This window comes from Hetaerina americana, unplaced genomic scaffold (genome assembly GCF_022747635.1).
Source record: "Hetaerina americana unplaced genomic scaffold, ioHetAmer1.1.p SCAF_4, whole genome shotgun sequence".
NCBI classification, from domain to species: domain Eukaryota; kingdom Metazoa; phylum Arthropoda; class Insecta; order Odonata; family Calopterygidae; genus Hetaerina; species Hetaerina americana.
Genome location: NW_027286985.1, coordinates 57,885,591 through 57,998,628, shown reverse-complemented (window position 1 = coordinate 57,998,628; position 113,038 = coordinate 57,885,591). Strand labels below are relative to the sequence as shown.

At 36.7% G+C, this 113,038-nt stretch overlaps 3 protein-coding genes across 5 annotated transcripts; 2 read left to right on the top strand and 1 right to left on the bottom strand.

Annotated features, from left to right (window-relative positions):
* The first annotated feature begins 8,642 nt into the window (after positions 1 to 8,642).
* Positions 8,643 to 22,852, top strand: LOC139692323 (lipopolysaccharide-induced tumor necrosis factor-alpha factor homolog). Of its 2 annotated transcripts, none has more exons than XM_071590442.1 (4): positions 8,643 to 8,774; positions 18,543 to 18,689; positions 21,167 to 21,296; positions 22,401 to 22,852. In XM_071590442.1, the coding sequence occupies exons 1-4, from the start codon at positions 8,762 to 8,764 to the stop codon at positions 22,501 to 22,503; spliced, it is 393 nt and encodes a 130-aa protein (XP_071446543.1). In that variant the 5' UTR covers positions 8,643 to 8,761; the 3' UTR covers positions 22,504 to 22,852. The 2 variants fall into 2 exon arrangements, with proteins under 2 accessions (XP_071446543.1, XP_071446542.1); XM_071590441.1 differs by having other exon boundaries at positions 22,360 to 22,852.
* A 13,123-nt stretch (positions 22,853 to 35,975) lies between these two features.
* l(3)80Fg (dnaJ homolog subfamily C member 16 l(3)80Fg) lies at positions 35,976 to 72,662 on the bottom strand. Of its 2 annotated transcripts, none has more exons than XM_071590663.1 (14): positions 72,402 to 72,662; positions 72,174 to 72,240; positions 67,189 to 67,391; positions 65,055 to 65,335; positions 64,161 to 64,341; positions 61,528 to 61,729; positions 59,028 to 59,238; positions 55,566 to 55,765; positions 49,356 to 49,528; positions 46,571 to 46,864; positions 41,962 to 42,172; positions 40,206 to 40,343; positions 39,397 to 39,533; positions 35,976 to 38,048 (listed from the first exon to the last, which is right to left on the bottom strand). In XM_071590663.1, the coding sequence occupies exons 1-14, from the start codon at positions 72,545 to 72,547 to the stop codon at positions 37,985 to 37,987; spliced, it is 2,508 nt and encodes an 835-aa protein (XP_071446764.1). In that variant the 5' UTR covers positions 72,548 to 72,662; the 3' UTR covers positions 35,976 to 37,984. The 2 variants fall into 2 exon arrangements, with proteins under 2 accessions (XP_071446764.1, XP_071446765.1); XM_071590664.1 differs by having other exon boundaries at positions 49,368 to 49,528.
* Positions 72,663 to 72,771: 109 nt separating this feature from the next.
* Positions 72,772 to 111,989, top strand: CenB1A (Centaurin beta 1A). The gene is made up of 17 exons (XM_071590287.1): positions 72,772 to 72,896; positions 73,093 to 73,150; positions 74,158 to 74,216; positions 74,311 to 74,484; positions 76,773 to 77,001; positions 78,516 to 78,611; positions 79,233 to 79,464; positions 83,374 to 83,479; positions 85,791 to 86,093; positions 88,344 to 88,450; positions 90,095 to 90,275; positions 91,110 to 91,434; positions 95,805 to 96,111; positions 97,453 to 97,616; positions 99,612 to 99,711; positions 101,431 to 101,551; positions 107,361 to 111,989. The coding sequence occupies exons 1-17, from the start codon at positions 72,844 to 72,846 to the stop codon at positions 107,554 to 107,556; spliced, it is 2,811 nt and encodes a 936-aa protein (XP_071446388.1). The 5' UTR covers positions 72,772 to 72,843; the 3' UTR covers positions 107,557 to 111,989.
* Positions 111,990 to 113,038: the final 1,049 nt, after the last annotated feature.

The window sequence follows — 113,038 nt, the reverse complement described above, 5'->3', positions numbered from 1 at the left end:
TACCCTTCCTCCCCTTTTTATTTTCACTTTTCTTCGAAGACATAATTATGGATAATAGTTTGCTTTACCGAGATACGTTTCTATTTACAAACCGTTACTAAGAGAAACAATTGCGTCTACATCGCCCATTTGAACCTTGCCGTTATATGCCTTTGTTCTTTTCACATTGCAGTTTTTTTCTCTTGAAAAATGTTGCCCGGTCATATTTTTCCTCGCGCAATAGACTCCGGGGTGTTATCACTTTGTCTTAATCAGGAAGACTATGCTTCACGTACCCAGTGCCGATGAAGCGAGTTAGGGTTGCCCTTTATTTTTACAGGCTCTTTTCTGTGATGAAGGTCTATGGTACCTTTATGAATGGTTCATCTGTGAAAAAAGCATTACAAGTTAGTTCTACACTCGAATAAGAGTATATAAAATTTATGCTCGAAGGTATACGAGCATACATTTTATATACGATACGATATATTATTTAGATTCGTTGATTTGTTTAGTAATGCTGTGCCAAATCTGTTTACGAGTAATACATAGCCTGCTCTTTTCGGAGACGATGGCCGCTAAAAGACATTTCATTTATTATAGAGTATTTTTGGCGAACAATGCTATTAAATGAAGATAAACCATAAAAAAAAGGTTATGAGACTTTCGACAAGTAGGAAAGCCAATTTAAACATGAAAGGAAGAGAAAATAACATACCCGAAGAATAAAGATAGTGATTTTTATAATTTTTAGTGTTTTTCTTGATTAAAGACTTCTTGTAAGAGATTCGCGAGTAAAATTGATTCATCTACGAGGTATATTTCGCAAAGGTGATGCAGGGACGAAAGATATCAGATGGTGCCTTTCAAAAACGCAATTGTGAAAATGGAATTAGTTATAATAGTATCCTAAAAATTGAAAATGCGTGAACAGCAGTGGACGAGGAGTAGTCTCCGAAGTTTCACGAATAAATGCGTTGGACAAAATTTCAAATTGCTTCATAAATCAGATAAAAATATTAATTGTGAATAACATCCGGAGAAAGGAGAAAATAAACGCCATATCAGTTAAATGTGCGATCATTTATTTACGCTCAATCCGTTGATGTGTTTTACGATAAGAACGGAACGTCTCTAATTCATAGAAGGAAGATTTTTTTGTGAGTTATCTCTTCTAGATATGCATTATCTGGCCGTGCTGAGTGAAAAAGGAAAGAAAAATAATCAAGATTCTTGGAATTGAAGGGATTTACGTCAAACCCTGACATGTCATAATTTTGTTTTATTTGGTCACATATTCCTCTATTTGACGTCAATAATATTTCTAAAGATACGGACCTTAATGGACACTCGGATGAACTGCAACGACAGAAGATTGGTACGTACTATACGGGGAGCAGCCGGCAGTATTAGAGTGAGGAAGGGAAGGTAGCAGGGAATGAAGATAGTAGGAAATAAGCTAAAATAAAGAGAAGAGTGAGCTGGGCAGGGTTGCTCTTTGTTGACGCCGTTGACATTTAATGCGTACACTTAGAAGGCAATCAACGAAATCAAGGAAAAGATAAGAGTTGGTACACGAATTCAAGGAAAAGATAAGAGGCAGTGCACGCATTCAAGGAGAAAATATAGGTACTCTCACATTTGCGGACGACATACGAGCTATACTCGTAGCTATGCTTGCAGAGAAGAAAGAAGAAACATTCAATTGTTCCCGCCTGGTCAAACCCTGACAACTTACAATGTTTCTGGACATTTTGGAGAAGGGGATGAAAAATTACTATCTTAAGATAAAGAAGATTTAAACTAAGCTCTGCTGTCAAAGTATGGAAAATGATCACCAAGGAAACCATGGCACATACGCTTCAACAAGTAAAATCGATTGGCTCGTGCCATTCGATTTTTACCAATGATTTGGGCATGACGCGGGTCGTACCAAAATTGCTCAATTTCGACCAAAAACACCAACGCATTAACATTGCTAATGTGGCGTTGGACTCGGTCCGCGACGGCCCAAATTTGCTCCAGAGGGTCACAACTGGTGACGATTCATTGGTTTATGGTTATGAAGTGGAAACTAAAGCTCAATCATCGCAATGGAAGTTACAGCACGAGCCAAGACCGAAAAAAGCGCGCCAAGTTCGGTCGATGGTGAAAGTTTTGCTTACAGTTTTCTTCGATTTCAGGGGTGTTGTGCATCATGACTTCTTGCCAGAGGGTAGAGCGGTAAATAAGAAATATCACCTGCAAGTAATGTGCAATTTGCGCGAAACAATCCGCCACAAACGACCGGATTTGTGGAAGAACAAAAATTGGCACCATGACACCTTCCCTGCTCACACATCGTTACTTGTGCGCGAATGTTTGGCCAAAAACATCACACTAATGATGCCGCATCCACCGCATTCCCCAGATCTGGCCCCCAGTGACTTTCTGTTTCCCTAAACTGAAGGACCACGCCACGCTACGATTGACGAGATAAAGACTGCATCGAAGGAGGAGCTGAACAAGATCACAAAAAATGATTTTTTGAAGTGCTTCGAGGATTGGAAAAAACGTTTGCAAAAGTGTATAATATCTAATGGGGATTAATTTGAAGGGGATAAAAAAGAGATTCATGAATAACTAAATAATTTTTGAAAAATACACCAAAGTCGCGATACTTCTTGAACAGACTTCGTATATGTGAGTGTGTATATATATATATATATATATATATATATATACACACCTGGATACTGGACTACCTATATATATATATATATATATATATATATATATATATATATATATATATATATATAGGTAGTCCAGAGGGTAGAGCGTTGGACTACTGACCGGAGGGTCCCGGGTTCGATTCCCGGGCGAGGCACTCTGGGCACCTGCAGCTGCACCCAAGCTAAAGTGATTTTTCGGGTACCAGGTCTTTCTGGGAAACCATAACCGGCACAGGGGAAGGAACTGGCCCCCCTACCCTGATGTGTGAATTTTCACACGCCATATAGGGCTTGGTACTGGGTGATCTCTACCATCACCTACTAAACCGACCTTCGGGTTGATTACTGTGTTTATGATATATATATATATATATATATATATATATATACCATAAACATATGTATATATATACATATATATGGCGCCGATATTTCCTTCCGCTTTTACACCGTTCACGCATTTCTCTCCTTCCCTCATTTCTCTCCTTCCCTCTCTGCGAAACAACACCTAATCTCTCCTCACCTCCTCAAGATGCGATTTAACTCTAAAATCACTACTTCCAAAGAAAATTCTGGGTACTTATGCTTCGAGATGAACAAAGTGAATGTTCAATGGCCTCGCTAGATCGTATACAGATATCCAATTGCCAATGTCTCTGCTGCCTGGGTAAATCCCCATGGCTTTGTGGAGATGATTGACACACTTGAGAACGAAAAAAACAATTTTACGGTTCGGCAAGCATCTGTAAAGGCTTACTGATAGATTAATAAACTCATGATTTGCAGCCCTATTATAAAGGCTAGTTTCGTAATGTTCTTAGCATGAAACCCTAAATGGCTTACATTTTATTAATTTACAAAAATGTCGCGAATGGACTGCATGGAATCCGCGGATTCATAAAAATTCAACACCATTAAGTAAATTTAGCCTTATTTCCAAACGTTGGGATACCATTTCAAATACCTTATTCACATTTCAGAACATATTTTTAGGCCACCGATATCAGACAAAGAGGTGAAGATAAATAATTTCGCAGAGATACGATAGGCTCTGGACGTTCATCCATAAAGAATGCCCAGATGAATTTATGAGAGAAAAACCTTTGTTGTGTCCGGCCCCGGGTGTTCGACTTTTGGACTGCTAAGTCAATAAATACATGCCTACTTAACCTATAAAATTTATTCCCTTAGTAACATTCCGTTTGTTCCCTTTTCTACGTTTCGTTCGCTTATAATGAAAATTAGTTCTAGATATTACGCGTGCAGAATCCGAAATATTTGGGAAAATTCAGAGCCAAGTTAGAGCAAATTTAATGTCTAAAAATGCAATCCACGATAAATGTTATTTTTAAAAACATCAATCGCAAAAGAAAATTTTCTTCGCGTATTTATTCTAGTGAGACATTGCCTGCGTATTCATATAGAATAGTACGAGATTTGCTCAATAAACACATTTTTTCGCCGATGTCTGAGTGGAAAAAATTTCAAATGCGACAGAGGTCGAATAGAATAGGCATTCTGTATAGGCATGCCATGAGGTAAACGTTTTGTGCTAAACAACAGAGAAAAAGGCCGAACACGCGACACTCGAAGAAAACTGTATAAGATGACTAGGAATAAATTATTTTAAAATATGCCGTTACTCTAATGTAATCACTGTTGTCAAGGCAAGGATATTTCTTTCACTAGGTTAATTTTTCCATCATTAATATCTGCATGGCGTTGACGCCAATCACTAACTGATTACTGGGACGCGCTGCGTCGTCTGTTATTAAATAATATGCTTTCACACCGTGCTTACTTACGATGGGTAGTTACACAATTGTTTACGGAATAAATGTGAGTAACCAGGAATTGGATACTAAAAATATGGTGGGCTAAGAAGGGGGTTTCATTTTCCTTGTATTATAATACCAATGCGATATGTCTCAACTTTGTGTCATTCCGTGAATGACACGGGGAGCTTGGCCCGTGGGATACGGCCTTAAGAAGTGCATGGACCGTGTTGGCTTCGCGGAACTTCTTCGTTGGCTTCGTCTGTCTACACTCTCATAAAGTTTTTCTCAAGTCCGTTTTGAGGCGCAAAAATGCCACGTTCTTTGCTTAAAGCCTCCTAATTGTGAATCCGTTCATTGGCAGTTAGCTTTTTTTAGGTTCCAGAGAGGGAAAACTCTTGCCACTGAAGTTCATTGTCACTTGTCCGAAATGTCCGTTAAAAAAATACGATACCGAGCCAGACGAACGAAAAAATGGGGCGTTGTTTAGGAATGGGTGGACGGATATGTAAAAATATCACCGACAGGGAGGGCCTCAATGAACTCGGGTATTGCATATCGGACAACAGTTCTTTGCAGGAGGAAGAAAAAAGTAATACTTCGCCACGACGAAAGCTTAGATAATCTTATTCTTATCTTAATCTAAGATTGTGCCGAAGTGGAAGGTCTTTCATTTTATCTTCCGTAAATACAATCAAAAAATAGCCGCAAATGTTCGATAAATTATGCATCAATTTGTTACATGAGTCACTAAGTTCAGACAAACCACGAGTGCGACAAGACGTAGAACTGTAGTCCCTCGGCCAATCAGATCACCTAAGAACATTGAGGCAATGAGAGCTGCCATATTGCAATCCCCACGGTGTTCTGCTTGCAAACATACGTCAGCCCCTGGACTTTCTGATCGTTTAGTGAGGCGAATTCTTCCCGATGACCTTCATAATCATCCTTACAAGTTGACGATTGTGCAGGAACTCTCCGAACGTGATTTCAATTCTCGGAGGAATGCATGCGAGGCTCTTCTTGAAAACGTTCCTGAAGACACAATTGTGTTTTTCAGTGATGAAGCCCATTTTCATGTTGGTGGATATGTCAACAAACAGAACATGCGCTACTGTGCTGATACCAATCCCAGAGAATTTCATCAAATGCCTTTGCATTTACCTAAAGTCACAGTGTTGTGTGCAATTTCATCAGTCGGTATTGTTGGTCCCTGGTTTTTTGAAGAAAATGAGGTCACAGTGACATTGAATTCAGACCTGCATGTAAACATGTTGGAAACACTATTTATTCCACGACTTGGACTGGAATTAGGGGACATTACGTTCCAACAGGACGAAGAAACGGCTCACACTTCAAGGGCATCGATGGCTGAATTGAGGGAGCACTTCCCGGGGTGCGTCATCTCATTTAGGGGCGATTTGGAGTTGCCAGCCCACTACCCCGATTTGGGCCATTGCGATTTTTTGTGGGTTTTTTTGAAATCCCGCATTTATGTAGACCGTCCAAGGACACTACAAGACCTAAAGGACAACATCAGGGCAGAAATTGCCAACATACCTGCTGCTATGCTAGTAAGGATCACGACAAACGCCAGAAATCGGCTTATTCAGTGTATGGACAATGAGGGGCGTCACCTACCTGATTTGATTTTCAAAACTGTGTAAAACAAAACTTTGACTATGTAACTAGATTAAAAAAATAATAAAAATATTCTGTTTCATGAAATGGGTTTTAATGCGTTTTGAAAAAAGGAAGTTATGTTGCCGCACCCTGTAAATGAAACTTTTGAGGCGACGTGGGTGCCTATTCTCCCCATAGAAATAATCTCAATGAAACGTCTTTAATGGTGGCGGCCCATTCTTCCACCAAAAATCGCATCGAAATGAAGGAATGAAACATAAGTCAAGTAGTGGTGAGTGTACTTAAGTTTCTCCCGACAATTTCTCTACTTCAGCCCCGCGAAGATGATTGGATTACTGTTGCTACTAAATCGGGGGTGGCAAACTGATGGCACGCGCGCCCTAAGTGGCACGCAGAGCAATTATTTTGCCACGCAAAGCTGAGAGGGCGCTACAGGCAATTCCACGGTAATCACTCGGTGGGTCGGTACGCGAGTAAGAGTTATACTCTTATTAACTACGTAAATGTTGGCCCTCAATCGTAAAAAAGGTTCGCCATCGCTGTCCTAAATAAATTGATTTGATAGCAGTTCCTCCAAATTTCACCTGCGGTAGAAATGCTAACGTTTACAGCTTTTCAGGTAAAAACACGGTCACATTTGGGTGTTTACATTAATAATTTGAGCAATATCTGTCAAAAACGAATAAAGAAGTCTTAAAAGCGTATCATGAGAGGCCTAATGCCCGTAACCAGGCGAAATAACCTCCAAAGGTGGATCCTAGCACTCAGACGCTATGAGGAGAGGTAAAGGGATTTGAAGTCTGGCGTCTCTTCATATTCTACATCAACGTTTGCATAACGTTCAAAGATTATCCTGTGAAAATAAATTTTCCAGTCATGTAATCATGTATATCACTTCAGGTTGAATCTAGGATCTTTGTGGAGGGGGGCGGTCTCACACTCTTATCTATTCGGTCCACCTTCCCTTCAAGAGATATTTTTAAGATTCCATTAACAATTAAAATGCGTTTTAAAAGTGAAATTTTGCCTTATTTATGAATAAAATATCTCATCAATTATATATATATGAGTCCTATAAAATGCACGAAGCGGTCGAATACTCTCATCCGCGCGTGATGTCACTTTATGCAATTTACACTTATAACAGCAACACGCCATTATTACTCGTACTTAACAAACATATAATTTCATGTATCATATTGTGAGTACGTTACAACATGTTTTATGTTGAATTCAATGATATTTATCGAAATAATTCGTTCCAACTACGATAATCCGATTTTGCCACTCCTTCCTTGTAAATACACTTGCATGCCAATCTAGCAGTTGCAGCCAGGAACCAGGATCACTAGTGAAGGAAGAAGCACAGGGGATTATAAAAGGTGGGGAGACCTTTCTACCATAAGGAAAAAATAATTACTAACAACTGCTGATAAGTAGCATGAACATGGGCATGTAAGGGAGTCATTAAAAATTATATACATTCTTGCATATATTGACTATCCGATTCTACGAATGTGGCACATGGGTGACAAGAGCAGAAGTGAAACGAAGATTGGAGGTGATAGAAATGTGGTTCTGCTAATGTACAAAAATAAAATGGATAGACAAGAGTATAAAATGAATTTCTTCAAAGAGTGGGTAAAGAAAAATGCTTATGGAGGAGATTTTTAAGAGGAAAAGAGATTTGGATCAGATGCCTATGAAAAACACTATTGAAGGAAACATGGAAGGAAAAAACTACAGGTGAAGGCCTAGCATAAACTTTGAGAAGCGAGTAATAGAATATAAAACCATAAATACAGTAATCAACCCGAAGGTCGGTTTAGTAGGTGATGGTAGAGTAAACCATCCCCAGTACTAAGCCCTATACGGCGAGTGAAAATTCACGCATCAGGGTAGGGGGGCCAGTTCCTTTCCCTGTGCCGGTTATGGTTTCCCAGGAAGACCTGGCACCCGAAAAATCAGTTTAGCTTGGGTGGAGCTGCAGGTGCCCAAAGTGCCTTGCCCGGGGAATCGAACCCGGGACCCTCCGGTCAGCAGTCCAACGCTCTATCCACTGGAGCGAGGCAGTGCAAGGAACTGTGAAGGAATGAAGAGATTGGCTGGGAATAGATTAGTTTGGAGAGCTGCTACTAAGATAGGATAGAAGGAACGATAACTCTTGATAGTGACATTTCCTATTCATTAACGATGTTCCGCTTACAACGCGAGTGGCAACCTCCTCGCAAAGTGTAACATACTATCGCATACTTTTGTGCGGGTGCAACTTTATTTTTGACTTCACCTAGATTTATGTTCGTATTTCCCTGGGTTCGCCTTGCCGCATTTCAAGCCAAACGTTGTAAGCATTTTAGCGGTGCACTGTGAGCACACCGTTGGCACGCTGTTGATATTACCCAACTCCCTTCGTGTTGATGAGTCACGAGGAAGTTAAGGAGATATACGTCACAAATGCGTCACTCTTTTCGGCTGACTTATCTCTTATCGAGGGAGTCCCGTCCAACTTCTATAACCTCAGAGACTCGTCGGCATCACTGGGAATCGGAGTGTAATTTTCAGACTGGGAGACTTGAATTGGGCTTCAAGATTTGAGAGCACTTCAGAGTCGGACACAGCAGGGCCATTCACGTACGCCCCTCCGTCGTCATGAACGACAAAGGTGGGTATGGCAGGAGTTGATGTGCTGTTATTTTTAATACGCCATAACGATGCAGTTTTCCTGATTAAGCAACAACCAACTCTCTTGATTTGCTTCAAACTGGCGAATTTCCCAAAAATTGGTCATTGATATCTCCGGCAATATGGATCTATACCCTGATCGAATCGCTCAAGTCAAATTAATTGTAATTTTAATTGTGTTGTGTGTGTTACTTACAAGTATACGAGTGTACAATGCGTGAAAGGATAAAAACAGAAACTAAAAAAATCCTGGGAGTAAGGAGTAGTGTTTGGTTAATTTTATTGGTAAAAATCTCCTTTGTCATGTTTTCTAATTTCGGGTGAGTTCAATTTTCACCATGTTTATTATCCGTGTGTTTCCCAGTTACTAACGCACGACTGCGTGCGGTGGGTTGCTGCATTTGCGTTCGCCGATATTGTCGTTCGATTGGTGCTTGAGTCTCTACGGCTGGCCTTGCCTCACGCCAATCTATTCACATGTGCATTTTTCCTGTTCACGCATGCATGGGATCCGTGTACTTCCGAACGAGAGAGAAAAACCAGGAGCGTTCTGTGTGCCGCTCGTTCGATTTTACCGTTCAAAACTGGATAGTGAATAGATCCATGTAATCATATCAAGTTTCTCTTTATGCGTGCATACGTTTGCCTGTCTGCAACCACTTATTCGGCGTCCCATTCGAATCGGACAACACCAACTAGTAGCGCTGTTATTCCGAGGTGGCTGGCCCAGTCATGGGTTGCTGCGTGGTCGTAGGTTGATAAAGTTCTCTTCTCCTTGATTTCCAGTTCTGCAAAACCGGTCTTAGTATAGTGGCGGTCAATCGTATAAGTGGTCGGTGTTCATATTTATTCCCTCCTATACATATGAGAACTTCTGTAGTGGGTAAAATTAAAACTTAAGTTTTCTGCTAAAGTGTGTGTGTATATATATATATATATATATACATATAAATATAAATAAATATATATATATATATATAAATATAAATAAATATATATATATATATATTTATATTTATACATTCAAACACGAAATCCCGCCAAACGGCGAACAAATACTCATTTATATAGAAACAGATATAAGGAAAAGGGATAGGAACACACATAAAGGACGAACACAGGAGAGGTGGGGAAGGCGGATTCCAGCAGATCACGAATGCAAAAATATTTCCTATATATATATATATATATATATACGTCCGTTCTAGGAATTATAAGCGATATTATTTTCGCTTTCTCTCACCCCTTAAAATTTCTAGCTCCCCCCCTCTCCCTTTTCTCCCTTGCTACACACTTTTTGGGTGAGTCGCGGCAAACTTAAAGAGATGTACATGTAAATTTCGCCATGGTTACTTTCTGAATATTGTAGAGGGATAAACAATAAGAACATGCATATTTTTCTCGGAAAAACCTAAATAATCTAATGCATTGAGTTTTGGAGATAACTGCTATCGTAGGTTTGTAGCGCTATCCATACGGATTACAGTATACATGTATGTACTACGTCAGATTAGTGACCTCTCCTATGGCAGCCTGTTATATTCCAGAACCAAGGACAGCATTTTTTTACATGCCTTCTCCTTTTACTTATATAAATCAATATCGATGGATGAAGCTTAGTATCTCGTTGCTGATAGCGTTACCATGGCGATTGCCTAGCATGCCAGAGATAATCAGATCCCTAGAGCTATCTGCGTTTTGGTTTCAGTGATATAGGTGCCGTCCAATAGTGACCGGAAAATTAGCAGTTATTCCCTAGCAACGTCCTATTGCGAAATACTAATATATCATAAATATCAGCGGGATATCAGAACGAACGCGCACATATGGGGCCAAATAATATTTTATATTTTATTCTGCGCAAGCAATACAATAGTATTGCAACCGAAGTTCAACAAGATTTGCTAATTTCAAACAACACTTCGCAATCTATCTGACAGTTGGCTTTGATTGGTAAAAGGACACACCTATGACTAAGAGGTCATTAAACAACGATAGACACCGCAGTGCTATCTGTGCGGTGTCTATCGCACAACTTGGTAAGACCTGCGGTGTCTATCGTTGCCCGTTTAAGGGCAAGGGGGGAGTTTACTATGTCAACCGCGGTTTCCCATAAAGTTCCAGTAATCCAAAAATGCATCGCATACAATGAACTCAAATGGGGTTGTCCAAAGGCATCATCCGGGATTTGAACTCGAAACCCTTTAGCCAGTGTCCATTGCTAAAGCCACTCAGATATCACGCCTCATGCTCAAAACCATTATCATCTTTGGTTATCAAATCTGAGATAGGCTTATGGCAGCTCTTCAAGGTATCATGTTAGGTATTTCCCTTCCAAGCTTTTGGTTACTACATAGCTCCTTGCGCTGACGCCTTCCATCACCTTTTAATTCATCATTGTCCCTCATTTTTTCAATGTTTCCCTCCCTGCTTCCATCAGTTCTTCGATCTTCGGTAAATCGTCATGTCTCAAGGTGTTTTCAATTATTTTCATGTTGCTAGAGGGTTCAAAATGGTTCAGCTTACGTTAAATTTAATTTAAATACCCATTTGACCAATTGTTTCCTGGACCCACTTTTAATTTTAATTCACAGTAAGTTGGGGATTCCTTTGAATCTTAGTCCCCTTTTATCAAGAACATAGTTAACTAATAAAGAATTTTACATGCGCAGTAAGTACAGTATGCTTCATATTTTAAGATACAAACATCATGGTTAGTTAATTGAAGAATACAATGTATATTTCCACTGTCCTTTATTCACGTACTACTAGTTTCAACGCTCAAGCGTTATCATCAGGTACAAATTAATCAAGCCGCAGTCCCTGATGATGACGCTTGAGCGTTGAAACTAGTTGTAAGTGAATAAAGGACAGTGGAAAGATACATTGTATTCTTCATTTAATTAACACGAATTTCCACAGAGTTGAGCCGCGAACCATTGAATATCATGGTTAGTCTTTAAAAATGTTCCAGATACATGTCTCTTTGCCAATTTGTGTACTAAAATATCACAAAAACACTAATATAATGGGTTATCGCAAACACAAAGCATTCAGTCAACCAGTGTGTTGACTGAATTCGAAGTTGACTGAAGTTGTCAACCAGTTGAAATGTAATGAAATAATTGACTTTGTAATTCCACACACTTTATTTTTAAAAAAGTGAGTAGAATTACAAAGTCAATTATTTCATTACATTTCAATATGTTATGCAAATTCCATAAAGTAACGCCTGAGACAACAAATTTTGTCAACCAGTGTTCCGAATACATGTCTCTTTGCCCATTTGTGTACTAAAATATCACAAAAACACTAATATATTGGGTTATCGCAAAACACTTGAAAAAATCAGTCAACCAGTGTGTTAGTAAAACACCATTAAGTCCCTGACATTATGTCCATCACAATCACTAGAGTTTAATACATGGAAATTCAGTTATCCAAGCAACACAAATAATAAACAGATATATGGAAACAACATAAGCTATTCTAAAATGCTAACATCCACAGGTACTTATATATGTTAGGAGTTAAACTAATGATAAACAATTTAAGAAAAAAAATCACTTAATAGATAAATAGGGGAATACATTGCTACATTTTACACAAAATATTTTTCAGTTAGCTCACTTGTTGTGGTTTACTATTTGCTGGTTTTCTTATTGCAAATTTTCCGAGCAGGTTATTGTGGTTCTTTAGGCAGAATGTAATCATTTCCCTAAAGCTCGTTAGCTTCTCTTCCATACTGTTCCATAAGAGTTGTCGCTCGGCCTCATAGAATACACAATGCTCCACTCTATGTCCTGCTGTGCCTTCTTTTCCACATTCACACAGAGGGGTTAAACATTTCCCTATAAAGTGTAAGTAGGAGTTGAAGTTCCCATGTCCAGTTAACACTTGTGTGCTTGCTGAGGATTGTTTAATATTTAATTTTATCCTGCCACCTATGTTCGGAAGTATTCGGTGCGTTTTTCATTCCCTTTGCTGCTCTGTTCCATTCTCTATGTGTTTCCTGTCTCAATAATCTTTTTAATCTTGATATTTGTACTTAATTTTCTGCATCTAACGTGAGGTTGAAATACTCCATATTTATTTTTTTCCTCCATTTGTTTAGAGCAATTCTTTCCCAAATTCGGTATTTTAGAGGTGGAGTTGCAGCCACTATACAGAGTGTGTCGCAGCTAACGGTGTTGCACATCGCTATCAAGCAGGCACGCTGTGTCTCCTTTAGCTTTCTCTCGTATCTTGTGAGATTGACTCTGTGGGGCCAAATTTCGCACCCATAAGTGACAATAGGTATTACTACTCCATCGGTTTTCCATCGGCAAAGCCTTCTTATGGCACCAAAGATAGTCTTAACCTTCAAGTAAGTGTAGTTCACGTGTGGTTGGAAGGTAAGTTTATCGTCTATGTGCATGCCTAGGTATTTAAAGGTCTTCGTCCTCTTTAGCTGTTTTCCATTGATTTTACATGCCGGGTTTCTTAATATATTTGCTCTTATCAGGTAGATGGCTTCACTGACTTCCTCGTCCGAGAAGAGCCTTGCGGCGCTTTTCTCAAGCGGTTCATTGTACATTCTCCTGGTAGACTCGTGGTAACAATTATCTGATCGATCTTCGTCTGGTAGAAGGGTGTCCAACATTTTGTCCATCCATTCTTCTATCATCATTACCTCTCCCTTGTCATTTTTTCTAGTCCCTGGCATTATTGGGAGTTTCAGTTTATCTGATAACAACTTGTAGATAAACCCCCAGGAGTTGTCTCCAAAGTTTTGTCTAGCAAACTTTCTCCAAGCATTTTCTTTGGATTTTTTAACATGTTCCTTATATATCCTTAGCTTTGCTAGGTATCTCAAACGATGGATTCCTTTGTCCTCGTCTCGACTTCTTTGGAAGACGGTTCTCAGTTTGTGGACTTGGTTTTTCAGGTAGTTTAGGTCGTCATTCCACCAAGGATGAGTTTTGCCTCTGTAATACCTTCTTGGAATACTTGTTTTCATGGAGTTTTTTTATAGATTTAGTTAGTCTTGCTACATTGAGATCTATTTGCTCCGTTGATTGTGTTCATGGAGTATTCCGTTCCGAGGCTACTAGTACGTTAAGGAAGGTCTCCTCGCATTTTTCCCAATCGGCGTTGTTCAGTATATATCTCATTTCGGTTGTTTCCCTGTAACTAGCTTCTTTAATGTCGAAGGTGATCAATTGGTGGTCACTGGTAATTTTCCCTGGCTGGACTTTCCAGTTGGTGATATTTCGGATGATTTTGGCGTTAACGATGGTCAGGTCTATGTTAGATTTACCATTCGGACTGGAGAAGGTAGACGGTTCTCCGATACAGTTAGCAATGTAGAGGTTTTCGGCTAGGACTAGTTCTTCAATTAACCTTCCTCTGGAGTCCGTAAACCTATGAAACCAGGTTTCACTTTTGGCATTACTATCTCTACATAGTAAGATTTTATGACTTCGATTTCCCTGAACGATTTTTCAATGTGTTCTATACACGCTTTGATACACCTGCTTGGAGGCCAATAGGCATTTATTATTATTATTATTATTGAGCTTTTCCCTGACGTTATGTCAGCGACTGCATGGTATTCGTCGCAGTAAGGTGTTAACTCAACGACGTCCAGTCTGTTGTTAAATAAGACAATGCTGGCGAAAACTTTATTTGCTGGATTACTTGGGATGCTTCTTGCCCGCATCCTCATCCCTGGTATTTTCCAGGTCTTTTGCTCTCCCGGTCTAATGACGTAGAGCTCTTGGACAAAGAAAATGTCTATGCCGAGTTTTTCGCTGACTTCCCTCAGTTCTAATGTGGGCGTTTTGACTCCATGGGTGTTTATTTGCCCTATTTTGAGAATATGTTGATTATTCTCCATAGTCTATCGTACTGGCCAGCCACTCCAACTTACTCTGAATGATAGGGCATTAGCTGTCATGGGAATTGTGGTCGAATTTCCCATTTTCGGCTTCTATACAATTTATACATTTTGGACTACTTCCTTTTTCGTTGCATTGCCTCGAGTCATGTTCCCCAGAACAATGAATGCAGGTGCTCTTATCGCTCTTACATTCCTTTGCTAAGTGTCCAAATGTCTGGCAATTATAGCATTGCAGAATTGTAAGGTGGTCGCGGACTTGGTGTGAGTCATAGCCTATATACACTCTTTTATTTGTCAGTAATTGTTTCCTGGTCGTGGCGTCAACTTCTAACACCCAGTTTACTCTTGTGGCTTCTCTTCTACCAAATTTATACCTTAAAGTTACCTCGCTTTCTTCGGGTAGATCATTCTGCAGTTTGATACACTGAAGTACTTCTTCTTCCTTAAGTGTCTCTTTAAATCCCGTTATAAGGAGACGCGGCTTATTCTTTTCTTCTTTTTTCACTATCAGTTCTCTCTTTCGGAAACAGTCGTAGCTTTTTATGTTTTTCCTCCCTATACCTCTATTCCTTATTCTTACTATTCTTAGAATTTTTATTCCCTTCTCTTTGGGATCTACTAGGTTTATCAGTGCCTTCTTTGTGTCTTCGCTGGTCTCGATCTTTTTACAATCGTCGGGTGGGAGGATTAGAACGCTCTTTGACGTTTTTGTAATTATTCGCTTTCCACTGGGAAGTTCTACCTTAGTACCCTTCGATTCCAGCTTTTGAGCTGATACTATTTCGGAGAATGATGCTTCTTTCCTAGATTGTGTCGACATTTTTGCGATTTCTTCGCGTATTACGCTTCTGATGATATCAGTGTTTTTCTCAAGGATTTCGTCAGTTGTCGCTTTAGCCATCAGAATGTTATTCACTAATGTGGCCACATTGTCAAAACAGCCGGAGAGAGCCCCAACACAGCTCATCAATTCCCCTTTTTTATCCTTGGCGATTCTTTCGTTAGTCGATCACAATCAAAGAGACAAACATGCTAAAATATACGTTTTTATTTTCATTTTTCAAGGCTTACACAGTTATTTGTTTGACTGCCTCCGCATAGGAAAATTAAATTGGAGCGCACTCTTTAACGAGTAGAAACTCGCTTTCATTTACGGAATATCGGTCAGGAACATTTTCCGGTTTCGCTTAAGCGTCATCATTGTTCAAGGAAAGCCGAAAACAATGCTTTAGATAGGCATATTTGGGGCGTTAATCTGAAATCCGAGAGTGTGGCGTGGGGCTCGAGGAGAATGTCCCAAATTTGCGTATCTTAAGCACAGTCTTCAGAGGAGAATATGAGACTTTGAAACTTAATGCTTGAGGCGAATAGTTAAGATTATATGGACTGGTAAAGTAGTAAATGAAAAATTATAGAGAAGGATGGAAGAGGAAAATACTCTATGGGGTACTTAAAGACAAGGAGAACTAGAACGATAGGAGAGACAACGAAATCGTAAACAGTAATAGTAATGGAATGGAAAATAGATGTTGAGGTTCCGTGAAGAAGGTCGAGGGTTAAGTCAATAGGCAAATAAAGGAGGAGGTAAGGTTAAAGATTTATCAGGGCATAAGAGATTAGTATGGGATAGTTCAAAATGGAGGGATTGATCTACCAATATTCGGATTGAGAGGCTAATGATGAATTAAGGTGGCCGATTCTCCTAATCCCCTTGAAAGACGCTCAAGCGTAAATTGGGGCGGGCAACTGGGATCCAAGCAAAGGTGGAGGGTTATTGCCCCCTTCGGTCTCACCTCCCCCTTCCAAAAATCCACCTACACGCTCGTCGTCATTGTGTGTGTGTGTGTGTAATCCACCCGAAATTGCATTAGTGATGGAACTCGAGAGAAAATTTAACGGTGCATTCGTGAAATTACTGCAACATGGCTTTCATAAGCAGGAAGAGAATATATTGGTATAAATTGAACTAAAAAAATGATGCTTTAACGCCATTCAGTTAGGAAATCGGGGAAGGTCATGAATAGCTGAAAGTCATAGAAAAATTTGGAAAAATATATATATATTTTTTTAGGAGGAGAATCGTACTTGCGAGTGAAGAATTTTCGATGAGGACGATGCTTCTCGATGCCGTGAGACCATTTTGTGCTTAGGATGTCATCACACGTGCAGGCTCTGAAGAAAAACTAAGGCAGGATCAACTTAAGTGATACTGGTGGCACGCGCCACGTTGAGGGATGTACTTCACGAGAATTATTTAGGGAGTTTGGATCGTAACTGCAGGACTCATTTTAACACCCTAATCCATGTCTTTACTGCAATAGATGAAAGGTATTACAAAACCATGGTTCGCAAACAAACATTATGTGAATTAAGTTTTTAAGCGTCATGAGGTTCTTATTAATTTTTAAAACGTGCTCTTAAACTTATTTTGCACTAGTTCTGAGGCACCAAGTTTGAAAAATATGCCCTTATTGACTATTTTTTACCCGCATTTCATAGTATCATTGCTGTTATGTTATGTTATTACAACTTTTATATAATCGCATAATTGATATCAGATTTTCGCGAGAATGACACAGATTTCTGTGCCATTAATTTATAGTATTATGGTGGTTGTGACGTAGATGAAGATAGGCCCAGGCATACTCGACGATGAGATAGAGTTATCTACCCCCATAGCCTTACTTGATTTCATTTCCCATTAAGAGAGATGTAATCAAACAAGGTGGTGGGGTTAGGTAATATTCCTGTAGAATTACTAAAAGGTTTAGGAAAATGTGAGAGGAAGAGTATATATGGACTAATTCGTAGCATCTATGAGAAAGGAATCTGGCCGGAAGACTTTATGAAATGAGTGTTAGTTCCCATTCCAAAAAAGTTAAAGGCTACATCATGTGGGGACTCTAGAAAAATGAGTTTGATTTCACACGTAGCTAAAGTGGTTCTCAGGATCATCAACAAACGGATGGAGAGCAGGGCAAATGATTACTTTGAGTATGATTAATTTGGATTCAAGGAGGGGAGAGACACGCCTGACGACTTAGCAGTAATGAGGTCCTTAAAAGAGAGGGAAATAGAATATAATCAGGATGCATTTGTTTATTTTGTAGATTTCGGAAAGGCGTTTGATAGAGTAAATTAGGCAGAATTGATAAATGTATTTCAGCAAATAAGAGTGGATTGGCGGGATAGGAGACATCCGCAACCTGTACATGCCTCAGACTGCTCAGGTGCGAGTGGCGGGTGGAGAGCTCAGATGAGCAGTTTTAGGAAGAGGAGTAAGGCAGAGGTGCCCATTTTCACCCTTTATGATCAACGTATATGTGGAGAAAATGTTTAAGAGAGGCATGGGAATAACTGGAGATGAGAGTGGAAGTCGGTGGATAGTTCCTAAAATAAGTTAGGTTTTCCACTGTCACAGTGACGATTTCATCTGACACGCGGATTTACACTCTCATCATCGGTACAAACGTGTGAATCTCCTTACCTTTGAAGATATGCCCCTACTCTTGCTTGTTTTCAGGGCACCGGTTTATTACCTACTAAATTGCTGCAGTAGCGATTTTTCTGTTCAAATACTAATAAAAAAAGCAATTATGTTTTGCCTAGGTATATTTAGTTATGTTTGTATTTTTTCACAATGCCTCTAGTTTTTTGGGACCTTTTCCTTTTAATTTTTTTTGGATCTTATAAGTAAATCTTTGATTAAGAATTTAATGATCTGATGTACTAATAATTTCTAATCAATGACTATGTTGGAATAAACCATGTTATTTTAATATTTTTTTGAATTAACTTGCTAACCTGGAGTAACCTTATAGAATAATTAACTATTCAATTTTGTTCTTTTCCTTTCACCTTCTACAGGAAGAATGCCATACCCTCCCCAGACGCAGCCGCCACCATACGCTCCCCCGGCACCGCAAGCATACCCCGAGCCGGCTCCTCAACCCTATGGCTTCACGGCTAACCCGCCCCCGACAACATCAACCGTCACCGTCATACAGGTGCCAAGTGAGTAACAATTATTTCCTGTCTCCTTTATGGTCACTAATTCCCTTTAAAGTTTCTATAGTTAAAACATTTTTGGGTATGATCGTTGCTAACAAATCTAGGAGACCTATTTTCGCCTCTCGTTGTTTGGAGTGACAAGTTGATGCAAGGAATTCAACGTAAAGTAATATAACACAGGGATCTTTGCCTTTTCCCCCCGTTTTAAAATCATACGTGCTCCAATCAACCAGATGGGACAATGAAATCTCCACCGATTGTTACGTCGCGATCGTTATTTTGGGATGAGAAACTTTTAATTTGCTGTTCTAGTTCGAGCAAAGAATTATGTTTGTCGTCCGTTGGCTTGTAAAATGCGCACACCAAGATTCTTTTAGATTATGTAATAAAGTTATAACACTATATTAATATCTATTCTTAATATTCGTCCTTCGATATTTCGCACTAAATACTGTGAATTCCGTCACCTCCAATGCTTTATGAAAAGTGAGCTGACAATCACGTTTCCCGTCCCATGGACTACAACCTTGACGTGCGACATATTCTAAAACATTTAGAATATGCTGCAGGTACATAGGATTCTCTCGAAGTTGGATTGATTGCCTAATTGAATCACGTGTAGCGTAGAGGAGCCAGGTCTGCAAAAAGTTGAAATGATACAGTTAGTAGCGTATCCAAAATATTCCAGGAGTTAGGCTGGGAATCACTCACGGACCGAAGGTTAAATTACAGTTAAAATCTCTTTTGGAAGGATGTATCTTTAGCAGTGATGCTCAAAATGTATTCTTACCCCCATCGTAGTACGAAAGAAGAGATAATGCCAATAAAATTAAAGAGATTAATTGTGGAACAGATAGATTTAAGATGGCATTTTTTTCCACGAACGATGAAGGATCAGAATAATATTGCCCGACCGCGGTAGGGTCATTTTCGGTAAAAATTCGTCTGGGGTGTATTCACCCTCTGCCACACACCGTAATGGCTTGTGGTGTACATAAATAAATGCAATAATTACATTTCAGCATTAAAAGAATTAAACACCCGCTAATAATCCCGTTGCAGCATCCATATTCCCTGCCACACACCCTACCGGTGGTTTGCAGAATATATAAATAAGTAAAAAAAGTCTACCTTGTATTTGATCAGTCTCTTCCATCAGTCCATGCTGATGAATACAAATCCATGATGACTATTTCGAAAGAGATGACTATCGTGGGTGAGATGGTCGGGCCTTTATTTTTCGGAGGATAATGAACACCTGTGGTCAATGCCTATTTCATTGCGCTTGTAGGGGACTGCATGTTCTGCTTTCAAATGTGATATTTTCGGGTTCAAGAAAGCGCATCTATGAGGGTAGGCTGAAAAGTACTGCACACGTGCTTGCAGAGCGCGAACAAAAGCAAATTTCCAGATCGGGCAAAAAGCACATTAAAGTACGACTCTTAAGTTTCAAAATCAAGTATGTATTTTTCAACATAGTCAGCGCTAAGACTAACACATTTCTCCTAACGTGTAACAAGTTTTTTCATTCCGTCACTGAAAAACCCCTCCGACTTTTCTCGAATCCAGGACTTGGCAGCTGCCTTCACCTCATCGTCCGAGGTGTAATGATTACCCCTGAGGTGTCTCTTGAGTTGAGGAAAAAAATATAAATCGCAAGGCGCAAGATCGGGGGAATAAGGAGGGTGTGGAGTCGTTTCAAATTTCAGGTTTCGCAGAGCCTCCCCACTTGCGCGCGAGGTGTGTGGACAAGCTTTGTCATGTTGCAAGATTATTGGCGCCAGGCTACCTTTAACATGACAAACTCGACGTCGGAGGTGATTTAGAGTCTGTATATTCTGAGAAGAATTTACCTTTGCCCCTCGTTCCCGAAAATCGGTCACATAAACTCGGTGAGCTTCCCCGAACACATTCGCTGATGTTTGATCAACAATTATGCCTTTTTCAGGCTCGCAACCACGAAATTTTACTACCCATCGATTTCCAGTAGACCTTTCTACAGCATCGTTACCGCAAAGAGCCTTTAAACAACGATGCATCTCAGTTGGAGTCACTTTTCCAGCAGTTAAAAATTCGATAACAGCACGCTGTTTAACTCGCTTTGACATAGAACTAAAACACGTCTCCATACTTCCGCTTCTCGAATTACATTGGATGAATGAAACGAACTCAAAACTGCGCATGCATGTTTAGGGGGAATGTTACTTCCACATGCCACCAGGAGTGCTTCTGGAGGTCACTTTGTTTGTGGTCTACAAGCATGTGTCCATTAGTTTTCACCCTACCCTCGTATTGACCTACAGGTACAATGATTTTGTTTGACCCTTTATCTTTTCCGTTTATGAATGTGCTTTTGAGGAAATGCGTAACAGTTACGGTAATAGCCTAAAGAAGAATTGTGCGATTGAATTTAATTTATGCATATCTTCTTTTCCCGTCTCTTCCTCGCATGCATTCTTTTACGGACGATCCTCCCGCAGCCGGGACCATACTGGGCCCCATGTCTACGTGCGTGACGTGCCCAAGCTGTCACGCCGTGGTTCACACACGCGTCGACCACGAGCCCTCTAGTCGGACCCACATGTTCGCCGTCCTCCTTTGCATCTTCGGGTAAGTGTATTCGACTTTATATTGTTATGATCTCCATTCTTCAAAAAATGGAGCAACTATTCTTAGCCCCACCATCGAGAGATTACCCCTGGGAAATGTCGATTTTACTGCAGTAATTTTTAATTTCTCCCAGTAACTTCAAATTTCATCGGGTGAATTTTGTCATCCGGCACTAAACAATACTCTCCGACAATCACCACGCCAATATAATATTTTCTCAGAGTGAAAACTGACTTCCTATAGAAGGTTCAATTGATTCCAATTATAATATTTAAAGATTTCATAGAGCATTCCCTCCACAGCAAATTCCGACCAAATTATTTGAATTTTTTATCAAAATAAATTATATTTTGCCGTGAGGATGGGGTACTAAAAATACAAAATCTATTTAAGTGACCTATTTTAATGGACTTGTACATAAGTATGGTGCTTAGTCCTCCAATTGAATATAATCACGCATTTTTAGTGCCTATAACGTTTCACACCCTCACTAATGGACATGAGCGATAAATAAAATTTCCAAAATGTGTGAGAGGTAGATAAACTCCTAGATTTAGAGGGTACTTCAAATCCACGGCCATTTTGCAACACATCCAGTCTATTTATCACTCTATATAATGACATTACAACATCCTCATATTTCTAATGTTATTGGTTAATCTCATAAAATATGGGTCATTTGTTCGTTAACGCTCAACATTTCGTTCACAGTCGCCGATTCTTGTCATAATCCGCCAGTAGATGGCTAACAACGAATCTTTAACAAGGGATGGCATCATGTGGTGCCTCTTTTTCGTAACATTACTCAACAGAGAAAGATGTAGTATTAATGTGTAAATAATCCCACCGTTTATGGAGTAATTTAAAATAATATTCAAAGGAAAAGTTTTAACATTGCCTTTTTTTTGGTAAAGTTGTGACAAAAGGGCACAGATGCACACTACAGATGTGATCCTGTGTGTGGCATTTCATGTTATCAGTTGGCACTTTCGATTGCCAATTTAAATGTTAGAAGTCCATGTGCGACAACGCGGAAATCTCATCAATTTCTATTACTAATCAGTCACTTTTTGACTCCATCTTCGCTACTGCAACCGATGACAGCTTGTGGCCGTGCTGCCTATTCCCGTACTGCATGGACTCCTGCCAGAACAGCATGCACTACTGCCCCGCCTGCGGTTCCTACCTCGGCTCGTACAAAAACTAGTCGCCCAATCTCATTTGACCGGCAAGGAGGAAGTGAGAAGAGATTTGGAAGAAAAGTAACCAGAAAGTGATGCGTATTCTGTTTGGACTAAATGCTTAACGACCCAGCTGACCTTAGACCGGAGGGCACGTTCCTCCATCACGGTTCCCGTGGTCTCTCAGATGTGCCTCGTATCACCTTATTGTTAATTCTTGAAATTAAATGGAATGAAAAAAATTTGTTGTATATATGGTATGTTAGCTCTTTTGTTTATAGCACATTTTCAAAGACTGAAATTATACCCCTCTGCACTTTTTGCCACCAAGCACGGGCACTGCATTCATGCGGTAATAAATGGATCCATCTCCGACTTCTGTTTCATTTCCTTTTCTTCTTTGCGGTAAGGTTCACCAACAGACGTTCCGCCGACAAAGTAACCCTTAGTGCGTCTCGCTGAATATCTTTCTTACGTACCCGAGTAGAATGTTTCCTAACGTGTACGTGGCAACATTTACGTTGAATGCAATGAGAAACATTGTATTTTTCAACTTGAAGAATTATTGCGATAAATATGTTTTTATCAATATTGGCAGTCAATTGCGGAAGTTCAAAAAAACGATGTCGTAGAATATCATCACCTTTTTCAGAGCACGGGCGCTATAAGACTAAAAGCTGGTTATCCTCTAATATCGCCGACGGTGAAATTTTCTCAAAATACTTCCCCGTTTACAGAAATAACAGAGCAAATAGAATCAGGGGTGGTTTATTTGTTGCAGTTACAAATTTTTGCGTCAGTAAGGCTGAATTAATTCCAGGATATGGTTTGGAAAGTGTTAGGTCCTAAATTAAAAGTCCTCAATCCAAAAGAATTAATGTATGCGCATTTTGCAGGCCACCAGACGACAAAGATGATTCAATAATAGAATTAGATCAACAAATCAAAGGTTTTTAATACCAACACAATGATGGTGATGCTATAATCGGTGGAGATCTCCTCAGTAGTGATGTTGAAAATGTATAAATACCCCCATCGTACTGCGGAAGGAAAGACCATGTTAGTAAGATGAGTGAGATTAAGTGTAGAGCAGATAGATTTAAGATGGAATTTTTTCCACGAACGATAAAGGATCAGAAATCAAATACCCGCTCATATATTTAAGGATGTAGCGTCGGATATTGCACCGTATATAGAAATCATATTTAAGAAGTCGCTAGTAGATCACAAGGAGTCATTAAAAACGGCTAACATAACACCAATATTTATTTAGTGTAAGGATATGAAACATATACTTGCTAGTTCGATCGTAAGACACCTAGATACTCAGGAGTTATCAATGAAAAATCAGCACGGTTTCCGAAAGGGTAGATTCTGCGAGACACAGCTTACACTTTGTGTTCAAGATATTCTTCTTTCGAGAGAGAGCAATGTTTCAGCGGACGCGGTTTTTCTAGATTTTAAGAAAGCCTTCGACATGAACCTCATTGCCTACTACTCACAAAGCTACGTAGAAGTATGTGACATAGATAAAAAAATCCCGGGTTGGATTAAAGATTGTTTGAATGGTCAGGTACAAAGAGTAGTGATAGATGGAGTTAGCTCAAATGCAGAAGTTACTTAAGGAGTTCCCCAGGGAAATGTTATCGGACCTATTTTATTCCTACTGAACGTTAACAACATTGACTCCGTAGTCACTAGTAAGATTGGTTTATATGCCTATGATGCCGTAGTTTACCGTGATATCCGTGATCCTGAGGATACAACAGCTTTTTCAGATTACCTAAATGCTCTACAACGCTGGTGGGACACTTGGCAATTGTAATTTTATTTATATTTAAAAAAGTGCGTAGTGATAAATTTCTGGAAAAAGAGCGATTCCCTCCCGAATGCCTACTGTATTGGTAACACCGAAATGGATTGTGTAGACTCAATTAAATACCTAGGCGTTACCCTCACCCACGACCTCTCCTGGGTGAATCGCATACGGGGAACATGGGGACAAGCGTACAAAAAATTAGAAATTATGAAAATAGTGCTGGGTAAATGTGATGAAAAGGTCAGAGAGAAATGTTGTCTGTCGCTGGTTAGGCCTCATTTAGAATATGCTGCAAGTATATGGGATGCTAACGAAGTTGGATTGATTGCCGTACTGAATCGCGTGCAGCGTAGAGGAGCCAGATCTGTAAAAAGTTGAAATGATGAAGTTAGTAGCGTATCCAAAATATTCGAGGAGTTAGGCTGGGAATCACTCGTGGAGCGAAGTTAAATTACAAATTAAATCTATTGCATACATTGGAAGGACGTGTCTTTCGCAGTGATGTTGAAAATGTATTATTACCCCCATCGTAGTACGGAGGAAGAGATCATGTTAATAAAATTAAAGATATTAAGTCTAGAACAGATAGATTTACGATGGCATTTTCCTACGAACGATAAGGGATCAGAAAAACATTGCCCGACCACGGTATGGTCAATTTCAGTAAAAATTAGTTTGGGGTGTATTCACCCCCTGCCACACACCCTAGCGGAGGCTTGCAGGGTACTAAAGAAAGAAAAAATAAAATTGATATCGCTAATTTGACCCGAATATAACCCTACCGCGGTCGGACAATGTTATCCTGATCCCTTCTCGTTTGTTGAAAAAATGACATCTGAAATCTATCTAGACAAGTATGTGAGGTCATAAAGGGAGTACTTGGAAGGGGACTAAGGATAGGTTCTCGGGAGGCTATTTTTCTCAAAATATAACATAGCTGGAGAGTTTCCGGGCAATCGTCATAGGTGAAGCCTACAGAGCAATTTTTTTTTATTTATTTGTTTTCTTTGATTTCGCGCGCAGCTAAAGTGGTTCTCAGGATCATGAATAAGATGGTGGAGGGTAGAGAAAATGATTTCTTCGGAGATAATCAATTTGGGTTCTGGAAGGGTATAGCACGCTTGATTCCAGAGAAGTAATGAGGTGAAGAACGCCTAAAAGTGAGGAGCATAAATTTTAATCAGGATGTATTCGTCTATTTCGTAGATTTCGAAGTCATCTGATAGAGTAAAATGGATAGAATAAATAAATGTACTGCAGAAAATAGGAGTAGATTGGCCGTATAGGAGACATCCGTAACTTGTACATGTTTTTCACAACTAAGGTGTGAGTGGCTTGAATAAATAAATGGGTTGAAGAGTCTAGATGGGCAGTGCAAGGGACAGGAGTAATAAAGGTGTATCCATAAATTCCAAAGAAACTGCGAGAGATGCCGCAACAGTAAGTTTTAACGGAGTTATCCGCTAATATGCATTTCAAAACTTCAGAGCTTAAGAGGACGCCTCGATCGCTTAACTGGAAGGCAAAAACTAGAGCAGGTTGAACCGATTACGTATCTCGGAAGTGTTTTGGACCAAATGGTCCAAAGTGAGAAAGGATGTTTAGAAAAGACTCGTTAAAAATTGATATGGAGCGATATAATCTACGGCGCGGAAATATGGGCCAGTGAAACAGGATGATAAACGTAGATGGAAAGCTTTTGAAATTTGGGTGCAGAGATAACAGCGAATGACCGATCGAAGTTGCCCACTTATGAAACTTTAAATTGGTGATTAGGCCTCCAATTCTTCATAATTATTCCATTGCTAAAATACCAATCACGTGTCAATTCCTCGCCAATGGATTTCGTTAAAAATTAAAAAACCTGCTGGTGAGTACTACGGTATCGACGGTGATTTCGCACCACTTTCAGTTTTGCAAGTACGAGGGTCATCCGGAAAGTAGTACCCGTTCGTGAAATAAAGACACAAAAGTAAATATTAACAAACATAAAAATTTTTATTTGAAAGAGGATACTTTAAACTACTTCTCAACATAATCTCCAAGCAAATTAAGGCATTTGTCATAACGTGTGACAAGTTTCTGTATTCCTGCTGCATAGTCCTTCGCTGCCAGCTCATTGAGATACGCGAGGGACCCATCTTGCACAAATTTTTGCATAATGCAGATGGTGTTTAACAATTTCATGAACAATTGTTCGAGAACCATTGGGAAAATGCTCACAGATGTCATCAATTGTGACGCGCCGATCGTTCCTCACGAATTCGTCAACTGAGCTCACCAGTTGGTCTGTAATGACAGACGGTCTCTCCGAACGCTCATCGTCGTGTGTGTTCCCCCTCCCCATGTTGAAGTTGCGACACCACCGCCGAACAGACGACTCGTCCATTACATTGTCTCCATACACCTCCTTTAATTGGCGATGAATATCACATGGGCGAACGTTTCTTGCATTGAGGAATTTAATCACTGCCCTCACTTCACAACTGGCGGCGTTCTCAATTTTTTTAAACATTGTAAACAATCACAGAAACAACACAGGCAATGCTAGCGTCACGCAACTTGGCTCAGAGAAGGCAGACAAGCCACTGAAGCTATCTGACCTCGTCCAGCGGCTACTCGCGTCGTCAGCACTTCATGCGGCACGAACGGGTACTACTTTCCGGATGACCCTCGTATTTATTACTCGTTATATTCTTGTAAGCAAAGAAATCGAGAAGTCTTTGTAAAAATATGATTCCTAAACGATTATATTTAATTATTATAACGGGATAAGTATGTTGTTTTCTTTTGAAATTTCATGCATCGTAAATGACACTGACGTTTTCTCCTAAAATGTGGGTGTTTTCTTCCATAAGGTTCAACATTTCGTGAACAGCCCGATACTTCTCACACTTCCGCAGGAGATATCTCTCGCTAAATGGTGAGTCGCCGCAACGGGGCTGTATTTTGTGGTTTGAAAAGAGATAAGTGGGCTGAAACGCACAATATCGGAAGAGCACACGAGTGATTGTGACGTCTCCCTGGGGGATAACCCTGACTGATGCGAGTCATGCTGATGTCACCAACTTTATTAAGCGACTTTTATTATTTTGTAATAACCTCCATTATTCCCTCCACTACTCTAGGGCTACGCTTCTCATTTTGCCTGTAGATACCTTGTGGAATAAATGTCATGAGCACATTAGACGTCTCTCACCCCTGCGTCTGTCTTTACGTTTTCAGCTATTCCAAAGTTTCTGAAACCCTATCGGAATTTCTACTACCTTCTTGCAAAGGGGCAAGATGGCAGAGTGAAAAGTGATGAAAGTAAAAAATAATATTAAATGTGAAAAAACAGAAAATATTAACATTCGCATAAAAAACCAATCTTTGGCTTTATTGGATGCGGATGTTAATTTAAAAAGTAATGCGGATTCCTCTTTAATGAAACACTCGAGCAGAAATCAAAGGGAAATTCCTTGTACTCAATTAATCGCATAAGGGGTTCCATCAGCTGAACGTACGTGATGAAAAATGAGAACATATAAAAATCGAAAGCCGCAAACAAAACTATAAGAATTGTACTTAGGAAAGAGGCAAAGAAATCATGGGCTACGGATGAGATGATTAGAAAGATTGATAAGAGAAGGAAATTGAAGAATGTTAATACAGAGTTAGTTGGAAGGATGTGCATACAAGTAATTGAACTATGAACTGAGGTGGGAAGGTAAGAGAGCATAAGAAGCGTGGTGGAAGACGCAGAGCGAGGAAATGGAAAGTTTTCAGAGAGAGTGATATTATTACGCTATACAAGAAGGTTAAAGCACTGTCACGAAGTAAGAATGGCAAATCTGGGTTAACAGTACGATAACATTAGTTGAAATAGAGAAGATTGAAGAGATATGGAGGGAATAAATAGAGGAACTGTATGGTAAAGACATTAGGCCAGCTAGATTACACACAGAAAAAGATTAAGACGGAAATTAAGATAGCTTATGTCCAACCTTACTGGATGGCAAGATGAAAAAGCACATGAAGGAAATTGAAATCAAACAAGGCGGTGGGGATAGATGACATTCCCGTTGAAATACTAGGTTTGAGACAACATAGGAGGAAGAGTTTTCATGGACTAATTCATAGAATTTTTGAAGGATGAAATTGGCTGGGAGGTTTCATCAGATGATTTGATTCCTGTCTCCAAAAAGGGAAGGGCAGCCATTTACGAGGAATAGAGAACAATGTTTGATTTCAAATGCATTTTAAGTGGTTCTCAGACTCATCAATGTGAGGATGGAGAACAGGGCAAATAATTATTTAAGGGATGATCAATTTGGGTTCAGGGAAGGGAGAGACACGAGTGATAAATAGCATTATTGAGATTACGAACAGAGAGGAACATAGGATACCAGGATGCATTTGCCTGTTTTGTAGATTCTAAAATGGCATTTGATAGAGTGAATTGGGTAAAATTAATGACGATATTGAAACAAATAAGAGCAGATTGGAGGGAAGGGAGACATCCATAACCTGTACACGTCTCAGACTTCCTAGGCTAGTGGCAGATGAGGAGTCTAGATGGGTAATGTTAGGAAGAGGTCCCATAGTGTATTGCAGGAAATAGGAGTAGATTGGTAGGATAGGAGATTTATCTGCAATCTGTACCCATCACAGACTCCTAAGGTGCAAGTAGGGGATGGAGAGTCCGGATGGGCAGTGTTAGGAAGAGGTGTCAGGTAGGGTGGTCTATCATCGCCTTTGATGTTCAACACCTCTGGAGGCAGTTGGCTCCCAGCCTTTGCAGTGTGGATCGTTTGTTTGTGAAACCTTTATATCATGACCTCATTATTGTTCTGTCAGGAGCAGGTTATTGGAACAGCACAACACCATCTAATTACGTGTGAAAATGTATAAAACCTGGGAAGAGACGCATGACATGGTCAAGGCAGCTTATGGTGATAATGCTTTGGATAGATTGGATGTTTTTGAGTGGCATGTTGTTTTGGAAGGGTAGAGAAGATGTTGGAGATGCCAAATGTTCAGGATTCCTTTAGACCTCAAAAAGTGATGAAAATATTGCAAGAGTGAAGGTTCTGTTGGACATTTTTTTGGGATTGCAGATTTAGTGTTCGCATGGTTTCCGATGAGCTTGGTATCCTTAAAAATGATGTGCATCGACTTGTGACTGAAAACATGGGCATGAGAAAGGTGCATTTGAAGTTGGTGCTGCAAGCACTCTCAGATGAGCAAAAGGAAAATCACAAATGGATCTGCCAAGAGCTTCTCCACCATTTCAGTGAGGATTTAAAGCTTTTAGACATTGCTCCACCAGACTTCTTCCTCTAACCCCATTTCAAATCTGTGCTCGTCGTCCACGAAAGGCATCACCATGGCTGAGTAGAAGCATTACAACAGGGCGTCTTCCATTGGGCGCACAAGGCATGAAAACTCACTGGCAGCAGCGTATGGACACACACGGGTGCTACTTAGAATACTTACGCATGAATGCATCAATTCTGCCAATAATTTGTTTTAATCGACTCAATCTTGCTACTTTTGAGACATACCTTTTATGATGTCCCTAGCAAAGAACAATCATCTTATTGAAAACAGTTTCTTAAATAATTTATCACTATTAGGTGCAGAATCACCATGGTCAGCAAAGATCAAAATGGAATTTAGCTACATAATTTGCAAAACGTGTTATTAATATTGAGAAAATTATTGACCAATTGAATATGATGTTGCCATTAATGCTGCAAATAATTGGCATAATGTCGCATACATCATCGGAGGAGTTTGGTAATCAGTGAACACAATTCAAGGTATGAATCATATGACTGATGGTGAAGTGACTGGTAGATGAATGACCAGATTCAATTAGTGGACTACAAATACCCTCAAGATAACTAAAAAGCTCTTTTAATGGGATTTTCACAGTACAACAATCTACATAATCACAAAAAATCCATATCAATTACATATGTATTTCACACAAGTTGTTGGTTAGGCATGGGGTTCAAAGGATCAATTTTTTTAAAAACTTTTCCTAAACTTATAATTTCACAAGAGAGAAGAAAACAGCCTTATTGCCTGGCAGTGAGACTTACAATTTAAACTTCTACTGATGCTGGCATGAAATGTATCCCAAATATTGCAATGAATGCCTTCCAACATGCTAGCTCATAGTTTTGACTAAGTGTATAAAGCACAATATTTCAGTTGTCTATATAAAAAACTAGTAACTCATGGAGTTAAAGTAAAATATGTGAGTGCATATCTCAAAATATATATGGAGTATGCCGGCATTATTGTTATTTTGTCAATGTGACTGAAGCATAACTCTGCAAAATCCAAGATAATGCTTTGATAATGATTTTTTAAGAAAAGATCAAGCAATTATGCTCGGCTATAACACTACAGATGTGCAACAAAAGCCTCCTTATACAGTAACACACTGTAAAAAAGACATGGCTTAGTCATTACACGCTTGATGGTAGAACTAAGATAATGCAGGCCTCTTCATAATGGAGTAAGATTCATATAAAAATCTTAAAACTGCTTGACTAGAAACTACACAGTTTAACCAGGAATCAAATCCTGGTAAAACCTAAAATCGTATGCACTTCACAACCTGGCAGCTCTCTCACATTATGTATACATGCTTATACACACATTTTGTACATGCTTGAAGTAAAACAGCAACAGTGCCTCATAAAAATCTCAATTAGTACATAAACCAAGCCAGCATTTACAGTTTTGTGTGTGGCACTCAAGCAAAATAGTTTAGCGTTTGCAAATATTGATGAAAATGGGATAAATATCATTAGGACTCCATAATAAAAATTTTGAGATAATCAAATAGATACATAATGGCTGCTATAACCCACAATTCATGCCCCTTTTTCTTCATCACACAGCTGCCCAATCACACAGAGAAAAGGAAATGATGAAATCCAATCACAGGCTACATTTTCACAGATAGGTAAAGAAGACACTAAAAAATCATACTCAGGGCATTGGCAACATTCACGAAACAAGCTTCCCTTACAAACAAATGTTGCACTTCATACACATAACAGCAATTACAATCAAACACTGTCCAACTGGGCATTTAAATGACTTTTTCATAAACAATATACAAACAGTAAGCAGCACATAAACTGACACACAGTAACTAAAATTATTTTTACATTTTAGTCATTTTATATAACCCAACAAATGTAGTTGAAAAATAACAACGTGCATGCATATGACCAAGCACACACTCTCCAGTTATTCCCTATTAATAATTCACACATATATGCATGGTGAGTCTCATGGATTGCACCAAAAAGAGCACCATGAGCCATACCAAATAACATACACACACAAGACTCCCAACATACAACACCAAGGCATTATCATGCCTCTTACACAATTGTGGATCACACTAGCCCAACAAGAATTCTAAAACCTACATAATAAAAGAGTTTGCCCACTGCAGTGTATTCTTTTGATGCAGAGGTTACAATATTCTTTCCTGAAGGAGCATATAATAATTTTCCTCCCACTATGTAAATAGTAAAAGGCCATTAATAAACCTTGGAAAGAGAAGAAATGCAGGTACATACCTAATGGCTCTCATTTTGTAAAAATCTTCACGTGTATTTACACAGAGTTTGTTAGAGATCAAAAATCAAGAAGAGTGCCAAGAGGTTTCCAAAAAACTTCGAAATTCACTTTTCTACTTTGTGGGGAATTATTCTGTTTTTCTGCAATTGGCACAGTTTTAAAACTCTTGGTATTCATGCAATCCGTGCACATGTATGTATTATGATTGTCCAATGAGTTCCTCGAATGCAACGGGACTAGGCTGCTCGGTTATATAATAGCCCATGATTGTTAATGAGTAAAGGACTAAATTTCCAAGAATGAATTTCCAGTATAAATTCAAGTATCATATCAAATCCAATCCATTCATGGAGTGTGATAAATTAAGTCAAATTGACCGCATGGTCCACAAAATGTGACTAAAGCACCTTGCAAAAATTTAAAAGCTCTTCTTCAAGTGCCTGAATCCAAACATCTCACTCACATACTGAGATAACATATCCCAATCTTGCAGTTATCACTCTATGAATTTAATCATCTTAAAATAGTTTGTAAAGGCAGCCTCCAACAACCCAAAAGGAAGTGTGATGTGACTTTTCTGAGTCCATTTATAACTTGGTAACATTAAAACCAAAATCAAAAGTAACAACAGACAATTTGTCAGTGGCACCAAAATATAGAGAAATAAAAAAGCAAATCAAATACAAAATTTTATCAAACCACCAAATTATTCATGAGTTGTGGAAGAAATACACAACTCAAACCTTAAAAGAAATCAATATCAATTTCTATGCAAAGATAGCAAAATGCTTTCACTTTTAAGCCTCGAGAAGGAAGTTAGCACCGCCGAACATATGATTTAAGTTAAATTATTTGGAATACCCGAGAATGGGAAAAGGTATTGAAAACAATCAAAACTGAATATAATTAACTCGCATAAAGCAAATAAAGGAGAATTCTGATAAAATAGCTGAACTGAACTGCACCACACCTTGTACACACCTAGCATTTTTGACCACAGAGTGAAGGATTCATTTATAAAATGGAAACAACCTACAGAGAAGGCCAACCATAAATGGTCATGTATGAACAGGAAGTAGATAGAAGGAAGTTGTTAGAAGACACGGGATAAGAATGTCCTGACACACAGTAATTGCGTGCAAGAATCCATTACAAAATCGCCAATTATTCAATTTGCCATTGTGGGGATTCAATTCGCCCACAATATTATACTGGAAGACTACTTTCACTGATTAAAGGGCAATATGAGAGACACTAATGAATAAAAAAACCTATACACAAGGAATTAAAACTAACCTTCTAGCTGATTACTGTAGTTTTTATACAAGGAATATCTTATCCCAAGGATAATTTTCAATCACAATAGCAGAACATATTAGAAACTGTTGCTCTGCTTAACTCAAATTGCATTATGCAATATTATATGCCCAGAGACACAACCATTTGGGTGGGAATAAAACAATTCTTCTCCTATTGATCTTCCGCTGACTAGCATGGACATTTTGCCTTGGGCATCTTGCTACACTGTGGACTTTTCCGTTCTAAAGATACTTCTCATTTTATTACAAACAACTTTTTTGCAGCATTGTGTAGGAAAATTTCAGCATGTACTTTCAGGGCATTGAGGTTTGGCCTTTTGCCAAAAGGAATTGCTCATGCATTAGAAGCTGACATTTAACTGATATAATGAACCCCCTTAAAATATACAAGTACCATGCAGTTGTATACAAAGCTAAATTGTCAGACAACATGGATATTTGTTGGTGAATCTAATCAGCCTTCTTGATTCTTATGTAATGGTGATATTAATTAAGAGAAAAGAGGTGTGATGTCTAGCTTTCAGTGCATCAGAGGAACTTAGCAGGCTTGAGTAATATGGCACTCTTGCCCCCTGTCTTGATGTGATAGGCAGGTAAAATGTGGGTTGGTACAATGGACCACGAGTTCTAATTACTCAGGGCTTTGGTCAAAACTTCCCCACTCAGACCACTTAATTATAGGAGGTATAAACCTCCCAGATTCTTAAACATCACAAATGGATTAGGGAGATATAGAAGGGGGACTCACATACTAGGGACGCAAATGGATTCTAAGAGAAAATGGCAGAAAAATTAATAAAAGTATCCTTCTCCTGGTTCTTGAGATTAAGACCACAACAAGAACATGAATTTCTAAATATTAGCTCAGAGAACAGATCTCTAAACTCAAACTATGGATCAGTCTTATAGGAAGATGGAGAAAACAAATAGTTTCACATTTGTTTCTTTAGCCCAAAATCAGCATGTCATGTTTGAACTCTTCAGTGCCATTAGAAGATACCATATCATGGCAAATCAAATTCCTCGCCAGATCAAAAAATAAGCCAAAAGTATGGTAAATAATCAGAAAAATTGATAGGATGATAATATAATGTCACACAAAAGAGAGGAAATCAGTTATAATCAGTTGAATAGGAAACTAAGAGATAAGAATCTTGTTTAAAAGCTATGTCACAAAATGATAAAAAGCAATGAAAATAGTTTATCTTAAAAAGCAATTCAAAATGAAACAAGCCTTAAAGAATGGCCTTCATTTTCACCATCCACTGCATCCACAAGCTAAACATATGATTACTCTATAGTCTTTATGGCTACAACCTACAATATTTACCGATAATTTGCTTTGATATTAACACCCGTTTTGTAGAATAAATGAGCAATGGAAAGACCGTGGATAGATGTCAAAGTAAAGGGCAAAATGCAATGCTAGCCATGACTTTTATTGTACTAAGGGAAGACGCACTATTCTGGGACCACAGTATAATGGAGATATATGCCAAAAAGTAAAAAGCTAAATAAAGCTGACCTAAATGTCAAAAATTGGAATTGGCTGCTGAGGGCTTCTTGAAAGGCTAGCAAGTCACAATAAACTTTCTCAGCAGCATCTGGTTGAACTACAAATTAAAACAAGGCAATACACATTCACAATAAACATCCCACTCCAGGGACCCATTGAAGTTGAATTATGAAGGGAAATAAATGAAGGCAATCACACCATGAAGACAAATTCTGCAGCAAAAACAACAATGTTGGTAGGTGATTTGAACTAGTGCAGGCGAACTATAACAGGGGTTCAATTCCGAAAGGGAACATTGGAAATGGTCTCCTTCATAAATTTTTAATGTCATGTTCTGAAATAATAATATCATGAAACCTTTCCCAATGGAAATTCTAAACCATTACATTTCATTCAATAAAAATTACTGTCAGCATGGAAGTAAAATTTAATCAAAGGCATAAGTGGGAGGGAACGGGTAGACAAGTAAAACATTTCAGGCTAGTCATTACAACCCAGCTACGCTGATATGTTTCATTTCTGCCCTTGCGATCACAACTAATTTTTACTAATTCAATTGAACTGCTTTTCTAAGATGAATCCAGCATCGAAAACTCATGACGTAATTATATTCTTTATCTACAATGGCCTACCATAAGATAACAAAGGTTTTTTCTCAATTCCTTAACCAACTTCAATGATTTCAGCGGCAACTACTGGGGGAGTAAAGTGGGAAACATTAAAAAATTGAAATATATTGCAACTCCATGCACTATTTCCTATTGCAAATTCAAGAGAGTAATGTACATTTAATTTGCTGATTTCATAGTATATCATATAATTTTATTTTTTTCATCAGAGAATGAATTTCATAATTTTGTGATTTATTAGCTCACTAAAAAAGAGAGAATAATCAAGTAACAATAAAAATCTCTTTAAATTTTAATATATTTTTTATACCCATTAGTAATGTAAATTGTTTTTATTTGTTAAACACTACTTAAAACCGCAGAAAACCCTGCATTAAAATGTTAACACTCCCTTCTCGCTTGAAGCTTGGTGGAATTATACATTTGCAAAATGATCAGTAGGATCATCATATTTAAAATTGTGAAGACCTGATAAAGTTACCCATTTTTGTAGGATATGTAATAATTAAATTTCCAGAGAGAAAGAAAAAAAATGTTTTTTTTTAACTTGAAAAGGAACAGCATGTGAAAGTAAACAGAAATGTTTGCATCAAAACACAAAAAAGAGCTAACTTTTTTCAGCTGAGTTTTAAATACATTTATTTATTGATAATATAACTTGATGCATGGTTTTTAATAGAATGTTCACCACACTATGAGACTAAAAATAATAAAGAATGGTAAACAAATCATAATTCAGTATTTTTAACAAGGGAAATCTGGGAAAAGACAAAAATCCATCTGGTTAGAGCAGCCATATCATATGATTTTCATTCTTATTCCATGACAAAATCAGACTCAACTTACTCTTAATTATTTATGGCATACAGATGAGGAGCATTCCCAGCATTTCCTGACAAGTATATGTACGAGCATTTAAACAATTTATTCGTGCCATTCAGAAAATGTTTGCTTCAAGGTACCCTCCATCCTCTCTAGATAAGATTAAATTGAAAAGAATGGCCCCTGAAAGTCAATATAAAACAATCTTCAATCACGTTAGACTTAAAAGAACATGCTTTTGTCAAACTTGAGTGCTGTGTCACAAGAGTGAGTGAATAGTATCCGGATTTAGAAGATTGGAGTGTCATTACATCATTTTGGAATAGCATCATTGTTTTCATGGGTACAAATTGTGTTCCAGACATTGTGCTGCCAAATTTCAAGAAGGAACATTCTATACTGTAGAAAGTCATAGTATCTGATGTATACACACATTATCTACATGCCGATCCCTTCTCGGGTAGGCCCAGGAACAGATGCAACAATGAAATTTATCCCTGTTTATTTAACAAACTTACCCAAATGGGCTAATTAGCTTTTCAATGCTGAACATGAAAAACTTTTCCTTGCAGCTGTTTAGTGACAATGATGACAAGCCAATAAAGGTAGGAGCAGCTGCTGGCTACCCATGTTCTGATTCTGCATTATCCCATCTCTAAGGTACTACAGTGGCACTTGGAATACTTTACAAAAAGGCTGAGAAAGAAGAACCCTCATTAATCAGAATACACAGGCATTTCCTTCTGTCAAATACTTTACAGCTGCCAAATTTCAACACTGCACTGCACCTGTCTCTTCGCATGTCTTTTAAATTTCAAAGCTATATAAATAAATAAGAAAGACAAGTTAACCTCGGGCAATTAATTTAGTGGATATGTAACACAAAATTCCAACATGGAAGTCAATAAAGTTGCCACAATATTTTGTGGAGGTATACAAGTATTTTTTTACTTCTTTTGGCCAAATATATTGTAATCCTACAAAAAACATACATTAAACTATTTACCTGGCATTCGATATGCTCAGATGCATACTCAGTGCGGGACCAATCCAACACTGAAGCCAAAAATGTAGCTTTCACCATGCCTTAACAAATAAAACTCCTCAACCCATGTGAAAACACTAAAACACACAAGAACTGAATTTTGCATCAGCCTTATGGATTACCACAACTGGTTACCTTGAGCTGGTCACGGAGACCAGAGAATGCAGAAAAACCTCACACTCCAACATCATCTCATATGCACTCCTGCCCCTTTTTCCATTCATACAAATCCATTTATATGTAATGGCAGAGTAACGAATTATGTACAGGGTTTTTTTCCTCTCAATACTTATTTCATTGGCAACAATTCTAAGATACAACAACAGACACAGTCTTTGAATCGGCGATACTTGCCCCTACCACAACATCATAATATATCACTGGTCAAGTCTTTTTGTTGACAATCCCATTTACACAATTTTTCATTTTTTAAATTTTTCTGAGGCACATGGTCATCAATAGGAAGGCAAGAGAGGCAGCATGCATTGTATCTCAGCATTGCCAGGTTATGTTGCTCTTTTCTTTTATGTCCCAGGTGAGAGATTGAGGAGAGAATGAAAGCAATGACTCCAGAAATCCAGCAACTATTGACAAAAAAAAAGGAATGGGTCTTTCAATGCTTCATTCTTTTATCAGTGATTTCTCTTTTTTATTTCTTTCAGAAGTCCTCTCACTCATGCCCATACTCTTCGAGGGTTGCTTTTTAGTGCAGTCGTGAGAGCAAGCGAGCGACCAAGGGAAGGGAGGGTATTCTCACGTCAAGCTCAGTCCCCAGGGCTCACGTCTTCAAACTCAATGTCAGCATGTTGCGGCTGTGGATTATGGTGACTGATGAGGAGATGAGAACCAAGAAAAAACAACTTTAATTTCCACAAAAAAACCCCTTCCTTTCAAATCTTTCAAATTCAATTTGCAACTCTCTTTTCTCATCTCTCATAAGTAAACTCTAAAAAGTGTATTTCCTTATCATTGAAGAGAGAGATCTATAGTCATTTGGATTTTCCAAAAAACCTCTAAAACAAATGAGACATCTATACCCCGCTCACCATTTCAACAGATTTGAAATTGACACATTAAACGGGAAAAGGCAAAAAAATACTTCTCTTTATGCAGAAAGAAGATAATGAGTCATAAAACACTTTTTAATCCTGTCATATGTAGAGAAGGACTCACGTTTGGGTTTATGCATACATATTTGCTTGATTATTTCTTGTATGCTTTTGTTATATATAATTCACATAAATTTAATGAGAAATTGAAAATAACTACTAACCTACTTAGTTCACTTTTTAATGATCAAACAACTTAATTTGCTATCTAGATAAGGGATAGGAAATGAAAAAATCGCAATCAAAAAAAAAGGGAGACATGAAAAAATCCCCTGAAATATGATGTAAAAGCTACAGTTAGTCACTAATGAAACAGCACGTGAAACTTTCGGCAGCTATCAAAAAAATCATTACATTTACTCAATTTATTCTTCTGTGAATATAGGAAAATATTCTTTTAATATTACCATGTTCTTGCCACTCCATTTGAGAACAAACTTGAAATAACTGACTGATAATTTGAGTGAACTGGCAGCATCTCATGTAGTTATTGAAAGATTCAGAATAAACAGCTCTGAGGCAACTTGACCTCAGGCAATAATAAATATTTTCCTCAAGCAAAAGTTGGCAGCCTGAGGCCTTTTTATTTGGCGCTGATGCAGTTACCATGGGTGAAGCATGGATAATGGGATTCAACAAAGAGTTGAGCCTTTAAGGTACCATCAACAACTTTTAATCATTACATTGAAAGGAAGGGTTTGAGCATGGCACCAACGCAAGATATGGCACATCAATAAACATACTTTCCCACCACCAACAATAAAAATGCTCAAACATTTTTACCACAATGCCTCCACCACAAGTCATTGTGCAGCCACCGACTATTACCAAATGAAGACGAAGTGCTGCCAGCAAAATGCATGGTCATGTGACAACAGAGTCCAGGGTCCCAGCACTGGTGGCAGCACCCACCCATAAATTTGACCTGCAGGGTCTTGCAGTGTGGGGGACAAAGGGAGTGAGTGAACACCTTGATGCACCACCGTGCAATGGAGGTGCATGTGGGGGGTGCATGAAGCAAGTGTGCTCACACGGGAGGTTTGGTTTGCGTCTGTGTCTCTCCTTACTTTGGGGGGAAGTCTGGCCAGTAGTTGACGTAGTATCGGTGCGTGCTGCCCTCAAAGAGTCGGTCCAGCCAGTTTGGAAGGCCATCCAGCAAGTTGCCCTGGAACACAACGTTGCTGTACTTGTCCAACAAGGGTTCCTTGATTGTACGTGCATGCGCAAGCATGATTGGTTGGAGGAAGCCGCAGTCACGCAAGGACGGCAACCAATGAGAGAGAGAGAAAAAAAAAATGGGGGTCGTGAGAGGGACTGTGCTGATGGAAGTCACCCTCAGATGTCCAAACGAAGAACGCTTGGAGGGCAAGAGGGAGGGGTGGAGAGAGGGAGACTCATGATGAGAGGGAGAGGATATGCAAGGGAAGCACAAAAGGATTGCGTTAACATGGACCTCAAGTCTTCTTCAACAACTATCAACAATCTGAGACTGGAAAACTGCTCACTTTTCATGATTTTACGAAGTGGCAGTTAACCCGAAATAGATACAATCAGGGTAATTGTATCTAACTCAAACAACATGCAAGTAATTAAATTTCCTTAACATATGGACTCAACTGACTGCTTGTAACATGACTGGCAAATGAGTAGCAGGGGGTAGGAAGCAGCAGTAATATATCACTACTCCAAAGACCATAATTCTCCTTACAAGCTCATGAAAGCAATTCAATTTCCATGGTTTACATAAACATATTTACAGCATGACAGATTGAAATTTTTAAGATAAAAAAGTCTATCATTTCCCACTAATCGCTTCTAAATTGACACTGCTCCTTGATCCATGCAACCAATAGCTGTACATTAAGGTTCAACATACCTCCTCTAGTTGTTTATCCCCTTGCTCCAAATCTGATGTTTCTGTATCATCTGATTCACTTGTGTCAAACCCCATGAAGGCTCCATTAGCTGCATTTGCCTCCGAGTTACTGAAGTGCTTGGTCATTTTGACCATCCGCTATAATGATAAATTGCCTTGATAATTAATAAATTACTAGAACATAATTATGGTCATCTTGGCCTTTTTCATTTAAACTACATTGCTTCACACAATCTTAATTGTCATAGCAGAGTATCATGCTCAAATATATGCTTCCCTTTATTACTACATTGTCCTTATGTGATTACAGGGTGGCCACTCATCATTTACTTTCCCATTCCATACACTCTCCCGATTTTCCTGATGAAAATAATGCCCTTACTCCTTAATATTCTCTCAAGGGTTGGGATCTCATCAGGTATTATCCTTACTCATCGCTGTTCAGAGCTACTAGTATTACTGTATTCTGTCTTGATTTATAATTTGGGTTATTGAGCACCGCTTTCATGGGAAATGACATAACATGGCAAGCATGAAGTGCTCTCATGATTAAAAGATAAATCACTCTCATTGGGGATTCCAAATTCTCATTTTACATCCTGATTCAAATATAAAATTTCTGACAAGTTCAAAAATTCACCTCTTTTCTTTATTTACTCTAAAATTATTTATGAGATTGAATAAACCCAGTTGATAGAGCTCCTCTGCATATTATTCAAGCAGATTCTTGAAAGAGATTAAATACCCGAAGAATAGTTTTTATCTTATCTATCCATTATTTATAAAAAGGGGAGCAAAGAAGACTCAAACAGTAATAAGGGGATTAGTGTGATGGCCTACATCACTAGAAGTTTTAGCAGCATTTACCATAGGATAATCCCGTACGGGTCATATCTTTAGCAGCAAATAAGTGAGAAGATTCATGAGATTGATCCGGAAGTTCATTTGATATTTGTTGACTTTGAAAAGGTTAAGAAAATTTTTTTATGAGAAGATAATTTAGGTTTAAATCTTAAAAAAATTGTTTACATCAGCCCTTGTTTTCTCAATGTAAAAAATTACAGCAAAATCTCAAAAACAATAAAAAGACCACTTTAAAGGCTAACATACATTGAATATTCCATGAATTGCGACTGTCGTTTTAATAACATAGTTAGATCACAATTGTTTATATAAATGTATCCAATTCCAAAATTCCATTTTTTTAAATAAACCAAATCCAATTATGATTCGTAGAAAAAATTCAATTGTAGTGAAAATTGATCCAGAATTCTATTATTTACTTCAGAGTCCTATAAAATAAAAGAATTTGTCTAAGGCTTGAATTTATGCTATTTTTTCGATACGAGTAAAAAAAAATTATTTCATCATTAGGTAAATATGGTATTCCAAAAAATTACATACATTGAAAACTTATTCATTGGCAGAGAGCTAATTTAGATTAAAGGTTACATTAAATGTAATTTAGAACAACTAATGAGAGAGAAACAAGACAAATATTTAACTAGACCAGCAATTAAATTCACACATTGTACTTGTCCGGGATCTTGGCCAGATACTTTTTCCCAGGTCTGTAATTCATTCCTAGATATATCTAGTTTATACCTAACTTATTCTGTTTCTTCAAATTTTCTCAAATAGTTATGCAATTTCAACTTCAATTATCTACTAACTATCATAGTTAGTCCCATATTGTAGTCCCAAGCGTGACCACAAAAAACACAAGTTTTAAAGTGAAAACAGAAACATACTTTACCTTGGAGCCTTTTCCTTTGGAACACTCAGGATGCTTTGCATGATACATGCAGAAGTACTTCCGGTGCCCATTGAGTGATAACACAGTTCCAATACAATTCTTTGGGTTGATGTTCAACTCTCGTGGCTCGAGGAGACTAAGTGTCAATAGTCTCTTGTACCAATCCAGACCTCGCTCCAGGGAGATGTAACCAAACATGAGAGTTTTGTTTCTACAAGCAGAGAGATATTTGCCATAAGTGTTTCACTTACACAAATCTAATCCAACAGATTATGAATAAGCCCAGGGAAGAAAGGCACCAATTAAACATTAACTTAGTTTCTCCAATAAACAAAATGTGGTTGACACATGAACAATATAATGCATTGAAACTCAATTTACACACACTGTTATAACTTTTACTATTACTCTCATGGAGCTCTTCCAATCTCCTTGAGAGACTTCCTGATTTCAGCTCATAATTGAGAGCAAGACATTCCACATATGTAAAAAACAATTCAAAACAGCTATTGAAACCCTATTTATACTCTACCTAGTTTTATTGCAATACACAGAGAACAGAATCATGATACCTTCACAAGTGTATAATGGTGATTATGACAATATACATGACACTTTATTAAATGCAAATGATACAATGAAAATATACGAGGGTGGTCCCAGAATTACCCGCCCTGACCTAGAGATGGAGGTAGTTGTTGGAAAAATATCACTGTATTAGAAATTACACAATCTAGAAAGCATTTGTTTCAAGTTTGAAGATGCCACATTGTTAAGTATTTGTTTGTAAGGAATCAATAGTGAACATTTTCAGTGAGTTTGTGAAAATGGAGAAAATTGGTCATCATTTTGTGATACAATACTTTTATTAGAAAGGCCTCAGTCCAAGCAATATAAAAGCTGAACTGGATTCTACTCTGGGTGAGTCTGCTCCTTCATTTACAACAGTAAAATATTGGGTAGCAGAGTTTAAACGAGGCCATATGAGCTGTTAAGACGAGCATCGCATTGGTCGACCAAATGAGGTGATGAGCCCAGAAACGGAAAAGAATTTCCACAAAGGTGATACTGGATGATAGTCAACTGGAAGTACATGAGCTAGCAGATATAGTAAGCATTTCAAAAAGTGCAGTACAATGCATTCACACTGAAAATTTGGACATGATAAAGCTGTGTGCAAGATGGATTTTGCTCACACTCGAGCAAAACCAGTGTTGTGACGATGTTTCAATTGAGTGTTTAGCAAAGTTTCACAGCAACAAAGCAGAATTTTTGTGCCATTTCAAAACCATGGACGAAACATGGGTCGATTACTTCAAACCCGCGACAAAAGAACAATCAAAACAATGGATTCAAAAAGCAACTAAAACCGGCTCCAAAGAAGGTGAAGACTGTTTCATCTGCAGGCAAGGTCATGGCGTTGGTTTTTTGGGATGCACAAGGGATAATTTTCATTGACTATCTTGAAAAAGGAAAAACTATCAATGGCGAGTATTATGTGAACTTAATGCAATGTTTGAAGAGAGAAATCAAGCAAAAGCAGCCGCATTTGGCTAAGAAGAAAGTGTTGTTTCACCAAGACAATGCGCCAGCTCACAAATCCATTATTGAACTGGCCAAAATTCATGAATTAAAGTTTTAATTGCTCCCTCATGCACCCTATTCGCCAGATTTGGCCCCCTCCGATTATTTTCCGTCTGCAAACTTGAAAAAATGGCTCAGAAGTCAAAGATTTTCCAACCATGAAGATGTGATGTCAGCAGTTAATGGCTATTTTCAGGAGCAAGAAAGTTCAAATTAGAAAAAGAGTATCGAACTTATAAACATCGCTGGGTTAAGTGTATAGAGCTGAAAGGAGATGTTGCAAAATAAATACATTCTTTTCCTAAATTTTTGTGTTTTCTTTACTGGGTCGGGCATTTCTGGGATTGCTCTAGTAAGGTTTTGAATCAATTGTTACAACAAGTGTCATCATGGTACGCTGTATACTTTGAAATACATAACTTTATTGCTTAAAAAGTAGTCCGAATTGTCTCTGAATACCTTTCTTTGATTATTGTAAGGATTAGAATACATTTTCCCTCAGAAGCACAAGATATTAAGCAGCTTTTGTGTTCCTAGAAATATTCCACAAAACCTTTTATGTTACATCACTATGCACTGTAGGGCCTTTATCAGTGAGGAGACGGGCCTTTCATTTGGAACCGTCCACACCATTGTAACAGAGGATCTTGCGATGAGGAAAGTGTGCGCGAAGCTGGTGCCGAAAGTCTTGAGCGAGGAACAAAAACTGTCACGGGTGGCAATTTTGCAAGAAATTTCAGACTGCGTCCAGGAAGATGAAGATTTTCTCGTTATTACCTCAAAGGTTCGACTCCATTGAGGCGGTTCAAGCGGCGAAGACAAAGGCTCCCAACAGTATTCCGAAAACTGACTTCCAGTGGGCTTTTGATGAGTGGCAGTAGCACCGAACTATTTGTATCGATGCAGGAGGAATGTTTTTTTAAGATTATTAAGTAATTGTAATGATGACTGCAATAAATTTTGATTCTTGGAACCAATCCCGATACTTCTTGTACGGACCCTGTACATGCATTGAAAATTGAAAATGGGTGTTTTTAATACAAATTTTGATAATATCAAATACAACAGAAACTAATATCGCTCAAAAAATTAAAATGACAATAACCCCATGGAATCTTAAGAGAAATGATTGTCATGCATTTAAACTTGGATTCATGAATAACGCTCCAGAATATGGACAGCTAAAGACAATTAAATCCTGCAATGTTGAATTTCTGGCATTCTACAATGAACACAAGCTGATATATGTGTAGCTGCTTATTTTTAATGTAATGATTCAATTTTTTTGTACTGTGTGTTAACATCAAAATGCTTTGATCTTATGCAGTCTGATCCATTTTTTTTTAAATATTCTAACCTGAAAAAGCATATTGCGTCTCATGAGCCAGGAAATATGGCAACACTCTACATTGTGATGGAAGCATTAATGACAGTGAATTATTGCTTCCTTAAGAAAGCTTATGAAAATCAACTCTCACTTAACATCATTGAAAATAAACTTGATTTTAAAATGACATTAATATTGATGCTTCCCTGCTCTTATAAAAGAATCAAGAATCTACAGTATTTTCATTTATCTGTAGTTAAGTACAGGTCCAAATACTATCACAACCATTCTCATATTTTAGCACTGCATTTTGGCATGTAATGAAGTTTGTAAGAGGGCGCTGCTAATTTCAGTATATGAATATTTTTTAATGTCATTTAAGTTAGTGACAATTGCGAATGATTCCCTTTGAAATCAATGATTATGAATCCTCACTCACCTCTTCTGTTCTATTGTCTGACTGAGGTTAGTGTCTGAATCAATAACAACATTATCAGAATTGTTTTGAGGCCCTTTACAAATAGAAAAAAAGTTTTACATTCAGACTAATACAGAACAGTAAACTCTCAATTATACATGCACAGATTATCCATTTTGAAGATTATCCAAGCTACTTTATTACCAGCACCTCGAAATTTTAATAAAATTACATTCTTAAAGATAATTAAATGGTTTGAAACTTCGATATCCTTTTTAAAAAATACTTTTTTTCAAATGCCTTAACTTACTTATTTGTTCAAAATTCCACAAAAAGCAAAAGTTGTCAACAATATTTAATATTTTAATGTAAAATTTTTGAACTATTCCATTATCATTTTCCTTGCAATCCTTAGCCCCAAAATTTCCATATTTTCCCTCATGGTGAGCAAATAAAGAGTTTTACTATGCAACAAATAAGTCATCAACTATCTACAATGCATAATTTAAATCGGTATCATATGATAATATACCTTTTAAAAATTGATTCTTTGGCAGTCATTTGTTTTTTCCTGACGACGTGATTGGTTAAGCTTTCTGAGGAAAATACTTTCAGGTATTCACTTTATGATAGTTCTTTTTTACAGCCAATCTATAATTCCACCTTTATAAAATGACTGAAAAACCGAAGAAATGCACTCTTTATTTCTAAAAAAACTGAAATTAACATGGAATGAAAGAGGAGAGTTTCTATTCACAACCATTTATGTCACAACCATATTTTCTGTGTATTTCGATTATCCATGCTTCATTATGCATCCATAATCATGAGAAATCAAGAGTTTCCTGCACTTAAAACCCAATTCTGAGTAAATTTACCATATTTGAATCGATGACTTCATTCTAGTGAACAAAAATTTGGCATCAAAACCAGCCTCAATGCAATTAATTTAGTAGTCAAGCCTCAAGTACACTACTAAATAATAACCATAATGAAGGACATATCATTATCAGTATTTCGATTAACGATTGGTTTACTGCAGCCCTCCATTCTTCTCTATTCAGTGTTAACTCCCTCACCCCTTGATAGCTTTCCTCTTTTACATCATCCTTGATTGAAACAAACGTATTAGGAAAAGGGAGTAGGTCCAAGATAGAACCACTTATTCTTCACTTAAATTGATAACGTGAAATAAAGTTTAGGAAGTAGAAAAATGTTGCCTTGGAAATGTAAAGACATTGAAGCATCTCAATGGAATGGATGAAAAAAAAGAAGCATACTTGCGGTACGGCCACACTATCTTGTGGAAGGCAAGCAACAACTTCTTCCTCGAGTCATTGTCCACAAGTAGGATGACTGTGCGGCACCCTGGCTTGAGCAGTCGAACCATTCCATTATATGTCTCGGCTCGAAGTTCATGGAGCCGCAGCTGGGAATTATTACTGGATGTCGTCTGCTGAGACTGGCAGAACATTGGTGTGGCAGATGGTTCAGGTGGTACTGCTTCCCCATCCTTTGGTTTACGGTTTCGATTCTGCCGCCGTTGCTCTTGCACGCTTTCCTCTTCCATCCGCCTGCAATATTCATATTTTGGACATTTGAAAGCACTTCCTGGTCAGAGATCAGCTATACAAGAACATGCACTCTAGAAGACTGACAACACTTAGCAGAGCAACTCCCAGGTGAGGTTCCTCAGAAAACTGGTTTGATATGAGAACTCACCTGGGATTTCACAAAAATTTTGAAAACATATGAAAAAATGAAAACTTCTTTACCAGATGCATAAATTACGATTGATAATATTTTAACAAGTCTTATCAATAGTAATCTGAAATACCTGATGTAACCTGTTGAAAACCAACAAGTCAAATGAAAAATAGGCAACCTTCATCATGCTTTTTAACTGAAACTGGAAAACAAAGATAAGCCATAAATAATTATTAATACAGTTGGTACTGTACTATGCACTCAATTTATATTGGGTCAAGGTTACGTTGAATTTGCTTCACAGAGTTCTCTGTGAAGAAGCTAGTGACCTACACATGAATACTGTCATTCTGACTGCACATGTCCTTGTAAATTTGAGGATTCCCATTGGAAATCTAATGGAATAGGTCCTCCCAGCATTTTTTAATAAACTCACGCTAACATGATTTCTGTATTTATAACAAATCATAATTTACGAACTTGGTTAAAAAATATGTTCTGATGTCATTTAGTATATGCACCCCTGATTTTTCCCAAAATCGTAGAAATTAATAGCTACCCTGAGCATTTTTACGGAAGAAATTTTTGGTTGTTAGAATTTTTACCAGAGGATCTAATGCAGAATCAGCAAAAAAAGTTCCCTGCACAGTGTGATAATACTTACAGCCACCTTAAAGTACATAAGTTACTTCTCTTATTGCCAATGATCTTCATAGTAAACAACATACGGACTTACTGCAGTTACTTATTCCATAATAATATACACGAATAATAAAGTATCTATATTACGAACTAAAGCTAAACATTCGGGCTCCATTTCATGTGATACCTAGTTGAACACAATTTTGGGTACCAGCGTCATATCCTCTTTAAGGCATTCATTTGTAGCCGCTGGCCACACTTCTCTAAGCCTATTTTGTACAAAATTTAATATCATTGTAAAGGTTTTCTATTGGAGAGATTCAGCATTAGACCTGGGAGCACACTTCAATGCATGCCACCCTCTCATAATTATTCCAAACCTGGCAAAACTGAATAAATGTGGAGGCAACTATGATTCAACATTGCAATATATCATAACTGTCAAGTTGCAGGGCATATGCAAATCACAAACTTGGGATTGGATTGTTTGAAGGATTCAATTTGAACCTCATTCCCATAGTTTCTATAATAAATATATAATATCTATTCCTCAAATCCTGACTCCATTCCTACTTTTATCATGCCCTTCATCCTCCACAACATTTTGGTGTCCATTATCGCACAGTGCTCTGTCATGCATTTCATAGAAATTTCAAATCCCATCTAATTTTCTATCCATTTCAAATCACAAACCAAACTTCAATAGCCTTTCCATACATGCCACTCCTGTCTTTGATCCTAGTTAATTAGCTATATGAACACTTTCAATCTTTCAGTTATTGCCAATACATGTGTTCTTAGACTTATGCAATTTTTTTTATCTTCTGACCCAGCTGCTTTTAAGCTGTCATCATTCCTGATAAAATTTAATTAAAAATGTCAAATACTGTGCAAGATCAGAATTTAAATTCAACTCTATTTGACTGTGTGGTCTAAATAAATTTTAAGACCATCAGAAAATAAAATGACAATGAAAAACATATTTTCAGGCAATTATGAATGGGCAGGCAGAGAAGGTGTAAAATGAGCTTGACCACAAAATTTAAATTCAATTTCACAATTTTCCAATCTACACAGGTGCTAAACAACAATAATCATTTATAATATCAACCACTGAGTGCAATATGTAGACCTCACTATTATTGAGTGGATTAACATTTAATTCATAGGATGATAATCTGTACCGTTGGCTTATTTCACCATAGTTGCAGAAAAGAAAATTATCGATGAGGTCTTCAAGGGCAGGACATTTAGTGCTTAAAACTGATAGTTCATGCTAATCTATGTTGAGGGTTTGAACCTTATTTTTGAAGCTTACTATGGTCAATGTGCAATAATTATTACATATCATACACAGCAATGGATAAGAGATATATTAAAACTATCAGCAGCAAAGGTAGTCCTCTTTAGATCATTAAAAAAAACCTGATGAAATATACAAATTTCAATTTCATTACATGCAATGAAGTACTAATTTAACCACTAAAGATTAAAGAACTAGCCATAACTAATAACTTCATTCACGTTAATTCCAAATATTGAGCATAGATAAATGTAGAGTCATCATGCAAAAATTAGGATTAGTCTGACCTCAGGACGAGCCCATCAAACACCCAAAGGGAAGACGTACATGTTAGAGCCAGACTGTTATGATAGATTATGATTTTACAGGAAGCTGCAAAAAGCATGTGAGGGGCAAGGTGGAAGTATACAAACACAAGATATGACATGACATAGCCGCCGGCCACAATGAAGAGGACCGTTGCCACTACAGAGATGGCTGGCAGGAGCTGATCCTTGGTGACACTGTCCTTGAGGAACTCAGCCATTATTAGAAGCTTGTTGATTATGCGAGTCATCACGCCCTGAGCATGCTCATCAATCAGCTCCTAGAGGGAGAGAAGGAGAGACCCGAAAGGTGCCCAGGTGAGAGAGAAGAAACCAATCACCATGACATGCTCCCAAAGTACGTACCAGGGAGGATTCATACATTCATTATTAATCCCTGGCCCTCTACCTACAAATCAGCAGTTACATCACATTCATATACACAGTCACACACTACCCACCACACATACAGCTAAACCACAAATACAAGCAACTCAAATTTACATTAAGTTCTGGTCACATGGAATATGTTTTCATGAATTATTTTGCATATTGAATATAAATTCATGATTTTAGCATTGATCAATTGCATAACTGAGAAGTTAGTTCGACTGAAATCTATGGAATGCAGGGGTACCTAAAGTACAAATAGTTTAACCAGGAAATTTTGAACACATTTAATTCAAGTGGTCAACACCAAAGTTACCTCATAACTGTGTATAATCAACAAAAACAATTCCAATTCACACCGCCATAAGTTGACCTTATCCAATAAAATATATTCATATTTAACGTAAATTGCAGTGTGCACATTGCCCATGTAATTTAAAGAGTGGGGAACAAAAATAAGAAGTTAAAATGACTAGAGTGAGAAGAACAACTAGAAGTCTGTTTATTAACTAGAAGCAGAGATGAATGTGGATGTAAATGTATAAAATGATTATGTATAAAAAATACTTAAATTGAATTTTTTTTAATTTCAACCAAAAATATTTGTCCACTGTATATACAAAGTTCCATAAATGCGGTACCAAAAGATAATGGACTAAGAGCATATTTCAATGTTTGGCCTGCCGTGGATGAAAATCCAACCGGCTTCTCAATTTCTCCATGAAATTACTGGATTCCCTAAACTAGTGATCATTAGAGATTATCACCAGCTGCATGCCTTGACTTTCATTTTCAAATGAGATGTGTTATTACAAATTTTAAAACCAGATGATTCCATTTAATCAACTTTAATAAAGAATTTACTCATACCTATTTTTTAATTATTTCACTATTTCCCGAAAATAAATTTCATATGAAATACACATACCAAAACAGGTGCATAAAACATAAAGACATTCCATTCTTTAACTTCCCATTCCACTGCTTCCCTCTATAATTACAGCAGAACCTCATAATACGAGCATTAACCATTCCGCGATCTTTCTAGTAAAGTGAAACAACTTATTGCAAATAAATTAATGCTGAATATGATGGTGCGTTCCATGCCAAAAAAAATAAATTATGTACAAGGTTTATTCAACGAAAATTATGCATAAACTATTTAGGATCATTGGTCATGTCATGGCATGATGAAAAAGTTCCCTATTACCTCCACATCTCATTTAGCCTGCTGTTTAGGACTCAACTTCTTAAAGGCTCATGGAGTTTCTAAATGGTAAAACAAGCAGGGGTTTGGTTTTCAAATTGCCGCCTGCAACTATGTAAAATTGTGCAGCGGTAAGACAGCCTTTCATTGTTTTGTGGTAGGGCAATGCATTCTCCTCTACTGTTGTAATACAATATTTATTATACTGTTGCACAAATATAGTTTTGCTTTGGCATCTTCCGAAAGAGAACTGTCTCATCAAAATAAATAACATATTGTGACAAGTAACACTCAGTATCTATGAACTTTTTGAAGTCCTGACGAAGTTCACTGCTGCCTTTGGCTCAGAACTTGCTGCTTCACCATGCCTCAGAATGCCATGGATGAAGGTTCTTCTCATTAACTTCTCGAACCACACGTGGCTCACCTTAATTACTTGTTCGGCCATTGATGATCCTGACATCTTATTAACGAGGTCGGCAAAAATCACTTTCCCCTTCTTACAAATTATATTCTTGTAGATGGTGTTGCATTGCAATCACTTTTTGTTTCTGCAAATAGGAAACAACCTTTCTGCATCGTTGAAAATACGTAACCCATAGATACTCTTCTGACTATATTTGAAGCAGCTTTCTCCTTAGCCTTGTCTGTGTTCTTGAAGAAAAGGCCAATTGTGTATGTAAGCACTAGATCAACCACGCTTACACCTTTTCCCAATTTTTAATGATTTTAATTTTCATTCAAAGTCATTACCCTAAGTGCTCATTACGCTAACAGGTTTTCGGGACCAATATTTTTGCTTGCCATAGAAATTACTCCCTGTGGGAGGTGCTCACAAAGAAGAGGTTCCACTGTGTATTTAAAACTTTACTCATATGATTTAAACACTCACACACAATCATCAATTACACACAGTTCACACTAATGTTATTGAAAGCAGTAGCTGCCATTTGAAATGGTACAAAAGATAGCCACTAAAGCTATATCAACTACCCCTTAACTATAAATGTATATTAAGTGCAGCAGATAGTACTACTAGAGGGGATACTTAAGTTAAGCTTATTAATTCCAAACAAAAATACACTATTATTACCAATATTAGCACTACACACAAGCCATTAAAGTTAAGTTATAATTTAGTCATAGTTATAGGTTAGAATTAAAGACCTTTTTTTGATTTAGCCCTCTGGTACACTGAAGTTCAACGAGGCTTGTCCATTACAAGATCATATTTGGTACACATCACCTTTTCCATAATTTAATGTGAAAATAATTCAAATTATTCCAGGGGAGAGGGATAATAGTGGCATTATCAAAAACAACCCAAAATATTGCACATTTAGTGAAAAACACAATCTATACCCCTTAAAGACTCCCATTTTAATAATTAGAAAACAACTACAGGAACATTAAAGGCTCATTTGCCACCATGAAACTTCAAACACATTTATGTTGCTAAATTATTATTCTAATGTAAATACCATCAATAACCCCACCAATCAGTTCATTTCCTTGAAGCACATTTAAGGTATTTGCATCAGGTTAAATTAAATTCTCATTCTATCATGGAAAAAGCATGAGAACCATAATATCAATCTCCAACTGGTAACAAAACACAACATAGATATGCCAAACCACAGGATTAATCACTGAATAATTAGTAATTCATATTAAGATATGTAAAATTAACTTTCAATAATCATTTCTAATCATTCAAAAATAACTTGCATCATTACATGAAAAAAGCTTGCACATATCAGCAAAAAGTTGCACATGCAGTGTTTTAAGTAAAATATCTGTTACATTAACTGGGAATGGGAACAAAGAGACGTGAATGTTGACTGCAGAGAAAATATAAGTTTTTGCAGAAGTAAAAAATTCATAAGTTTGATATTGCCTTCTATTATCTGCGAAATTTTATCCTCCACTCTTCCTCCTCTTTGAATATGGATTTGTCTGAGTGACACCCAAGGCACATTAAAGTCAGAACGCCAATGACTGAACTAATTAATACCTATTAACTGATGCTAAACACACATCACATCATGAACTATAGCCTGCAATACAATCTCAATGGATGAGTCCCAACTAATATAACAGCCTGTATGGAAAAAAATGGAATACAGCCAAAGGGCAAGAATACCCTCACTGTACTGATTGACTACAATCCTACCTAGCCAGCTCAAAGATTATACACAGAACTCTCAGGCAATGCTTGAACCAATGGTTTCCCTTCTTCGCCTACTGAGGAAACCCACATCTTCCCCCCCCCCCTCCCCAAGTCCACATCACATAGCCAGTACCTTTGCCTTTGTCTAGGCAATTTATTTCTTTGAAAGTTGTGGAAAGAGGCAGGAGGAGTTCAATTGGTATTTCAGGATTAACAGTTTCTATGCTATAGGTTTTGCGGTAGAACATGGTCAAATTCCACACACCTATGAAATAATTTTCAGGGTGACAGCTAACTCTAACAAAAAAATAAACTCTCAACTTCTCCAGGACTTTTCAAACCTACACTGTAAACTTCCAGGTCTTTTTTCAAGGTTTCCACTCATGCTATTACATTTTTTTAAGATTCTCCAAGTAGCCCAGAAGTCATTATTAAACTTAAGATGATTCAAATATATTTTATTGCAATATTCCTGCTTGATTTCGAACATATCATAATTACTATAAGGGTATCAAGTTTTACCTGGATGGAAACAATTTTATGACAGAAAAAAAAGACAATGCCTGTGATTTGACATTCACATAAGTGTGTCATTAGATGACATCTAGCATATTACATTAGACGTCTACTATGTTGAATTGCTCGCTTTGCTTCCTCTCCATTAAAATTGTGACTACCCTACTTCCCAAAGAGAGGCAACAAGGGATGAGGAAGGCATTGAGCGAGTTTTGCCTTGATGCTCCCCCTCTCTCTTATTTGGGTTTTTCCACAAGAATATCACTGCATGCACACCCTTGCACATCACTAGAGTGGAAATAGATGACAGGCCATTGTGAGTCAAAGGAGGAGTGATGAATAGAGGAAGGAATGAAGGAAGTAAGGAGGTAGGGAGGCAGGGTGAGAGGATATGGTTGGCCGGCAGGAAGAGCTATTTCATCAAAACCATTAAGGAGCATGGAAATATATTCCCAAATATTCCCTATTCATTTAAGGGCACTTTCAGAAATACAAATTCACATAAAAAAACTAGTGTCATCTTCACATGACTCTCAAATGTAAATAATTACTTATACACAGGAATTAGCAGATGGGATCACTTGCTTTGCCTGTGCATGAAATGTGCAGAAAACCAATAACATCTCGATCCTGAGCAAAAAGGGTTTTAGTCGATTGAAAACACATTAGGAACTTTTAAATTCTATTAAATTTTGAGCTCTAATAAAAGTACAAAGGCTCAATTTTGAATTATTTGTGGTATTTACTAATTTCATTCAGAGTATCAAATTTGACTGTATTAAAAAACAAATATTATAGTTGATCAAAGGCAAAAAGACAAGTATCAAGGTCCATTGCAGATGAATACAAGTTGGCCTAACCTGGTACATGCGCACAGAGACTAGGATCCCTTCATTTATTGGGTAGAATCAGTGCACTGCACAAATTTATATAGAGTGAAACAACAAAACTATGGATCCAGAATTTTTAAAATCCTCAAAATTTTTAATGCCTTTCTGATCTAGACAGTTGGTAAAAAAACTTATTGTGACAAGCCATAATCAGCTATTTACTCATTAAGGCTTTCAATGGCATATACTTGTCTTACATCAATGACAGCATCCACATGCATTGCTTTGAGGGAGACTATGAATATTACAAGAGTAACCACAACAAGTAATTAAATCAAAAATAATCAAAAAACCAAGGAGACATGCATCTCATGAACAAGATAAAAAAGAGTGAAATTGAATGGCCTTTCATGCATTAAAAAGTTTCCTGTGCTTGAAGTAAATATTTAATTATATTGACATTCCATCAGAGAAAAGCTGCTAAGAAACATGCTTCCTAGCATTATTTAATCCATCTCTCCGCTCTTCAGCCCACATTTTAATATCATCTGTGAAACTTCTTGGTGTTAACAAAATATGGATGGGTCAATATCAGTCTGTCTCAATGCCCCATAGATAGCACGGGACCAATAATAATTCACAATACAACCAATACCTCTTAATATCAGCTGGGATGCATAAATCTTAAGATTTTTGGACCAGCTTTCCCAGTATTCATAGAAATAATAACTCAAGACTTAATGAAACCCCCAAGTGTACATAGCTTTTGCATTTATTTAATTTAATTGCTAATAAATATGAATAAAATATATGTATAAAGCATAAAGTAATGAGCAACATAGAAAAAAACTTTTTGATCAGCTGCAGCTTCAGCAAGTACAGCACACACTACAGACATTGATGTGCAATCATTAACAAACACCAATTGCATTCAATGCTGAAACATAATGAAGAGCGGGGTAACTGGGTAAAAACCACGGCAAACAACAAACCATGAACAAGAGCAAATAGTACACAAAAACATGCCTGAAAGGTATTCCAGATGGAGAAAAACCATGAAAAGTCAATGAATGAATAATATATAATCATGGTCTCAGTCACTTTCACATTTGAATTCTCAATTTTCTTCCTGCAGATATTTTAATTAAGCTAATCAGGCTGCTCTCATTGCAAAAAAAAAGGATATGAAAGAAGAGGGGATCTACCTTGACAACAGCCTCGTAGGAGAGTGCCTCGGAGGCATGCAGCAACCGCTGTATTGTTGCCTCCAACTGGTCCCTTGTCTCATTCCATTGCTGCCTTGACACATCCCACTCCCCATGCAGCCACTCGTATTTGATGTGGTGCGTGTCCCTTCGCCAGATGATCACCACATGGAGCACAGGCTCAGCTGGCGTTCCTTGTCCTGTCATGATTCACAAAGTAATAATGACTTACACAATCTCACAGAATGAGCATTCACATCTGGTGTAGGAAGTAAGTTTGATTTGTGCACATTATTAAGCATAAAAATATTAAATATACACGTACATACATATGTACTTTACATATACATGTTTGCCTGTTTATTATTATTTGTATTCTGCCATTTAAGTAAGTTTTGGATGGAAAAACACTATACCACGGTACAACTGATATATTTTCTAGCTTCTCATAACAACACTCAATCAGACATCAGACAGTAAAATAATACTTCATCCATTCTGCATACATCCTTCTTGGCTTTACTCTATCCAACATGCCTATCACTATTCAGTGCTCCATCACAGTCTTTAACATCTCATTGCCAATCTATATGCTCTACACCCATCTTTACTGCCTCCTTTGGATTTCTCCCAACAATCCTCTTCTCTCCCACCATGCCTACCACTTCCTTGTTTGTTTTTCTTTGATCCACTCCACCTTTTCCATTATTTTCTACGCCCACATTTCAATAGAGTCGAATCTACGCCTGTCATCTTGCTTCAACGACCATTTTTTCCATAATACACAACCATGCTCTATCAGAGTTTTAGATAAGCCTTTCTAAATGTCCTAACTCAAATGTCTCTGTCATTAATTACCTCCTTCTTGTAAAAGCTTCTTTGTCTGATGCTCTTCTTCTTCTTCGGGCCCTACTACTTTGGCCATTTTGGTCCAAAACATTTCCAAAATAGGTATACTGTTCCACCTGTTCTAGTTTTTGCCCACCTATTTCAAATTTTAACTAAGCCTTTCTCTTTCTAGAAAACCACAAAACCTTTGTTTTGTTGACATTGATTCTCATCTCATACCTATTGCACTGACTTTGCAATGCACTCAGCAATGTTTGCAATCCCTTGGCTGACTGATAAATCATCTGCAAACCTAAATGATTTTATGAATTGTTCCCTGACTTTCATTTCTATCTCCAGTTCTTCCCATGGCCTTTTGACCATTTCTTTCACGTATAGGTTGACAAGCACAGGTGATAATGGACACCCCTGTCTTCTCCCTTTCCCTATCACTGCCCATCAGGACTCTCCATCCACAACTCACACCTGGATGGTCAGAAATATTTACATGCTTCAGATAAGTCTCCTATTTCTCCAATCTACTCCTATTTCTGCAATACATTCATTTATTTTACCCAAGTCATTTGCTCAAACCCTTACTTGATCTCAAAATCTACAAAAGATAAATACATCCTGATTGTACGAGGTATATCCAATAAATACGCCAACTGAGGCCATAAAAACTTTGCAAAAATTAAAAATTTTGCAAAATTTAGTCTACATCGGTTTTGTCCCCTTCAAAGTACTCTCCATTCATTACTATGCACTTATTCCATTTTCTTTTCCACTGTTGGAAGTCCTCAGCAGTTAGGTTTTTCACTTTTCTTGTTGCATCTACCTTTATTGTGTTCACATCTTCCCAGTGATGTCCCCTCATCACATTTTTGCATTTTGGGAATATGAAAAAGATGCAGGGGGCGAGATATGGCAAATAAGGAGGATGATCATCAAGGCTGGTGATTGAATTTTTGGCCAGAAACTGGCAAACAACCAATGCCAAATGTGCAGGTGCATTGTCATGGTGAAGGATCCATCCATTGCCTTGAATCAAATTTGGTCGCACATGATGCACACAATCTCTCAAACGCTTGAGAACTGTAAGGTAGAACTCAACATTTACTGTTTGTCCTTCAAGAAGAAATTCCTGATGAACACACCTTCGACATCAAAGAAAACCAGGAGAATGACTGATGATTTTTGTTTATTTTTTTGATTTTTTGGTTTGAGGTTCATCTTTTGCTTTCCACTCCTTGCTTTGTGATATTAGTTCAATGTCATACTCATACAGCTGTCAACATTTCAGTTTTTTCTTGATAACATTTACCGCACTTTGCCAAAAATTTGATGTTGATTTGTTGCTCCGTGATTTCGTCAATTTCCATTTTCGACAAACAGTAAAAACAAGGACAACAGAAACTAACATCACTGGCACGATATGCACAACTCAACATTCTACCAAACACACAGATGGCTCATTGGGTCTCAGGCAACTCGTGTCACTAGTAGGCGGAGCCATAGACCGTGCCATGGCTGCCAGATTAATAATCTTCACTGGAAATAAGTAATAAACTTCACTGAAAGAAACTTACTAAAATAGCATCAAGCATCTTATACAACCCTGAATATACAAAAGATCCCTCAACAAATTGGCGACAAATTATCCATTTAGAGAATATTTCTCACTAAGTAATCAAAGAGTTTACCAAAAAAAAATTAAATTTTCCTTTACAATAATTCATGCTTTTAAGAACCTGATCTCACAAGCAAAAAAGACAAAGTACTCATTGACGAGAGGAGTGAAGTGTATGAATTTAAAAGCTCGGAGTGTTCCTCCAAGTACATTGGGCAAGCGGGACGTAAATTTAAAGAAAGAATATGGAGCAGCAAATGTTTTGGAATTCCAAGATATTAAGTAAAATACAATTGAATAAAACTACCTAGTCCCAATGTGCTCAAACTGCCAAGTACATTTCTCAGAACGTGCATTAGAACTGTACACAGGCTGTACATATTATTCTAGGCCATAAGTAAATAGTAGCAGCTGGAAATGAAAAGCACTCAGGGCTGTCTATTTACAACCTGTGTGACTTTGGATGGCATCAGGCATTGGATTAGGTAAAGATATTTTTCATTTCTTTTACAACACTAGTATATGTTTAAAACTGATGTGGTAACCTTATAAGTGATTTTTCCTTCACATTGTTTCACCTCAATCATCAACATTTCAAAACTAAGATTGATTCACTCCAGCCCTCCATTCTTCTCTTTTCAGCGGTAATTCCCTCATTTATATCTTAAAAATGAAATTAAAATTTTTAGTACTGTTAGACATTTCCAAGTGTCACACACAAAAATCCTTCCTCCTTTCTAAAATCTATCAACAAAGATGAAACATTAGAATAGAAAAACTAAGAGTGATATTCTCTGGTGTTAAAAGCAGAAATAAGGGACGTATCCATGAGTGAAATGATGAAAGGCATTAATCAACCTGGAATTATTCAACTGATTAATCCATTCTGTACATATAACAGAGCTCCAAAATCATACCAGCATTTGGATTTATTGCTTTGCTGTTTGTCACTGTATGAATGCAACACCAATCAGGCAGGTGAGATAAGAGTTGCGTTAACTCACCATTGGTCAGTGTGCCCACAAACTCAGGCTGTCTCTCCTGGAAGACATAGGCAAACCGCACTCGGTCTGATCCATAGGGGGAGTCCTGGGCAAACTGCCGAAGGGCATGGCGTGCTGGCTCATGGATGGGGGTGTTCTGAGAGACAAGCACAACACACAACCTCCTGCGTGGTCGACCAGCATCTGGGGGACACAGAGCATCAAACATGCCCTGTGCACAAAACAAAAGTTATGGCTTTCATGCTTCTTCCTGATGGTCATAATACAAAAACACAAAAAATTGCTCAAAATTATCACGGAACCAAGGGTAGATGAAAGCAGCCCATATGAAAAATCTATTTCAACCCTGATGGAGTCGATATGCAAGCTTCAGCATGAAAATATTATCATTAAGAGATAATATTCTTTGTGCCCTCCTTTTAGGACCTTTTGAAGGGACTAGGAATTTTGAACGTATTAACCAGTGAAACATACAAACAGGTCAAACTTGAAGGAAAGTCAAAGACTTTGCCTTTTCATACGAAAAAATTTATTGTTGTTGACACTTTGCTACAGCATAGCAAAACTAGTTGACAACAATAAATTCTTTCCAATGGAAACGCAAAGTCTTTGATACTCTTTCTTTGGGCTTTACAAATGGATTTCCACAACAAATTGCAGTTATTATTTCGGCAGCATGTGAAACAATTAAGTTTTTTGATTCCTAAATGACTTAAGAATAGAAAATTTACATAGAAGTAACAATACTATTAATTCATTCATTTAGTAGATATTTCATGCTTAGAGGTACAGTAGTAGGCAATTTATTCCCCAACTTAGTCCATGAATGTGGAATAAAATTTAGCTTGATCTTCAGTATGCGATTCAATGCTAAGAGCAATCCACCATCAAGACAGTAAGATAGAGAGCTTTTTATTATGGCTAAACTGAAACATGCATGTCCAAAGTGAAATTCAAAGCTGGTTTTAAGGACTATACAGAACCTAGTTACATTATACTCAAAGTTATGATTTGTTTAAAATTATTTTGCAAGCTATTAATTGCCTGCATACAGCAACGTTTTGTGTGCTTATTACAGTGACATCTATGCCATGTTTGTTCTCCATTTCTTGTGAAAAATTTCCATTACCCCTTTAACAAATAATTTCTGTTTTCATACACAGTAGTCATTGTTTTAAAATGATGAGATGGCATGAATGGTAGCAGCATCTTAGCCTTTACTCAAGGTGATTTATTATGAATTAAAAAATATGTTTCAGGGACATCAACTTGATATCAGTCAAAGTGAATGAAGGGTTTCCTCAAGGAGATTAGAAGAACGTTCATATTTAGGCCTATGTCAGTCTGTCATACTATTAGCCATTATTGGTGCAGGTATTCCCCATGTATTCTACCCCAACTTTTTTGCTTGGCCCAGTGAGTTGGACAGAAAAAAAGAGGTTAAGGCTACTGTACAGTAGATGTTGAAGGTTTGTGGATGGTGGAGAGCAATTGGTAGCCTATAAAAGTATCAAGGATATACAGGGAACTGCTGCATTCAGGCATAAATTAAAAAGATATCTACAGCGCAATATGTTTTACTCGGTTGATGAATATCTCAACAATATTCACGACCAGTAAGTTCATACTTTTAGTTTCTAGCAATGGTAATGGTCTGATTCATGTTTGTGATCAATGATTTTTCTGAATTTGATATTGTATGTGCATGTTACAGCCGATGTTCATGGGTTTGTACCAAACACTTATGTAACTATGAGCATCTATTCTTTTATGTATCTTAACTGAGCCTGTGTCTTTGCTCCTCATTGACGTGCCTTATATCATGTGCATACTTCACCCACCTGGTATTTTTGTATTGTGATCTCTGGGCAAATAAAAAGTAATAATAATAATAATAATTAAATGTAGGAACAAAAACAATACAAAAACAGCTAAACAAGACCAGGAAATAAAAAGAAAATATGGAATATAGTCTTTTGGTGACACTGAGATTTTATGTACAATCTGGATTAAGGAATGTTAACTTTACGTACGCTCTACAAGGTTTTCCATGGGAACCAACCGGGCAAGGAGAAAATAATGCAAAGGGAACTGATATTGGAATCTTTTACTGAAAAGTCTATTCAGTGTGACCATCTTTGATAACACACACGAAGAATTAAAATGATTAGAAATACTGGGTTACATCTGCCTTACTTCTAAGAGCCATTAAAGTTCTAATAGTGTGCCCGGCTGACAATAAGGACATCAACTAGAGAGGGGGGAGAAATAGAAGGAGAAGTTGCCTGAATTACACTGAAATTAACGTTATTCTCATTTTCCTCTCATTCAGAGATTAATCATAAAACATTGGTTACACAGAGAAGCAGATTCATTTGCAGTTTCCCCAGTGAACATCAGTTTGGATGAGGACTTGGGCTTATGTTAATATGCAATCTGCATTTTGCCGTCAAGAATATTCAATTATCCTTTTCAAAAAGGTAGGGATATGAATTCTTACCTGGGACGATAAACGTGGAAGCAATAAGTACTTGTTATTGTTGATAATATCCTGCATGGTTTTCACAGGGATGTCTGCCATGCTGAGGCTGGCCACGGGGCGCTCAGTGTTTTCGTTGAAGAGCAGCAGTGTGTCTGTGCCAAAGGGTACACCATATTTTTTCACAGTCACTTCGGTGCCTTTCACCTTCAGCTGCACAAATCTGAATAATACATATTTAACATGGATTAGTTTAAGTCACCAAATTTTCTGGTATACATGCTCCAGCATTTAAATTATATTATTCAGCCCAATTACTATGAAATTGATACTGTAAAAAAGTTAAGCTTAATCTGCAAAGAAATCTTTGGTCAAACTGCAGTGGTATTAAGTACTGCCAATACACAAACTCTTTTAAAACTTAATTTTTAAAATTATTTAACCATAACGAACATTTATTCAACATTATGGAACATGAAACACATTTTCAATGAGAAAAAGGGAAGAAAAGAATGACTTATATATTTAACAAAATTAAGTTACAGTTAGCAGGTAAACACAGTGATAAACCTAAGCTTGAAGGTAAGTGATTTAGAATGCATTCACTGAAAAAATATATTCAACATGCCTCAAATGGGATTTTATAATTCAATTAAAATTGTTTTACAAAACCAATCAATAAAAATATGACCTATACTATCACTTCCTCATTGGGTTTTTCCTGCCATATTACACGGTTAGAATTGTAGTTTTACAAGAACACAGAAATATCATAAAGTAAATAGCAGAACATATTTCCCTTAGAAAGCTTAACTAATCACGTAGCCAAGAAAAAGTCAAATGGCTGTTGAATGACATATTTTCAACTATGATCGCGATTGTAGATTCATATTTGTCACATGATACAGGTTAAAATAATGCATTGTAGATAGCTAATGACTTATTTGCTGCATAGAATATTAAACTATACATATTTGCTTGCCTTAAAGGAGAATATGGAGTTCTCAGGACTTGTGAACATGACGAAAATGATAATAATAAAATAGAGATAGTTCAAAAATCTTTAAATTCAAAAAACACTAATTGACAACTTCTGATCTTGAGAAATTAAAAAGATTTAAAGAAGCCGAGGTACTTCAACTTTTTTTTTTCAAAAGTTTGAAAGTATTTAATAATCTTTATGGTTAGGGTGCTGGGCAGTGAGTAGCATGAATAATTGAAAAAATGGATAATTAAGAGTTTAGTGTATGATACATATATCAGAGTTATTTTCACACATGCTGACACAATGAATACTATAACGCTGACTTAGAATATTTCAACAATTAAACTCGCAAACTCCACTATTTGGCTGTGCATCTTGTTTAATGACCCTGAAGAGTTTGAGAGATAGTTGAGGCTGATACTTTGAGGAAATCCATTTGTGAAGCAAGAAGGAAGAATCAAAAAGACTGAGTTTCCACAGTAAACAATTTATTATATTTTATTCAACCTATAAGGATAATGTTTCAGGTTTCCACAGGAAAGAATTTACATTATATTATATAAATTCTTCCCCGTTAAAATGTTAAGTCTTATTGATTCTTCCTTTGTGCTTTACCCTGAGGAATAATAGGCTTCTCTATCACATGGATGGCCTACCCCTGTGGTTATGTAAACCGACAACAACATCCATACAAGAAAGACCTCTTTTTTCTTGGGCTTATTGATCTGAAGGTTTCACTGTAACTTACTAGTCTCTTACTTAAATCATTTCAACTTTCTTAGGTATTTCATCAATATGTTTTGAAGTATGACACAATTGTGTCTGGCAGGAGGTCAGGATTTTGACATTCTGTCATTACTACTACGAAGAGTCTGTCATTACTACTACGCATTGTCTGAGGTTCATGAAATTTACAAATTAATTCTACACTTTTACTTTTGCTATCACATGCAATAATCATCAATTAAATCATGGATGAATTCTATACATCATCTTAGTCACACTTCCTGACAAAGTATACACATCAACCAAAATCATGATGCTCCCCCTTATTTGACTCATACTCAGGCAACATCTCTGTTTGAACTGGTTTCCCAGCAGATATACCCTTCCACGTCTTCATTTTCTTATCCTAGGCTGACACTGCCTTATAATTTGCAATCACTGACACTTATAACACTTAAGTTGCACAGTATACTATTTTTTCAGTTTATGAAGACACCAACCTCTATTTATATTCTTGATATTTACACTGTGCTTACTTTTGGCATTTCAATTGCTCACAAATTTTAGAGGTGAAAAAATAGCATCAATGACCAATCTATATGACATTCCTGCATGTGGTTAATTAATATCTCCTTTCTGAGGGTAATTCAAGTAACATTCAAACATATGACAAAATGCAGGCATTAATATTAATTATAGCAAAATTCAGATGGACTGCCATCATAAAAATATCCAACACTACAGTTCGGAAAATAAATCCTGGAATCAGAGTAAATGTAGAATATCATAGTAATCACCATGTATTGGAAATTTTAATGCTGATTTTAAAGAGTTTGCTGGGGTGATAAAATCAGTCAATAAAAAAAAGGTAACTATATATAACTAGGAACTCTTTAAAATACGTATCTGATGGAACTAGATAAAAGTAATGAATTCTGCTTACCCAAAAGCCACCCTATCCCTATAGTAGTAAGCCATCATGATGTAACGAAGGCGTACTGCTTCCTGTTTCTCAAATACCAGCACCCTTATTCTATTGTCCAGCCAACCATTAAGAAAGGCATCTACGTTGTCATCGTTGACAGGCTGGACAAGCTTATATGGAAATTTGCTCCGCACGAACTCTGTAACACAAATGAATTTCTGGTATATACAGTGTGTCTTGGTACGAACTGTTACAGGAAGAGTAAGGCAAGTCTCGACAATGGTCAGAATTATGGACCCAATAATTATGTAACATATAAGGATAAGAGAATTATGCCACTTGATTTCATAAACCATTAAAAATAAAAGTATCATATTTGCAAACATTTAATATTTATGTAGAATAAACATATGTGTAGCATTCAGTAAAAGTTATGTACTTTCTGGCTTTTTTTTCAGGCTAATGAAAATCCATATTTCCTTTGTAATCAAGCCACAAAATAAGGTAAATATTTCATGGTTAATCATTCAAGGATCTGATATGAGCAACTGAGTAGTTTTGCTTTAAGAAGAGGTTATAGATAAACTGAACATCTAGGTTCATTTATTCAATTACTACATATTTACTTTTGCATGCACCTTAATTGATTTTCACTGCAAAAACTGCACTGAAAACTAACATTTACTAGTTGTCTTGTCTTCAATTTCCATCCAAACCAAGTGTTTCAGTCACTATATAGGATTGGAATGTGGTATTTTAATCAAAGCTATATTACACATTTATTCTTTTGTTTAACTGGTTTATGCATATCAGATCAAAGGAGTCCAAACAAAGAACAAAGTGTAGGAAAAACACTACAATGCATTTACACAATAAAGCCCTGTCTTGAAAAATAATGAAAGCTGCACTCACCAACAACCTTCTGGACACTGAAGAGAGATTCCTTGTAATGAGAGGGCTTGCCCTCCATCATCATGACTAGATATGGCAATCCGCTGACCCCAACTTTCCGAGAGAGGAGCGGTTCGTGTTCTGAGTGCACTGTGGCTATCCCAAGGCCAATCGGCTCTAGCTCCTCTATGATTCGCTTCCATATTGGCTCAACTTGGAGGCACGTGAAGCACCAGTCCGAGTAGAATAGAATCAAATATGGGGTTTTGAAGCTCTTTGGTACAATTGTGTTTTCATATGCCCTGGATAAAAAAATTCAATAGAGTATGTCAATGTTGGTGTAACTTTTTCTGTTGAAAAGTAAAGCCGAGCATCTTTCATCTGGCACTTGGTAGGCCTAAGTGATGCTGAATTAGAGAATTTTGGGGGCTATGGGTGTTATGGGGTAATTCATCTTCTTTTTACTAATAGATATTTTGAAACAAATAAATAGCTGATATCCCACAGATATTTCAGTCACCCAAGATATACTTAGCAATTTACAATAAAACTCATAGTTTCCTCAGCCACAAACTGAGAAATCTTTTAAAGTTACCAGACTGCTTTACTGAGTGCTGTTAAATTCATCCATTGGTTCACTTGCTTATGTTCCCAAGACTTCGGCTCTACTTTGCTATGGTGGACAGGAGAAAGGAATTTTGGGACTATGTAAACAGAGCAAGGCTTGGTAGATATAAAGTTTACCTCAGGAAATGGAAATAGTGACAACTGTACACCTCTCCTTTTTCCAAAATTTTAATTTTTTTTCAATCCAAATTTATTTCATACATTTCATTCATTTTTTCTGAAGGCATAGTATTTCATTGGCTTCTCTCACTTTTAATAACCATCTTATGAGCAACAGTTTAGACCAACACTGTGAAGTACTAGTAGTTTTTAGGGGAGGCGACTAACAGCTGAGGTCACTTGCACCATTAGGGATGGAAAGGAAAGGATGAAGGGTGCTTAGCAACCCAACATCAATATTACGACTACTCTTAATGAAAGGCATCAAGGGGTCTGCCGCTGAACGTCCTAGCCGACGGATGCTGTACCACTCAAAGTGCTCCCCACAAAGCACCTAAGCCAGGGATCAGGATACCGCTGAAAAATATCTGCTGCCCCCGGGATTCGAACCCGGGTCCTCTTAGTGGGTAGACAGTATATTAACAACCAAACCATCCCGTTCCCCGACTGTGAAGTTTCTAATTAACTACTGTATTTTCCCATCAATACACGCACCCAGAACTTTGTAGTTATCATGAATTTGTACAGATACTGCACGCCCAGGGCTTCATAGTTATTTTGAACGTGTAAAGATGTCGTGCACCTGTATATACAAATATATATATGTGCATAAAATTATACATAGTGTGTGTAAAAACACATCTACAGGTATAATGGATGTGTGTGTGTGTAAAAATAAGTCTATGTTTGGATTTATTCAATTTTCATTACATAACGCACATTTTTTCAAACATCTGAACATTTTTGTATAGATAAAGCGGGCATTATCGATGGGAAAATAGAGTAATTGAAGAATTAACATTTTCTGCGGAATGCAAAGCCTGTCTTGTTTTAAATCATATCATCACCACCATTTTACAATGAAATTACAGGGTGAGTGACTTTAGGTCATCAGTCAAGACATTATCTGCTATAACGATTAGTGCCTATTACAGTACTAATCCAGTATATCACATCTGAAACCCCAAACTATTTGCTTGAATACATGCACAAGATGAAATTATTAAGTCAGCGGCAGAATATGTGCTTCCTGCATCTAACACTAACACTTGACATTTGTAAAATGATCACAGCTTACAATAATTTAATTTCCCCTCCTGCTTGTGGTAAAAGACACAATTGAATGAACAAAGTGATGTTCTCTAGAAATATTACCATGCTTGTTTATTCTGTGACATTCTTTGCATTTCCATATATTTTCTAAATACTTCCAAGTTCATGATTGGAAATGATGGGAAAATATTCATATCACTAACATTTATTTCTGTGCATTGTGACACTAGCCCTTTTTCAGATATGTAATGAAAACAATTGTTCAGCAACAGCATATAACCATGGCACATTCATTTTAAGACCAATAAACTCCTACCTTGTTGTGATGCTAAGTTTGTGGAATATTGTTATGTCTCGGTCCTGAAAGTGGAATCGAAAACCACTTCCTGGGAAACCAAAGAGGTCATCAAGAGGATCGAAACGCCTATAGTGACTGTAGTCAGGTTTCTTCTGTAAGGCAGGATCCTCGGTAACACCAAAGTTGTCAAACTGCTTCCTTCGCTCAGGATCAGATAATAACTAATCAGATAAGAATTGATGAGAGAAAAAAATTAGTCACTCAAATAAGCCAATTTAAATACATAATAGGAAATAACTTGAGCATTATTTTAAATAAATATTTACAGCTACCACAAAACCATGCACTCCTCATTTTGAATGCAAAACAATATAACTTACACTTTGGTGAAACAAAATCATACGTTTTTAAGTCAACTTAAGAGCATTATTTGATCCACATTAAAGCATTGTCTCATATTGATATTTTATTTAACATAAGAGATATCACACCAACATCCTTAGCTCCTTATAAATATCATTCTTCTTGTAATGCACATGTCCAGCAAATCACTTATTCAGCATATTTACCAATATCATGACAATGATCATGATGACCTGACCTCAGTACACATTTATGCAAAGCTGAAAGATGGGGATATTATAAAAATTTTGAGCCTTATTTTTTTTAACAAAAGTGTTAAAAATATACTTAGCAAACTCATGGGTAGATGTTTAAGCATATGATAGTATTCCAATCATATGCAGTGCCCCTTCGAATTCAGATTGGCTGGCAGAATTCACTATCATATAGACCAATGTGTGTTCCTTGAACCAGGTTTAATTTTTCCTAAGAACGCTACTACAACTTTTCTTTTGATAATAAATTTGACAATCCATAGGTGTTATAGTCAAGGGTTTTCTCAGCCACTCACAGTCTCCAAAATGTTTTAATTTCCATGTAATTTGCATATAAAATACAAACGCAGTTTGCTGTTATTTTTGAGACCTATGCTCAACTCTTGGGGAGAGTAAAATGTATTTGTGCATTTTGTTTCTCTGGGCTTATGTACTTCACTACAGAGCTAAGCTCATCAAAACAATAGTGGAAATATGGCAAAAGTGCCATTCTATAAGCATAAATTAGTGCTAGATGACTGGGATTAGCTATCCCAAGAAAATATACTTTCGGCTCCAAAGGCCTCAGAGAGCCCATCCTGATCCTCAAAATAACTGACTAGCTAAATAATTAGACGCATGGCGATTATAAATATTATTCATTGAATGTCTCTTGAGATTGAGGGCAAAGGGCAGAAAAGGACACAGAAGTAAAAGAAACTTCAAGGCCTGGGAGAAATGTGAGGGGTAGACTATTTGTGGAACACCCTCCAGACCAGAACGCAAGTGAATGGGCATTATTTGTCCAGACCAGAAATTCAATGCTTACTGTTAAAATTATACAGAAGTTGACAAACAAATTGCACAATATGTTTAACAAGGAACAATGAAAACATTAAAAAGATTGATCTGTAGTTATATAAAAACCTCACATTGGCAGGTTTTAATTTTTTTCCACCAGAGGTAGAAAAAGTTTAAACAGCACTGAATGAAATATATATTTTTTCCTATTTTACCTTTAAATAAATGTATCCCATGTTTTTACTTCCATTTATGTTATTCCCATAAAATGTACATGTATATTTTTCTTATCCCCATTCACTTGGGTGGATTGCAATAATTTGCATTTCATATGTAGGTAGAGTCCAGCTTCCTGTTTTCATTTATACTTGTACTTGAGAGCTTGCCAATCATGTATCAAAAATATAAAAATACACCCTTAAATATACTGATCACTTTTGTCAGTAGCTCTACAGGGGTCTGAACTACTGACTACTGTTACCAGGAAAACAGTGAAAGGATTGGATTACGAGGGGAGATCTATGCAAAGTTTCTAGTTCCATCTATTGTTCATTAAAAATGTGAACCTCTTAATTTATTACTTCAAGTATTTTTTCTCCATTGTCATACATAATGGATCAATTAAGGATCAGTTTCCAATGACTAGGACCCAACAGAAGCACAGCTATTCCTTTTCCCTTTCCTCTCCACAACCAAACCAATAAAAATAATAAACTCGATGGTTTCAGGCTTCACTTTGTGGAAATCCATTCTAATAAATCAAAAGAGAGATGGTACTTTTTTCCACACTTTATTTTACAAGTCGACCGGTTTCGTCGCATAGGCGACCTGATGATGTCGCCTATGTGACGAAACCGGTCGACTTGTAAAATAAAGTGTGGAAAAAAGTACCATCTCTCTTTTGATTTATTAATAAAAATAATGAAAATATGCAATAAAATTCATGGTTACTATCAATACGGCTTCATTATTATTGCCTTTATTGCTCTATTCGTGTCACTGCATAATTTTGGTTTGGAAGTTTGCTTGCCAGTCGTAAATTCATGGTTGGGCTTTTCAGGTCTTTTCGATTCTTGATATTTCCAATACCAATTCACACAACACAAGAATGCCACACGAAGGCAAAGATTTACATTAACCTAGATTGATTTACATTAAGAAGCCAATAACAGTACAGTAGGGGGTGTTACCACACAAAAACTGAAACAGGATAGGAAAGTTACTTTCAACCAAAAATATAGATCACTGTATTAGTGGTCAAGTTGCGGTTGTAAGGGCAAAATGAATCCTTGATTCTATCTGTTCAGCAGCCACTTCAATTTAGTCACTTTTGTCAGATCTGCTATTGCACTGCATATCACATAATGACACTACACCTTTCTAATAATTTTGATAATTGGATCGGCTCTGGAATGATTTTTTCCAGCGATATACCTCAAATAACTGTACATGTTTTAGTATTTAATTCTACTTTCCACGATTTGTGAACTGAAGGGTGAATATAATCACTTCCATTGGGAATTGAAAGAAACATGATTTTGAAAAGCACAACTCCACATTAAGGAAACCAAAGGAGAGATTATTTAAGGCAACATGAGTTGTCGAGACTCAAATCATTGGAAATAATTTGAGGATAATGATAAGAATATTGTACCACAGTTTAAAACTTATTACATGAGAAATGTTTCATTCTTTTACTTTCTTGACCACTGCTGAAAGAGATAAAAAAATCACAGCTCACCTTTAAAGCTCTATTGGAATTCACTCAGTAATCTACATCTATTTTACTAACCATTTTTCCCAGGGAGAAACTACTGAGACATAACATGTGGTAATTATTGACATCACTACCCCTTACAACTTCCAAGACAATGCTAAAGGTAGTTCACAAGAATTCAAATCAAGAATTCAAATTCAATAATTTCTGAAGTATTAACTACTCAGCTATATTAAAATTTAATACAATGAAATAACCAAATGAGTAGGCAATTTCTTTTCTTTCTAAAAACTTTCTTGAAATAACTTTCAACCTGAAAAGTTGCTGCTAGTACAACAAAGCATCATATGAAAATGTGTATTTATGCATTTGTTCATTTTATACAGAACTGAATCTGTTTGAACAGGTCACGTGGCATGGTTGTTAGGAGGTACATTTTCTTGTCATTCCATAGTTTGATTGATTGATCAATTAATTATTCCTGAACCGTTGTAGAAGCACATGGTTTACTATAAAAGTATTTCATTATTTTTTACTTTGATCAATCTTAAGTTTGTTTGTAGAGTATCGCCATTTCCAACACTAACATGTGACAAATTTGGAAGTGAATTTTCCATTTCCTTAATTTGTAACTTCTCATTGTATTATTTTATTATATATTTTATAGGTCGGCAATAAATCCACTTGCGTAGCATAGCCTGCGGAACATTCATCCATCCCATTGAACTTGGTTCATTCCAAGATTCATTTAATACTGGCACAATGTTTTTACACTTGCTAAAACTAATTTATCAAAATTTACTTTTCTGTGGCAACATTTGGAAATAGATACAACATTATTTTCTTTCTGACAAAAAATGAGCCATTGCATATGTACCCTCTGTTTGACATGGAGCTAAAAATGGCTATAATCGCATACAATTGCACTGCAGACATGTACTGCATCACGCCATTTACTCTTTAATCTAGGAGGGCGAGGGAAATACCATAAATTTGGGATACAATATCTCGGCTGGAAAAAAAGAGAAATGGTCAGAAACCTTTCACTGTGGTAAATTTCATTTTTCCTCTCATTAACTTTCCCAGATGTTAGTACACAGTAAATCTACTAGTTCTAAATATAGATGATGGTAATGCTGAGAAATAATTTTACAGACGAAAAAGAAAATGTTCAACAAAAATAGTTGAAATGCTAGTCTTACATTTAAAAATTTTATGAGACATTTGAGTGAAATATTATCACATACGACGAAAAATAGACGTTTAAAAGGAACACCTTTACAAAGGATAAATTTTAAGACTATTATGTTAAACCATAATGCGAAAGTCGTTTTAACAGCGTAAAAAATGTATGGCTCCACATACCTAAGTAAGCACTGCATGAGAGTGAAGAAACCGTTTCTAATAACTTTTGCCTACCTGATATTCTCAGGAGGTCACGATTTCAGTATTGTACATTACATAATTGTACATAAATACACCGTTGAAAGGCTACACATTCAAATATAATGTAGCCACATTATTAGCTTATTAGCATTATACAATTATTAGCTATCTATGCTAATATAGGATAAATGTTCCAAATGTTAATATTGAATAATATTTTAGGCGTAGACTCATTGGTAAATACCGGCAAAAGTGTTGGACAATTCAGTTATCTTTTCGAATTCGAAATTTCATAATACATTTATATACTTACATAACATTCATTCATCTATCTACATGAATAAACATTTACCCATACGCAAGGATACAGAAGTGTATACAGTTTATAACGACAAGAAGACTATAATGACATGTAGCGACAATAACATTTTCCGTTTCACGAACTCCCATAATTGGTGAGCCAATTGAAAGAATAATTACATGTCGACGCGAAATAAACTTACCTCATAGGCTTGCGTTATTTCAACAAATTTTGTCTCAGCTTCTGGGTCTTTGTTTTTGTCGGGGTGCCTGTTGTGACACAAGATTACGAAGGTAAATAATACACAAACAACAATACATCATAAACGTAATTTCCAGTACCACGAGATCCTCAAAATCAAAACATAATAGTCGCAATCTATTATGCACCAAAACAGTTCTAAAACAACAAAAACAACACTCATACTCACCATACTTTCGCTAACTGTTTGTAAGCCTTACGAATCTCTTGCACAGTTGCACTTCTTCGAATTCCAAGGATTTTGTAAGGATCCCCTAAACCTTGAACTCCCAGCGCAAGAATTAACAGAAAACATATAAATTCATACAACTTCATTTCAAAACAATAGAGCAAATAACGTACACCATCGAGGCCGCAGTTGACGAAGAGCCTCTGAACAAAAAAGTAATTCAACTATTGATCTTGCGGACGACTTGATTAGTCCGTAGGATACGATCGCTACTGCTACCAATCGCTACGATTATTCTTGCAGTAGTTAACAATTCTTCCGAAAGATGGAGCAGCAGGAACTGCTGAAGTAGATGAGGTGGGGAATGGGGAGGATCAGTGAAATGGAGGAGTGAGCTTAGCTTATTTTCAAAATTATCGTAAATGTAGGATATAATTTCAACATGAAGCCCTTGGTGGAATATGAAGAGTGTCTTCGAGACTCTCCCAAATTTAGGTATTTTGTTTGGTGACATGATTGCCCTTCATTAAGGAAGGAAGTGGAAAATCAAGTTGTTGACGTTTCACAAACATGTTTTTTGTTTTCAAGACAAAATTATTGCTGTCTTGACTGAGTTAATAGTTTGACACGCAATCATTTGCCGATTATAATAAGTGAAATGTTTTTGACATATCTATCCTTTTTCCTTAAGGGCTGTTCTGGAAGAGCAGGAGGCTGATGTTGAGCAACTCGAGCTAAAACTTGAAAAGGTATTGTGACACCATATGTCATTTTTACTAGGCATAATTGAAGCGGAATCATTTCTGAGGTGACCAGGATACCTTTTCCTGAAGCTAAGTTGTGATGACAAATTCTTAATCCCCGTAAAAATGCTTAAAACTGTTTTGTCTGCAAGGTTCATTGGAAAGTCTCTTTTCTTTTATGTCACAATTTCGGGATTCGTAGAACAATGATCTCATATTAAAGAAGCAAAATTCGGCATCTGAATGGATGGGAAACTTGAGTAGATCGTGCTTTCGAACATAAGCCAATTATTTTGTCCGGGATATTACAGGGTGTGGATAATTCGTGTGGAGTATGAATTCAGAATGACAACATTACCACAAAAATGTACTACCAATAGCGTTCTTAATAATTGTTGCAGTTTTCTCTGCATTAATCTGTGTTCTTCGTGAAGTATGTGACAATTTATGACCTAATGAAGGCTGAATGAAGATCTTTAAATTGAACGTTGATCTTTTATTTGTCCTAAAAGTGTCTTCCATTGTCCCTCTAAGTGGCATTCCCGTTTTTTCTTTCCTTGTTATTCAGATGACAAGCACTTCTAGGTGGCCTAAGCCCGCCTATGACGAACCAGTTCAAATACATGAAAACCAGATGATGGTTTTATGAGAATGGGCCTAAAGGAAAAATGTTTAGAAAATACTATAAGAATCACATAAGGATAGAAGAAATTGTGGTTAATGCGTGCAAATATCCATTCACTTAAAAGAAATAACATCTTTGAGGAATGTCACCGTTTATGATGGTCACACTTCCATGCCGGAAGATTGATTATAGCAAGTGAAGTAGCAAATATGCCCTCATCTGAATTTTTGTGCAGCAGCTGGGAGGCAATATTTCCCGCTATTTCCCTCGTCAGGGGCTATTGGGGAATATAACCTAGTAATTTTCAAGTGACAATTAAAATTCTTTTGGTTGAGATTTTACTGTATGCTGTTGTTCTTTTAAATCATATCTAATGCTTTTCTTTCAGGTGCTGAAGACATGTACTTCCATGATAGATAGTGGAAAGAATTATGTTTCTCATCAAGGGTTAGTTTCTCTAGAGTCACATTATTTTACATTTATGATATTTATAATCCAATTTTGTTACAATTTTCTTTGATATGTTCTATATTTTTTATAGCCAATTCACCAATAGCCTTTGGGATCTTAGTACATACTTCAGGAATGACATACAAGTAGTGGCATCTCTCAACAAATTAATTCATTCCTTGCAAGAGATGAGTAAATTTCAGAGCATTTTACTTGATCAAGCTTCTCGAACTGTGCTGAAGAACTTAAATACTTTTATCAAAGTGTGAGTACCCACATTTTTACGTCATACATAAATTATGGAAATCCATTAGCAGTTAAGTTCTTCAATTATCGGCATCGTAATTGACCCTTTTATAACAACCTTTATCCACCTGTCATATTTGGTGTGGATGTGTATATTTTGTGTGTTTTGCACTCAATTTTATGTGCCTATTTTTGTGGGCAAAATATACCAAACAAATGAGTCTTAAGCTCTGAATTATGGGAACTTCACTTATGGGAGTCTCACTTTGTTGAGATCACCAACAGCATTTTATATTTTTGTAAGCATTGCCTTATTAGTGACATATAATATTTTGGCTGTGGAAGTCATACACTAGAGTAAGTGAAGGATGAATGTAAATGCCTAATGAAGACTTTGAGACACTTGAAAATTGTGAGTAGACTGCAAATGGGGTTAAATAGAAATGCAATGTATGGTAAACCTTTAGCAATCCAAAACTAGCTAACCTAGACTCCTTAAATCAGACTGAACCTAGTTTTATGGTACAGGTTGTTTATTAAGTGGTGTAAGCTGATAGTACTTATTCACTCTGAAGGTATGTACATAACACATTTGAGTTCTCCTTTTATGATTGAATATTGGGTGAAATTTTTCATTCGTGGATCAAATTTGCCAGTTGTACATTTTATTTTGAAAATAAAAAAATGCTGGATGATGATTTCAAATAAATCATAGATGATCATTACTTTTTGTGTGATTTGTTGGATCTACGTGTGCACACATTTTCTCTTGACATTAGTTTAATATCATTTTAACACATTTTTCGTAAAATAGAATTTGATTGAAGGTGAAATGTTGATCTGTAGTTGGAAATTCATTGATTAGGAATGATTTTATTGGAGGTTTATGAATTATTTTAACTCTCAATGCAAGCTGTAAAGGAAAGTCATAAGTAGTGTGCAGTGACAAAGGATGCTTTAGGATTGCGAAAAAAAGCCATTGGGTTTTAAACTGAAAAAATCTTGGATTGTTTGGTCTTTCAGATCTAGTCCAGACTTTTTTTGTGTAATCCAAGATATGGACTTGATTAATGGGGGTTTATTGTATGGATGAAGTCAAGGGGCCTTTGAGTGGAAAGATAATTATATTTTTTATTCATTTTATGCTAAGTGAAAGCAAAATGCGTACATTGTCTGAATCAACAATTCCATTTATGCCAACCAATTGGAGAGATCTAAGAAAATAAATAAGATGAAAGAGTAAAATCTAATTCTAAAAAGTGCCAGTTGTACAAAAATATCATTTTTATAGAAAAAAAACTCATTTGGCTGCTCCTGCTAAAAAATAAACCCCTAATGACACCAAGGCATGTCTTCCCCTCAGACTGTCATATTATCATTTTGATTTGACATTCACAAGTTCTTTACACTCTAAATATTGCAATCTGATAATAAGTTGTGGTATTTTCCCCAGTTAAATATTAATAAAGTATGTGACCAATGGTTCCAAAAATCATGTGTCCCATAAATGTAATGAAAGGGGAATTTGCGCTTCATATTTCCTCGTAAAAGATGAATTGTTATGCTTAGATAGTGTGGAAATGGCAAGTATTGAAGTCTGGATCAACCTTAAATACAAAATTTTGTATGAAGAAAGATGTCATGAAGTTCTTCCTTGAAGTGGAGAGAATTGAAATAAGATATAGCAGGGAAGTACCAAGTTCAAGCCATAAATTCTGAGTTAGTTGAAATATTTTTCATTTGGCTTAAGCAACAGTGCAGGAAAGCAAAGCTCTTCATTGTTAATTTGGGCTATCCATTCAATTTTCACAATACCAAATGTGTTTTTTTTTTGGAAAATCCCTTTCTAATTAAAATAATACACCAATCCAAACCAAATTTGGAAAAATACAATTTAGTTGTACATGTGAAATAATATGATGTATGCCTGAATCACCAAGATATCTATAGGCATCTTTCCTTTCTTATCATCAGTCAATATGCTCTATTAGTTCTTCACTTGCATTCTAGCATTTTTCTTGGCATAAATTCCACCTCTAACCTCCTCATGCCACAGATATAGTGTCTAAGTATGATCTAATCCCATAGCTGCTTCTGCTTGTGTTTTTTTGTGTCCCTTCTTTATTAAAACCACTAAAAGTATTAATGAATAAAATTATTTATGAGGTAAGTACAAGAAAGAGGAATTGATCAATTAAACTTGCTAGAAATAGATGGAAGCCATTGATAGACCAAATCAATTGATGAAGCTTCCTTTTGTAGAATATGGGAGTGTATTAGTAACGACCTCTGTTCTATCTGTTACAGTGACATCAAGCAGACAAAAGAGAGTAAGCATCATTTTGAGAAGGTCTCAGGTGACCTTGATGTAGCTTTGCTCCGAAATTCGCAGGTGTCTCGCTCAAAACCCTTTGAGGCAGAAGAGGCATTGAACATCCTGTCAGCAACACGCCTATGCTTCCGCCACACAGCCCTTGACCACCTTTATGCCCTCTCAAACCTCCAAATGAGAAAGCGTCACGAAGTAATTGGAACCGTAAGTGCAGAATAGATGCACCTTGAGAGTGGTGTATAAATATTGAGATTATGGCCTGAGGACAATAATAAATTTTTATGGAAAATTACTATGGTTTTAATACCAGTGTCATCGTACCAAAATCTGAGACCAGAAACTTGATCTTGTTAATCTTATAGCCATTCAACTTGTCCTCGTACAAACTCATAATTAAATAAAATATAATTTTGTAAAACATATCATCTAGCATCCATAAGCCCATATGCTATGAAGATTTGGTGTCAAACCAATATATTAAAGGGGTAAAAATGGGGAAATCTGAAACTTCTTCTGAGTGTGAAACCTGAATTTTTCTTTCATTGACTCTGAATCTTCTTTTATTCCAGATAAATTAGGGTTACTTGAAAAGCTAGTGAAAAAATGACTACTACTTAAATTTTTTAAATAAACCATATCTATTTTTCAGCTTAGTCTTCTTTAAGGCTAGTACATTTCATTCAATGCTGCTCCAGTTTGTTGATCTCTTTCAAATAATTCGACTGTCCCAACTCTGTTAAATAGGCATTCATGTCCGTAGTCACCTTTTAATTTGAATAAATTGTACTACCTGAATGCCATTTATTCTTGTTTGAGAACCCTGATATTATTTCTGAGGTAGGCAAATCTGGAAAATAGGTGGGATGTGGAAGGAGGCAGAATTTTAACTCAATCAATTTTACACAGACGATTAAGTCACAGAAGATTAAGTAAGAGTCTCTTATGTTTCCTGAAATTATCCGGCTTTTATAAAATAATTTTTAATCAACACAGAAAATTCTCTTTCATCCATTGTTTTTAAAACAATTGACTTGTTTGAATGTAATGAATACTAACACAAGGCTAATTGTCAGAATTAGCTGGAATTTTGGAATGTGTTCTCTTGGAGATAGTGCTAACTGTAAATAACATTAATGCACCCTAGTGGTGCCATTTCTCTGACTTTGTGTAGACTTTTCTAACCACTCTCCTAAATTGTGTAGACCCTAATTTCATTAATTGATTCCAAATTCAGTATTTTATTGTTTATGTTTTGAATTAATTAGTTTTATCCTTCTCCTCCAATTAAAATTTACATTTTATGTAATTGTATAATAAAAGTTACCTGATATTTGAACTTATATTCAGAATGTTATTAACATTTCAATGCATCAGGTTATGGTATTTTCAGTTTTTTGAATCAATTTTGATGCCTTCATCTTGTGTAAATATTTACATAGGATGTGTGATTCTGATTGCCACAAATTGTGATGTGTATTTTACACCAGTTCATGATGTCTCTGTTATATGTATTAAAATCTTTAACAATTTGATATATGAGCTGGGCAGAACATGACAAAATAGCATGGACTTCATGTTAAATATCACAGTGTGGATTGCCAGGCATAGAAATGTTCACAAAAATCAAGAATGATTTTAAATTTTTTACTTAACATTTAGAATGTTTGATGATTTCATTTTAAGCCATCTCCTTTTACACATTTCTCTTTTATTTACAGTTGCTCTCCTACATGCATGCATGTAATGCATTCTTCCATCAGGGTTCAGATCTTTGTCAGGACTTAGAGCCATTCTTCAAAAAGCTGGCCAATGATGTAAGTGTGTACTCTCTGTTCCACGTAGGGAAATTGACTTAAACATGTACAATGAATGTAAAATGGGAAAAATATTTTTATTAATGCTCATTACTGGCTCATTAAGGATCTATGCTCCCTATAAGTGGTGGAGCTTGTTGATAAACTTAAGGTTTTGCACCATTGTTACCATTTTTATTTACTGCCGATAGGCAGCATCCTTGTTAGCCTTGTACGTCCTCGTTTGCATAGACATAAGTTTTGCAGCAGTACCACATGTGAAATGTAGCGGAATGCACTAAATTTTATCCTTTAAAAGTTTATTTGAGAATTTTCTGGAAGTACTTTAAAGGAAATATTAGAACTTGCTCTCTTACTACTGGCCAAAACAGTGATATCAAACTTAACGAAAAAAGGCGACCCTTTTCTATGCCTAATTTAGGAAAAAATACCTATAGTATTTTTTCGTGTGAATCGTATAGGTCTAAGTTATACCTGTAACACTCTCAGACCATAAAATGTTGGGCTAATTTTAGAGCACATTTGGTAGTAAAAAGAGTGCATCTTTTGGGCAAGGAAAAATGCTAGTAATAACTTCCTGCAATGGAAAAATTCTCATATGATTGCTCTTGCTCCATGTAGCTAGTGAAAATGCGTGGTGATAGCAGTCACCTCAATCGGGACACAGAGGTTCGACATGCAGCCATCACGGGGCAAGATATCATTCCAGAAATCAATGGTGGGGACATGTGCGAAAGTAAAGCAACTCTAATGGAAGGCTATCTTTTCAAGCGGGCTTCAAATGCTTTCAAGACCTGGAACAGACGATGGTTTTCACTACAAGAGAATCAGTTAGTTTACACCAAAAGATCAGGTATGTATTGCATATTTATTTATTAGCATTGGGTCAGCTTATTTCCCAGTTTCACTGGCTCCTGATACTATAAATTTAATTAGAATCAAAACAAATAGATTCATCTGAGTCTAATGTTTACATTAGTTTAGGGTGTTTTCACGTATTAAAACCTTGTATATGTTGTAATATTCACTGCAGAACATCAAAAATGCAATGGAATGTTTTTAGGTCAAGAGTATTAATCCATGTTGTCCTGCGTACATATCTTGGACTCGTTTAACCAGGATGCGCCAAAATAAAATTTATCTTGGAGGGGGGTTTAGGAGGGAGGAGGGACTAACTAGCATCAATCTCGCCCCAATGAAGACATTTTATTAGGATTATTGTTCTCCACCATTCCTTGGGCTCATTACCATTATTGTGAGAAGTCAATGGGTGATATTTTTAATTTTTTTGACAGTAGTCATATATGAGCTAGAAAACTACATGTATGTCAGATTTTATGTTATTTTTGCAAATAATCTTGAACAAAAGGTATTGAAGGAAGAAACAATGTTGTCCAGATATTTTAATTATTGCAGGATAATTCTGCATTCCTTGAAAACAGAAATATGTTATTATCTATGTATGTTCAAAGGATCTAATACAAATGGTGCAATTCTCTCTTACTACAAATTATAAATCACAGTCTGCATTGAATGTTATTGCCTTTATTTGTGAAGAAATCACAGGGAATGGCACATTACAATTAGAAAAGTTTATGTCATGTTCATTTTTAAAGGTTGCTTTTAATTCAGTGTATGTAATTAATTTATAACACAGATGTAACTTTAAAGCTTTTAAAAATGAGAAAACTTTAATTGATGATAAAAACAGTAAATGGTAAAAAGCTTCAGCAATATTTTTTAAGTTCACTAGTCAAATATTTTCATAAATATAATAATGAAAATGGAAAAAAATAACTAGAGTAATGATTGTAAAACTATCAGAAGAGCTTGAAATTATTGAATGAACGATTATGCTCTATGCTGGGCATTATGAACTGTTTATTTTTTTCAGGGTAATGTGCTCAAATGCTAATGTCCTGTTGTCAATATTGTTTGTTTCTTTGATTTGAATGAATGAATTGATGCCAATGAAACTCATTTCCATGCATCTCTATTATTAATAATAATGATTTTTTATTCATAATGGGTAGATACATGCCAGCATAGAGCTTACCATGTTTAATAATGTTATGCCCAAAAGTTTACGTAGTTTGTAAATATTACTACGTACAGTAGCAATATAAACAAAATCATGGATAGTTGTTTAAAAAAATCAGTTGGGAGGATTGGGTAGGTGCAGTGGCTAACAAACTGGCTTCCCACCCAGAGGGCCTGGGTTAGAATCCTGGAGGTGGCATATCTTTTTCAGCGGGATCCTGATCCCTGCTTGAGGTGCTTTGTGGAGAATACTTAAAGTGAGTAAACCATCTGTCGGATGGGACATCAAGATGCAGACCCCTTGGCACCTTTTGTTAAGAGTAGGCTAAAGTCATTACTGGGTTTCTCTCCACCTTTCCTCCATTCCCATCCCTCTGTAATGGCTCAAATGACCTCGGCTGTTGATTGTCTCCCCTAAAGATATTCCTAATTAAACAGCAAGTTATTCTTCAATTAAATGAAAAGCTTGAGTTATTAAATATTTTTTAGTTTCTTTTTCAATTTCATTTAAATTATTTAAGATTTTTATTGATAAGAGAAGTGCCATACATATTTTGCTCGAGCAGTATTGTGAGCTCACTTGGTGTAGTCTTAATTTAGGGGTATTTACATGAATATCATTTGCTCTCCTTGTAGCATGTGTGTGAACAATGTAGTTTTGTTGGTACTAATGAATATTTTGTTTAACAAAAACAGCAGATGTATAAATAAAGGTACATGCTGGAGATAAAATTTTGCGCTTAATAAACAATGATCTATACAATGCAATGTTTCAAAATGATACGTAATGCTTTCTTTTGGCATAAAGATAATTTCAGTTGCTTGGGCCTAGAGCCCCAGAATAAGATACAGGCCATATTTTAAATGTCCGGACAAATGAAACTTTTGTTTGAAAGCAAATTGATTTAAAAAAAATACAAATGAAAAGGAAAATCCTTTTACACACAATTAGTGGTATCTGTAAAGAGCAACATTACTCAATGTAACCCCCTTCAGCTGCAATGACTGCCTCCAATCTTGTCCTGAATCAATTGCATGCTCTTTTAAACAGTGCTGTCCATATTTGCAAATGCTGCTACAGTAGCGGTTTTTAGAGTTAAAAAATTAGGGTGCCTCATCTTATTGGTAACTCTTTCGACTATGCTCCAAACATAATAGTTGAGGTGGTTCCAGTCCGGGCTATTCGGGGGCGAGGATGCCTTTGACCAGAACATGTCAATGTTATCTGAGAGCCAGTTTTGGGCTAAGTGACTCGTATGAGCTAGTGCACCATTCTGTTGAAAGACATATTGTCTCCCTGAGGCCACAGTTGCCACACGATTTCACAACATTCTTCAAAATTTGCAGATAGATTTCTTTTGTGATAGTTTGTCCCTTTTCGAGGAAATGTGGCTGCATGATATCACCCTCACTGGACACAAGACCTAGGACATTAACACTAGCCAGAAATTTTGTTCGAGCAACAATTGGGACGTCCTTGGAGTTGTGGGCAAGCTAGCAATCATTTCTCCGGTTGATCTTTGCATCAATGGTGAAAATATTTTCATCAGAAAAGAATCTGATTTGGCCCGCAGCTTCATTTTTAGAGAACACAATAGCAGGTTGCAGCAAGCAATCCACTTTGTTCTGATGGCCTCAGACCGCATGTGTTTTACCTTTATCGTGTAAGACTTGTGTCGTAGGTCCTTATCTGCCATCTGATGCATTGTTTGCTAGCTAACATTCAATTCTGACACCTATTACCTCAGCGATTGCCCTGGGTCCTCTGAAATCAGCGCCTGAGCCTTTTCAATGCCTGCCACAGTTTGTGACATGCGTTTCCTCGAATGAGATTTCCCCGCTGGGTTAGTGAAACCTTCCCCAGACTTCTCTTAAGCATTATACCTCGCCAAAATATCGTGAACAGTTGATCTGGGGTACAAGAAGAATTGAAGTATTTTACTGGGCAAATGTCCAGCGCAAACACCTTTGATAATAGCGGCTCTTCGATTGTACTCTGCACTTCTACGTGACATCTCTGCCATTTTGAGATTATGGCTGTTTACTAGATGCCTATAGCTTTCAAGAGCGCCAATCGCGACCTCCAGTGGAACTACAATATAGTGGGAAATCAAATTGAAATTTGTCCTGAGTTAAGCACTGCACCCTGTATTTGGCCATAATATGAGGATAGCATAGTTTGTTGATTGACACTGCACTTTGGAGACCATTGAAGAATATTCAGCTGTTTAGTTTTTTTTTTATTAGAAGAGTTACATGTTTATTTCTATTAAGAGTCTCACTAATGGCTGAGCCAATAAATTTTTTATGTGATGATTTTGTTATTGGAAGCCATTAATCTCTATTATAGACTGTAGTTTTGTGGCCTGTTTTGGATGGAAATGGAGACATGTTGTTATTCGCTAATGTAGAGAGAGGAGATTTCAATTTGACCCATTAAATTTTTTTTTGTATTAGTTATTCTGTTGTTTGAACAATAGATATGATTGATGTATATTAGGAATATTAACAGACCGAGAACTGTTCCTTGGGGAATTCTTCAAGATGTTATTAGTGGCCTGATAGAGAGGAACTTTTCCTGTTATTGGTGATATAATAGAGTTGAACAATATATTTTCTCCCCATGGTGTAACTTTTTATCCATTTTAATGCTGGTCCTTGCATTCACTCATATTAAAAGAAAGTTAAGTAAGTAGTTTTTTCTACTTTTCCATTATTTTAGGTGAAGAGGCATTAACAGTAATGGAGGAAGACTTGAGGTTATGTTCAGTGAAACCAGTGGTTGATGGTGAGAGAAGGTTTTGCTTTGAAGTCCTTTCTCCATCCAAGTAAGTGCTCAATATGTCTGTACATATTCTTCCCAAGTACATTCCTTCCTCATGTATGAAATTTCTTATGAGGGTAAGTCAATGAATAACTTGCAAAACTGGATAGAGGCAATAATAATCAAACTAAATGGAAAGACTTCTTGAAATTTATTTCACTTTTCTACAAAGTCACGGTGTACATTCAAACACGTGTCACGTCTTGTTACAAGTCCTTGATACATAGCAGCAAAGAAGTCTTTTGTTTGCTATCATGGGCAACAAGTAACCTCTTTAACTATGATATCATCATTTTCAAAACGTCGGCCACGCAAATGATTTTTTAGGGGCCGCAGCAGGTAAAATCGCTGGGGGCTAAGTCGGGATTGTATGATTGTTCCAAGTGTTCACAATGAAATGTTTGTAACAGCTACTGCGTTTGTTTTGATGATGTTTGCTACATATTTATTGGCCTACCCTTGTTTATGGTGAAAGGATTTATGTATTTCTATGACCTTTCAAACTGCATTGGAAAGAGAAATGGTAAACATAACAGTTTCAGGTTTAACTTTGTGGAATTCCTTCATTATGAGGGTAAAAAGAAACTTAACACTTCCACAATAAAGATTTAAATTTCTCGACCATAGTTTTTATGCTGTGCATCATCATCAGGTAACATACATCAACATTTTTTCAACTTATATAGTCTGGCTCCAAGTAGGGAGAGGAGAGGGGGTAAGGTAGGGGGAGTAAGGAAGGAGGGGTAAGTTGAGTTTAGGTGTAGCAGCCTATTAGTGGTCTAGGGTAGGGGGGGGGTATGTATTGAAAGGTTACTGGCTCAAATGTGTGAAAGTTTATATTAATTAAATGATCATTAAATGAAGAACACAATGTAACACTCCACCGTTCTTAGAAATAGCGGTGGAAAAAAAACACATTGTGTTCTATATTTAATTAGGGGCCGTGCTTGTCTACAATGGTTTGATCTTTATTAAGGGACAGTTGATGATCATCACTGCCTTGGTGGGGGAGGGATGGCACGGAAAGATATTGGAGTCTTTAAAGAATTTTAGGAGGGGGGAATGGGAGAGGTATATTGTTTCATTGAACACCTCAAACCTGTCAGACTGAAGGGATTGCCAAATTTCTAACTCATCCAAAGCATTCAACCTGCATCCTTTCATTTCAGTGTGAAGAATGTCTGCTGTGAAGTTACTGGTGTGAGTTTTATGTAACAATTGTGGACAAATGCTCATTAACTCAATCACTCGGGTGTGTTCGGAAACAGGGACCTTTGCGAATGAGTAGTACTCACTCGTTTAAGGTTTGCAAGGATCCTCCAATGCCAGGGACCTGTGTATCACACAAAAACAAATAAAATGGATGGACACAAGTTCTCGCTCATTCACTCAATCACTCACTTGGGTTTGTTCAGAAACAGGAATCTTTGCAAATCACGCGTAGTTACATTTATGGGGTTAACAAGGATTTCCCCTATGCCATTGACATGTCAATCCCACAGAAATAGCAAAACAAAACAGAAAGAACAATAATAAAGGCATTTGACAATATAAGAGAAATAGGCATAAGACCTCTCCCAATTTGAGTAGGGCTTTTAATAAAAATTGTTTACAGTCCTTGAAAAGTCATGGACTTTTTTTGATTAAGTACTCCTTTATTTGTACTCTCTCTATTTTCTGGTTATAATAATAATAACAGTAGCATTGTTTTAGTATATAAAATTTTTAATAGGGTTGCATAGGGGTTCCATAGTAACATATCTATGGTAAAATTAACCTGTATTAGTGAGCATCAGGGATGACTTTAGCAGGTAGAAGACCTATCCTTTGCATATGAAACCCTGGGGTAATTAATTAGCCATTATTTTGGGATAAAAGTGCATCCTGTGTGCCATCAAATAAAGTAATAGTTTGTCAATCGAGAATATTTAATATTCAACTTGTCGTAAAAAAAATCCTGCCTCTCACGTAGTTATAAGGAATGTATTTTTCAGAATATCTGATGGTGATGTGGATTTGGCTAATTAAATGCAGTTTATTTCTATGTTTATTTTGTTGCAGTATTTGTTCACAGTTAAATTTTCAGTTTCTTTTTTCATTAATTTTTCAGAGTGAACCATAAAATAAGAAACTCATGTGACTATTAATGACAAATGCAATGTTTGCATATTATTTCTCAGCATTCTCTTGTGTTAATAATTTGTGTCTATTTTATTGTTGATTTCCCTGGTAAAATAATTATTTCTTTTTGATGCTATTGGACAAAGAATTCCAGGAAAATGAAATGCATTTGCACACGTTTCCTCTTGCTGCAGGAGTCACATCCTGCAAGCAGACTCAGAGGAGATGTACCAAGCATGGATCAGTGCCTTGCAGCAGGGCATTGGTGCAGCCCTACAGCTGACTGTGGACCAGGGAGTGGAGGGGGGCAGCTGTGGCCCCTCAAGCGGTGAGGCCTCCAGCTGTGGCTCATCCTCTGCTGCCTATGGCAATTCATCACCTGGGAGCAAAAGGGATGCCAAGGCACCCTCTGCCACATCCCTGCTGGATGGGGACTCTGGCGTAGGAAATAGTGGCTCCAGCACAGCCAACGAGAGACCTCTGAGGATCAAGGCAAGGTGAGCAGTTCATGAAATGAGCCTATATGTGTATGTATGAACTGAGGCACGCTCCCCCTCACAGATTAAAAATTTCTGTAGGAAAATTGCAAGTAATCAAAAGCATTACTGATAAGGATGGTTATGAGGTGGAATTAATTGATAATATACTTCTCAAAAAACTGAAGGAATTATCTGAAAAATATTTAATGTCATACATTTCACAACTATGAGCAAATTACATTTAATATATTTTTTCCAGTGGTCAATTATTTTCTTTTTTCAAAATTTATCACGCAATTTACCAGTTAATTTACAAAACCACTTCAGAACAGCATTTCTTCCTTCTTGTGACCTATATATACTCCTGACCAATGAATAAAGATGAATGGGATGTACTTTCCCGATCAGGGGTGGATACATTAATTTGCTCGACCTTCAATTGTGAAATTGGAAAAACGGGCAAATCCTTTAAAACAAAGAGCAAATTAACAAAATATTTTTTCATTCACAATGACTTAGTTTTACTTACTGAACATCACTTGAAAAACAACCATCTCATGATTTTATCTGTAGGTATACTTAGTGACAAATTTTTTAAAGATGGTTTTGCTTTAACAATGAGAAGTTTCTTTGTAAGAAAATGTCAAACTGTAAATGAATATTTGCTTGGAAACCTTTCACTCCTAGGTTCTCCGAATTCCTACCATCTAATGTTATTATTTGAATTTGAATATGATGTCCTTGGCTGAACACACCATCCCTAAACTACCCCTGCTTCAATGTTTTATGACCATCTTCATTAAATATCATATATGCAGTCTTTTAATTTGGGTGCGTAATTTATGATGAAGTAACTTATAATAATACATTCCGTAGCTCATTGGTGATAACGCATGGGAAAAACCTTTATTTTGCTCACTGTATGAAATATACGGCATTTTGTGTAAATACTTCCATAATACTTATTTATGTTTTTTCTTATTGATGCTGTATGAATCAATTCTTAACTTTTTAGCATAGTCCATGCAAAAATGATTTCCATATTTTTTAAAGTCCCATACAATAGCTGACTGCAATAATGTAGTGACTTAATTTAAACTTTTAAGCACTGAAATATTAATCATGAACAAGTCCACAATGTGGGTGCTGGACTCCGCACTCATTTCATGGAAGCCCCATTCTAGACTATTTATGTGAAACTTCTAATTAATGCATGTAAAAATAAAACTACTTGACAATATTCAATAATTTTTTATTTGAAGAAACTTTTTTGCCATTCTAGTATTCAAAATAATATAGAAAAAATGTCAGAATTGACAGGTATCTGAATGACATTGCTAAATACAACACATGGAATGTGGGAAGGATAAATGGATGTCATCAGATGCAGACGTTATTCTTTTTTATTTCCCTATCTTTTACGTAGAGTCTGTTAGGATGTGTTTTAAAACACTGATCATAAAGTAATCCACTCATTGTATCAAATGTCTAAATATATCAATTGTGAAACCTAGTTAGTTCCATTGGTTTAGGATTCTATCCCAAATGATTACACCAGTAAAAATGGCTCAGACTACACTTAATGATGCTGCTTGCTAAAACTCAGGAGTGTAATAGTAGGTGAACTCGACCTTCACCTTTCATATTAACTGTAGTGTTCGTCAGATTTAGTTAGTTGTTTTAGGACATTTAACATGTTGAATTCATCTTTTGTATTCATCACTAACCCAAAAAGAGCCTAGCTTTGACCTTTTACATTGGATTATAAACATAAAGAACTACACAGGCAATCAAAAATACCCAGGTCATAGATAGGGAAAAACACTCCTGGATGAGAATTGACCCTACAACCTCTGGGTGACCATCAGTGAGGACATTATTCCACTGCCAATGTGGCTTGCATTTGTAAATTTTGTGTGTGCTTCAGGAAAAATTTTTCTTGTGGATTTAATGTCATTGTTTACCAAAATTGTGAGGTGAGAGTAGGAGAGAGAATGGGAGGGGGAAGAAATGCCTCTTGCTGATGGAAGCACTCGGTAATTAGCATGCTACTGTGGTTATGATTGTGTTTAAACGTTTGACTTATAGGTCATTTTGTCTATGAATTCCTTTCTATATATTTATTTTGGTGCACAGAAGGATCCTGAAGAGGGGTGAAACCCATCCCAATGACTGTACATATGCCCCCAAGTCATTCCTTAAAGAAAATCCTTCAACTTCCTGCTGTATTGGCTAGTGAAATAAAAATTCATCTTTCTCTCTTTGCAGTGTGTGGGAGCAGCTGTTAAAGATACCAGGGAATGACCACTGCTGTGATTGTGGTGGTTCAAATCCACGATGGGCTAGCATCAACCTTGGAATTACTCTGTGCATTGGTAAGGCCAGGAAGCTGCATTCTGAATTTGTAACAGGTCTGGGATTGGCTCTGTATTGACAAATTCTTTCAGTTTCCCAAATATTGATATTCATATAATTCAGACTGTAGTGTATTTAATCCTGATTACAGTTGAAAACTTCTTGTTAGCTGTAGACTGAGTTATTGAGAAGGTTATGGAAGGAAGCAATCCAGGTTAAAAGTTTTTAGGTTTCATTTTAGCCTTTCCAGCAAATACCTGCAGTTCTCAACATTTTTTTTTTCCTGCCGTTATGGGAAACAGTTCATGCTATATTTTAAAGACAGCAAAAATCTTTTGGCATTCTTCACTTTGAATTTCTTATTTTCTTCCTATTAAGAATGGCTTAACCAGATAAACCAGGAAAGAAAGCGGTGTGAAGAATAGGCATTTATACATTCATCATGCGCTTGAAAATTAAAGGCCCTGGGAAATTTAGTGGTGCTAGATTTCACACTTATTCCCTAAATCTATTACAGATCTCTAGTATAGCAGGGTCACTACTCTACAGGGCAATTGGGAAAAGTCAATAATTGCTCAATTTCTTAAAAAAGTGTTGGGAAAAATGGGCAGAAGTTTTTGAAAATGTTAGAAATTTGGTATAGGATGGATGCCTACCGACTAATTGTGAGAACTACTGTTCATTGTTTCTGCAACTATATGTTGAGGGAAGCCTTTACCTTATTTTGGGAGATAAACTGAAGATTTTTCATCAAATAATGAAACTTATGACTATAACTGTTTTGACATGTTTTGCAGATGCAACACCTACTTGAAATAGGTCACTCATTCCATTTGATTTCATGAATGTACATATACCTAGATATTTAATGGTTATGGGATCCTTTGGCGTAAGAACTTCAGTAGATTTTGATAGTAGCACCAAAAATGGGCTGGCGGTAAAAAAATGCAACTTTGAGGATTTAACAGTGTGAAATTTGTGGAGGTATTGAATGAGGAGGTTTCTTTCGGGAGTTTGGTATTGCTTTATACATTATCCGTTCTGAAAAAATGAAGACTAGGGTTCATCTATTTGTTCCTAGGTTTGAATTAAATTTCCACTATGTAGGAAGGCAAGTTTGGGATATTATGTAATCAGAAGTTGAAAGATGGCAAGAGGTTGACCATGGTGTATGCATAAATGATCACATGGAGTGGAAATGCATGGAATTGACATACAAAGCATCCTAAAAAACTTTCCCTATACTAGCATATGGAGAACTTATATGTTAGTAGTTGTTGGCTTTGGCATATTAGAGTTATGTTATTTGGGCCAAACAAAATTAATAATTCTGAAACAGCAGGTTTTCAGATTATTGTAAAAAATTATATTAATTTTTCATGGGTGATTTTTTGGACTTTCATGGGAAATACCAATCATAATGTAATTGATCAGAGTCATTCTCCACATTTTAATTACAAATACAGATCTTGTCTATAGTTAAACACAGTCCATGTAAAGTTTTTGAAAAAACTGTTAATTGTGAAAGAGAAATAATAAAGGCAATCACTGCATACCTTCCTGCATCAGTTTCCGTCACTCTAACATGAGTATTTATCTACAGCCATTTGGAATAACTTAGCGTAGTACCTGCTGATGGTGGTCATCCATTATTTTCCATTTAGAGTGCTCAGGTGTGCATCGTAGTCTTGGAGTGCATCACAGTAAGGTGAGGTCGCTGACACTTGATGCATGGGAGCCAGAAATCCTTAAGGTCATGGCTGAGTTAGGCAATGAGATTGTTAACCGTGCCTATGAAGCAGACGTGCCGGAGGACTTTGTACGGGCCACTCCGAACTGTGCTGGGTGAGTTAACTGAAAAATATAAAAAATTGTGATTTTTACAAGATTCCTAAGACATACATCTATGATGTCATAGGAAATATTTTTTTAAATATTTAAAATAAAAAGGTGAGAAGTTCCAACCGCAGAAAAACTCAAGTGAAATGACCAGTACTAGCTGAAACTACAGTTTGATGCTTGATTTTGTTATTTGTTTTGTCATTTTTGCCACATTCTCAGTATTTCACTGGAATTCTCGTCTTCATTTCCTTTATTTCTATTATCATAGACATTTGAGTTACCAATCTCACTATTTATACTTTAGATCCTATCATTTGCCAATTTATTTATTTTTAGTTTTTTTCAACTTAGAACTAAAAATCCTCTCTATTCTTCCACTGTGTTAGTGTCATCACCCTGTGATGACACTCTCAATAGCTGCCGATGTTTCGATGACTGACTCAGTTCTAGTTCTCAGTGCTTCTGAAGTTGAGTTTCAAAACATCGGCAGCCCTGGAGACACTAACATGGTGGAAGACCACAGAGGATTTTACTCGAGAGATGCCTAGAAAGCACAAGACCTTTCATCTGTATAGGTGATACATTCTAATTAATAAATCCAAGGAATGAGGCAGAGGAATATAAATAATATTTATTAAGTTAAAATTACATTTTTTGATGAAATGAAAAATTATGCAATTTGCTATTTTTGATAACATGTTAAATAGCTCTGTGAAACAAGAATTTTTTCTGAGGCTCAAATTTGAACTGATGGGTGATATTTTCACCACGGATTGTGAACACAGATGTATTTTGTCTGATATTGCGAATTATGCCATTCTCCTTCTGCCCATGCAGGAACATCCGAGAGATGTGGATCAAGGCCAAGTATGTGGAAAGATTGTTTGTGAAGAAGGGTCACCTTGTGCCTTCAACAGAGAACACTCCTACTCTCCCCCTGCCTGACATCACTACCTCGTCCAACTTGGAGGTGGGAGGAACGACAGCCACCCTGGGCATGCGCTGGAGTGTGAGGAGGCTGAGGAGGCGGCCTAGGAGTCGAAATGCCAGGAAGGGAGGCAGGAGGCCTAAGGAGAGTGAGAACCACCCACAGGGTGATGACCAGCAGGATAATGACGATGATGACAGCAGCGGAGGGCGTCCTGCTTCTGGTGCATCTAAGGTGTGCATTGTGGTGTAATGAGGAAGGCAGATTTTTATTTCTCTCTCTCTTCTTTCTTTTCTGTTTTCTTCTCTGCTCTTTAGCCATCTTTGGTGGTCAATGCACCACCGAGAATCCAACAAGCTACTTGGGCTGAGTCTGAGGGATAATAGATTCCCAGACCACCAGCGCAAGCACAAGTGTAGAAGAGACTTGCAATGGCATAAATATTGAATATCTCTGGGAATTAGTTTCTCTAACCCCTTTTTTACTAACCCAGTTTAGTTGAACAACCATAATTGTGATACAGTGTAATGGGTTGCTCCAAAGAAGTTTGGGTTCATCAAATGAGTTGTGGGAAATAAATATTCTAAGGGAAAAGTTGATGAAAGGGTTTGTTATTTAATGTTGGTTAGACTTCACTATAAATATGCATCAAGCATTTGGAATACCTTACAGTAGTACATTTTAGAATTGAACAAGATACTGAGAAGGTCACCCATTTTGTGATGTAAATTAGGAAATAACCTCAGTTGATGTGTCTGCTTGAATAAAATCTTAACCCCACTAAAAATAATCATATTTTGGGAGAAAGAGACTGTTAAAGGTTTTGATGTGGTATTCGGGGAGTGTACTGGCAACTTAAATACATTAGTCATTTCATTTGCTAGGGTAACATGAGAAACTGTGGTAATAATGGTGGTAAGTAAGCTTATACAAGCATAAGCTGTAGGTATGTTAATTAAACAAAAATTTCAATTGTCTTATCCTCATTTTATTCTCCCCATCGTGTGAGAGTGCTTAAGTGTAAAATGCTTCAAAACCACATCTTATGGCATTTTTCATGAGTCAAATACACTCTCATTGCTTCATGTCTTCCTCTCTTTCCAAATCACTGCAATTTCCCATCTTTATATTCTATCCTGGGGATTGGCTGTTGAATGAAAACATTTGTGTTGTGGGTCTCTGCTCTTTCAGAAGCAAAGCTGTAATTACTTTTCAATCACCCTTCATATAATCAACTGTAAACAATGTATGTATAGGCTTTCTGTTCATTTTCCTATTAGTTGCTGTTTACTTACTTGGTCAATTAATTTGGGAAATAGTCACTCTATTTATTTCATTGGAATTTGAAACAATTGAGCCTCAAATTCCATCATTAAATTAATAAAGTGGTATTTTATTAGTAAATCTGATTTTAATAGTGCCTGGGAGTTGGATGAAACAATAAACATAAGTTGTTAAAGTAATATCATGGAAACTCTTTAAATTTAATGAAAAATGGTGCTACTCTTATTCTTTGTTGTGATGTAAGGCGGTGTAAAATTGAAAGAATTCTGAGGGTTGAATTGAAGAGAGGGAGTGATTGTTTTTTGAACTGCAATGAATAACATCTGCTTATATTTGGAGAAATATGGTATATGCATGACAAGACCTGAAAATGGTACCTCCTTATTTCTGGCACCCTCTAAATACCTCTTTGTTCATTGAGAAAGATGTATCTAGATTAAACATGGTCGTTGCAATCAATGCGCAAACTGGTACAATCTGGCAGCCATGATGTGGACTATAGACCCCCACTAGTGGCATCAGTTGCCTGAGACCCAATGAGCCGTCTGTACTTAGTGGATTGTCAAACTGTGCATATGGTGCTAGTTATGTTAGTTTATGTTGTCCTTGTTACCGTTTGTTGAAAATGGAAATTGACAAAATTGCGGAACAACGAATCAGCATCAAGTTTTTTGGTGAAGTGCAGTAAAAGTTATCAAGAAATTACTGAAATGTTTACAGCTGTTTACGGTGATAATGCTCTGAAGAAAACATCCATTTTCAAGTGGATTAAACATTTTAAAGATGGCCAACAAGACACCACGGATTATGCAAGGCCGGAATGACCTTCAACCACATGTGTTGACGACAACATTGATCATGTGCGGTCCCTTGTCCTTAACAATTGTCGAAAAACTGTCCGAATGATAGCTGATGAACTAAATTTAGGAAGATCAACAGTGCACAGTTTTAACCAAACATGATGGATGGATCCTTTACCATGGCAATGCACCTGCATATTCAGTACTGATTGTTCGCCAGTTTCTGGCAAAAAATTCAATCACCATCCTTGATCATCCTTCTTATTCGCCAGATCTCGCCCCCTGTGGCTTTTTCCTATTCCCAAAATACAAAAAAGTGATGAGGGGACATCACTGGGAAGATGTAGACATAATAAAGCAAGAAATGATGAGAAAACTAAAAAGCACTTCCAAGGGTGCTTTGTACAGTGGAAAAGAAGATGGAATAAGTGCATAGCAACAAATGGAAAGTACTTTAAAGGGGACAAAATCGATGTAGACTAAAATTTGCAAAATAAAGTTTTTATGGCCTCAGTTCACGTATATTTATTGGACAGAGTAGTAGAGAGGGAATGGTTGGAGATGCTATTGCCAACCCTGAGATTATTTTGTTTGTCATCATTTTTTCAGAAAATGAAGAATGTAAAGTAAAAATATGGGGAAAACATGCTCCCCATGGTGACTTACAGGTTTATATATTGATGTACTGAGGCACAAGGTCAGCTTACATTGTAATATGTTAATTTAACATGTCACACAGCTCAGTAAAGGTGATCTTTACCCTCATCTTTTGAAATTATCATAAGGGTTGATTATTATATAAGGGCAGTCTGGAAGGTTATCAGTATTGTCACCAAATGTCAGCTCTAGTGCAACTAGTTTCCCGCATAGTAATCGGCAATCGTAGTAGTAGTAGTTTTGAGGGGAGGCGACCGACAGCTAAGGTCATTTGCGCCATAGGGGATGGACAGGAAAGGATGAAGGGTGGAGAGAAACCCGGCGTCGGCATTAGCCTACTCTTTACGAAAGGCGCCAAGGGGTCCGCAGTTTAACGTCCCATCCGACGGACGGCGTACTCACTCAAAGTGCCCTCCACAAAGCACCTCAAGTAGGGATCGAGATACCTCTGAAAAATATTCAACACCGCCGGGATTTGAACCCGCGCCCTCACGGTGGGAAGCCAGTACGTTAGCCCCCGCACCATCTCGATCCTGATCGGCAATCGTTTATGAGTAAACACATATAAGGTCAGTGCCCTGGGAAGAGATGGATGCCTCTCTGTTGTTGTCCCTGTGTAGTGATTTGTGAAGATGGAGCAAATAGGGGTTCAAGCAGTGATTAAATACTTCTTAAAAAAGATATGAAAGCAAAGGAAAATGATACAGATTGCTAGAACGCACTGGGGTACTCTGCTCCTCCATATTCTACTGTTGCCAAGTAGACAAACAAGTTTAAGTTTGGTTGGGACTGCTTAAATAATGATGCCACTACCACATAAATTATTGTAAAAGTGCATGAAATAGTCGTGGATGATCACCGACTGAAAGTGTGAGAAATTGCTGAAGCTGTAGGGATGTCATCTGAATGGGCTTATCACATTTTACAGTAGAATTGGCAATGAGTAAATTATCTGCTAAATAGGTGCCAGGAGTCATGATTCAGGAATACAAACGCATTAAAATGGAAATTTCCAAACAAATGTTTGATCTGTTTTAAGAACAAGGAACTAGATCTCCTGTGCCAGTTTGTGACCTCGGATGAAACTTTGGTCCACCACTATACCCCAAAGACAAAACAGCAGTCAAAGCAGTGGAAACATGTTGATTCACCCACACCAAAGAAAGTGAAGGGAATATGGTCAGTTGGAAAGGTGATGCTTCAGTTTTCTGTCATGTGAAATGGATTCTGCTGATAGATAATCTTCCCACTGGTCAAGCAATTACTGGGCAATACTACGCTATCCTCCTGGACCTACTACAGCAAAAGATACTCAAAAGGGCCAGGTTTGGCAAGGAAGAAAGTCATCTTTCATCAAGACAATGCATACCCATGCACAATTTTCATTGCCATGGTAAAAATAGATGTACTGAGATATGAATTGTTGCCACTCCTGCCTTATTTACCTAATTTGGCTTCATCAAATCAATGTCTCATCCCCAAGGTTAAAATTTTCCTCGGTGGATGTAGATCCTCATCAATCAAAGAACTAACAGCTGAAGTAAATGCATATTTTTGAGGCCTGAAGGAATCTAATTTTGGAGATTAGATCAAGACATTGGAGCATAGCTGGACCAGTTGCATTCATTTACAGGGAGACTACATTGAAAGATAAAAAAAGTTTCCCTGATTTAAGTTGTTTATTTCCATTTCATTTTGAGAAATTTTGGAATAACCCTCGTAGTAGTGGACTGGAAATAAGATAAATTTGACTTGCTGTGGGCTGCATTGAAATGACTGATAGATCTGATATTTTGTGGGTTTCTTTTTTCTAATGTGTTGAATGGCTGTTAATGCAACTCTTTGTTTTGCACCTTGTTTTAGGTGGTGGCTGATGCGTTGACTGATGAGAGGGAAGGAGGGGAGAAGGGTGAAGATATAGAGGGTGAAGGCATGGGTGGGGGAGGCGAGGAGGAGGGAGGTGGGGAGGCCAGAGGCAGTGGGGCAGAAGAGGGAGAAAGTGGTCGGCATTCAGCGGTGGGGGTGGTGGATATGCTACCAACAGTGGGAGGGACCGTGGATGCTGAGGTGCTCTTGTTTGGTGAAAACTTGGTCAAGCAGCCATTGGAGGGCAGCATTGACCTGAGCAGTGATCAGGACTCAACAGCTGGAGAGGAGGATGAATTTCTGAGTGAGTGAGCTTTATGTACACTTACCAATACTTGTCAGCGTGGCATAAGCAGAACAAAACCAATGGAGGGCAACTGATCAGCAACACCACCATAATACAGTTGGGTCTCAATTCAACAAAGGCTCAGAATCATTAAAAAAATATCTTTCTATGTTGAGTTCTTTTTATTGCCAATGGGATTTTATAATCACTTGTTAACTAATTACTTTGACCTTCAGGGTGGTACAGTCATTACTCTGGTTATTTCATAAGTATAAGGGCATCAACCAAGAAATTATTGATAATGATTTATCACACATTGTTATAACTTAGCACGAAAATTGTAGGATGCATTGTTATATTTTAATAATATGCATTGTTTTTCCTGCATTCAGTACTTGCGACTGTACTAGTTCAATACAATCAGCATGCTATGTCATAGGATAGATATGATATGTCGAATCTTGGAATGAGTTGAGAATGTACTTTATTACTTTTCTTTTTTAACTTTAATTTCTAACTTTCTAAACTTTTGATAAATAACTTAGAGCATGATGAATATTATCATCATTTGCTAGTAATTGTACATCTGGCACAAAATTAGTTGCTCCCTATATTAGCTAATGCAGAAATAATAAAGTAGGCATCAATAACTTTCAATATTGTGGAATAATATATGCAATAGCCATATAATATTTTGTAAATTGTATGAATTCTGTTTTTACTCAGATACTGAATCACTTTTAATATCAAAAAATCATGCTGGGAAGAATATGTTTACCTTGATAATAATGATTTATTTCACATTAAATGATAGGGCAACACACTGTACTTGATGCATAACTTGTTATATCAAGATTTGTGTTAGATGCAATACTCATTATGTAATGATTCTATTAGATCTATGAAACATGATGTAGTTATCAATGTTTTTGTGTATGAAAGAGTCGCCTTGAGAAATCATACTTTTTTGTAACCATTTATGGTGATTATGACTAATTGATTCCAAGGTGATCAGTAATTATTCCATTCAGTTTGTAAGTTCAATTTACATCCATTGAGCCATGATTTTTTTCTCTTGAGTTGCTGAATGCTCTATGTATAATTTTAATTTTATTCACTTACATGCAGGTACATATATTTTTGGATCTCCCTTTCATATAAAAGTAAAATGATAGGTATTTTCAGCCAAAAATCTGAGGGAAAACAAAGTTACCTTGAGAGTTAAGAGCATAGAATTCCAATTCCAGTTCATTACAAATCCTTCAATATTTCAGCAGTAGCCTTCCCTCGCTCTTGCTTTATTATTGATTGTTGTGATAGAATTGTGGCTAAGCTGGTGTGCTTCTTATTGATCTTCAGCTGAAGAAGATATCTCAAAGCTACATCCAGATAGACTCCTGTATCGAGCTGCTGAGGCCCACAACCTTCCTGTGATGTGTGAAGCAATGGCTCTGGGTGCAGACAAAGGTTGGGTCAACTCGGAAGATCTGTCAAGGACTCCATTTCACCAAGCAATCATTAGTGTAAGCTCTTTTCAACAATTACAATGGGAGAGGTTTTTAAACTCATGTATGAGGCCTGTTTTATGAACAATTAAAGGCCTTTTAGTAAAGTTAGAGTAGATAACATTTGTTCAGTTTATTGCTCAGGTTACTTGTTCATAAATGCTATATAAAAGAGCAATTGGGCGTTTCAGCCATTTTACATAGTTGATAGTAATTCAGCCGTGTGTTGCTGAGCATTTGAAATTTGACCAAGCAGAATGATAAGTTGACAATATCAGGAAATGTTAAAGAAAAGTAGTATGCTTAATTTGTTTATTGTTAATCAAAATTATGCAAAATCATCTGAAGGGTAATTCTGTTGACTGGAAAACTCAACCATTAAATCTTGAGTTATTCCATAGAGGCACCTAACATCAGCAGGAACAAATGACATTAGTTATGACCATTATCATGGTTGGTACCACATAAGCTTACAAGTAGAATTAAGTTAATACCTTCTGCATGGTGTCACTTGTCAATGGAAGATTGGAAAAAGAAAAATGTTTTCTTTCAACTAATGAAATATTTTTAAATTATTCACTACTAATTATAAAATAGAAAATTTGGAATTTTTTATGTTTGCTGCCATGATTCATGTGTTTCTTGCATTTTATTGTTAACATGGTTATGTCATTGATAGCTTGTGGTAAGTATTACAGTCTGATATGAAACAATGAAAGTCTACATTACACTTTTGTTAAGTATTATCTCTGTTTCTGGTAATTCAATATGCCTTTGTAATAACCACTCACGTCACCAGACATTATAGAAATCAGATGTTAATGTGGAAGTACACTAAAAAAGTATGAAGCAACTAAAGGTCTACTCAGAGTTTAGGCAACTAGGAGGCTGAAACTCTCTCAAAACTTTTTTGGTAACCGATACCTGGGTTATTGGCACCAGAGAAACCTCTCAAACATCTTGCTGGTAACTATCTTCAGAAGTAAATGTTACTGTGAGCTAAAGCTGCTTTAGTGTTAAATGCCAATGCATTAAATTTACCAAATAAGAGTGAAATTAAAATTCTGCAGATATATAATGAACTGATAGCTGATTTTATTTTTGATCAAATATTAACAATTTATTTTCTCCCCATTGCCAAATAATAATCATATGATATAATGTTGCAGATTATCATATGCTATATTAAAATATTTATCTATTGTGGCCTATTTATGAGTTTAAATTTACCATAGTAATGATAATAAAAGCTTGCTGTAGATTGCTGAAACATAAGGCATATTGCTGGCATAGGCATGTAGGTATAAAGTGCATTGTCCCAAGGTAACTCTAAATTAGAAGACAAAATCTTTGTTGTGCGTTTTGAAAGGGTTTGGCTGGTCACATGGCTTTCTATTTTGAATTTATATATCACATCATTCGACAGCATTCTGTAAGGTAGATCAAAATCAGCTGGCTCAACTCTCCGAATTTTCGTGCCATTTTCATAACGTTTAAAGAATGTGTTGTATAATGATTAAGACAAAATATGACCACAAAGAAAGCTCCTTGTTGATGCTATTTCACTGATGCCATGGCTTTGGTATGCCAACGTTTGAATGGCATTCAGAATAGTATGACCACTTTAGCAGAATAGCTACTAAATTTCAAGTGGCTTTTATTTTGTGAATAAAAATGGTAATAGTTATAAATAGTGGATGGCCAAGTGACTGAACTAGAGCTAATGTTGTTGTGACTTCTTTAGTGCCTGTTGAGAGAAAAAAATATACCATGCAAATGTATTATCCATAAATCTACAAACAGTTAACCCTGTATTATGCTCACTGTATTTCTATGTGTCATAAAATGTCAGAGTGGGCTTCCAAATCCAATTCTGGTTTTTACCATTTGGTGGAATAGCCTCTCTGGTTTCCTTAGATATCTCCATCTTTTCTTCTTAACAAATTGAAATACTTCTTATATGTCTGCTTTTGTACACTTCGTCTGAATAGTATGATTGTGTGATTTTTCCAGGGGTCAGTGATGGCTTGTGAGTATCTCTTCCTAAATGGTGCCAAAATAAATGCTCAGGATGCAGAAGGCAAGACTCCCCTCCATCTGGCTACAGAACTGGGTAAGCATGGTCTGAAAGCAAAGGGTATCTACCAACTGGGAAAACTCAGGAAATTTGGTAGAGGCATTGGAAACATCTATATTTGACACATTTTGTGTAGAAAAGTTTGCTGTCTATCATCTTGAGATGTACTATCTCAAGATGAAGAAGCTCAGAAACAATAACCATTGCAATCAGTTTTAAAAAATGATTTGCAGTTGTTTTTCTTTCTTTTGTTAAGGATCTGGCAATGCTAAATATATACGGGACCATTTTTACATAAAATGACATCAAAGTATTCTAGAAGTATTTAATTTCTGTGTTTATTAGAGTAGCAGTAAGTAGAAGATTAGTTATTGCGATGCATTTTGTAAAATGAGTCACAACTCCATCCACTCAGAAGAGTAATCTGACCATTCATTATTTGATGGCACATATTGAAACTTCATTTTGTACATGCAGACTTGGAGCATACAGAGCTAATGTATTGAAATGAAAACATATTCCAATTAGACTTATAATTAGTTGAGTGAGTTGTTGTTGGTGTGATTCAGATGTAATTGTTTTCATTCAGTTTCATTCAGAATGTACTTTTTTGTTATCGCAACACTTTAAATTTTCATTGCTCTGTTTGCAGTAGTATGGCTCAAATCAAATCATTTATTTGTCCTAGGATTTGTTTTACAAATATTGGACACATCAAAGAAAAGTATACAGTTGCAAACTACAAATGCAGATATTCATCGACAGAGTAGAACGTATGTTTTAACGGATGTTTGCTAAGTTTTTTTTAACAATGGCATTTAATTGAAATTCCTCACATTGTCAGGAAACTTATTAACATGTTAGATACAGATGGCAAGAATTGTCGTAATTTAGGAGCATCATTTTAAACTTTTAAAAACACATTATTTACATTTTTGGTGATAATTTGCCTTTCATTATTTAATTAGAACTGTCGTTACTTAATTTTTTATCATTGAGTGACTTTGATTGTATAAGCTGTTTAAGTATATTTAATTAAATCCCAGACTTTTTCTAAAACGGCGTGCAATTTCAATTTCAATAGCTTGAAACATATTCGTCCTCCCACTTCATTTCGGGGGTAATATTTATTCCATCTCTTCCTCGGGTACCCCATTGTTTTGCCCCAATATTTCTTGAGTGTTTATTCACATGGCTCTAGCTGAGAAATGCCCCAGTGCTGCATTTTTAGTTCTTACTACTGATTGGTGCAGGTTTTTATAGGTTCTGTTGTTATAAATATGATAATTCGCATTTCTATTGTTGAATTGGATGCTGCACTTAACACTAATGATTGTAGTAAATACAAATATATACATACACTTGTATATACATACATGGAAGAGGCAGAATGTGAAGCTTTTTAAAGAGTGGGCGACAGGGTGTATTAAAAGATGCATTGCACATAATTCAAACAGCCCTTTTTTTGTATTTTGAATATCGTACTGGCTTTTGTTGAGAAACCCCAGAAAATGACACCGTTCATTATATGAGCACAGAAATAATCATGTTACACATCTGTTTGGGCATCATCACTAAATGTGTGCCTGATCACTCTGATGTGAAAACAAATGGAGCCTAATTTAAAGAATTACTTGTTAATAAAAACAACCCAAGATAATTTACTATCTATTTCAATGCCCAGGAAGCAAGAACTGTTATTTTCTGGAATCAATTTCCCTATATTCTCTCCCTTCCCCATATTCCATCAATTAGGTCACACTGCTCAAGTGTGTTTGCTGTTGAAACATCGAGCTGACCAGCATCTGGTGGACAAGATGGGAGCAGAGCCATTAAGCATTGCTGTGAAGGAAGCCAATGCAGACATTGTCACTCTGTAAGTAAGCATACTTAGGATTCTAATGTGCATCATTTTCATGGTTTACTTCTATGGCTTTTTTTCAGCAAAATTGATCAAAAAATCAAGTTTATTACAATTTTACTGGAAGGTTTCGATGTTGTCCTCAGCTGATCCAAAGGTAGTCCCTCCTCACTCATCTCGTGCAATGCAAAATATATCTTGTGTGATTCTAGGGTAAAGCTAGGTATTTTCAATATTATCTTGTGGTTAGCTTTTAGAATTCAAAATATTGGATGTCAGCACATTACTTTCTGCATACTTTGATGTTCTAGTTTTAAAAGTTGTGTTAGGTAACTACAAGAAAGCATCAGAATAGGATGGAAATTTGCATGGTATAACTTTAAATGATTAACATGAGCAGGGTAGCCAACCAGTCTTGTATCCTTAAAATTCTGGAAAATATCTTGAAAATATCCTGGAAAATATCTGAAGTTGAATAGTAAAACATGGAAATTTGGAGATTTAAATAATTTTGATTCATCAGAAATTAAATAGGAGCAGCAGACGGAAAAATAGCTTAGTTAATCAAGTGTAATATGAATGACTAATCTGGTGATTTTGTTCAAAGTAACAGTTTTCACATATATTTTCTGTAAGGTAAATAATTGTGCATCATATCTGCGTGTATTGAAGGAGCATTTGTGCAGTTAATTATGTTAACTCTGTTTTGAATTATGAAACACCTACTGACTTTCTGCTGCTCTAGAACAGAGATGCGCTTAATTTGTGGGTAGATATTTCAAATGAGAACACAATGCTAGGTGAACAAGTAATATTTGAAGTGATTTTTCATAAGCATTTGGTGCATCCTGATATTCACGTGCATAATCACTTGTTTATGAAATTGTTTTCTGAATTCTAGTAGTAAAAAAACTAAGATATCATTGCCCAGGTATTCATCCAAATGCTTCAAACAGTCAAATATTCCAATGTATGTCTCCTGGACTATAAGAAAAGTACTCCCTCCCCATAATTAGGATTTTTATTTAGGTGAGTCATTTAATTTTGAAAACTATTTTTATTAATTCATGTTATTCCACTGGGGAAAACACTGAAAAATATGTGCATTTACCAGGTTTACAAGTATGAAATTTGGATTTCAGACAATAGATGGTGCACCAATGCAGTTGGTGGTATAAAGATTTGACCCTTATGCCATTTTGTTCTGCCGTTAACAAATGTCAGACGTGCCCAAGTGATAAATTAAAAAAGTGTTTGCATGGTGTTATGTTGCTTTGTAGTATGTCAAAATGTTTACCAAGCAATGAGTATTCGCTGACAGCATCAATTGTTTGTTTTCATTTGATGAAAACTGCTGCTGAATCATACAGATTACTTTGAGAAGCTTTTGGTGAACATTGCAAGATATATGTGAACAATGGTTTCGCCATTTCAAAAGTGGTGATTACATGTTGCAGAGAAGGAACATGTAAAGCCACCAAAAAGGTATGAAGATGTGGAATTGCAAGCATTGCTGGACGGAGACAATTCACAAACAGAAAAACAACTTGAAGAGAAATTGAGGGTTAGTCAACAAGCTGTTTCCAATCACCTACAAGAGATGAGAAAGATTCAAAATGCCAGCAGATGGGCATCGCAAGAGTTAAATGACAAGCACATGGAGAGTTATGAAAACGTGAAATTTTGCTCGCGTGGTGCAAAAGGAAGTTGTTTTTGCATCGTATTGTTACTGAGGATAAAAAGTGGATTTGTTTTTAGAATCCCAAGTGCAAAAAATCCTGGGTAAGCCTTGGCACAGAATCCATATCGACCGCAAGTCCGAATCACTTCTGCAGAAAAGCGATGCTTTGTGTTAGGTGGTACCAGAAGAGTGTGGTCAATTATGAGCTGGTAAAACCAGGTGAAATGGTTAATGCTGAACACTACCAGCAACAATTGTTCAATTTGAACAGTTTGCTGCTTGAAAAAACGCCGAAATACAAAAAGAGGCAACACATGTCATTTTTCTACATGGCGATGCTCCATCACATACAGTAACACTGGTTCGCGGCATGTTGGATGCACTCAGCTGGGAAGCCCTACCCCATGTGGCTCACTCACCAGACTTGGCTCCTTCCAATTACCACTAGTTTGAATTGATGGGTCGCGCAATTGCTTAGCAGCGGGTCGTTTCTTATGAATATGGCTCGATAAATCGTTTGTGGCAAAAGGGAAAGGTCCTTACTGGCTTGGTATCCACAAATTGCCCGAAAGGTGGAAAAAATGTGTAACTAGAAATGGAGCATACTTTGAATGAAGCTCTTTTTATAATTTTTCAACACAAAATTTTTTTTGGGGGGAAAAAAATGGACATCTCATACTTCTGCACCTGGTAAGGTTAGCAGTGTCCATTGGATTACACCATGGAAACAACACAGCATAAGTATGTTAGTTTCTCAGGTTAGCAAAAAAACTTGAAAAAGTACTTCTATCCTTGAAAACCGGGTGCCAGAAACTGTCAATCTATGACGGTAGTTAGAAAGGTTCTCAGTATCATCACCAAATGTCAGCTCTAGTGCAACTAGTTTCCCGCTTAGTAATAGGCAATCGTTTATGAGTAAACACGTATAGGGTCAGTGCCCTGGGAAGAGATGGATACCTCTCTGTTGTTGCCCCTGTGTAGTGATTTGTGAAGATGGAGCAAATTGGGATTCAAGCAGTGATTAAATTCTTCTTAAAAAAGATATGAAAGCAAAGGAAAATGATACCGACTGCAAGAACACACTGGGGTACTCTGCTCCTCCATATTCAACTGTTGCCAGGTAGACAAACAAATTTAAGTTTGGTTGGGACTGCTTAAATAATGATGCCTCTACCACGTAAATTATTGTAAAAGTGCATGAAATAGTCTTGGAGGATCACCGACTGAAAGTGTGAGAAATTGCTGAAGCTGTAGGGATGTCATCTGAATGGGCTTATCAAATTTTACAGTAGAATTGGCAATGAGTAAATTATCTGCTAAATAGGTGCCAGGAGTCATGATTCAGGAATACAAACGCATTAAAATGGAAATTTCCAAACAAATGTTTGATCTGTTTTAAGAGCAAGAAACTAGGTCTCCTGTGCTGGTTTGTGACCAAAGATGAAACTTTGGTCCTCTGCTATACCCCAAAGACAAAACAGCAGTCAAAGCGGTGGAAACTTGTTGATTCACCCACACCAAAGAAAGTGAAGGGAATATGGTCATTTGGAAAGGTGATGCTTCAGTTTTCTGTCATGCGAAATGGATTCTGCTGATAGATTATCTTCCTACTGGTCAAACAATTACTGGGCAATACTACACTATCCTCCTGGACCTACTACAGCAAAAGATACTCAAAAGGGCCAGGTTTGGCTAGGAAGAAAGTCATCTTTCATCAAGACAATGCATGCCCATGCACAATTTTCTTTGCCATGGTAGAAATAGATGTACTAAGATATGAATCGTTGCCACTCCCGCCTCATTTGCCTGATTTGGCTCCATCAAATGTACATCTCATCCCCAAAGTTAAAATTTTCCTCAGTGGATGGAGATCCTCATCAATCAGAGAACTAACAGCTGAAGTAGATGCGTATTTTGGAGGCCTGAAGGAATCTAATTTTGGAGATGAGATCAAGACATTGGAGCATCGCTGGACCAGTTGCATTAATTTACAGGGAGACTATTCTGAAAAATGAAAAGAGGTTTCATTGATGTATGTCGTTTATTTCTATTCCATTAGGAAAACTTTTAAAATTACCCTCGTATATACTTGCTGACCAATTTTGAAAGGTTCTGTTATACACCCTGTGTACAGAGGTGATCTGAGTAATCATGGTAGTAGTATGGATGGAAAAAAAAGTCTACCAGTGTCATTTCTGGATCTTTTGTTTCCTTTTCTTGCCTGCATGCCCCTGCCATCCCAAATCTGCCTCTCTTTCCATCTCCATTCAAGCAACTCCCTCAGCAATAATGCCCGCCTCAAGATGTACTCCATTCACCTAGTTGCTATACCTTATGTGATAACTGGCCTAGTTGCCTCTCTTCCATGACTGCAAGTATCTTATATGCCCGAATAGAAGCCTCCTCTCCAAAAATTGCGATCATACTTTGGAAAAGAGTAGTTTTTGAAGATTTTGTGCTGAAGCATTTTGGGCATGTGCAGACCTAAAATATATAATGTATTGTATTTTTAAAAAAGGATTAGTTTGCATATTGGTATGTTTTTAAATAAATTTAACTTTCCGTGCTCATTGCAATAGACCAAGCCTTTTGTAGTATGCCTATGATGTCTGCTGATCCTTTTTCATTGAAATTGTAATGGACAGACTTTAAGTGCACAACACCTCAACCAGCTTCCAGAGAAATATAAATTTTTTTGGAAGCAATTCAAAAGCAGAATATCTTGTGTGTAAGAGGTAAGGTGAACTCATAAAATAATTAGTAAACCTCTACTTAATTAAATAACCAAATTTCTGTAGAACCTGGGAGTTTGGTAGAAAAATATGTCAATCACTTGTATATATTCTATTCAAATTGAACCAATATTCAAATCATTTAGGAATGTTTTTTATGTCATACTGCATTAAAATTCCTGATGACTTCCACCTTTATCAATATCAACTTACACATGGCCTGTTATTTACATTCTTTAGAATTGTGCTCATTGGCACAATTTTACTGGTAGATTGCTTCAAGTAACTAGCTGTATGGCCAATACCCGGCAATAGTAGCTTCATATAATATTCACATGTTCCTATTCCCATAATATCATCAGCTTAAATTTATCCATCCTTTGATTACTTCATGGAAGGTGATTCCACTTGTATCAATATATGACCTCCATTAATAAAATTTTGTTTTTCTGCAGTAAGTCACGGCAAATGTAATGCCTTCTTGGATACGAGTATATGAGCCATGTATTCTGAGCCTTAAAAGTTTCTTAAAGTTCCAGATTTGTATATTCTTGATCAACTCCAAATAATTCAATTTTCAGATATTTCAATGCATGGGATTTAGGTCCCTGTGTATCACCAGAAATTTAATATTTTTTATCCTTCAATAGAATTTACCTAGATTAGAACACTGCCAATTTTTATTTTGAGAAGTTCCTACAAACATGTTTCACACAATCAATAGCATAATTAATAAATCTTTTAGTCTAAACCCTAGGTTACCTAACAGCCTTGGGCTTAACCATTATTTTTTAACATTAGGAGAGTTAATACATCTGATATTTTGATTCATGCCTGACTCTTTGGACTCAACATCTGCAAAGGATGGCATACTTTTAATTATGCTTGGCTGCAAATGTCACTCATAGACTTCAATTCTTTCACAGAGTCAGTCAATATTTCCATTGTATCCCTAAGGCACTGTTTGTTACTATTTTTAAACAATAGTTATTTAATTTATGTAACCTTTTTAACAAACAATTTATTTAACAGTTTATAAACAAAGGTCAAAATAAAAGAAACTTCTTTTAAATATGATAAAAAAATGCTAACTTTTTACTTTCTGAAACAATACATGCTCCAGTAAAATGGTAAGGGGTTATTTTTCTTAGGCTCAAATTTAAGCCAATAGTTGATTGTTTTCATCCTGAATCACAACGAAAAACATCAGCTTATATCCAGGTAATGATAATAAATGTAATGCCTGTAGGTGCAATTGGATAGAATGTCTACTTCATTGGATGTATCTTAGAAATTGGTTAGGGCATAGCTATAAGGCCTCAGTGTTAGGACAAAGCTAGAATTATCTAGGACTATTAGACTCCTCAAAGTTCATTTTCATATTCCTTCTTTTTTAAAAAAAAATCTAAAGACTACGGTTAGCCCAGCTGAATGAAGAGATGCGCCATGATGGTGAGTCAAGTGGTGTAAGTGGCACCTTGGGTGATGACACTTTCAATGACGTGGTTCGAGACTTCTCACAGCTGGCATACACACATCCCGAGCGCCTCAATCGAGGTCGAGCAACTGCAGAGCAACGGGCAGCAAATGAGTCGGCGGCCAAATGATGTTTGGCCTCCGGCATTGGAGGGCCGGAGATGGAAGATGAAAAGCTGGGTTGCTCACTAGCGTGCTCACTGCCGCGCACACTAGCGTCATCAGTGCGCAAGCGAAGGAAGCGACGAGCTGCCAAGTGAGGCAGTTTGGCAAGAGCACACTTCAGACCCTTTGGGAACAAATAACATTTTGAAATCAACTAGAGGATGTTATCATGTAAATGATTCTCAGAATCCACAATCATTCCTCTGTTTCAGGAACTTCCCTATGGCAGAAATCGCATAATAACTCGGGAAGTTTTTGGTATTAAAACTTGAAGGTATACCCATGCCTCAATTCCTATTTTTATCCCAATTTTTTAATAGTTCATTCTATTTCTTTTATTTCAGTTGATTTTGTGGTAGCATTGTGTCAAATGAATCGTACCTTTCAGGTAACTGGCCTTGGAAAAAAAACTATGTGTAAGTTTGTGTTGTTGTACTCACAACCAGTCCACTTTAGGGAATATCCCCTTGTAAAATATTTGTCCAATCAATTGATGCCCACTGGAAAGATTTCTGTGCAGATTTTATGTGCTTGGCCATTTTCATCGATTTGCCAGGATACGAAATTTTGAGAAACATGTTGTGTCCTTTCTTGCATGTGTCACATACCAACTCAGAAAAATGTAAGTCAATGGTCAGTTTACTTTTGCTGCGTTTCTATGCATCTTATCAGAAAAAAAACAGGAAAAAAGTTCTTCCAGAAGCATCTTGTAGGAATGTCTTATCATGACTAGGGAGGCAAAAATGAAATAGCCACTTCAGTTTGTGTGGGTGAGATGAAGAAGTAGCTCTGGAAATGACCTTAGGTTGTCGAGATCTCATACATATACAGAGTAGAGGTGATCCAAGGGCATGGATGGGCATGACCTTTTTTCGTTCATGAATTACCTAAATCATTGCAAGTTTGCTCCATAAAACAGGAAAGGAGAATAATCATTTGGTTTAAATATCTTCCATGCAAATGCAAATAAAACGAGTACTAGGCTGCCACACATCTTGAAAACTGGGGAAAACTCCTTGACTCTACCAGCTCTTTGAGAAATCCATGAATTCTCCCTAATCTTTAGAATTTTTTACTTTTCTTGTTGATCACTTTTTGCCGTGGTATCTGTTAATTCCATGATAAATGCGGCAGTATGTAGTTGAGCAACGCACATTTTCACTTGAAATGGGAAAATTTTTGCTGTGGGAAATGAACCCCATGATGCCAGCCAATTTCATTGTGTCAAGATGCACAGTGCACCCGTATTTTCACGTAATTTTTTCTTGGTTACCATCCAGCTTGGGTGAATCAATTATTTTACATTTCATAATGCTGGTTCTTTAATCTGATATCTTTCTTGTTATTCAACTTTTGGCCATTGTCCACCTCGTTCACTTAAAAGGCATTGATGGAGGCAACATTACCACTCTTGGGAAAGTGATGTGAAACTCTGTATTGGTGGCCATTACCTTCAGGTGCACTGATCCAAAGGAGGTAAAAGAGTGAGACACTTTAAATTAGCATTGTAAATTCACAGATGTGAAATTTTTTATTCTAGAAGTCGCAAACAAGGCTGCCATTTAATTGAAGCTAATTTATTTTGTGAATTCTTAATGGAAAACTGAACTGATCTATGAACACGAAAGAGTTTTGAGAGAAATTCTCAAGATTACCAAAGTTTTCAATCTGGAGTGATAGAGTGATTTCTTGTATACCGCATGACTTCCCCTGAAATTCTTATAATGGCTGTATTGTCTCATTGAGTAAAGGGACCAGAACCTTAAGTATGGTGGAAATACTAAAGTTGTACATTGTTAAAGAATACAATAAATACTATCCTATAATGCAAATATATTAAGTGAAAATTTTGTGCCACCATTTTGCAGAACAGCTGCAAATTTATAATGATTCTTTGGACAATTCAGGTAATTAATGGAAGTTGTCACTGTTTTTTTTCCAATTTCAAAGGTTTTATAATCCTTCGTGGCACCAAATTTTTGACATCTGTTTTCCCTGGTACACTTTGAAAATTTGCAGATTCTATACTTTTTGTATGGCCCTTATGAATTGAAAACTAATTGACCATGAATGCCAAAACTAGGATCTTTAAAGTTAGAAAAATTTTCACAGATTGCTTATGGCATAGGATTTAGAATCATGTATAAAGCATTTTGTATGAATATTGATGTCAGTAACATTTGCAAAAAATATTGGTGGCAGTTCTTATACAAGGAAACCCTATGATAATGAGTCAATCAGTTTCTACAAAAAAAATATGCACCAACATATGGGCAAATAAATCTAAATTATAAGAAAAGGATTTCACAATTTAAAAATAAATGTAAGCTAACACTGAATAATAGTCAATTATCAATATGCTACATATGTGTATATAAATGAAATAGAGTTACAATTTATTGAGTCAGCCTACTTTAGAAACAATGATCATCATCAAGTATTCCATCTCATCTAATGTAGTTTTAGGACTTTTTTTGTATTTTTGCAGTTGTTTATCATGGCCATACAAAAATACAATGAAGTTGCGATTTGATGTTTCATCATAAATTTTATTGAAGTAAAGCCATTTGGGTCTAACATGGTATTTCACTTAGAAAATGAATTGGAATTAATCATACCTGTATAACGGGGTAGGCCAAAAACCTTTCTTTTGAAAACCGAACAACTGGTAGGTAGTGAAATTTGAGATCTGGTGTGAACAACAATGATACGAAAATTTTGCCTCCCTTCAACAATGGCATCTTCAGTTCAGTGTATCAGCTTTGAAATTTTGAATGTATTGATACATAATAACCGAGACTGTCTGTCGCTCTTCATTTTGTTTCTTTTGGACATTTACAGATGCACCATGGATAAATTTAAAGTGAAGGCTAATTATGACCACAATAATTGTCAGTAATGTGGAGAATGTTGCAATGGTGTAGACAGACATGATCTGGGAGACATGATTTACTTTCACCTGCCACTGTCCTAGAATTACTGGCAGGTAATTAATAATAGGATGTGTATAAAGGAAGTTAAATGAGAGGGGGTAGAAAGCAAACATCATATGATGGCCAATGCAGAATTTAGCTACTGTTTGGGGAAAATTGGGGCTTGTAGACTGGTTCAACCACTGAAATATCTTACTCAAAGAATGGCAAATTTGATCAACATTTATTTTTCCTAACCCCTCTTGACACGCATTACTCTTTAATGCACATCCTTCATCCCACCTATCCCCCTTATATTTTATCTAGACGCTAGTGATCTCTTCTGTCCTTGCCACCTCCAAATCTCGGACAGCACTCCAGCTTCGCAATAGTTCAACCCCACTGCCAGAATTCCACAATCCGCACCAAAAATCTTTCTACATCTGATGCATCCTACAAATCTGCCAAATCAAGATCTTGGAAACCATGTGAGAGTTACCATTTTCTTTTTATTTTATACCCTCTTACATTATGCAGCTCTTCTCTCTCCATCACTTATTTTTCCTATTATTCACTCACTCATTTACTAGTTAATTATACACTTTATCATATTATATGGCCTTCATCATATTATATGGCCGTAGATCTAGTGGTCCATGATAAAAACCAAGTCTCATGATGTGACCAAGTGTTGTGATTTATCTTTCATCTCCCTTGTACCAAATTAGTTCTCCTGGGAAACCTGATGACAAGCCCAAGAGTGGCTTATCATAATTTTAGGTGCACATAGGCCATCAGAGGCATCTGAATAAGAAAAAAGTAGAATATAATAATCATATCAGGGTAAATGCATTCATTTATGAATCATAACATGTAGTCATATGAAAAGGAGTCTGAAATTTTGAGGTTTGAAAACCATAATACCAGTGACATTTTTGTTTCTCAGCTTTTAATAGAGTGTAGGTGCCTTAGTGAGGCCTGAATGTTTTTAAAGATTTTGCATGGAATCCCACAACTTCTGCAATCCATCGTATTTCCAATTTGCAGAAAGATATTTTTTCAACTTACCCTGATGTAATTAGGTACCTACCTCAAACAGTCATGTTATATATTCACTCATTGTAGCAGCTTTGTTGTCTATGGTGCTTGCCTATGTTTGGCTCTGCTTGTTCTTCCTGAGTATGTTCCTGGCTTCATCATTTTTTTGTGCTCTCGCCCATGCAATCTTGGCAGTTGGTAAGGTTAAAGTTCGTGCGACATTAATTTCCAAGTTAAACCCTAGTGTCCTTTTCTTTGAATCATGATTTCCATAGTTTTAAGAAATGGTAATGTTTAGAAATATTCAAATTTATTGAAATATGATCTCTTCATGTTAAGTCAACCTACAGTGTAGCACAATGAAGGGTACATTTTTCTGTGAGGCTTTAGAATTATAAAGTAATAAAAATATGTAGATTAGAAAAATATTTTACATTTTAGTAATTCAATTACAGAACTGGATAACAGAAAAAATTAGCTTGTCTACCTTCATGAAATTTAAATCTGAGAGTTAGTGTATAATTGCTGAATTTTGTATCCCCAATTACTAGGCCTTCTAGGTGTCATTGAAATGGTTAAGGCCTGTTTTGGCCTACAGTGATAATATCTAGGTAAAAACTTGTTGTTTTTTTAACTTCAGACAGTTTATTCCAGAAAGAGAACACCTCTGTAAGATGTTCATTTGAAATGCTGCATCTACTTTCTTAGTTATTTCCTTAGAAAATTATGTATCCTCTCCTTCAGTGCATATGCTTGTTCTTCATGCAACTTCTTCCTGTGATCCTATGCCTCTCTCCATTGGCTGCCATTCATATCTATGCCGAGAGCTTTTGTAGGAAATTATTTCTACAATTGCTTGTCCATTCCTCAATGGCATAGTGACCTGTCAATTATCTTATTACTCTAAATTAATAGAATAGGTTAACATCAGTCTAATGATATTTTAAAAGAGCTGTTTTATAAGGAGATTATCCTTTTGATCTGCATAACTCTTTTTATTTCATGCTTTTTTATCTGTGTGCCTCATTTATTTACATGTATCACATTCACCATTTGGATGATCACTTCCGTCTTCTTACTTGGGTATTCTTTCGTAACATACATAGTAGTTATTGATTAGTTTTCCTATTCTCTAGTGCCAACTCAGCTAACATTTCATGGCAGAATAACTCACAATACAAAAAGAAAAGTAGTAGTCTTAGAGGGTAGAGCATTGAGCTCTTCCCTCTAAGACTACTACTTACCTTAGGGCACAGGTTCTATTCTTGGTAATTTCCTCTGGGTACTCTCAGGTTCAACCAAGTTATTGTTATTTTTTAGATCCCAGGTAATCCTGAGAAAACCAGTTGCGAAAATCTTGGGAAAAATTCAATTTTCACTGCTTTTGGTAAAGATGAACAGGTTGCTAAAACTGATAACTGAGCCTAATAAATGATAAAAAATATATACCCGCTGATAATACTGATATCTAATCTAAATCATACTGATACTTAATTAA

What these genes read in the sequence shown, in the direction of transcription:
- CenB1A (XM_071590287.1), top strand. Translation starts at nt 72,844, where the DNA reads ATGAAGCCCTTGGTGGAATATGAAGAGTGTCTTCGAGACTCTCCCAAA. An exon ending in AATTATGTTTCTCATCAAGG is followed by an intron (nt 74,217 to 74,310) that starts GTTAGTTTCTCT and finishes TATTTTTTATAG; the next exon opens with CCAATTCACCAATAGCCTTT. An exon ending in TTCACCAAGCAATCATTAGT is followed by an intron (nt 97,617 to 99,611) that starts GTAAGCTCTTTT and finishes TGATTTTTCCAG; the next exon opens with GGGTCAGTGATGGCTTGTGA.
- LOC139692323 (XM_071590441.1), top strand. An exon ending in CACCGTCATACAGGTGCCAA is followed by an intron (nt 18,690 to 21,166) that starts GTGAGTAACAAT and finishes ATCCTCCCGCAG; the next exon opens with CCGGGACCATACTGGGCCCC. An exon ending in GTCCTCCTTTGCATCTTCGG is followed by an intron (nt 21,297 to 22,359) that starts GTAAGTGTATTC and finishes ATTACTAATCAG; the next exon opens with TCACTTTTTGACTCCATCTT.